Source organism: Dendropsophus ebraccatus, chromosome 7 (assembly GCF_027789765.1).
Source record: "Dendropsophus ebraccatus isolate aDenEbr1 chromosome 7, aDenEbr1.pat, whole genome shotgun sequence".
In the NCBI taxonomy this organism is placed as follows: domain Eukaryota; kingdom Metazoa; phylum Chordata; class Amphibia; order Anura; family Hylidae; genus Dendropsophus; species Dendropsophus ebraccatus.
In genome coordinates this window covers 62,323,037-62,467,215 of record NC_091460.1, presented here as the reverse complement: position 1 = coordinate 62,467,215, position 144,179 = coordinate 62,323,037, and the positions used below count along the sequence as shown (strand labels likewise).

The 144,179-nt window shown below is 43.6% G+C and overlaps 4 protein-coding genes across 5 annotated transcripts; 2 read left to right on the top strand and 2 right to left on the bottom strand.

The window, feature by feature from the left end:
- Positions 1-30,161: 30,161 nt before the first annotated feature.
- On the top strand, positions 30,162-99,728 carry CLOCK (clock circadian regulator). Of its 2 annotated transcripts, none has more exons than XM_069977635.1 (22): positions 30,162-30,316; positions 69,809-69,908; positions 77,136-77,226; positions 77,647-77,706; positions 79,478-79,626; positions 81,199-81,290; positions 82,353-82,442; positions 85,251-85,371; positions 85,955-86,068; positions 86,759-86,877; positions 87,625-87,707; positions 88,198-88,304; positions 88,749-88,896; positions 90,003-90,078; positions 90,583-90,727; positions 90,835-90,926; positions 91,015-91,107; positions 91,347-91,493; positions 94,158-94,361; positions 94,500-94,681; positions 94,857-95,115; positions 95,525-99,728. In XM_069977635.1, the coding sequence occupies exons 3-22, from the start codon at positions 77,207-77,209 to the stop codon at positions 95,675-95,677; spliced, it is 2,454 nt and encodes an 817-aa protein (XP_069833736.1). In that variant the 5' UTR covers positions 30,162-30,316; positions 69,809-69,908; positions 77,136-77,206; the 3' UTR covers positions 95,678-99,728. The 2 variants fall into 2 exon arrangements, with proteins under 2 accessions (XP_069833736.1, XP_069833735.1); XM_069977634.1 differs by having other exon boundaries at positions 91,335-91,493.
- On the top strand, positions 38,483-41,332 carry LOC138796830 (lamina-associated polypeptide 2, isoforms alpha/zeta-like). Its single transcript, XM_069976537.1, has 2 exons — positions 38,483-39,183; positions 39,289-41,332. The coding sequence occupies exons 1-2, from the start codon at positions 39,134-39,136 to the stop codon at positions 40,403-40,405; spliced, it is 1,167 nt and encodes a 388-aa protein (XP_069832638.1). The 5' UTR covers positions 38,483-39,133; the 3' UTR covers positions 40,406-41,332.
- Positions 99,729-107,287: 7,559 nt separating the features above from the next.
- Positions 107,288-120,276, bottom strand: TMEM165 (transmembrane protein 165). Its single transcript, XM_069977633.1, has 6 exons — positions 119,882-120,276; positions 115,236-115,461; positions 114,016-114,191; positions 113,703-113,885; positions 111,468-111,573; positions 107,288-109,840 (listed from the first exon to the last, which is right to left on the bottom strand). The coding sequence occupies exons 1-6, from the start codon at positions 120,044-120,046 to the stop codon at positions 109,764-109,766; spliced, it is 933 nt and encodes a 310-aa protein (XP_069833734.1). The 5' UTR covers positions 120,047-120,276; the 3' UTR covers positions 107,288-109,763.
- Positions 120,277-121,703: 1,427 nt separating this feature from the next.
- On the bottom strand, positions 121,704-135,490 carry SRD5A3 (steroid 5 alpha-reductase 3). Its single transcript, XM_069976535.1, has 5 exons — positions 135,136-135,490; positions 133,293-133,444; positions 128,218-128,409; positions 123,671-123,799; positions 121,704-122,882 (listed from the first exon to the last, which is right to left on the bottom strand). The coding sequence occupies exons 1-5, from the start codon at positions 135,348-135,350 to the stop codon at positions 122,623-122,625; spliced, it is 948 nt and encodes a 315-aa protein (XP_069832636.1). The 5' UTR covers positions 135,351-135,490; the 3' UTR covers positions 121,704-122,622.
- Positions 135,491-144,179: the final 8,689 nt, after the last annotated feature.

Here is a 144,179-nt window from a genome sequence, read left to right as displayed (position 1 = left end):
TAAAGTATCACTGTATAATTCTAGATATGGACGGGTATGTTATGACAGTAGCTTTAGAACCTTAGATCTGTCAAAACAGCAGTGGTAGAATCAAATTCTTAGAATAATTCTATTGTTATTAAAGTGGAAAGTATCCAGCATCTGATACAATGCTCTTACTTGCCGCATGAATAAATTAAAGCGACTCTGTACCTACAATCTGTGCCCCCAAACCACTTGTACCCTTGGATAGCTGCTTTTAATCCAAGATCTGTCCTGGGGTCCGTTCGGCAGGTGATGCAGTTATTGTCCTAAAAAACTTGTAAACAAAAGTTTTAAACTTGCAGCCCTGTGTGAAACGGCCATGGCCTAGAGTGTGTGTGCATTAGGCTGGCACAACCTCTCCGTCCCTCCTCCCCACCCTCCTCATCATTAGGAATTCTCCTATTCATCAGCTGTGAGAACACTGCACATGGGCTAGATCATTAAGGCACCTGTGCAGTGAGCAATAGGAGAATACCTGGCTAGAGCATTCCTAATGGTGAGGAGGGTGGGGAGGAGGGACGGAGAGGTGGTGCAAAGTTAGCGCACAGATACTCCAAGCCACAGCCATTGGGCACGGGGCTGTAGGTTTAAAAGTTGTTTTATAGGACAATAACTGCATCACCCGCCAAACGGACCCCAGGACAGATCTTGGATTAAAAGCAGCTATCTGAAGGTACAAGTGGTTTAGGGGGTCAGATTGTGGGTACAGAGTCGCTTTAATTTATTTATGACGAGACAACCTCTGCCCATATATGTCCATTTGGTTTAGGTGATTAGTGCCATAAAATAAATATGCTCAGTACATCAAGAACCTCACTCCAGACTAAGGCTATGTTAACACAACATATTCATTCAATTAATAACAACCGTTATAAATTAAATAAATACACTGCATTGACTTCTATGGAATCCCGGTCGGAGTGTATACACATAGGGGGAGATTTATGATAGGGTGTAAATATACACCTGGTGTAAACTGCCCACAGCAACCAATCACAGCTCAGCTGTTATTCTACCAGAGCTGAAAGCTGAGCTATAATTGGTTGCTGTGGGCAGTTTACACCAGGTGTATATTTACACCCTATCATAAATCTCCCCCATAGTATACACTCTGGCCGGGATTCCTTGGGGCCACACCGAAAACTGACATGTCACTGAAACCAGACATTCTGTGACACATCCGTGTCACAGAACGGCCAGTGTCATACATAGTGTGAACCCAGCCGAAGGATGTAAAAAAATTACCATCCTGCAATGGTATGTTTTCATTTCTGACAGCAGGCTGGGGTGTCTGTATGGTGACCAGGGGTTGCTAGGTTTTATTATATATAGCTGGGCAAGATGGTGGTGTACCCCTGAGGCACTTGTCACGGTGACCAGTATATGTGTACTGTGAAGAAATCAGAGTCTTTGTTGAACTTGAACAGGAACCAATTTACTGTAAATCCTTAAATGCAGTACAGGGTGAACAGTTCTCTCTTTCCAGTAGGGGTACAACAAAAGTAAAGGATACTCAATCCCTTGAGATGGAACTTGAATACAGCTTCTCGCTGAAGGAATACTACTTTAAATCATAGCTTCTAGCTGGAGGAATACTACTTTAACCTCTTAAGGACATAGGACGTACCGGTACGTCCTATGTCCTCACTTGCACTTCAAAGCGGGGCCGCGCGGCGGCCCCGCTTTGAAGTGCCGCAATCCCGGGTGCCGCGTGTAGCCCGGGACCGCCGCTATTAGCGGGCACGGTCTGATCGCCGTGCCCGCTAATTAGCTAATCGGAGGCAGCTGTCAAAGTTGACAGCTGCCTCCGATTACCGGAGGCAACGTTTCCCTGGTGTCTAGTGGGGGAGATCGCTCCTCCGGGACCTTGTCCCGGAGGAGCGATCTCCGTTACTGATGCCGGCCGGGGACGCGTCCAAGATGGCGCCGTCCTCGGCTCGGCACTCGTTTACTTCCGGCTGCAGCAGCCGAAAGCAAACGAGTGCCGATCTCATGGATCTCTGCAGCATATCTATGCTGCAGAGATCTCAATGAGAGATCACAGTGTATATACTAGAAGTCCCCCAGGGGGGCTTCTAGTATATGTGTAAAAAAAAAAAAAAAAAGTGTTGTTAATAGTAAAAAGCCCCCTCCCCTAATAAAAGTCTGAATCACCCCCCTTTTCCCAGGTTTTAAATAAAAGTAAACAAATAAATAAATAAATAAACATGTTTGCTATCGCCGCGTGCGTAATCGCCCGAACTATTAATTAATCACATTCCTGATCTCGTACGGTAAACGGCGTCAGCGCAAAAAAATCCCAAAGTGCAAAATTGCGCATTTTTGGTCGCATCAAATCCAGAAAAAATGTAATAAAAAGCGATCAAAAAGACGTATATGGGCAATCAAGGTACCGATAGAAAGATCACATCATGTCGCAAAAAATGACACCTCGCACAGCCCCATAGACCAAAGGATAAAAGCGCTATAAGCCTGGGAATGGAGCGATTTTAAGGAACGTATATTGGTTAACAATGGTTTGAATTTTTTACAGGCCATCAGATACAATATAAGTTATACATGTTATATATCGTTTTAATCGTAACGACTTGAGGAACATGCATAACAAGTCAGTTTTACCCCAGGGTGAATGGCGTAAAAACACATTTCCCCCAAATAAAAGAAATGCGTTTTTTTTTTCAATTTCACCACACTTCGAATTTTTTTCTGGTTTCGCAGTGTACTTTATGCAAAAATTCAGCCTGTAATTGCAAAGTACAATTAGTGACGCAAAAAATAAGGGGTCATGGGGGTTTCTAGGTGGAAAAATGCAAGTGCTATGACCTTTTAAACACAAGGAGGAAAAACCGAAAACGTAAAAACGAAAATGGGCCATGTCCTTAAAGGGTTAAATCACAGCTTCTAGCTGGAGGAATAATAATAAACTTAAAAAGTCTTTGGGTACTATAGCTTGACTTTGTTAGACTGGCTTTAAGAAGAGAGGAGTGGACTGAGGGCTACTTCAGGGATATTGGGGGCCCCAACCTACACCCTAAGTTACTCAGCTGTGGGCTTAGAAATGAGTACTTACGCCCATGGGTATGAACTTCCACCTTTTTGCTGTTTTTGGGCATGGAGGGCTAGAAACAGGAACATAGACCCCAACTTTGTGGGTGAAGCTAGCCTAGCCACCGACTTGAGATCCTGTCTTGGTTATCAGGATGAATAGAGATGGTGGGTAGAGTAGTTCCCTTTAGTCCCTGTTCACCTCAGCCTTTTATGTGCTTTTAGCCACACATAGCCAACATGGGGTTGCTTGAAAAGAAATAATGAAGAAATCATTGGTTTGAAGTCTTGCACAAGGGAGCCATAGCAGCAGCTTTCTCACAGAAAATCCTCACAGTAACTGAAGAGATCTCCCTCAAGGAAAAAACTACTCCCTGATTGGGCAGAAAACAACTGGAAGGCCGCTGCCAATGATTGTTGAGATAACATAAGGAACCCAGCTCATTGATTGGTTAGGGGAATTTCACCCCATAAAAACTGTGGCAGTTGGACTGTTAACCCTTTGTGAACAATCTCCTCCAGCTGTGCATACAATACATACAATACAGTGACATCTAGTGGTAAAAAAAAGAAGTGCAGACAGAAATAGGAAATATAGGAAGAGTGCAGATATCCTTCACCCAGAGGGTCCTATATGAAAGTGCCTTCCTACAGCTGGGCAAGAACATAGCATGGGCCACACATACTCTGGGACACTGCATCTGTCTGTCCTGGTCCATACCTCCCAAGTGTCCCTTTTGTCCCTATTTTTGACCCACGTCCCTCTGTCCCTCTTTGCCCTTTACATGTCCCTAGAAATGAGATTGGCATTAATAAACTTTTTACATTGTTCTAGAAAGTGTCTGGTTTCCTACTGTATAATAGACCCAAAGGGGCACATTATTCTATCATATGGTGCAAGTTGGGTTCTACAAATTGTTATATCCGATTGAATCATGTGACATTATGGCCCCTTTAACTTATGCAGACTGTCACCCCTGTCCACCCCTATTTGCATTTTGACTACTCTCCACAGGTGTAAAGGGTAAATGTTACAGTTTTCATTACTTATTTTATATCACACCTCATGGTGCTTGTTCTGGTAAAAAGTTGTTTTTATCGCACCTGTGGATTGGTATATGTGGGCGGGGCCTCGCGGCCTATGTGCCACATCGCTCCGCCCCTAGCGCCACTTAGCCCCGACCATCCGTGAAATCATCGCCACATAGGCCCCCTCAGCGGCCATTGGCGTGGGACAATCTAGGGGGGTGGGGCCTAGAGCTTTAGGCTGGTTCTTCCAATGGCTGCTGAGGGGGCGGGGCCTATGTGGCAATGACATCAATGATGGGGCGTGGTCAAGTGGTGTTAGGGGTGGAGCTATGTGAGGCCCCACCCACATATACCAGTCCACAGGTGATAAAAATGACTTTTTACCAGAACAAGCACCATGAGGTGTGATATAAAATAAGTAATGAAAGCTGTAACATTTACCCTTTACACCTGTGGAGAGTAGTCAAAATGCAAATAGGGGGTGACAGTGTCACTTTAAGTTCTATGGCCCCCTGCACACATCTGTAGGTGTAACGGATCTGTTTTGGGGATATGAAGAAAAAAGAAATGAAGACATTGTGTGTCCGTGTAGGTCCATGCAAACACAGACAGTTACTGAAACACAGATACTGAATGTGTGAACTCATCCTTCAATTGAAAAGTATAGAAATCTCTGAAGAATTTTCCCAGCGTGAACCACAAGTGTACCTCTTTGGCTGTCCAAAAAGTTGGGAGGTATGTGGTCTGTCCCTGTTATGTCTATTGCTCATATTCTCCCTGCAACAATCTCAACCATATTGACAGTTGAAGGAAACATCCAGTGTTGACACCCATCTTCTCCTGGTTTTACATTATTCCTCTAGCCCTCATTAAAGATACAAAGAGCTATGCCTCGGTACCTTGCTTAGTAGCTATTAGGTAGTTTTGCTCCAGAGGCCACAATGTTATCTAAAAATAGAGCTTAAATAACCCCCATTGAAGTAAGAGAAGTCCACATATATGGCAGTTTTGCTACTGCAAGCTGTCTACATGTCTCTTCCCCTGTAAAGGGGTGTCACAATGTTTAGCTCTAACGTTAGCCTTACTTACTTAAGATCTACCGTGCAAATCCTGTTGGCAGACATTTTTTCATGCTCTCGGTACTTCAATGTGAGCTTCCAATTGGATCCGCTCTGAAAAAGAAGCATATCACTGTTTTTTTTAATGCTGATTTTCATGCTGTTTTGAGGGTTCTCTGCTGAAGTCACTGAGAGCTAAACAAAAACAAACATGTAGTTTGGGAATTTTGTACGCTTGTTTGAGTTCATGTTAATGTACCCTTACCAGTATTTTTCTTGTGATTCCATCATGGGAGTGCCAGTGGATTTCCAGAGATAGACTATGTACAAGTTGATCAGCTCTTGTTAAAAGGGGCTTAAAATGGGGCAATAATTGGCTGTGGTTGGCAGCCTGAACTAATCCTTTCCATCATTGTTAGCTGCACATCCTGCGTTTACACTCATTTTTTGGCTGATCTCTATTAATAGTGTAATAATATGTCCATTTGGCCAATAATCTCCAAAGAAAAAGAAATCCTGGAAGCAAAGAAAACTGCAACCTCAGACTTACTCCTACCCTACAAATAAATCTACAGTCTGTCGATAAAGTAGGAGACACAGGATGTGGTAAATAAAACTATTCCTCCAGAAATCGCTGTGATTAATATCACAAACACATTACTTTTAGTTTTAAAAAAGGTGTAAAATTTAATCAAAAATATAATCAAGACAATGTCAAGGCTACAGGTAGTAATTTCTGCTTGAGACAAAGAAACAATTTAGTGCTTAGAACTTTTATTGAAGAATCTTATTACCGGCGTGCGTAGCTTTGTCATTCTACTTGTCAATTTGTTGCAGTAATTTACAGAAATTTCAATGAGGAGTCTTCTCAGACGAGACACACTGAATTGCTTACCTGCCTGCAAAGTCGTTTTTCAGGAATAAAGGTATTTTTTGTATACCATAATGAAATTCACAAAATAAAAGTCCATTAAAAAAAATATATATATATTAAAAAAATAGACATTTCTGGGCGTTCAGACCCCCACCATTAACTAGAATAAGCCAGGAGTAGCACTTGGCTGAATGATTCTCTACCCAGCTCACTGACGGAGATGGATTGCATGGTAAATCTATGGAGCCCATATCCTGTAGGGAGATCAGGGGAGCAGTAAACTGAAGAGGGAAGTGCTCACATGGATGCTTCAACTCACTTGTTCTAAGGATTTGTTGAGGTCCGAGCACTCACACCCTGACCGATCAAAACCTTTGACAATGATTTCCAGCTCTGCTAATGTAATTGTACAGGGTTTTCCCATAGAAGAATTAATATTTTCACGGCATTATCTGCCCACTCCCACATAAAAAATCAAAACATTTGTACACATTTACTGTACAACTAGTATTTTCTATTGCTTATCATAACTTGATGTAACCCCAGGCTGCTTATCAATGCCCAGTTGTTAAGTGTGACTCTTATTTTTAGTGGGAGCTGAAAAGCTACAAGTCCCAGTATTCTCTTTTTTTCTGCACTGCTCCCTTACTCTGCAAGCCACCATAAGCAGGTTGTCACTGATGACAATTCACTGATGGAATTTTTTTTCACTGTTTTATTCTTGAGTTCAGTGATTACTGTGTTTTGTTGGTTGATTTGTCATTGCCCCAACTAGCCAGAATCCTGCTCCACACTGACGAGGGGCAAATACCCCGAAACAGCTGTCTGTGGATGGAAGCCTGCCTTGGCAAGCCACTGTCATGATCGCAATACTCGCACCTTGAGTTAGACAAAAAGTGGCCACCCTGTTGTTTCCCTATTTATGTTCCAATACTCGCACCCAAGTGGGACTTAAGGGGCTGCCTATCAGGGTGGTGTGGTGCTCTCCCCATCATGGAGGCACCCCGTGGCAACAGGCTACAGATATCTGGCTATTCCTGTGTTTTGAGACCCTCAACCGAGGCTCCACGGACTCTTGTTTTACATATTTAAATTTTTGAGGGCATCAGTGGAGACTCTTGATTGAGGACTTCATTGGAATTTTTTTCACTGATCTCCTTGAGTTCAGTGATTACTGTGTTTTGTTGGTTGATTTGTCACTGATGACAACCCAGATCAGCCCAGCACAGTGCAGCCTCTTCAGTCCAGTGAACTTTAGCTATATGTCATGGTATAACGGAGAGAAGTATATTGTGCTATGCCAGTGATGGGCAACCTTTTGAGCTTGGTGTCAGCATTTGGCAAAAAAACAAGCATAAGTCAGATGGTGTGTCACTTAAAAAAAACAGCATAATTTTGCGATATTTATAGTTTAAATAACAAAAATGTGTAATTGTAATATATAGCTGTACTTAATAAACCAAAAAAATTATTGTGAGAAGTAAGCTACAAACCACACACACTAACCCACCTGACTCCCCTCCCTCCCCATACACTACCCTACCTGACCCTTCCACACACACTACCCACCTGACCCCCATCCCTCCCCATACACTAGCCTACCTTACCCCCATGCCTCCCTATACACTACCCTACCTGACCCTTCCACACACACACACTACCCACCTGACCCCCATGCCTCCCCATACACTACCCCACCTGACCCTTTCACACACACTTCCCTCACCTGACCCCCATCCCTCCCAATAGACTACCCTACCTAACCCTTCCACACACACTACCCCACCTGGGGCGGGGAATACGTGGTGGGGTCAGGCCACACTGTAAGGCCACGAGGCTGTTCTCGAGGCTTGCATGCAGCTGCATACTTTTCTTCAAGTGGCCGCGTATCAGCGACTATGGCTAAGCGTGTCAGTGCTGACATGCATGTCATAGGTTTGCCATCACGGTGCTATGCTATTCTGTGATGAGAGAAGAAAGCTTGGAAGTACCTGTGTGTGTACTGCTGGCAAACAGCTCAGCTCTTGTCCTGCCCCTGAAATAGTTAATTAGAAATAGCTGTGCACCATGCAGAGGACTTTGCGGGACTCAATAACAGCAGTGACAGCACTAAAACTAACAAAACCTTTACTTTTATTAGTTATTTTAAACAGTTAATAGAGCGTGTAATATGGAATCGCTGTTAATGCAGGTCAGTCTCCTCATTATCTGGATATGACTGAAGTTCTTACATACGGAAAGTCCCTTTAGACTATTTATTATGAGCATTGTGTACCATTATAAAATATTAATATACAACCGTTGCAGGAAAACATCTTGTCGCTCGATCAACATATCTAATACATTATTCACTGAATTCATCTAGTTACCAAAAAGATGAGTCAATACTTCTGTAACTTTTTAGTCAGGCTAAAAATGGGAAGGATGTTAGAATTTTTAGTAATCAACAATGTAAATAGTAATCATTAATGTTGTGTTGCATTAGTAATAGCAAACTTAAGTCAAGGTAGAGATGAAAAGCCACATGCAGACACCATCTCTTGCGTCTTGCCAATGTGTTTTCTTTATAAGAAAACTGGAGTGTAACGTAAACATGGAATTGCATAATTCAAAGCACAGACCGACTGGCTGAATGCTGTGAGATACGTTGTGAGTCTATGACTGACGTGATCTGTATCTATTATTATTTATGAAGGCAATCACTCTCACTATGCTGTCCCAATCATAGCAGCAGTTGTCATAGTACAAAGGCGTTCACTTTTTAATGCAGAACATGACTTTATGTTTAGAGGATACATGTGTCCCGAGCTACAGCTTGCCTTGAGGATAGATAGAGGCAAAATAACATCTTAGATGCTAAGACATCAGTAAATATCATGACACATCATATTCTAAACTATTCATCATTTCCATAGTCTCTGCTACCGTCAGAAGCTAAGTGAGTCCTAGAACCAGGTGTACTCATTCATAACCAACAAAACAAAGGCCGTAGAAAGGAGTTCAGCACAGGAAGAACAAAATATATCAGTGGGCAACATACTGTTACATAATGTTACAACTTGAGAAGCATGAAAATTCTCTACATAATAAGTGCCCCCCTTTGTGTCACCTCCTTACAGTTATCGCGCCTCCTTTTGTGTCCATGCACAATAAATGGGCTACGTCATAAAAAAACCCTTTTGATATGTCAAAAATTGATAAAGGGTAACGAACCAGGAGAAGTCTAAGCTCAGCACATTTACTCCTGAGTGACCTAGACAGAAGGTCCTATTAGACGGGATGATGGCGGCCCGATCAATAATGTAAACAAGCACCGATCTGCTAGATTGGCATGTGTTTACTGAGCATATTACATGATTTGATAATCAATTAGTGTTAGCAATGTCCATGCATCCCTTGCCCTAAACTGTTATACACTTCTAAAAAAAAGGGAACACTCAAATAACACATCCTTGATCTGAATGAATGAAATATTCTCATTGAATACTTTGTTCTGTACAAAGTTAAATGTGCTGACAACAAAATCACACAAAATTATCAATGGAAATCAAATTTATTAATCAATGGAGGCCTGGATTTGGAGTCACACACAAAATTAAAGTGGAAAATATACTACAGGCTAATCCAACTTTGATGTAATGTCTTTAACCCCTAGATGACCCTGGACGTAGGGTTACGTCATGGAAGTCTGTCCCCAGACGACCCATGATGTAACTGTACGTCCTGGGTGTTTCTCCCGCTATGAAGCGCGCTCCGGAGCAGAGCGCACTTCATAGGAGGTGGGGGCCGGCTGCAGTGAGCAGCCGGGACCTCACCGGTAATGACACGCTGCAGTGATCGCGCTGCCGTGTGTCATTAACCCCTTAAATGCCACGATCGTGGCGTTTAAGTGTAAGTGACAGGGGGAGTCCCCTGTCACTTACCGATCGGGACCCCCGCAGTGTGACTGCGGGGGTCCCAATCGGTAAAACGGACTGCCGGAGGTCTCTCACCTGCCTCCGTGCGGTCCGATCGGCGATCTGCTACACTGAGCCTGCACAGGCAGGCTCAATGAGCAGATTGCCGATAACAATGATCAATGCTATGCCTATGGCATAGCAATCATCAGTGTAGAAATCAAACTAGTGTATGTAAAAGTCCCCCAAAGGGACTTCAAATGTGTAAAAAAGTTCAAAACACTAACACACTACCCCAAAACCCCTCCCCCAATAAAAGTTTAAATCACCCCCCTTTCCCATTATATAAATAAAACATATAAAAATAAATAAATAGATAAACATATAATATACCGTAGCGTAGCGTGCGTAATTGTCCGATCTATTAAAATATAACAAGCGTCATTGTGATCAGTGAACGGCGTACACGAAAAGAGGGAAAAAAGTGCGTGGATTACCGATTTTATGTTACATTATATATTTAAAAAAATCTATAAAAAGTGATCAAAACATCCGATCTTCACAAATATGGTATTAATAAAAACTAGAGATCATGTCGGAAAAAATTACACCACATACAGCCCCGTAGGTGAAAAAATAAAACTGTTATAAGTGTCACAATAGTCCCATTTTATTAATATTTAATTGGCAAAAAAAAGGATTTCATAAAAAAAATACATATATAACATTAGAGAATCTGTGTAACCTGCATATGGTTGTGTTCGGACTGACCTATAGAATAATAGTATCATGTCGCTGTTACCATATAGTGCATTACGTAGACACAGGAACCCCCCAAACGTTACCATATTGCATTCTTTTTTACGATTTCACCTATTTATATCTTCATAAATAATATATTTGGGATTCCCTCATACATGTTATGGTAAAATGAAAGACGCCATTACACAGTACAACTATTCCTGTAAAAAACAAGCCATTACATGGCCTGTAGATAAAAAACTGAGAGTGCTAGAGCTCTTAGAAGGGGAGGAGGGAAAAACGAAAACACTAAGATCAAAATTTGTGCGGTCCACTGGGTCATTTTGGGCCTGGTCCTCAAAGGGTTAAAACAAGTCAAAATGAGGCTCAGTATTGTGTGCGGCGTCCATGTGCCTGTATGACCTCCCTGGACTAAAGCATCCGCCAACTCCTGGACAGTCTGTGGTGCAACGTGATATTGGAGGATGGAGCAAGACATGATGTCCCAGATGTGTTCAATCGGATTCGAGTCTGGGGAACGGGGGGGCAGCCCGTAGCTTCAATGCCTTCATCTTGGAGGAACTGTTGACAGACTTCAGCCACATGAGGTCTAGCACTGTCCTGCATTAGGAGGAACCCAGGGCCAACCGCACCAGCATATGGTCTCACAAGGGCTCTGAGGGTCTCATCTCGGTACCTAATGGCAGTCAGGCTACCTCTGGCGAGCACATGGGGGGCTGTGCTGCCCTCCAAAGAAATGCCACCCCACACCATTCCTGACTCACTGCCAAACTGGTCATGCTAATGGATGTTGCAGGCAGCGGATCAATGGCCATGGCGTCTCAAGACTCTGTCATGCCAATCCTGGTGTTCCCTGGCAAATGCCAAATGTTCTGCACGGTGTTGGGCTGTGAGCACAACCCCTATCTAAACCTTGGTCTCTCATACCATCCTCATGGAGTCTGTCTTTAACCATTTGTGCAGACACATGCACATTTGTGGCCTGCTGGAGGTAATTTTGCAGGCTCTGGCCGTGCTCCTCCTGTTTCTCCTTGAACAAAGGCGGATGTAGCGGTCCTGCTGCGGGGTGGTTGCCCTCCCATTGCCTTCTCCATGTCTCCTGGTGTACTGGCCTGTCTCATAGTAGTGCCTCCAGCCTCTGGACACTACGCTGACAGACACAGTTAACCTTCTTGCCACAGCTCACATTGATGTGCCACCCTAGATGAGCTGCACTACCTGAGCCACTTGTGGGTTGTAGAGTCCGTCTCATGCTACCACGAGTGTGTAAGCACCACCAACATTCAAAAGTGACCAAAACATCAGCCAGAAAGCATAGGTATTGAGAAGTGGTCTGTGGTCCTCACCTGCAGAACCACTACTTTATTGAATGTGTCTTGCTAATTGCCAACAATTTCCACCTGTCGTCTATTCCATTTGCTCAACAGCATGTGAAATTGATTGTCAATTAGTTTTGCTTCCTAATGGTGCGTTTACACAGACAGATTTATCTGACAGATCTTTGAAGCCAAAACCAGGAACAGACTATAAACAGGGATCAAGTCATAAAGGAAAGACTGGGATCTATGCTCTTTTCAAATCCATTCCTGGCTTTGGCTTTCAAAATCTGACAGATAAATCTTTCTGTGTAATCGCACCCTAATGCTGCATTTACACAAAACGATTATCATGCGAATTTGCACGATAAGGATCGTATTCGAACGATAATCGTACGTGTAAACGCAGCGAACGATCGAACGACGAGCGAGAAATCGTTCATTTTGATCTTTTAACTTGTTCTTAAATCGTCGTTCGCCAAAAATTCGCCGACCGTTCCGTGTAAACAGTCGTCGTGCTAAAGTCCGGCCGCCGCCGCTCCGATCGCCACCCCCGCCGCTCCGATCGCCACCCTCGCCGCCGCCGCTCCGGTCACCCCCACCGCCCCGGCCACGAGCATACCTTACCCAGCTCCCCTCTTCAGTGCATTGATTGGCTGAAGAGGGGAGCCGGGAATTTCAAACGGCTCCTCTTCAGCCAATCAGTGCTCCTTTTCAGCACTGATTGGCTGAAGAGGAGCCGTTTTATATTCCCGGCTCTCCTCTTCAGCCAATCAATGCACTGAAGAGAGGAGCCAGGGGTTTCGATCTGATCGGAGCGGCGGCGGCGGGGGTGGCAATCTGAGCGCCAGGGGTGGCGATCGAGCCGGCGCAGCGGGCTGCGGATGAGTGGGGGACCGGGCTGTGGGCAGGCTGGGCTGCGGGCGCGCGATCTTAAAACGGTCGCAAAGCGATTTTTCCGTACGATAGATCGTACCTTCTAAACGCTGATCGTTATGAAAAAAAAATCGTTACTCAGACATCGTTAATCGTACGATCGGGCCAATTATCGCTTAGTGTAAACGTAGCATAAGGGTCCATTTACACAGAGAGATTATCTGACAGATTATCTGGCAAAGATTTGAAGCCAAAGCCAGGAATGAATTTGAAAAGAAGAGAAATCTCAGGGTTTCTGGCTTTAGCTTCAAATCTTTGGCAGATAATCTGTCAGAAGTTATCCCTTTATTTTTTGAGCAGTGTACATTACCTCTTTCCTGCCCTCTGCTTGCTTCCCGGCACCACGGCTATACTCAATGGGAGCAGTAAAAAAGGGGAACAAGCCTCTTAAACTACCAAACATTAAAATACCAAACATTAAAATGTCATGTACATATGCTGCTTGCGTCCAAGCAAGGATTCCCAAAAAGATTTAACCCTAAACTACGCCACAATGATCATACATAGTCTCCAAAGGAAAAATACAGTACAAGGCCATGTTCACACACTCTATTTTTGCAATAAACAACGGCCTTTAAACAGATTCCAACACATATGCCTATAAATAAAATACTTTATCATTATGATGACAGGGGATCGTAAAGGAAACTATATTAAGAAACAACATCTTTAGCTCTATTGGTATACTTTCAGAAAGCCGCTTAAAGGGATTTAACATATGAGCTTTACATATAAATGTATACATTATTCATGGATTAGATAAGTGAAGGAACATGCAAGAATATGTGAGTTATTCAAATTGATTGGCACAGGATGCAAATGAAGACACAGACTGGAATGGCGTCATAAGTCTTGGCATCATTCCTCCTAAGAAAGAAGATAAAGATAATAGTGAAGATTTAGTTTTAAAGATGCAAAAGGAAGCAACAGGTGGATACCACACACTGTATACTTGTACAGTCAAAAAGATGAAAACATGTTCCACACAGGCTCAGCAGTGTCACTAAGGACATCCAGAATAAAACCATAGTTATCAAACATATCTACAAAATAAAGGGAGTACAATACCTCATAACATCATAAATCAAATAAGAAAATAGTAATTCCTTATTGGGACAAAAAAGGAAGAAGAAATGAATAAAGTAAAAAATTTGGGGAAAAAAAAGAAAAAAAAGAAAAAAGAAAATTAAATTGATTAAACAGAACATTTTACAAAACATACAACACAAAAAAAAATTACAATACCAAAACATAATGGGTTTCTGCATATTCAGCATAACCAGAAAATTAGGTAAAAACTGATTAAAAAAGGGTTTTCAGGCCTGGTCATAAAGTGGTTAAAAGTTCATAAACTCAGACAGCAATGACAAGATACAGTGTGGGAGAAAGGAAGACTTTGCTGATGCTTAATCCCTTAACGACCCATGATGTACGTTAGAGGGGGGTTCAGAGAGGGGCCGCACCGCAATTTTTTTTTTCTTGTGTGAATCTATTTTAAATCATGTCAGGAGAGCTGACAGATCTTCAATAAAAAAACATATGTACAGCAGAGCTGTATGAATACCGGACAATACACTGAACCTTTGCAGACCTGCAGGATTTCATTTAATGAATAATGGTGGATTTTCATGCAATGCCTTTGATGTAAAGGATATAGTATTTTAAATCTCATTATATCCAATAAAACGGCTGTAAACACACAATAATAGGTCTCAGGTTCTTAGTCTTATCAGAACAGCAACATTTCTCAGAACCCAAAGTAGAAAAGAATACACCTTTTTAATGTAGCACTGACTCATACAATTTTATATATACGTATATAGTTGTATTCAGTGAAACCCCATGAAAAATGACCTCTGCCATAAAGGAAACTGAGGACACATTCTAAGAAGAGGAAGAGCTACAAATGTACAGGTAGATCAGGGGTTTTGTTTTCTACGTATTATTTAATGAAATATAAAATAGAGGTTGAATGTTTTCCTTTTCACTGCACTCAAGTTATCAAGCAAATCCGCCAGCCTTTTTGTTATGTCCTTAACAGCACTTAAATGAAAGGCCTTCTTATTATCAGGCTGTTCTTTTGCTATTCCTATTCAGCTTATACTGTAATGCCACCTAGTGGTAAAATATTGTATTTCATATTTACCTGGAGTTGCAACAGTACAGCTGTCCAAACTCATATAGATCAAACTTGAACTAGGCACATATTATTCACATATTGTTCACACACATTAAGGCTATGTTCACACTACGTAAAAGTACGGCCGTTGTTGCCATCGGCAACAACGGCCGTACTTTGTGCGGGGTGGAACAATGCCTCTACTTCAATGGGATCCCGGCTGGAGCGTATACACATCGTATACGCTCTGGCCGGGATCCCGTGCGGTGCCACAAATAACTGATTCAATGAATTGCGGCCGTAGGAAACCCTGTCAGTTCACACAATGAAGCAAGCGGCTCTGGCCGCTTGCTTCATTGTGTGCTGTGGGAGGTTCTGATGCAGGCGGGTGCTAATGCGCCCGCATCAGAACCCTACGGCCGGAAAGATCATCCGGCCGGTACTTAAGGCACGGAACGGCCGGTTGTTCACAGCGTGTGAACATAGCCTTACACTGAATTTCTCATATATTAGAATTACCTGAATAGCACAAACAGATGCGGTCCCGGCCTGTGGTTGGCTGAGCGGCCTGTCAGCTGACAAGCCACTCTGAAGCTAGAGCACGTGGGACCTGTGGAGAAGCGGACCGCAGGAGCAGCCCTGGAGCGTGGACAGGTAATGTATGTAGTTTAAACAAGGGCTGCAAGGAGATCGGTAACAATGTCCATGCAGCCCTTGTTAAACGATTATCGGGCCGTGTAATAGGCCCAGTAAACGAGCGATGATCTAGCAGATCGCTGCTCGTTTACAGGTATTATTGGGCCCCCATCGGCCCGTGTAATACCACCCTTAGTCTCATTGCTCCAAATCACCCATTTGTAATCTTCTACTATTCGCTTTTCATCGTTTTTTTTGCAAACTCGAGCCAGCGCTTTTTATGACCTTATAAAGTGGAGGCTTCTTAACCTTTACACCAATCCAGACTTGTGTAATACGTGTCGTACAGTCCCCATTTGTGACCTCACTTTTATAAAGCATATGACCCAATTCCACCAGGAGCAAAACAGTAACAATTTAGTTACATGACAACAATCTGCATAACTAAGCATATACTAAATAGTTGCAAGTCAAACTTATGTATGAGATAGCCAAGGTGATTGTCTGTAAAATGATGGCAGTCTCAACATTGTTACCCTTTTGCGTCTCAGTGTATACATCAACAATAAATACCACAAACATGTATATACCAGCAGTGAATACACCACAAATTGTCTGTGCAAGCAGCACTCGGCTCCTGGGAGGGTTCTTTTGTGCCCTGGATGCTGGCTGGAATATCCTGTCTCTGCCTTGTGGATGAGAAGGGAGCAGAGCAGGGACGTTATCTGTTGGCTCTGCTACTCTGACTCTGCACACAAGCAGCAGCCCAGGAGTGAGAGCGTCTCCTCCCCCACCCAGCCATAGCATAAGAGCCCCTGTGTAAGGGTGGTATTATACAGGACGATTGTTCGGCGATTAACGATAAACAATCTCAAACGACCGCTATGACGAATAATATTAATAATAAATTTTATTTATATAGCGCCAACAGATTCCACAGCACTTTACAATTCTGGGGTACATACATAGACAAAAAATAGACATTACAGAGAGATACATATAATTATCCATACATGAGGAGTGAGGTCCCTGCTCACATGCATGAGCTTACATACTATAAGGAGGGGGTGCGAGACAAAATAGCAGAGGGGCAAAGTGCATCATTGTTCTTATGGTCCGGCCATCTTTATAAATAAGGCAGTGCAGGTAAGGGTGGATGAACCTGTCACCAGCCAATGCCTGCATGCACAGGTCTAAGTGCTTAAATGCTTGGTGTGTGTGTGCGCGTGTATGTATGTGTCTGTGTGTGTGTGCGTGGTGGAGGTGTCTGTGTGTGTGTGTGTGTGTGAGTGTCTGTGTGTGTGTGGTGGAGGTGTGTGTGTCTGTGTGTGTGTGTGTGTGTGTGTGTGTGGTGGAGGTGTGTCTGTGTGTGTGTGTGCGGGGGGGGGGGGGTTGAGGGTAGCAGTCAAAATTAGGGAACCTGGTAAGCCTGCTTGAACAGATGTGTTTTGAGGGCATGTTTGAAGCTTTGGGTATTGGAGGTGAGTCTGAAAGTCTTGGGTAATGTATTCCATAGAACTGGTGCAGCTCGGGAGAAGTCCTGGAGACGGGAGTGAGAGGTGCGGATCAAGGTGGATGTTAGTCGTAAGTCATTAGAGGAGTGTAAGGCACGGGTAGGACAGTAGACAGAGATGAGGGAGGAGATATAGGGAGGTGCAGCACTGTGGAGAGCTTTATGGGTGAGCAGGAGGAGTTTATATTGAATCCTGTGTTTAATAGGGAGCCAGTGTAGTGACTGGCACAGGGGGGAAGCATTGGTATAGCGGCTGGACATGGAGATGAGCCTGGCCGCTGCTTTGAGAATGGACTGGAGAGAGGAGAGTTTTGAGGAAGGAAGGCTGATTAGTAAGGAATTGCAGTAGTCTAGACGGGAATGAATCAAAGAGACAATGAGAGTTTTAGCAAATTCGACAGGAACGAAGAGACGGATTTTAGAGATGTTTCTTAGATGCAGATTACAGGAACGTGAAAAAGATTTATTATGAGGAGTGAAAGAGAGACAGGGGTGAATCTAGACTGCACAGGGCCCCTGTGCAAAAAATGTGCTTGGGCCCCCAATAACCTAATTGTACTGCTACCCATCTGCTTTAAGGCTATGTTCACACTGCGTATGAGACCGGCCGCTCATCAGAGCTTCCCATAGCTCACAGTGAAGCAAGCGGCCAGAGCTGCTTGCTTCACTGTGTGAACTGACAGGGCTTGTCAGTTGTTTGCCGCGGCGTATGGGATCCCGTCCGGAGCGCACATGATGTGTGTACGCTCCGGCCGGGATCCCATAGAACAACAGGTATTGTTCCACAGCGGTAAAAGTATTGCCGTTTGGGCAGGCAGGAAGCAGGTATATAGGTGAGGGAGATGTATTGGGCAGGCAGATAGCAGGTATATAGGTGAGGGAGATGTATTGGGCAGGCAGGGAGAAGGTATATAGGTGAGGGAGATGTATTGGGCAAGAAGGGAGCAGGTATATAGGTTAGGGGGAGGTATGTGGTAGGCAGGGAGCAGGTATATAGGTTAGGGGGAGGTATTGGGCAGGCAGGGAGTAGGTATATAGCTGAGGGAGATGTATTGGGCAGGCAGGGAGCAGGTATATAGGTTTGGGGGAGGTATATGGCAGGCAGGAAGCAGGTATATAGGTTAGGGGGAGGTATATGGCAGGAAGGGAGCAGGTATATAGGTTAGGGGGAGGTATATGGCAGGCAGGTATATAGGTTAGGGGGAGGTAAATGGCAGGCAGGGAGCTGCACTGTATCTGAATACATCCCTGTCCTCCCTTACCGTCCTGTCCCGACATCTGCTTGAAAACCTAGGAAGCAGGAGGTCTGTCAGAGCGGGAGGGGAGAGAACAGAGGGGGAGGAGGATTCTTAAGGAGGAACGTTATTTAAGGTGGACCAGGCACTGGGAACTATCGGCCCTGGTTCCATGGTGACCCCCCCCCCCCTTCCCCCTCTCCCCTTCAGCTCAGCCGTAAGGAGATAGCATAAAGCAGGACTTACACAGAGCTCTCTTCCATCCGGACAGGTCGGGGGAGGAGGCGCTGTGGCTCCGATCGGCATCGGCAACAACGGCCGTAGTTTTACGTAGTGTGAACATAGCCTTAGGGCCCTATTCCACCGGACGATTATCGTTCAGATTATCGTTAAATCGTTCGAATCTAAACGATAATCGTTCGGTTGAAATGCAGTTAACGATTAACGACCGAACGAGAAATCGTTGATTTCTCGTTCGGTCGTTAATCGTTAACTGCATTTCAACCGCTTTAATAAGACCTGGACCTATTTTTATCGTTGCTCGTTCGCAAAACGTTCGCAAATCGTTCGCATTGAATAAGACATCGTTCGGTCGTTCGCAATAGATACGAACGCAATAGCGAAGAAATACGGAAGAAGAAACGATCGCAATTACGATCATAAGTAACGATTATCGTTCCATGGAAATGAGTGAACGTTTTCAGGTCTTTCGCAATAGCGGTCGTTTGAGATCGTTAATCGTTAACGATTATGCTAACGATAATCGTCCGGTGGAATAGGGCCCTAACACCTGTCTGAAGGTAAAGCATCATAAATCAATGCACCCAGGACCCTCCAACTACAACAGCTGCAAAAACTCCCAGCCTTTACTGACAGTCCACAGCCCTTAGAATATGCTGGAAGTTAAAAGATCAAAATGAACGATTTATTGATCGATCGTCGCGTTTACACGTACGATTATTGTTCGAGTTCGATCGTTATCGCGAAAATTCGCCCGATAATCGTTCTGTGTAAACGTAGCATATGTTTATGTAGTAAAGCTGTGTGTTTGTCTCTGTATATAGCAGAGCTATTTGTGTATGGTGATGTAGCAGACGCATGCCTGTATATTGATGTAGTAGTACTGTATGTGTCTGTGGGTATGTTTATGTAGCAGGTATTTGTGTGTCTGTGTATCGATGTAGTAGCAGTAGTTTGTATGTTTATGTAGCAGAGCTGCGTGTTTTGAGTGAGTATCATGCATAGCTATGTGTGTGTATTCTGCATTCTGCAGAGCTGTGTATATTGACCCATTTACTGTCTTAGAAAACCTGGCAAGTTTAACATGAACATTTTTTCCCTGTTTTTAGTTGTCTAAACCAGGAGTCAGGTGCGTCTTATAAAGCAAAAAATATGGTACCAAAAGTAAATATACTGCACATACACATTTATTGAAGTTAAAGGAAACCTGTCACCCCCCCTCGCTCCCGACCCCTGTTAGATCCCCCTATACTTACCTCATCGCGCCAGATCCCGCTTCCTGAGCCGGTCGGGTGACTGAGATTTCAGCACCCGAAGCCCGACGCGCGCGCTCACAGGAGAGTCCGATGCCCATAGAGAATGACGGAGCATCGGACTCCCCATTCATTCTCTATGAGCATCTGACTCTCCGGTGAGCGCGCGCGCCGGGCTTCGGGCGCTGAAATCTCAGTTACCCGACCGGCTCAGGAAGCGGGACCCGGCGCGATGAGGTAAGTATAGGGGGATCTAACAGGGGGTCGGGAGCCTGTCACCCTGGCACGGGGGGGGGGGGGGGGGGGGGGGGGGGGGGGGGGGGGGGGGGGGGGGGGGGGTGACAGGTCCTCTTTAAGTGGAAACTGGCAGATGTCAGAGCTGTTAAATCTGACCTGGAAGAAGATAGTAGAAACATATTTAATGATTTGAGAATGTCTTCAGTGAAGTGCAATTCAATTCACTAGAAAGACGATGCTACTGATTGACCGGTTGATGCTACTGCTAATAAAGCTGAAGTACAATGAGTTTTAGAGTCACTTTGTCTGAAAAACCTATTTTAGCATCACTCGTCTGAGGGTGAAGGAGATGCTAACTGCACGTATTCTGCTGCATCTGCGTGGCCTGCGCCACTTTCTCACTGACACAACCAAACTTCCTGTAAGGGTACACACTATGCACTTTAACCCCTTAAGGTCAAAGCCAATTTTCGTTTTGCGCTTTTGCTTTTTCCACTTTATGTTTAAAAGGCCATAGCACTTGCATTTTTTCACCTAGAGACCCACATGAGCCTTTATTTTTTGCGACACCAACTGTACTTTGCAATGACAGACTTTATTTTCCCATAAAATATGCTGCGATACCGGGAAAAAAATCATTTGCGCTGTCAAATTGAAAAAAAAAAGGAATTTGTTTCCATTTCAGGGAGTTTCGTGTTTACGCCGTTCACCCTGAGGTAAAACTGACTTGTTATGTATGTTCCTCAAGTCGTTACGATTACAATGATATGTAACATGTGTAACTTTTATATTATGTGATGGCTTTTAAAAAATTCAAACCATTGTTAACAAATATGTGTTCCTTAAAATCGCTCTATTCCAAGGCTTATAGCACTTTTATCCTTGGGTCTATGGGGTTGTGTCAGGTGTCATTTTTTGCCCCATGACTAGAGATGAGCGAACCGGGTTCGGGTTCGAGTCCATCCGAACCCGAACGTTCGGTATTTGATTAGCTGGGGCTGCTGAACTTGGATAAAGCTCTAAGGTTGTCTGGAAAACATAGATACAGCCAATGACTATATCCATGTTTTCCACATAGCCTTAGAGCTTTATCCAAGTTCAGCAGCCACTGCTAATCAAATGCCGAAAGTTCGGGTTCGGATGGACTCGAGCATGCTCATCTCTACCCATGACACGTACTTTCTATCGGTACCTTGATTGCGCATATGTGACTTTTTGATCGCTTTTTATTACATTTTTTTCTGGATGTGATGTGATCAAAAATGCGCAATTTTGCACTTTGGAATTTTTTGGCGCTGACGCTGTTTACCCAGCGAGATCAGGAATGTGATAATTTAATAGTTCGGGCGATTATGCGTGCTGCGTTTATTTATTTGTTTATTTATATTTATAAAATGGGAAAAAGGGGGGTGATTTGGACTTTTATTATGGGAGGGGATTTTTTTTATTAATAAAAAAACATTTTTACGTTTTTTTTTAACATTAACTAGAAGTCCCCCTGGGGGACTTGTATATACACAGCAATGATCTCTCATAGACATCAGTGCTGTGTATATACACAGCAATGATCAGTGAGATCGGTGATACATTGCTTTGGCCTGCTGCAGGCCAGTGCAATGTATTGCCGAGCTGGGATCAGCGTCATTGCGACGCTGAGGCCCGCCACGGGCAGAAGCACGGATCTCCCCCCCTGCAATGCAATTGCTGGGGGGAGATCCGACCCACTAGACACCAGGGACGTGCGTCGCAAAGCCTCTAAATGCAGCTGTCAGGTTTGACAGCTGCATTTAGAGGCTTAATTAGCCGGCGCAACAACAGGACACGTGACGGCTAATAGAGGTGCTCCCAGGAAAGGACCCCTCTGAATTCCCCCCGAGGCACCATGACGTATCAGATATGTCATGGGTCGCTAAGGGGTTAAAGCGAACTCTGTACCCACAATCTGACCCCCCAAATCACTTGTACCTTCGGCTAGCTGCTTTTAATCCAAGATCTGTCCTGCGGTCCGTTCAGCAGGTGATGCAGTTTTTGTCCTAAAAAAATACTTTTAAACTTGAAGCCCTGTGCCAAACGGGAGTATCTGTGCCCTAACTTTGCACCACCCATTCGTCCCTCCTCCCCACCCTCTTCATCATTAGGAATGCCACTGAAACATTTTCTCCATGCCGAACATTGCACAGGTCCTTAACGATCCAGCCCATGTGCCGTGCTAAACAGGTGGGGAATAGGAGACAATCTGCCTGCAGCATTCCTAATAGGGTGGGGAGGAGGGACAGAGAGGTTGTGCAAAGTTAGGGCACAGATACTGTTTGCATCAAGTTAGGGCTTCAAGTTTAAAAGTATTTTTTTAGGACAATAACTGCATCACCTGCCGAACGGACCCCAGGACAGAGCTTGGATTAAAAGCAGCTATCCAAAGGTACAAGTGGTTTGTGCGGGGGGGGGTCAGATTGTGGGTACAGAGTCACTTTAAGGAATAGACTTGCAGGGGATGCATGGGCAGAAACTTTTTCTGCAGTTCTCTTAGTTATATTTGTTCACTTTATGTCCCATGTTATCTGTGATGATGTGACATACATATGTAACTGAAAAAGGGTGATGGAGAAACAAATATTATTGCAGCAGATGTATGTGTTGTTCTTTGATGTTTCTATCAGTTTCACAGGTGCTCACTGATGCTTAAAGGAAAAATTATCTGCAGGTTAGAAGCATCTAACAGCACCTGTTGATATGTCCCTATAGTGTACAAGGCACTGAGGATAAAGGTACGTTTCTTTTCAGGAGATTTGTAGGTCATCCTCAACGCACCATGCGCTTTAGGGATGTACCAGCGGGTTAGATACTTCTAACCTGCTAATAGTTTCACTTTGAGTGTCACTTCAATCAACGTCCCTCCACTAAATAGCCTATTTGATTCCTAACATATTTGTAAATAACTAAATTAACCAGAAAAGACTGCCAGAAAAAACTCTAAAATCTTAGCCACTAGGTGACTCCCTTCTCTGCAATATGTACTGTGTGTTGTCTCTAGTAACAACTAGGAGAGGGAACCTTAGAAACCTGGTCTATGTACCCATAAGCTGAGCCAGTCAGCTCTGTTCTGTAAAAGTAAATCAAGGTTTCCTTATCATCTCATAAAGCTCGGGGACACTGGGCAACTGTCTCTTGTGTAAATAGCAGTGTATATACTGTCATATACCCACAGGGCTGCAATGTAACCTCTCCCTCCCTTTAGCGCTTTATACAGCAGCAGCAACAATAGTGGCTCAGTGCTTACTGTAACCCTTTTCCTTGCAATTTTTCTGGATTTGATGTAAACAAAAATGCACAATTTTGAACTTTGGTGGGTTTGTGCGCTTACGCCGTTTACTGTGCATGATCAGGAATGTGATAATTTAATAGTTCTGGCGATTCTGCATGCGGTGATACCAAATATGTTTATTTTATTTATTTATAAAATGGGAAAAGGTGGGTAATTTAAACTCAGCACGGTTCCCGGAAGCACAGCAAATCAGCCGTGGCTGCAGCAGTAGCTTTACCCCACTCGCATAGCACAAGAAAACTACTTTTTCCCCTTTGTAAAGTTACTGCTGAAGCCACGACTGGTATGCTCCATAAGATTCATAGATCTCTGCTGTTTTGCTGGGAACCATATCAGCACAATCATACTGATTGGTTCACTTTAAGGCTATGTTCACACTACATATATTTTCGTAAAACTACGGCCATTGTTGCCGAGTGCAACAAAGGACGTGGTTATTACGAAAACATACGTAACATTGCTCTATATGGGATCCCGGACGGAGTGTCAAACGGACATGTTAGTTTTCTGCGGCTGCTATTCAATGAATAGTGGCTGCATAAAACCCTGACAGTACACATTATGGCTCCATAGTGTGCAGTGGGGAGTTCTGATGCAGGCGTGCACGGATGTGCCTGCACCAGAACTCTGCGGCTGCAAAGATCATCCAGCCTGTACTGCAGTACCGGCCGAGATGATCTTTTCAGAGACCGGCCGGTCTCATACGAAGTCTGAACATAGCCTAAGGGTGCGTTTACTCCTACAGGATCTGCAGCAGATTTGATGCTGTGATCAAATCTGCTGTGGATCCGTACCATCAAATCCGCTGCGATATGGTGTGTGTGAAGCTACCCTTAAGGGGTATTCTATTCAGGTAAAATACATGAATACCAAAACAGAACACTGAACCTCTGAGTAATTACAAAAATGAACATACTTTATTGTTAAAGGCATATAAATCCATAGAAATTCATAATAAATACAAGACAAAAAACAATGGACTACAGATGTAAAAATGTAAAAAAACTGCAGAAAAAGGGGGGCGGCTGCGGTGTAAAGCAGATTGCTGTCAGAAGGTTAGTAGAAACTAGGTGCTAAAGAGGACACATGTACAACCTAACTATATATAAAAGAAATCAAGAACAATATATATATGTATATATATAAATATATATATATATGTATATATATATATATATATATAAACCAACAAAACACAACAATCACTGAACTCAGGGAGAACAGTGAAAAATTCCAATGGAGTACTCATTTACGAGTCTCCATTGATTGTCCCATACAAAATTTGAATATGCAAAAAAAAAGGGGCCATGGAGCCTCAGTTACGAGTCTCAAAACACAGGAATAGCCAGATATCCCTCTCTCCAGAGAAGGAAGCCCATTGCCAAGGGGTGCCTCCTAGTGGGGAGAGCACCAAACCACCCTGATATGTAGTCCCTCAGGTCCTCACTCTGTTGCGAGCTTTGGGACCTAAATAGGGAAACACCAGGGTGGCCCCTGTAAGTCAAAGTCTAACTCTGTGGCGAGTATAACGACATAAGACAAGGGTTACCAAGGCTAGGCATCCATCCACAGACTGCAGTTTCAGGGTATTTGCCCCCTCATCAGTGTGGAGCCGAATTCTGGCTACTGGGGCAATGACAAATAGACCAACAAAACACAACAATCACTGAACTCAGGGAGAACAGTGAAAAATTCCAATGGAGTACTCATTTACGAGTCTCCATTGATTGTCCCATACAAAATTTGAATATGCAAAATAAGGGGCCGTGGAGCGTCAGTTGGGCTTCCTTCTCTGGAGAGAGGGATATCTGGCTATTCCCGTGTTTTGAGACTCGTAACTGAGGCTCCACGGACCCTTTTTTTTGCATATTCAAATTTTGTATGGGACAATCAATGGAGACTCGTAAATGAGTACTCCATTAGAATTTTTCACTGTTCTCCCTGAGTTCAGTGATTGTTGTGTTTTGTTGGTCTATTTGTCATTGCCCCAGTAGCCAGAATCATGCTCCACACTGATGAGGGGCAAATACCCGAAACTTCAGTCTGTGGATGGATGCCTAGCCTTGGTAACCCTTGTTTTCTGTCATTCGTAATAGAAGAAAAGTTTGAGAGTGCACTCACCATAAAAAACTTTCTTTATTTGTTTCTTTTAAAATCGCAGCTCATGGTGGTTCATAGCAGACGACGGCAAGACAAACCAGCACCTTCCACTGAAACGTTACAGCTGTTTCATGCTAATCACAGCACTTCCTCTGACGTCACTCCTTCAGCTGTGTCCGCGGCTTAAAGGGCCAAGTCGCCGACGTCAGCAGAAGGGGTGTTACATTAAAAAGAGTATATAGAAATAGATAAAAACATATATTATCATTATCCAGGGACAATTAAAGAAACATAGAAAGGTCAATTCTTTCATTTAGACCACAAAGTCCTTGTGCATTGGTGGAGAGAATCCATCGCGCTTCTTTCTGTAGCAATACCTTATTTTGGTCTCTACCTTTTTTCTTTAGAACCCGTTCAAGACCCATAAATTTTAAAGCTGCAATATCGTTATTATGTACTTCTCTCATATGCTGAATTAAGCGAGGTACCCCTTTTCCTGTGCGCAATGATCTTATATGCTCATAGAATCTCCTATTCAACTTCCTTACTGTTTTACCAATATAAAACAGCCCGCAATTACATTGCAGAGCATATACTACCCCACTCGTGCGACAACAGATCATATCCGACACATTTGCCGTAACACCTCCTATTGTAACGGACTTACCGGGGAGGAAACTATCGCACCATGAACAGGATCCGCACTTAAAGTTACCTGAAGGGGCCCTACCAGAGAGCCACTTGCTATCATTATTAGACGGTAATTTGCTATGCACTAAGGCATCTCTAATGTTTTTTGCTCTTTTAAACGTGATCAAAGGTACATCGGCAAAACATTTAGAAAGTATAGGATCCCTTTTTATTATGAACCAATTATCCTTTATTACCTGTTTAATTTTTTCCGCTAGTGGGGAAAATTTAAAAGAAAACGCAAATCGTGTCTTCACACTCTGCGTTTTTTCTGTTTGCAATTTCCGTGCGTTGATTTGCGTTTTCTTTTAAATTTTCCCCACTAGCGGAAAAAATTAAACAGGTAATAAAGGATAATTGGTTCATAATAAAAAGGGATCCTATACTTTCTAAATGTTTTGCCGATGTACCTTTGATCACGTTTAAAAGAGCAAAAAACATTAGAGATGCCTTAGTGCATAGCAAATTACCGTCTAATAATGATAGCAAGTGGCTCTCTGGTAGGGCCCCTTCAGGTAACTTTAAGTGCGGATCCTGTTCATGGTGCGATAGTTTCCTCCCCGGTAAGTCCGTTACAATAGGAGGTGTTACGGCAAATGTGTCGGATATGATCTGTTGTCGCACGAGTGGGGTAGTATATGCTCTGCAATGTAATTGCGGGCTGTTTTATATTGGTAAAACAGTAAGGAAGTTGAATAGGAGATTCTATGAGCATATAAGATCATTGCGCACAGGAAAAGGGGTACCTCGCTTAATTCAGCATATGAGAGAAGTACATAATAACGATAATGCAGCTTTAAAATTTATGGGTCTTGAACGGGTTCTAAAGAAAAAAGGTAGAGACCAAAATAAGGTATTGCTACAGAAAGAAGCGCGATGGATTCTCTCCACCAATGCACAAGGACTTTGTGGTCTAAATGAAAGAATTGACCTTTCTATGTTTCTTTAATTGTCCCTGGATAATGATAATATATGTTTTTATCTATTTCTATATACTCTTTTTAATGTAACACCCCTTCTGCTGACGTCGGCGACTTGGCCCTTTAAGCCGCGGACACAGCTGAAGGAGTGACGTCAGAGGAAGTGCTGTGATTAGCATGAAACAGCTGTAACGTTTCAGTGGAAGGTGCTGGTTTGTCTTGCCGTCGTCTGCTATGAACCACCATGAGCTGCGATTTTAAAAGAAACAAATAAAGAAAGTTTTTTATGGTGAGTGCACTCTCAAACTTTTCTTCTATTACGAATGTTGGATGAGCTGTGTCTATTCGAGTTGCTTGCACCACCGAAACTATATATATCACATACCGATTTTCCCAGAACCTGCACACATCTTGGTCAGTATCCCGTCCTAATACCTATGTAGTGCCGACTGCTTTTTCTACATTTCTCTCACCTTGTTTTCTGTCGTTATACTCGCCACAGAGTTAGACTTTGACTTACAGGGGCCACCCTGGTGTTTCCCTATTTAGGTCCCAAAGCTTGCAACAGAGTGAGGACCTAAGGGACTATGTATCAGGGTGGTTTGGTGCTCTCCCCACTAGGAGGCACCCCTTGGCAATGGGCTTCCTTCTCTGGAGAGAGGGATATCTGGCTATTCCTGTGTTTTGAGACTCGTAACTGAGGCTCCACGGCCCCTTTTTTGTATATATATATATCTATATATATATATATATATATATATATATATATATAATCATGTGGAAAAGGTACCATTACCTATATAGAGACCTCAGTGACGTCCACTGGCTGCCCCTGCCCCAACGCACGTTCCGGCGATGCTTTTATCGAGGGGTTTTGTTTTGGTATTCAGTTAAGCAACTAGAACCCGTTTTTCCACTATAATACCCATTCCCCATTACAGTATTAGTTACGTTTTCTTCTGTATGGTGGAGTTCTGCATACTGCATATTGGTGTGTGCAGGTAAAATACATGTTGAATCATAACCCCTACTGAAGATCAACAATTCATTCCATACATGTCTTTTCCTAATCCGTCTCCTTCCCACAGTTGTGTGCCTGCTGCTTTCTGCTGAAGACATAGAATACTGTGTGTGAGCTGTTTTCTCCATCTCCCCGAGAGTCTCATCTAAACACGGTCCCTGGTCAGCTAATTATGCAATCTGTAATGGAGAGTTAATCTAAGGTCAAGTTACTTGTGACCTTACTGTGATTAACCCTCCTGGTCTCAGAGTGCAGAAATAGCCGGGCCAGGGACACTGTTAATATGAGCTGTCTCGAAAGGAAGGGGGGAGATGGAGTGATCAGCTCTTATATAGTTTTCTGTGTCCTCAGCAGAAAGCAGCAGCTCATAACTGGGGGTGACGACAGAAAGGGTAATGAAATATATCAAAATTTTTTAATCTGTCTGTTTTGAGCATTCAACCAAAAATTCACATAATACAGGATTTGCGCCCAAATTATCAGTCGCAAAAGCTGGTGCACACTTACATCTGGTAAGTACCAGGTGAATTTGTTTGTGACTTTTTACTTAGATGTATTTACTATGACTTTTTTTTAAATTACACACAATATATTGGAACAAAATAAACACCAACCCGCATTAGAATAGTCACACACATTAGACTCCTTAGTAAATGTCCCTCTAAGTGTAGAAACACACACATCGAATCCACAGTGAATTTCATGCTGTGATTTCGCAGTGAAATACGCTGCGGATCCCTTGCCTGTAATTTTCAATGAGAATACATACTCGCAGCGGGACTGACACCCCGCTGTATGTGAGTGACAGCCCCCTTAACTCCCTGATGGCAGGCCGCTGTCTGGATGTCCCACTCTGCCAATAAGGGGCTGCGTACTGATTGGCTGAGCGGGATGTCCTGACGCTGGTTGCCCCAGAAGCAAGCTGGAACGTGGAGCAGGTACAGTATGCTCTGGCTGGCGGAGGGTCACTCACATACTAGCAGCGGGATGTCATTCACGCTGTGAGTATGCATTCTCATTGAAAAAGACAGGCAAGGGATCTGCAGCGGATGTCGCTGCAAATTTGCAGTGTGAAATCCTCTGTGGGTCCGATGTGTGCGTTTCTACACTAAAAGTTGTCCTGCAAAATAGACGCCATGGTCCAGCTCTGCAGATGGAAGAATAATAACACTTAGGGCCAGTTCACACTGAGGAATCAGCGAGGAAAGCGTTCTGACGGAATTCCGCACAAAATCCGCGAGGAAGGTGTTCTGCCCGGTATCACCTCTGGCTAAATTCCACATAAATTAATTTTTCATTTAATCAGATTAATTTATTTTTCCAATTCCACGCTGAATTTTTGCAAGCATTCCGCCCTGAAAATTTCAGAGCAGAAACTCACTTCTCAATTCATTTTAATGGGATTCCGCCAGAAGGAAGAATACTGCACGGAAATTGCACTGTGTGAACTGCAGAGGACAAATTCCATGAAATTTGGCTCTGCACTATATTTTTGGGCGGAATTTCCAGTGAGAAATCAGTGCTGATTCCTCAGTGTGAACAGGCCCTTAGGGTGTTAGAAATGACAAGGAAAGAAACATAAGTAAATAACCCATGTTCTTTAGGTTGATAAGGAACTTGTCCTAAAATAAAACTAGGACCTGACGTGACTATGACAACAGAAAATGTAAGATTTAGAATGCAGCCCTCGCAATGATGGGAGCTATAGTTATGTACCTGCAGGGGGCGCCACAGTTTGGTGATCACTGCTATAGACAGACAGACAGACAGACAAAAAGGCGCCAGAACCTGCAGTGACAGATCACAGAAAACTAGTTCGCCTTCGGATTTACTCAGCGCCGGGAGGAGACGTCACGTGGCCTTGGCTGCGCCTGCGCAGTAGGATGCATTCCCTGTTGTGTCCTAGGATCTCCCTGTAGCTGCATCATGAGCTGGGCTGCGCCTGCGCAGTGCTGTCGTATTAGTGATGGTGGTGGAGTGAAGAGCTCGTAGTGCGCAGACAGCCGGAGTCACCGTGCCGACATACGGGAGCGGGCAGGAGGCCTCGGGTGGTGAGCGGCGGAGACGGCTACGTGCTGGCGGCCAGTGTGGTGAGCCTGGGAGCCGGTGCTGGGGGCTGTAGTGCGGCTGTGAGCTGCATGGTGTGTGGGAGGTGTGTTATCCTTGTATAACACTTGTGCTGGGGATATAACACACCCCCTGACATAGCAGACAACTTTCCTGCTGCCTGACTGCAGCGCCCTCTGTGGCCAGGGTGGGCACAGCAGCTCTCTCAGCCCACACTGCTCTGCTGTGCTGACTTGTTGTCTGCCTGTAACATAGTGGAGCCGTGTGTGTACAACAACCCGGTGTGTCCAGCAGCTAGGCCCAGGGCTGGTGTGCTGTCACTTCTCCTGCCTCCTGTGCTGTCACTTCTCCTGTGCTGTCACTTCTCCTGTGCTGTCACTTCTCCTGTGCTGTCACTTCTCCTGTGCTGTCACTTCTCCTGTGCTGTCACTTCTCCTGTGCTGTCACTTCTCCTGTGCTGTCACTTCTCCTGTGCTGTCACTTCTCCTGTGCTGTCACTTCTCCTGCCTCCTGTGCTGTCACTTCTCCTGCCTCCTGTGCTGTCACTTCTCCTGCCTCCTGTGCTGTCACTTCTCCTGTGCTGTCACTTCTCCTGTGCTGTCACTTCTCCTGTGCTGTCACTTCTCCTGCCTCCTGTGCTGTCACTTCTCCTGCCTCCTGTGCTGTCACTTCTCCTGCCTCCTGTGCTGTTACTGTGATGGCCATTGGTGTGTAATAGTCTGTTATACATTGTCTATTCTATAGGATATCACATTCATTTCTTCTGCAGCAACAGATGGTTGGCAAAGTTTCCTGCTCAGGCCATAGTGTCTATGGATTAGGGATATGCAGTGTTATTCTCTATCTAGTATATTGGGAATGAGTTATATTCATTTCTGTGCTCTGACATCCTGGAATATTGTGTGCTGTCAGACTCTAGTCATGACCTGCAGGGGGCGCTCATGTGGACTTGTCTGCAATAATCAGTGTACATGCTGTAGATATGCCTGCAGCTATATAACATGGTCTCCATTCACTGAAGTAGAGCCAGGGCAGCGTTCCCTAACCTGTGGTACTTGCACAACTACAACTCCCAGCATGCCCTTCGACAGTACTCCTGAATTTGGCTGTCAGGATATAACTGGGAATTGTAGTTTTGCAACATCTGGTAACCCACACCAGAGGATTTGTAAAGAGTCTGGCTGCCACAGCATGCTGGGAGTTGTAGTTTTACTAGAGAACCATAACTCCCACTGCTGCAGACTCTTTTTAAGGGTGCGTTCACATGTACAGGATCTGCAGCAGATTTGATGGCGTAGATTAAAAGAAAATCAAATCTGCTGCAAATCCTGTACGTGTGAATGCCCTCTGAGGGTGCGTTCACACCTACAGGATCTGCAGCAGATTTGATGCTGTGTTCAGTTATTTAAATGAAATCTGCTGCAGAAAATCAGCTGCAGATCCTGTAGGTGTGAACTCCAGCATCTTTACACCAGTGTGCTTCCTGTGGCAAGCCAACTAATCTGCTGCAGCAACTAATCTGCAGCAACTAATCTGCTGCAGATCCTGTGTGTGTGACTGTACCTTTAGGGCCCATTCACTCTATAGAATCTGGGTCAAAATTCAGCACAGAACCCCCGTGTGCGGACTCTGCTCCGAATGCTGCCTGCTATCTATCTATTTGAATGGGAGGGCTTGTGCGCCTCCGCTTTTCGCACCTCTGCGCTCAAACAATTGACGTGTCAATTCTTAGAGCGGAGTCACGCAAGCCCTCCCATTCAAACAGATAGCAGGCAGGATTTGCACTCCTGGGTACCCATGGAATTTAATTGCCGATTTTGTGAGGTGAACAGCCCCTTAGGCCTCATTTACACATTCAACGTGTTTTGTTTTTTTTTTTTGCTCTAAAAACAGGGATCAGGAACCTTAGGTATCCAGCTGTTGCAAAACTATAACTCCCATCATGTTTGGACAGCAAAAGGTTTGGCTTTGGCTGTCCAGGGATGATAGGGGTTGTAGTTTTGCAACAGCTGGAGAGCTGAGGTTCCCCATCCCTGGTCTAGTGGGTATCTATCTATCATATTTACGCTGTATCTGTATACTACATTATACATACAGAAGCCAGACCATTGTTTTTAGAGCAGAGCAGTGGTCGGTAACCTAGGTTATTGTCAACAGTAGGAGGCAAAGAGCAGCATAACAGGAGAAGTAAGCAAGCTTGTAAAATTAATGTATTAGCAAAAATACTTGACGATTCTTACAAGTATAACTGTGTTAGTTGAGATGAGAATACCGCTTTAGGCCCCGTTCCCACTGAGCAAAGCTAGCGGAATTCCGCGACGGAATTGTCCGCCGCGGAATGCCGTTAGCCTCCCGCTCATAATGGGAGTCTATGGGAGGCGCACGCTGCTGCTCTGTACGCGCTGAAGAATGAACATGTTCATTCTTCAGCGTGGACAGGGCAGGAGCGCGCGCCTCCCATAGACTCCCATTATGAGCGGGAGGCTAATGGCATTCCGCGGCGGACAATTCCGTCGCGGAATTCCGCTAGCTTTGCTCAGTGGGAACGGGGCCTTAGGCTATGTTCCCTCAATATTAAAATAATGGTAAATAACAGCCGTTGTTGCAAAATAATGTCTGTTTATCATCTTGATTAATATCGGCAAATATTTACACAAATTTTTACATTGTGGTAACATAGCCTTAGTGTGCCTTCAAACGTACAGGATCCACAGCGCATTTCACACTGCGAGTTCTGCTGCAAAACCAGCTGCGATGCTGTGTCCTGTCATTTTCTATGGGTTTACATACTCGCATTACATACTCGATTTTTCATTCTATTGCGAGTATGTAAAGCCCCTTCCCACTAAACCAACCGCTTTCCCGGCTAATACGTTACCTTGCCGTGCTCCTGACTGATTCTTAGGTTTCCTGGTGTCCTGCTCAGCCAATCAGTGCACTGCCCCACCACAGCCACTGATTGGCTGAGAGCCTGAGAATCAGTCAGGAGCACGACAAGGTAACGTATTAGCCGGGAAAGCGGTTGGTTTAGTAGGAGGGACCTTTACAAACTCGCAATTGAATAAAAAATCAGCTGGGAGTATGTAAACCCATAGAAAATGACAGGACATAGCATTGGCGCAGGTTTCACCGTGTGAAATCCACTGCAATCTGGTATGTGTGAGGGCATCCCAAGATCAGACGACGAGCGAGCAAAACGAACACTAGTTGGCTGATTTGATTTTTGTGTAACCAGGAGATGTGCATCCAATACCAGTATACTTAAATGGCTGCACCAATGATACAGCAATTGTAAGGCTCTGTATGCAGGAGCTGATCTTGCTGATTGGTGCTTGTTTGCGGCCATAGACAACCACATATCGGTCTGTGTAAATGTGCATTTACACAGAAAGATTCATCTGACAGATTTTTGCCAGTAATGGATTTGAAAAGAGGAGAAATCTCAGTGTTTGCTTTATGACAGGTAGGAGAGAATGGAGCAGAAGGGGCAGTGACCTAATCCTGTGAGCCGCAGATAACGCAATAACTTGCGTCTTTTTAAGTTCCTAGACTGAGCAGGACCGTCGCATGAACCCCCTCTCCTTTTTAAATTTGTCCTGTTTATAGACATGTCAAAGTGTTCAGACTCGCACCGATCGGGAGACAGAGCAGGGATAAGACCGTGCTAAGTGTGGTCCTCTCCCGGCTCTGTCACATGATCAGTCAGACTTATAATGGAGCTTGTGACACAGAGGTGGGAGAGGATTGCTCTTAGCGCTGCATTCTCCCTGCTCTTGATCAGTACGGGTCTGAACACTCAGACCCGCACCGATCAAAAGTTTGCTGAAACAACAGTGACACTTAAAGTTACATTTATACCTGCAGCAGATCCTGTATATGTAAATTGACCCCTAAAGGGGTTGTTCAGCAAAACTTATTGGCCCACAGCTGTGATACTATGTTCCAGATGAGAAGCTGTGATGCTGCTGTATCTAACTTGGCTCAGCTACCTTTTGAAAATGTTTGAGCTTGTAACATTGTCAGTGGGATGTTACTTTGTGAGTAGATATGGGCCAACTTGCTGTAAGTTTGGTTTTGCTTAAACCTGAACTATCGGCATCTGACTCCTGGTGGCTGGAGAAGATGAATGTAGCCTGAGGACTACCTGGGAAACATAGAAACAGCCTGTATCCATGTTGTCCAGTCAGTTCTTGTGCTGCATTCATCTTTTTCATTCATCTTCTTGGAAGTCAGATGCTGATAGTTCAGGTTTGAGCAAACCCGATCTTACTGTAAGTTCGCACATCTGTTCCTCAGCTTTGCTAAATATCCTGTAATGTGTCCATGTACTGTAGCCTCATAATACATGTCCTTTTGGTTATTCCGCCTTTAGAAATTGATGAACAGGTCAGTGCTGCACCACTGCAAGTAATAGGGCACTTGCAAGTACACACAAGCATTCAGCCGTCGTAAACACTGACGAGGCCTTAGGGCATGTTCACACAAAAACCAGGGGGAATTTATCACTGCTTTTGCACATATGTTTTTTTTCCCTGTATTTGCACGTTTTTCCTGTTCCACAGGAAAGTAGCGTGCATGCAGTCTTTCTAGTTATGCGCTTAACTAGAGCAGTTTTTTAGCCAGTGTAACGCTATTGGACCAATTAATTTTTGTGCAAAACCTCATGACCAGGTATAAACCTTACTGTTTTAAATTTTTGTGCAAGTAAGAAAGTACACAACGATCTCTGTGCATAATAGGTATGTGTTACCATACCTGCAAAAATAACAACAAAAGTTAGGAATGTTGCAAAAAGTGTTAATACCATATAGTGGGGGGACTTCATAGTACAGGGAAAGATGGGTTGTTTCAATAAGAGTTCCACATTGAGAAATAGCTATCAACACCACCTAGACCTAAAACCTATTTTAGGTTATTCTGCTGAAAACACAAAAATCTGTTTGTGTGTGTGTGAAACTTTCTCTCCATCCCCCCTCCCTTCTGAGACGGCTGATCTAAACAAGTCCCTGACTGGCTTTATCTGCAACATTGTGACTTCTTTGTAATACTAGGAGGGTTAATCACAGTGAGTTCACTAGCAACTTAAGCTCAGAATAACCAGCAGCCGTCAGTGTTATTTTTGGTTGGTCTCCCTGAGATCGGTGATCTGTTTCCTATATGGCTCTATGGATACCTGGCTTTGGTTCTTCCCTTGTCATAACATTTACTTTTAGGGCCACTTAATATGGTGGTTTCCCTACAGGAGCCACCCCTTGCTGTGTCCTTCGCAGAGGGATATCTGGCTAGTCCTGTGTTTCGAGACTGGAGAAAGGCCTGTGGTATATGTGTCTGGCCGAAATCCGTTGCTAATAAAAAGAACAATCCCATTTTCTACTATTGATGATCCTCGGCTATTAATATATCCTGTTACCACTGTACATCTGCGCTGATCCATTTTCTTGGGGCTCCTCTCGGTCCAGTGATCTTGTTGGATCTCACTACATTATCTTCTCCCACCTCCTGTGGTGCAACCCCAAGGAACAGCTGCGACTTACACCTCTACATGTCTGCTATAAAGTTGTGCCTTTTATTTGCACAACTTGTCCAGTTGAGTGCTTTCTATTAGCACCCCGATAAGACATCCTCTGAAATCCTACTATATTTCACTAGGAAGCGCCCCGCCGTTGTGTTTTCTCTTACCATGGTCATACCATATCAAGTTATGTTTCAGTGGAATAACTCTTTAAAGGGGTGCTCCGGTGGGGGGGCACTTTTTTTTGGGGACCGGGGAGGAGGTGGCTGAAATAAAAGACGTCCACTTACCTCCCCGGTTCCTGTGGCGGGTCCCGCATCACGGCGCTCCGGTGCCCGGCCGCTTCCGGGTGGCTGAGCGGCCCTGAGACGTAGCGTCTCGGCCGGCGTCAGACACCCGGAAGCGGCCGGGAACCAGGGACCGGAGCACCGTGATGCGGGACCCGCCGCTGGAACCGGGGAGGTAAGTGGACGTCTTTTATTTCAACCACCTCCTCCCCGGTCCCCCCAAAAAAGTGCCCCCACGCTGGAGCACCCCTTTAAGGGTGCCTTCACACCTACCGGATCCGTAGCGGATCTCACTTCTGCGGATTCGCAGCGAGATCAGCTGCGGATCCAGTACCATTGATGCCTATGTTAGCACATACGCGGCTTCAGTAAGGCTCCCGGCAACACTGATCGGCTGAGCGGACCGGGAGCCTCACTGCAGCCGCGCCGAGGCGCAGGTAATGTATGCTCTTGGCGATGGGCTGCAGGATGCGGGCAGCGGTGCTGATAGGAGGCGGGGATGGAGGATGCGGGTGGCGGGGATGATGGAGGGCCGTGATGGAGGATGCGGGCGGCGGTGCTAATGGGTGTCCGGGATGGAGGATGCCGGCGGCCGGGCTGTTGCGAGCAGCGGGGCTGTGGGTGCCAGGGGGTTAAAGCACATAGTCACAGTGGGATGTCAATCCCGCTGCGAGTATGTGCTAACAGGCATCAATGGTGCAGGGACCCAGAGAAGCATCCAGGAGCGCGCTGGTCGAATGCAAGCAGGTAAGCATTGTGTCAGGAGTAGACTTTTACAAGTCTATAGCACTATACTCTCCCAGCGGAATTTGAATCTGCTGTGGGAATGGAGTGCCATAGACTTTTGTAGAAATTCAGTTGCAGCAGATTTCACCGTATGAAACATGCTGCAAGAAATTTGCGGCATGAAATCTGCGGCACGTATGAAGGCACCTGAAAGGTTACTACTTTCTGTTAAAATTTTTACTTTATTTCATAGCTGTGTGTGGCTTTCAAGATCAAGTATGCAAACCAGTACAGTGGTACCTTGGTTTAAGAGTAACTTGGCTTAAGAGTGTTTTGGTTTAAGAGCTCATAGTTTTTCAAAATTGTGACTTGCTTTAAGAGCATTGCTTTGGTTTAAGAGCCCCCTTTACTGGCTGGGAACACGAGTTGGGGAAGGGCATGGTCTGCATAGCGGGGTCTACAGCACTGTACACTGACCCAGGAAGTCTCCCTCACCTTCCAAATCATAGCAGATCCAATTCAGGCTGGGGCTTACATCAGGGGACAGGACTGTGAAGGTAATCTCTCCATAGCTGTGACCTCTGCACAGGGGCGCATTAACTTTACTATGGGCCCTGGGCTGTTCACCAAGCTTGGGCCCCCCTAACCCACTGTAACTTTGGCAGCACTAGCTTTAGTCTTTTTCCTCCATAATACAGCCTGTAAAGGACCTGTGGTGACATCATTGTCACATGATAAGGTCCTTCAGTATGTTCTCAAATGCTACTGTCTCCTGGCTGCAGTTTTGCCCTGATTTGTGCAAAATTGCGGTAAAAAGCAGCAATCTTTATGCAAATCATGGCAAAACTATAGTTTGGAGATAATACACCACTTAAAGTGTGTATCTGTTTGGGGGGCCCCGGGCTGCTGCCCCAAATGGATCTATTGTAAACTACTACTGGCGCTGCATGTATGTGCCCACATATGTCCTGATTGGACCATGCTGAACACACACCCTTTCATCCATTGCTGTCATGTGACCACACAGACCTCTGACAGCATTTTTTTCTATTCTAGCCTGTTGTACTATGCTCCTGCATTATGGGGATCTGCAGTTCTATCTACAAACTGCTGCTGTGTTATCAGGTTTATGCACTTTCTATACATTATACTCCTCATGCTTATACTATGCGGTACAGTAACTTATAAGATGACATATTCAGCTGTTTATAAATGTTTGTTTTGTTTTACATGTTATTCAGAATAAAAAATCATTATTTTTGGGGCGTGGAACCAATTGTTTGCATTTTAATGATTTCTCATGGGAAAATTTGCTTTGGTTAAAGAGTGGATTTGGATTACAAGCACGGTCCCGGAACCAATTATGCTTGTAATCCAAGGCACCACTTGTATGTATAAAATAACATCAGTGCTGAGATTCAGCTTTGTCATGGCATACCTTAACCCCTTAGGGACCAAGCCTATTTGAGCCTTAATGACCAGGCTCGTTTTTCAAAATCTGACCTGTCTTACTTTATGCGCTTATAGCTCAATGATGTTTTAACGTATGCTAGCGATTCTGAGATTTTGTCATAACATATGGTACGTTATGTTAGTGGCAAAATTTGGTCACTGTCTTGTGTGTTTCCCCATCGACATGACAGCACCACCAGAGAGAGGGACTCCGCCCCCCAGGGACAGGAAACCTAGAGAATAAAAGGAAAGGCCCTCCTCTCCACCCTCAGTGGTTTCCTGTCCCTGCAGGGAGCCTGGAGATGTAGCATGCTGGAGCTCCCTCTAATCCCTGGTGGCTCGGTGCGGCCGAGGGGGAGTCTCAAACGGGCCCTAGTTGGGTTCATAAGCCCACACTCACAGTCCTGGAGGCCGGCCGGACGCTCGTGCGCCTCATCGCAGGGCTGTGGAGCTTGATCCGGCCGGCGGGAGAATACCCGGAAGTGACGCGCGGTGACGCGTCACGGGATTCTCGGAGCGCGCGGCGGATGTGACGTCAGACGCCGGGCACCAGGAAGCGAGGCGGGGAATTCAAAAGCTGCACATCGTGCCGGAGTGAGTGGTGGCCAGCATCTCACAGTGTTTGTTGTGTGCCAGCCAGCATGAGCGAGAGGAAGAAGGATGCTGCTGGGCCAGCAGAGAAATCCAGGGTAACAGACGGAGGCACAGAGTGGTGAGCAGTATCTGTCTGTATTTTTTGTTACATTACTGAATGAAATGTGTTTTGATAGGAGTCTAGGCCTGCAAAGAAGGAGTGTAGAATTTGCAAGGGGAGACTGCCTACAGATTATGACAGACCAACATGCGAATCCTGCATTGATAAGATGGTGGCTGCAGAAACACCTAATATATCCTCTATTCTATCATCCATGAAGTGAGACGGTTTCTTTTTTCCTGGTTTTCTCCTCTCTGTTTCTCTATTATGTTAAATAATATAATAAGGGCAGCTCTCTCAGGAATTATTTTTTTCTATTTTTAGGGATTTAATTAAAGAGGAAATCCAAAAATCCCTTGTGCAGGTATCTCCTGCGGTTGCACCTGTTTCTGCTCCTAACCCCGCTACTCCAAGTACCTCTCAGGAAGCAGTAGCCCTTGCAGACAATGAGTTTGAAGAGGGGGTTATTGATGAGATAGAGGCGGAGTATTCAGATGATGAACTTTCCGGGAAGCCTTTATTCTCAGTGGAAGATGTGGATACTCTAGTTAAGGAGGTACGCTCCACTATGGAGATTGAGGAGCAGAAGGAACAGAGATCCGTGCAGGATATCATGTTCAGTGGCTTAGAATCCAAGAAAAGAAGGGTGTTCCCGGTGCACAGAACCATATCAGCACTGATTAATAGAGAATGGGCAAAACCTGACCGTAAAGGCTTTATTCCTCGTGCCGTAAAACGGAAGTATCCGTTTGACGAAAAGGAGGTCCCATCTTGGGAAGGGCCCCCCAAGATAGACGCAGCTATTGCAAAGGTTTCAAAAAGGTCTCAGCTGCCTTTTGAAGACCTAGGCACGTTAAAAGACCCCATGGACAAAAAAGCGGATGGTTACCTTAAAAAAGCCTGGGAGTCTTCTACGGCTACGTTTAAACCTAATGTAGCTGGTACCTGTGTTGCCCGGTCAATGTTAGTCTGGTTAACACAACTGGAGGATGCAATTAAGGCCAAGGAGTCAGAAGAGACTATTCTATCCTCCTTGGCTCAACTTAAGAAGTCTACCTCTTTTTTGGCAGATGCCTCAGCCGATGCGCTCAGATTCTCAGCCAGGTCAGCAGCATCATCAAACTCAGCCAGAAGAGCTATTTGGCTTAAGAACTGGTCTGGCGATGCAGTTGCAAAAGCAAAAATTTGCAGTTTTCCGTGTGAAGGAGAATTTTTGTTTGGGTCAGAACTGGACAAATTATTGGAGAAGGCAGGAGATAAAAAGAAGGGGTTTCCCTCCTCCTTTCAACCAAACGCCTATAGATTTTTTCGTCCCCAAAGTAGGGGTGGATTCAGTAGAAGAGGATCGGACAGAGGAGGAAGAGGTAGAGGATACGGTAAATCTAGGGGCTACCTCTTCAACCAAAAATCCGATACCTATAAGAAGCCATCTACCCAGTAATACTGGGATCAGGGTGGGGGGTAGATTAAAATTTTTTGCCCAGGAGTGGAAGAAGATCTGTGGCAGCTCCTGGGTCCTGAGATACATTCAGGAAGGTGTGGACTTTGACTTTATCTCCCGACCCCCCACACGATTCGTAATAACGAAGAGCCAAATGGGAGAAGTAGGGGCTAAGACTCTAGAGAAAGAAGTTATTTCTCTTATTGATAAGGACGTGCTTGTCCCGGTGCCACACGGTGAAATAGAACAGGGGTTTTACTCTACACTCTTTTTAGTTCAAAAACCCGATTTATCCTTTAGGGTCATTATTAATTTAAAACCCCTTAACAGATTCCTAAAATATCAGAGATTTAAAATGGAATCCATTAAGTCCACAATAAATTTATTACAGAAAAATTGCTTTATGGCCTCCATTGATTTAAAAGATGCCTACCTGCATGTACCCATACACAAACAATATCAAAAATACTTGAGGATTGCTATACGGATTAATAATAACCTGTGTCACCTTCAATTCCAGGCCCTTCCCTTTGGAATTGCAATAGCCCCGAGAGTTTTCACCAAAATAATCGCAGAGATGGCAGCGCACATTCGGGAAGGTCCAGGTTTGTTCATTCCATACCTGGATGATTTTTTGCTGGTAGCTGAGTCAGAGCAGAAACTAAATACTCAAATAGTGAGAACCCTAGATATTCTAGATAAGCTAGGATGGATTGTAAATAATGAAAAATCCTTTCTATCCCCAGCCCAGCAGAAAAGATTCCTAGGAATAGACTTAGACTCATCTTCTCAAAAATCCTACCTACCAGAAGACAAAATTCGCAAACTAAGGGATACAGTAACCGCAGTACTACAAAACCCCAGAATAACCATAAGGAAGGGTATGTCTCTATTAGGTCTATTCACTGCAGCCATCCCAGCAGTACCTTGGGCCCTAATCCACAGTAGACCCTTACAAAGGCGCCTCTTGGAGGTGTGGGATGGGTCTCCCAAAGGGTTAGACAAAAAGACAGTCATTCCCCATGAAGTCACGGATAGTCTTTCCTGGTGGTTAGTAGAGAAAAATCTCACAATAGGTTTAGGTTGGAATATGTATTCTCCAATTTTGGTCACAACTGATGCTAGCCCTAGGGGGTGGGGAGCACACTTAGGGGAGTTGGACTTCCAGGGTAGTTGGGATGGATCTTTCAGGGATAGATCCTCAAACTATCGTGAGTTGGCAGCAATATTAGAAGCCCTAAAATCGGCAAAACATTATGTTAAAAACTCTAACGTGAAAATATTATCAGACAATTCCACCTCAGTGGCACTTGTAAACAAGCAAGGAACCACAAAAAGTACGGCTTTGCTGGACCTCTGTTACAAAATATTCTCCTTTGCAGAAAAAAATCTACTATCCTTATCAGCGGTTCACCTAAAAGGAACACAAAACATCAGGGCAGATTACCTCAGCCGGAATTCACTGCACCAGGGAGAATGGCAACTAAACCCGGAAGTTTTTCACATGATCACGGACTTATGGGGAATACCGGAGGTGGATCTATTCGCCACAAGAGCCAACCGGCAGGTGACAAAGTTCTGTTCGCTGTCTCCCCGGGACCAGCCTCTAGCAATAGACGCATTGTCACAGACTTGGAGGTGGAGGCTAATGTATGCTTTTCCGCCGTTACCTCTTCTTCCAAGGGTACTGAGGAAGATAAGGCAGGACAGGGCCAGGGTGATTCTAGTGGCTCCCTTTTGGCCCAGAAGAGCGTGGTTTTCCTGCCTAACTCAGATGTCCATATCAGACCCATGGGTTCTCCCGGACCGTCCGGATCTTCTTCTTCAGGGGCCAGTGCAGCATCCACAAGTGGACAAGCTCCACTTGACGGCCTGGCTCTTGAAAGGTTAATCCTGAAAGGTAAAGGGTTGTCGGATGCAGTCATCACGACATTGCAAAAAAGTAGAAAGCCTATAACATGTAAAATTTATTTTAGGATTTGGCAGGCATATTTTACTTTTATAGGCACCACGACAATAGACCTTGACAAACCGAACCTGGCTGCGATTCTGGACTTCCTGCAAAAAGGACTTGAGAAAGGACTAAAAGCAGCTACTCTTAAGGTACAGGTCTCGGCTCTAGGAGCATTATACAATCACCCGTTAGCAAAACACCCTTGGATTGTTAGATTCTTTAGGGCCTTAACTAGACTCTGTCCTAAGATTACTAATAGAGTGGCCCCTTGGGATCTTAATATAGTTCTCTCAGCCCTAATAAAAGCCCCTTTTGAGCCGCTAGCAGAGACGTCTCTAAAATTGCTAACTCTAAAAACTGTCCTGTTGGTAGCAATTACGTCGGCCAGGAGGGTAAGTGAGATGATTCACTTCTCGGCCTCGGAACCCTATACAAAGGTTCTAGAGGATAGAATTATACTTACCCCAGATCCAGCTTTCCTGCCGAAGGTTGCTTCAAGTTTTCACAGGTCCCAAGTAGTGGTTTTGCCTTCCTTTTTTGATAAGCCCACAAATGAGGAAGAGAGAGAGTATCATTGTCTAGATGTTAGGAGGGCAGTCCTTGCCTATTTAGACATCACTAGACCATTTAGGAAGTCAAAAAATTTATTTGTACAATTTTCTGGTCCCAATAAAGGGAACAAGGTGGCTAGAGGTACGCTAGCAAACTGGATCAGACAGGCCATAAGTTTATGTTATGTTTCCACTGGTCTTTCGCCTCCTCTCTCTCTTAAGGCTCACTCCACGCGTGCAGTGTCAACATCTTGGGCAGAGAAGGGAGATGTCTCTCTAGAGCAGATCTGTAAGGCTGCCACTTGGTCTTCTCCTCACACTTTTTTTCGTCACTACCGTTTGGATCTGTCTTCTACTTCTGATATTTCCTTTGGTAGAAGGGTCTTGCAAGCTGTAGTCCCACCCTGAATTCCTCTCTGGTATTCTCTCTGGTGGTGCTGTCATGTCGATGGGGAAAGCCGGAGTTACTCACCGGTAATGTAGTTTCCCCGAGTACATGACAGCACCATTACATTCCCACCCCTTAATACTCTATTTCTCACTGGGTGAACACCTAGGGGGTTCTGTTGACAGTTCATAGGTAAGGAGGTGTTTCCTATTCTAAAAGCAAGATGGATAAATTTATGTTATGATTATATGTTTGTACACCGTGTATATGCATGATTAAAAATTATAAGGCTCTCTTCAGTCTCGGATATTCACTGAGGGTGGAGAGGAGGGCCTTTCCTTTTATTCTCTAGGTTTCCTGTCCCTGGGGGGCGGAGTCCCTCTCTCTGGTGGTGCTGTCATGTACTCGGGGAAACTACATTACCGGTGAGTAACTCCGGCTTTTTGGTGAAAAACATCAAAATACCATAAAAAATTTGAAAAATTTGCACTTTACGGACTTTGAAATTCTTTGCTTCTAAAAAAAGAAAGTCACATGACAAAAATTAGTTAGTAAGTTACATTATCAATATGTCCTCTTTATTCTGATTTAATTTCGTAAACCTATTTCACTTTTTTAGGGTGTTATGGGGCTTAGAAATGTATCAGCAAATTATAAAACTTTCATGAAATTTCCAAAACTGTTTTTTTTTTTTTAGGGACCAGTTCTTTTTTTTTTTAAGTTGATTTAGGAGGCTTGTATAGTGAAAACCCCCATAAGTGACCCCATTTTGGAAACCAGACACCTTAAAGAATTAAGCTAGGGGTATAATGAGCATTTTAACCCTACAGGGGCTGGAAGAAAGTATTCACAATTAGGCCGGAAATGGAAAATAGAAATTTTCCAATAATACATTTGTTAAGATAAAAGTATCTCATTTTATAATAAATATGAGAGAAAGTGCACCCGAAATTTTGTACTGCAGGTTTTCCTGAGTAGAAAGGTACCCCATATGTGGGCGTAAACCACTGTATGGGCACACAGCAGGCCTCAGAAGGGAAGGAGCGCCAATTAGCATTTCCAGTTCAGATTTTGCTGAAGAAGTTTCTGAGCGCCAGGTGCGTTTGTAGTGCCCCTGTAGTGTCAGCAGAATAGAAAAAGTCACCCCATTTTGCAAAGTACACCCCTCAAAGAATACATCTTGGGGTGTGCTGACCATTTTGACCCCACAGGTATTAGAGGAAAATATTCAAAAGAAGACAGTAAAAATGAAAAAAATAGAATTTTTCCAATAATATGTTTGTTTAGTTTGAAATTTCTCAATTTCACTAGGAACAGGGGAGAAAAAGGACCCCAACATTTGTAGCGGAGCTTCTCCTAAGTACAATGGTACCCCATATGGGGGCATAAACCACTGTATGGGCACACAGCAGGACTCATTGTGTCATTTTAGTAACAGGCAATATGTCAGTGTTTACTGGCTATCTCGGGTGGTAATGGCTATTTACTGTTACTGGCTATTTACTGGCTATTTGAGGTTGCGACAGGCAATCTGGTGTGGTTATGGGCAATCTGGGGTGGTTACGAGCAGTCTGTGTCAATTTGTGGGGGGTTACGGGCAATCTAGGGTGGTTACGGGCAATCTGGGGGGTTTACTGGCTATATGGGGTGGTTACGGGCAATCTGGCGGTGTTTACTGGCTATATGGGGTGGTTATGGGTAATCTGGGGGTGTTTACTGGCTATCTTGGGTGGCGACGGGCAATCTGGGGAGGTTGCGAGCAATCTGGGGTGGTTACAGGCAATTTGGGGTAGCTACGAGCAGTCTGTGGCAATCTGTGGTGGTTACGGGCTGTCTGGGATGGTTACGGGCAATCTGGGGTGGTTACAGGTAATCTGGGGTGGTTACAAGTAATCCAGGACACTTGACTTTGGTGACAGGGGTAAAAAAGTGCCGGCACCATTTGGAACTCGCGATCAGCGGTATATAGTATATACCGCTAATCGCTTGTACTGGGACCACACCGGGTGGTCCCGATCATCACCCCATGCTCTCCGCCACCTCCGGTCGTGGAGAGAATGGAGTTTTGATCATTTTTAGGAATCCATCACTGTGAACAGTGTCGGCGGCGGCCATCTTGGATCAGATGGCCGCCCAGGGAGGGGAGGGTCAGTGACCAGGTCACTAGGGTTAATTCTGGGGACGGGGGGGGGACATGTTTTCATCTCCTCTCACTGTGGATTCGCGGTGAGAAGAGATGACCGCATTCAGCAGCGCTGGCAATGTCCTTTACCGGTGGCCGCTGTTATACTGGTAATAACGGCGATCGCCGGTGAGGGGACTGTCCGGGACTGAGCCCACACTCTGCCCCAACTTCTCAGCGACCTCCGGTAGCTGAGAGGAGGGGGCTGCGGGCCTTACCGGCGCCATAAAGACCTGATGGCAGCAGAATAGAGCCCATTAGTGATCGCCGTAAAAATCCGTATCGGCGGTCACTAATAACATAATACATGTATTCTCTGGGTCACTACGGTTACAGCGATACCACGTTTGTATAGGTTTTTTTTAACTATTACCACTTTGGCGCAATAGAAACTATCTTCCTAGCAAAAACCCACAAAAACTGTCGCCACATTGCAAGATCCATAGCGTTCTTTTCTTTTGTGCGACAGAGCTGGTTTTGGGCTTATTTTTTGCGGGAAGATCTGTAGTTTCTATTGATACCAAGTTTTATATGTATATGACTTTTTGATCTCTTTTAAGATGTATTTTTTTAAGTGGGTTGATAAAATACACCTATTCTGGTACTGTTTTTTTATTTATTTTTTTTACAGTGTGTGTTGTGCAGTATAATTATTGATATAGTTTTATAGATCGAGTCGTTACGGACGTAACGATACCAAATATGTATAGGATTTGTGTTGTTTGGTGCACATTTTTCTCACTTTTTTTTTACTTTTACACTAGTGTACATTACTGTACACTAGTGTAAAATACTTTGATCACTGATACAATACATTGCAGTACCTGATGTACTGCAATGTATTGTATCATGCCTCGTGCTGACAGGCAATAGCCACGGCCACCCCTGTCAGCATGAGGCATCTCCATGGTGACCCCGTAGGCCTTCATTAGGACCCCGGAATCACTGTGGAGACATCGGAGGACCGGACAGCGCGATCACGTAAGTGATCCACGGCACCGACCGGGACCCGTTAGATGCCGCTGTCATGGTTTGACAGCAGCATTTAACGGGTTAAACTGCTCGGAGCGGAGAATCCTCCGCTCCGGGCAGTTACAGGGGGGGGGGGGGGGGTCAGCTGTCACACTGACTGCTGATCCCCCACTCTGCCGCCGGGCAGTTACTTATTCCAATGTGTATGCCGTTAAAAGGCGTACGCATCGGAATAAAGCCCATTAGTGACCGCCATTAAAATACGTGCGGCGGTCACTAAGGGGTTAAAAAATTAGGTGCTGTGATTAGCCAGAGAAGCAAGGGAAATGTTTGTGCTACTGGCAGAGAGCCCAGCCCTGGTCATTCCCTGAAATGTATTTGTGAGAAACAGATGGGCACCATGTAGGGGCTCTCAGTACCTGAATAACAGCAGATGGAGCACTATGATCACCTTGTCACTCTGGTGCGTTAATATAACAGAAAACCGACAGTACAGCAGGTATGTTTTATAGACCAAAGCTATGCCGAAATAGTGTGCCATACAGGGGTGTTCCAGTCAGCTGAGGTCATGAATATAATGTTGGCAGATACTAAATTCAGTATTTTACTATCAGCTATGGAAGGAGAAAAACCTGTTATGGCCAAGGCGTGGGCCGAGTGTCTGCGGAGAGGAAGGAACAGTCTTGCTTATCTTCAAGCAACCCCAGCATCTAGTTGTGGAGGAGCAAGGCAGGGTGGCACAGCAGATATAACACCATCAGGGGGCTGGGGATCTTAACTGCTTTTTATACACAAGATTGGATGGAGAGACGCTGTGATTTTAGTTATAAGAATGTTTTTTGTTTTTTTTTTGCTTTTCGTAAATGCAGCCAATAAATGAAGTATTAAAAAGGAAAGAAATGATGCATTCTCCTTATGTGAAGAGATAAGCAGCCTCCAACCATCCAGACACTCCTGTAATGATTGGGTTTACCGTATATGGTCCAGGCTTATTTATATTGGTAGCAGACCCATAACCCATAATGTCGTCTTCATAATTTGCAGTGTGAAATCCTCTGCAGATCCGTTACGTGTGAAACTGGCCTTAAAGGGGTTATCCAGCCCTACAAAAACATGGCCACTTTCTTCCAGAGACAGCCCCACTTCTGTCTCCAGCTTGGGCGGGATTTTGCTGCTCAGTTCCATTGAAGTGAATGGAGCTTAATTGCGAACTGCACCTGAACTGGAGACAAGAGTCGTGTTGTCTCTGAAAGAAAGTGGCCATGTTTTTGTAGCACTGGATAACCTCTTTAAAAACAGACTATATACACTCACCGGCCACTTTTATTAGGTACACCTGTCCAACTGAACGTTACCACTTAATTTCTAATCAGCCAATCACATGGCGGCAACTCAGTGCATTTAGGCATGTAGACATGGTCAAGACAATCTCCTGCAGTTCAAACCGAGCATCAGTATGGGAAAGAAAGGTGATTTGAGGGCCTTTGAACGTGGCATGGTTGTTGGTGCCAGAAGGGCTGGTCTGAGTATTTCAGAAACTGCTGATCTACTGGGATTTTCACGCACAACCATCTCTAGGGTTTACAGAGAATGGTCCGAAAAAGAAAAAACATCCAGTGGGCGGCAGTTCTGTGGGCGGAAATGCCTTGTTGATGCCAGAGGTCAGAGGAGAATGGGCAGACTGGTTCGAGCTGATAGAAAGGCAACAGTGACTCAAATAGCCAACCGTTACAACCAAAGTAGGCAGAAGAGCATCTCTGAACGCACATTACGTCGAACTTTGAGGCAGATGGGCTACAGCAGCAGAAGACCACACCGGGTCAGCTAAGAGCAGGAAACTGAGGCTACAATTTGCACAAGCTCATCGAAATTGGACAGTAGAAGATTGGAAAAACGTTGCCTGGTCTGATGAGTCTCGATTTCTGCTGCGACATTCGGATGGTAGGGTCAGAATTTGGCGTCAAAAACATGAAAGCATGGATCCATCCTGCCTTGTATCAACGGTTCAGGCTGGTGGTGGTGTGTCATGGTGTGGGGAATATTTTCTTGGCACTCTTTGGGCCCCTTGGTACCAATTGAGCATCGTTGCAACCCCACAGCCTACCTGAGTATTGTTGCTGACCATGTCCATCCCTTTATGACCACAATGTACCCAACATCTGATGACTACTTTCAGCAGGATAATGCGCCATGTCATAAAGCTAGAATCATCTCAGACTGGTTTCTTGAACATGACAATGAGTTCACTGTACTCCAATGGCCTCCACAGTCACCAGATCTCAATCCAATAGAGCATCTTTGGGATGTGGTGGAACGGGAGATTCGCATCATGGATGTGCAGCCGACAAATCTGCGGCAACTGTGTGATGCCATCATGTCAATATGGACCAAAATCTCTGAGGAATGCTTCCAGCACCTTGTTGAATCTATGCCACGAAGAATTGAGGCAGTTCTGAAGGCAAAAGGGGGTCCAACCCGTTACTAGCATGGTGTACCTAATAGTGGCCAGTGAGTGTAGATGCAGGACCCACCTACTTTTGTGGATTTGTGGTCAAAAACAGATCCATTGTTAAATTGGATGTGTGGAAGACCCCATTGAAATCTGTGGGTCCTTTTTCAGGATCCTGATTCACAGACTGAAAAAAACTGATGTGTGGGTGAGGTGTTTGGAACTGCATCCATTTGCATAACTGTGTCAGTATGTCTGTTTTACAACTTTATTTGCTAGCACTGAATCATTATGGGCACATGTGCATTATCCTATTGTAAGTTCAGGTGGAAGAAGAATGGCAGCCAGATTATAGAGGGGAAGTGCACACACAGCAGAGGCGGCTATCAGTTACTTTTTATTACCTCTGAATATACCAGAGAACTATCCAGAGAACCCTCCTTTGCCTCGGGGAACGGAAAGGCCTGCTGAAAAGCTATAGAAGATTATGGTTAAAATAAGAAGGTATTCTGAAGAAAATGGGGGCTCACCTCGCAGAAACTCCTATTTTAGGATTATTCCCACCATAGGTTGCAGAAGTAATTCCGTAATAAGGAAAGCTATATAGTTTTCTTTATCAGCAGTAACAGGGATTAATTATTAGGGGTTTTCTTCTGCTTCTTCATTTTTTTTTTTTTAATTCCTCAATATATTACTGCATTTTATGTACCATAGTGACACTAGATGATACTAATGGTACATTACAAAAGAAGTTATCCCCCTTTTACAGGATAGGGGGTCCAGTAAGGGTCTGATTCCCACAGTTCCTGAAAATGGGACAAAACTTTTTCTTTTTGGGTGTAGCTTTGCAGTTCAGTTCCATTGAAGTGATTGCAGCTGAATTGTAATACCACACACAACCTGAGGACTGGGGTGGTGCTGTTTCTACAAGAAAGTAGCTGTGCTTTTCCTAAACCCTGGATACCCTCTTTAATGGAGCACTGGTTGTGCCATACGCATTGCGTACTATTCAATCAGTAATGTTGCTCTGTCCCCCATGGATTTCTCATTGTTGCCCAGAATACAGAATACCTTTAGGGTGCATTCACACGTACAAGATCCACAGCAGATATGATGGCGCAGATTTAAAGTGACTGTACCACCAGGCCCAGGCTGAAGCACTGGAGGCGGGCCGACCCACCCTTAGTGGGAAGAAACTCCAGCCCCTCCATGATGTGACTCCATTAGAATCAATTTTCATGTGAAAATGAAAAATTGCATGTAAAAATTGCATTAAAAACGCAGCGATACTGTACGTGTGAAGCTACCCTAATCAGCCTTCCTTCCTCTAAACTCTGCTCTCTCCAGTCCATTCTTAATACAGCAGACAGGCTCATCTCCATGTCCAGCCGCTATACCGATGCCTCCCCCCTGTGCCAGTCACTACACTGGCTCCCTATTAAACACAGGATACAATACAAAGTCCTCCTGCTCACCCACAAGGCTCTCCACAGTGCTGCACCTCCATACATCTCCTCCCTCATCTCTGTCTACCGCCCTACCCGTGCCTTATGCTCCTCTAATGACTTACAACTAACATCCACCTTGATCCGCACCTCTCACTTCCGTCTCCAGGACATCACCCGAGCTGCACCAGTTCTATGGAATGCATTACCAAAGACTGTCAGACTCACCTCCAATACACAAAGCTTCAAACATTCCCTCAAAACACATCTGTTCAAGCAGGCTTACCAGGTTCCCTAATTTTGACTGCTACCCTCAAACCCCCCCCCCCACACACACACCTCCACCACGCACACACACACTCTCTCACACACACACACACACACTCTCTCTCACACACACACACACACACACACCAAGCATTTAAAGGACAACTCCCACGAAAAAATTTTTTAGCTTATTTAACACACATTACAAAGTTATATAACTTTGTAATGTGGTTAAATATCCGGTCTGGCCCCCTTCCCCCCCCCCCGCCCGGAAGTTAAAGAATATATACATTACCTATTACAATCGTCACGGTCCTCTTCTCCCGGTGAGGCGGACGGCGGGCGAATGGAGTGGCGATCGTCACCGGAGGGATGGTGAGTATGGTGTCTGTGGTTTTTTTTTGGGGGGGGGGATCCCGCGGGAGTTGTCCTTTAAGCACTTAGACCCACCCTTACCTGCACTGCCTTATTTATAAAGATGGCCGGACCATAAGAACAATGATGCACTTTGCCCCTCTGCTATTTTGTCTCACACCCCCTCCTTATAGTCTGTAAGCTCATGCATGTGAGCAGGGACCTCACTCCTCATCTATGGATAATTATATGTGTATCTCTGTAATGTCTATTTTTTTTGGCTATGTACAGTATGTACCCCCAGAATTGTAAAGTGCTGCGGAATTTGTTGGCGCTATATAAAGTACAGTAACGCATGTATTTAAACAGTTTCGGAGCTCCCAGCATCAGAAGTTCAGAATTCCGGTTGGTAGCACATCAGAACGGAACGTGTGAATGTCCCCTTACTGTTAGTGATCCTACTCTGATCCGTGGTTCATCCTCTAAAGGCTGTGCTGGTTGCTCTTCTTTGTATAGAAGCTTAAGGGATTATTTACCAAAATGTGTTTCTTTCAAATCAACTGGTGACAGAAATTTGTCATTTACTTCTATTAAAAATTCTTCAAGTACTTATCAGCTGCTGTATGTCCTGCAGGAAGTGGTATTTCTATGACTTTCTATGGGGATTTGCTACTGCTCTGGAAAGTTCCTAACGTGGACAGAGTTAGCAGCAGAGAGCACTATGTCAGACTGGAGAGAATACACCACTTCCTGTGGGACATGCAGCAGCTGATAAGTACTGGAAGGCTTGAGATTTTTTTTATTAAAGTAAATTACAAATCTCTGGCACTTTCTGGCTCCAGTTGTCAAGATTAGATATAACAATTTTTGACCCCTCCATGTTTTTTGTTTTTTTTTGTCTTTCTTAGTATATTCACCTAAGTAAAGGGATGGGGGAGCCTTTTACAATTCCCATCATGCGTGGACCGCCAAAGCTTTAGCTTTGATGTTGGGCAATCCTCATATTGATCCCTGTGGTCTTATGTACAACCTTTTCTGCTGCTAATATGTGGTTATACAGGTTTCATGTTGAGTATTAGGCACCTGCCTGCAATTAACAAGCCTTTTCTCCATGCTGGAGTTTAGCTTTTTTTGTGTCTTTATAATGTGAATAACAGCCTAATTACTTATGTACCAAACTTCCAAGCAAGAAACTTACACTTGCATGACGTTTTATGAGACTTGTTACACCCCACCCCCCCCCCAAAAAAAAAAAAAAAAACATCACATAAAGCTATATAAACCTTTGTGCTTTGCTAATACCATGTATTATATGCTCCCCCTTTATGTGACTGAGAGTGTAAGCAATGTTGTTCTATGCTGGGAGCTTGGGCAGTTGTATAGTATGGCACATGCTTCACGTACTACTTTTAGATAGGCAGCAGGCAGGGGTTTAGTTGTAATGCTGCACAGGCTGGGAAACACGGATGTAATTTTAGAAGGTACATCTACTTCATCCTAGATATTTATGAATGCTGTTTGCATAGGTCATAAATCTTCACTGAGCCGGTCACACCTAGTAGCATACAGAGGGTGGTGGGAAGGCACCAAGTCTTCTTGACACATAAATGAACCAAGTGCCCATCTCCTCTGTATCAGGCGTTCAGACATTTTCTGTACTCTCAGCTTGCAGCGGATAAATGACTGATTTAGCTGACACTACGCAGTAAGCTTTGTGAAGTGATAAATGACTGTATTTCTTTGGCTTAGAACACTTTTATTTGTGGTCCTATGCTGTCTCCCTTTATTAACCTATACCTTTTTTTTGTTCCTATCGGATGATGATGTAACCCACTACAGCAGTTTTTGTTACCCCTTTTAGAAGATGTCATGGTACAGCCATGGGGGTGAAATGTTAAAAAGAGATTATGCAAACAAAACAAAATTTTTAACCTTTAAAACGACTCTCGAAAGCTGCAGTAAATGGCAGAAAAAAACTGTACTTGCCTAAAGACAATTCTCCACTATGGTTGTCCTTCCTGACAGAGGAAGTGTCCCCTCAGTCAGTCACCCTCTTTAGCCATTGACTGATTAAAATCTGTGGAAGCGGTGGAATCACAGGATCGGCACCATCGGAGTGGAACTGGTGGCAGATGAGTTCAATTTTTTATTTTTATTCACTACTTCAACTTTTTTTTGACAACCCATTTAAAGGGGTTCTATAATATAAAGAAATGGAGTTTAGGGGGTTAGTTACAAGTAGTAAGGCTATGCTGTCCATAAGAGAGCCTTTTCTCTGATGTCAGTCCCTATCCTCAGTGTTGGCGGCCCATAGTTCATGAATTTGCTCATCGTGAGCTGATTTTGGTGGGTATATCGGGCGTGCGATAGGCTGTGCACACACATGCTTCTTTGCTGTTGGGGGGTGTAGGAGGCAATTTATACAGCAAAATTGGAGGATTATTGGCTTTTGGGCCAAGCATGTCATTTTTTTCTGAAACTGCCCAGTTTGTGAACTGTTCTTGTGCTGCGGTGGTGAAAGTCTCATGAGAAAATGGCATCACTGCAAATAAGTGACTGTGTTATGAAGGTGCGCAATGATCAAAATCATCCTGGGTGCTATGAGCTGTGCGTCTAACACCAATTTGGGCTCTGAGGCAGAAGAATGCTCACTCACCTCTGATGAATCGGCTGAAAAGGCTTCACCTATCATATCAGTGTGGGAAATGGGCCTCTGCTGGTTTGCAAAGGGTTGCCATCTCTGATGAGGTGTCTGCTTCTTCATCAGATTGATGGATGTTGGCAATCGCCCTGCAACCATTGCTGGAAGAACTCTGGTGGTGGCAGGGTTATGCTCTGGGGAAGGTTTGCGTGGTATTCTCTGGGCCACTCATCCATGTGTATGGTACTCAGCTAATTTGAGTATGACTCCATTCATGCAGATCACATATAACCATACTGTACATGCTGATTTTCTTCCCTGGGGAAAATGGTGTCCTCCAGCAAGACAAGGTGACATTTCACATGGCTAGAAATGTCTGACATTGGTTGGAAGAGCAAGACCAAGACTTCAAGTCTAAGGGTATATTCACACTGAGTAAATTAGGCGAAATTCCACGGCGGAACCCCGCCTGTCTATGGGAGAGCGTGCTCCTTCCGCCTTGGAATTTACTTAGTGTGAAGATAGCCTATGGGTGCCTTTACACAGAGAGATGTATCTCATGGATTTTTTTAAAGCCAAAGCCAGGAATGTATTTAAGGGTGCCTTCACACCTACCGGATCCACAGCGGATCTCACTTCTGCGGATTCGAAGCGAGAACCGCTGCGGATCCGGTACCATCCACCCCTATGATAGCACATATTCGCAGCGGGATTAACATCCCTGGTGCCCGCAGCCCCGCCATCGCATCCCCCCATCCCCGGCGGCGGCACATCCCCCCCCCATCCCGGCCACATCCCCCCATCAGCCCATCTCCGGCCCGCCGCCGCGAGCATACATTACCTGCTCGGCGGCACGGCTGCAGTAAGGCTCCCGGCTCCGGTCCCGCTCAGCTGATCAGCGGGCTGGGGGTGGGCTTATGGGGTGGATGTGGCCGGGATGGGGAGATGCGCCGGGGATGCGATGGCGGGGCTGCGGGCACCAGGGAGTTAAAGCACATATTCACAGAGGGATGTTAATCCCGCTGCGAATATGTGCTATCATAGGGGTGAATTGATACCGGATCCGCAGCGGTTCTCGCTTCGAATCCGCAGAAGTGAGATCCGCTGTGGATCCGGTAGGTGTGAAGGCACCCTAAAAGGGGGAACAATCTCAGTCTTGTCTTTATGACCTGTCTGTTTATAGACTGTTCCTGGCTTTGGCTTCAAAATCTGTCAGATAAATCTCTCCAGATTGAACCCAGGTAAGCATCTATGGGACCACCTTGATCCCCACAATTGCTCTATGCATCCTCTTTAGTGCACCCTTTAGCAGCTGTGGGATGGCTTCAGATACCTGTGATATCTGGTCCCTCCCAGGCCCATCCAGCCGCTGTCCATGCTGTACACAGCCAGTACTCTGCATATTAGCTGCTGGTCATGGTAATGTCACTCCCTTTGTGCCTGTTATCAGAGAGGCTGGGTACTATTGTAAACATTTCTGGTTAGAACCATAAAGGGTTAAGTGCAGTGAACATTTTTGGCAGTATTTCTGACCCAGATTCAGAGGAAAATCTGCACCAAATGGTGCATATTGTGGTGTGGATTCGAGGCAGCTTCTAGCACCTGGTGAGGTGTAAGAAAACAATGTTGTTCCTTACAGATCCCCTGGCACCTCTCTGGCAGCACGCCCTAGTCTCAGTTTAGAATCTCGCTACACTGTTATCCACTGAGGATATTCTGTGCTTACATCCATATGGAAAGGTGTGAGCGGAAGCTAATAATCAGAAAGTAACATCAAATAACAAAACAGTGGCCCAACGTAGTCTATGAAACTTCCCCCACACAATTGAGATCACACCAATCTCACTAAATTTATGCCCCTAATACATATTTTTTTCACGTCCTTTTGACTTGTCACGATAGTCGCTCTGTCGGATCCAAATATATCCATAAAATAGTGGCGGTCTAGCCCTTAGTTACTGTTTATACCAGTCTGCGTGTGTTTCCTCAAACTGGAATTCACGCTGAACTAGAAAGCAGTGTTGGATCGCTGTTATCCAGTGTGTGAAGGTCAGATGTAACCATGTTTAGAAGTAAATAGTTCTCTTCTGTCTGGTATTTGTGACTTACAAGAGTGAAAAAACTTTGAAGGAAAAAGACGCTTCCCTCTACAGTGGTTTTATTGACTTTGTGTGGTAAACTATGGAGCCTATACATCTGTGCATGATGCAGGAAGTGCACAGTGCAAACTATGTGCATGATGAAAAGTTGTCGTCATATGACCTCAAGGACATGATGTCACACAGCCAGCTGCTTGTTTACTTGGAGGGAGGTCTTGTACAATAAGGACATGCAACAGAGTCCATAAACTCTATTTTTTTTTTTTCATCAATTCAGTATGGTAAAATACTTAAAGTGATTGTCTGAGTAGAAGACAACTAAAGCTTTCTGTTCCTGGCACTGTCACAACCAAACTCTCACCACCCCTCTGCCCCCCCTTTTAAAACCTGGAGGAGGAATTCTTAGGCCGCACGGAACACGGACGTGGATTTCCTGTAACAGAGTTACAGGCGGTTGTGTCCCATGAATATAAATAAGTCTAAACTGATGCACTGCTAAGGCTGGGTTTTTTTCATCCGTTTTTTTTTTGCAAAAAACTGATGCAAGTGTGTGCATCCGTTTTTCCCATTGACTTCCATTATATAAAAAAAATGATCAAAACGGATTCGTTTTTTTTTTTTACGGACAAATAACGTGGTTGACGATGTTTTTGTGTCTGTCAAAAAAACACTGATGCGTTTTGATCCATTATAAAAAAAAAACAAAAAAAAACGGAAGTCAATGGAAAAAAACGGATGCAAACACTTGCATCTGGCTTTTCTATCCGTTTTTCCATCCGTTTTTTGCGGGAAAAAAATGGATTGCAAAAATGTAATGTACTGCATAAGAGATGTAATAGGTTATCCAAAATATTTCCTTATCCCAGAAAAACAACTGTCTAGTCTTGGGCACTAGGTGGCTCCCTTTGCTGCAATCTGCTGTCCGCTGCCTGTACTCGGAGACCCCCCTGATGGTGCGTTTACACAGACAGATTTATCTGACAGATCTTTGAAGCCAAAACCAGGAACAGACTATAAACAGGGATCAGGTCATAAAGGAAAGACTGGGATCTATCCTCTTTTCAAATCCATTCCTGGCTTTGGCTTCCAAAATCTGTCAGATAAATCTTTCTGTGCAAACGCACCATTAGCCTCCCAGCGGCAGCAACTAGCAGTTCAGTGCTGAGTGTAACCCCTTCCTTGCTTTGATGCTACTGCTGTTTTTCTCTTTGCTGCTCTTGTTGGACTTTTCAAACCCAGCGTACTAATAATCAGGCAGGTTTTACTGTATAGGTTTTTTGAAGTGACAGGTACCAATTTAACAAGGAGATGGCCATGTGCTTGAGTCTGTTTTAGTGAATAGTATAGCATTGTAGAGCGTAGAGGTTACGGCCAGTTGCCAGTACCTTGTGTAGTATAGGTCTTGTATTCTAGAGCCTATGAGTCTACAGTGGGTGTTTGTTTCTATCATGCATCTGTACAAATGGTTCTCTAGTGATGCCTGACCTGTCCTAGCTGTGAGTGATGGGCAATGTTATAGCCTGGCTGAACAATTGTCTTTATTGATATATTGTGTGAGGAATCTGTGAAGATCAGGACTTTACTAACATGTGATAGTGTCATAAGATGCCTTCTGTAAGGCTGGGTTTACACGCTATATCCAAATTGCTTATCGGGAGACTTACAGCTGATTGAACACAGTGGTTTTACATGCAGCATTATTTTCTTATAGGATTTCATAGGCTACCTGTGTAACAATGGTTGCAAGTATAACATTGGGAGGCCAGTTCTTCCTTTGCTGATAAAAATAATATTTATTTGTGTAGTGCCAACAGATTCTGCATCGCTTTTTTCACAATACAATTTTACAACAATACAAGGGTTAGGGTGCGTTCACACTATGGTATGCAGACAGATTCCACCAATCACGCCCGCGTGCATCTCCGCCTGTGCCATAGACTCCATTCTATGGTCGGGAGGATTTCAGGATGGGTGAAGAGTCAAGCGGGGGCAAGCGGCAGAATTTGCAGGAAGTTACTTGCGAGGATTCCATAGTGTGCACATACACATAGGGTTCTATTAAACAAAGCGATTAACTGTAAACAATCGCAAAGGGAGCTACCAGAAATCGTTCACCATATTACACAAAACGATCTGTCAGATAATCTGTGTGTGTAAACGGACCCTTAAACTGAATGATTAGTGAACAATTTGACAACGAATGTGGAATTACCGCAAGTGATTAACGATTATTTTAGGTTCAGCTCAAAAGATGCAATCATTGACACATGAACGATTTTTTGTTTGTTTCCTGCATTCACACGAAACTATTACCGTTTAAATTCCAACTTTATAACTATTTTCTGCACAATGATTGTCCCGTGTAATAGGGGCCTTTCACACAGTCAGAGATTTTTTACATCTGTCTGAGATTTATTTGACAGATTATTGAAGCCAAAGCCAGTAAAAGACTATATACAGAGAACAAGTCATAAAGAAAAGACTGAGATTTCTCCTCTTTTTAAATCCCTTTCTGGCTTTAATAATCTGTCTGTGTAAAAGGATCCTTGGTTTTAGAAAACAGAAAGATAATTCCTTCTCCTTATAGTCATTACAAATAAGCAGCTATTGTTGTGGGATTGCCAGGATGAGTCACTAGTAAAGTGTTCCTCTGACACTACAGCGGCCCAGGCTTCATGCTGCTGCATGCCTACATGGACACTTTCTCACCAGAACATTTCTCATCACAAATGAGGCTTTATATTACATTTTTCTATATGTTGAGTTTCAAGTTTTAAAATTGGTGTGTAAAACTGTGTATAAAAAAAATAAATAAATAAATAAATATATTTTTTATATGACATTTTTAAATAGACTTCATACCTTTTGTGTGATAACTTGTTCAGTGACCTACATATTTATAGGAAAAATGTAGAGCCAAAGTGCTTCAAAGAGAAACTATCAGAAGGTTAGACTATAGCGCATGGGATGCTGAGGATGAATGTAAGTTTCTTCATCCTTGGTGCAGTTTCAGTGATATTAGCCGTTTAATCCCTGTGCTAATAAGTCGTTTTGGAACTACCACCAGTGCACCGAGGGGGGCAGTAGTCTGAGGATGAAGGTAAATCTTACCTTCATCTAGGGCTCGCCAATAAACCGTTACCAACAATTGGCAATCAGACCTGATCTTTGAAAGTTTTTTTTCATTTTTTTTTCTCCTCCTGTTCCATGTCAGAGCCGCTGTCAGTTTAATTCCTCCTGTTCCATGCTGCCCAGTTTTATCCTCTTTCCGCTGTGTTGTCACTCCCAGACCCGCGCACACATTGCCGCCGCCGACTCCTTAACTGTCACTGTTGACCCACCGGACCCCACACACAGGCTGCAGCCTTTTTACTATACCGCACATAGGCCACAACCTCCTAACTATGTGCCAAATGGTGTGGAGGCTGCAGTGGCACTCTGTGTGGGGGTCCAGGGGGCAGGGAATGACAGCACAGCAGTAGACTAAATACAGCCTCTGGTTGCTACTAGATGAGGTTTTTTTTTTTTTTTTTTCTTGAAACAAAATATTGTCAGTTAGGGTGGGTGTGGTGTGCAAAAAGGGGCACATATTGTGTGGATGTATGTGGCTCCTGACTGAATACATGATATAACAGAATAGTGATTGCAGCTCTGGAGGTTCTGTGGTGTCTACAAGCAGAGCTGGCTCAAGGTTTTTGTGGGCCCTTATGCGTCAGAGGCTCAGCGGGCCCCTTTGTGGAGCAAATCATGTGGCGACCATAAAACAGCATGTATAATGGTTAAGCCCCCTTAGTGCCCCTAATAGTAAATAGGCCCCCTTTGGTATGCTTAAAAAAGGCTATAAGTAATAGTTGAAACGTTGCGCTTTTGGACTTATATTCAGTGACTTACAGGTGACGTCTTCTCTAATCGGAGTTGCTCAATTTTCTTTTTCTTTCCATCTGGCTCAAGCCACAACTCTTCTCTCCAGAATCTGCCAGAGAAAGATTTTAGGTTCTTTGGTCCAGCACACCTGTGCCCCCATATAGTAATAAAGCCCCACTGTGCCTCCATATGATATAGGTTCCCCTCTGCAGTATCTCCTATATAGTATAGCCTTCTACAGCCTGCTTCACACAGTATACAGCCCCTGCAACAGCCCTCCCATATATTATAGCTTGCCTCTACAGCATCCCCCATATAGTATAACCCTCCTCCATTGCATCCCCATACAGTATAGCCCCCCCCCCCCCCCCCCCCCCCTCTACAGCATCCCCCATATAATATAGCCATAGTATATGCCCCCACTGTGTAATGGAAAAAAAACAAAAAGGTTAACTCTCCTCTCCCCAGCAGATATTCCAAACATCTGGTGCAGCCAGCACAACACAAAGCTGACTGAACCGGAAGTTCTCTCCAGTGCAGCGGTGTCAGAGGCCTGAGCCTTCTCCTCTGCTCTGCTCCGCTCTCCACAACAGTCGGGAACGTTTTAAAAATCCCGCTATTGGTAGCCGTGCAGAGGCCATTAGCGGGACTTTTAAAGTGACAGCAGCTTGGTGGGGAACGGGCTGCTGCTGTCGCCATCACTGCCTTCCCCAATGCTGTATTATCCTACTGTGAGTGCCAGGGCTGTGGAGTCGGAGTCGGAGCTAGTTTTGGCTGGAGTCAGAAAAAAATGTTCCGACTCCAGCTTTTAAAAATTTTTTAGAAAATGTAGAATTGAATTTTGATATGAATTTTACAAGTTTTGCACATGAATATATATTATGAGTAACATTTTAATAGGACTCTGGCCCTATTACATTAGGGTGGTCAGGGAGATATATCAGTAATAGGACACTGGCCCTATTAGATAAGGGTGGTCGGGGAATATACCAGTAATAGGACACTGGCCCTATTACATAAGGGTGGTCATGAAAAAGTTGTCGGTCACTATTTGACATTTGTTTCTGAGCTGGAAGAGCCCATTGTGTGGGGGGAGATCTGTGCTGTTCTCTTCCTGGATGCTGGATGACTGTATATGAGCAGCAGTGTAATATAAAGATATCCTGTGTAATATAGAGGAGGAGGAGGAGAAAACATAAGTAGTGTAGCTGTAACCTCTGTCCTCAGTGTGGTGTTTTCTCTCTGGGAGAAAATTGTGTGTTTTTACCCAGTGTTCTATGGTTGTGTGTGTGTGTGTGTGTGTTCATGTGCGTGTGCTATGGCTGCAGCAGGCTGTGTGTGTGTGTGTGTGTGTGTGTGTGTGCGCGCGCTATGACTGCAGCAGGCTGTGTATGTATATGTGCTATGGCCGCAGCAAGCCGTGTGTGTGGTGTGTGCTACGGGTGCATCAAGCTGTGTGTGTGCTATAGCTGCAGCAGGCTGTGTAGGTGCGTGTGTGTGTATGCTATGGCTGCAGCAGGCTGTGTGTGTGTGTGTATGTGCGTGCTATTGCGTGCCCCCACAGTGACCTACTAGATCACTGTGTGACCCCTCTCTATATCACTATGTGTTAGGAGTCTGTCCTGATAAAATTCAGGAGTTTGAGTCGGAGCTGCTGCTTACCGACTCCACAGCCCTGGTGAGTGCTCCTTATGAGGGCTCACAGTTAGAAAACCAGGCGTAGCACCCGGTGGCTGGGTGGGCCCTGGCACTTGCCCCAGTAAGCCGGGTGCTGATGCTGTCCCTCTCTACAGGGATGTATGGGTATTGGCATAACACACGCAAATGTATATCACTTATATCACTACAGCTACTACTGCTGCTACTACTTCCACTACTACTAGTCCCCCTCATCTACTTTACCTCAACTATTACTACACCCCTCATCCACTATGCCTCTACTACTACACCCATTATCATTAGCAAAAAAAAATAAAAAAAAATTAAGATTTAAATTGAAAATATATATATTTTTTTTAATTCGAGAATTTAATTTTTTTTTGCCACATCGCTCCGCCCTAGTTGGATGTGATGGGAAATTACTGCCTGACCGCTTTGTTCTAGAGACAATAAGCCACAGCCAGAGTGCTCTGGGTGCAGCTTAACCCTCTGCTCGCCAGAGAAAACACTGGAATGTTCAGTTCTGACAAATCTTCTTGTTGTGGAAGGCAGGCGTTGGACTGGAGAGAACTGATTTGGTGTTAGAACCCTTTTCTAGTGATTGTGAAGGTCCCAGCATTTGTCACCTATCCTGTAGATAGTTAATAAATATCCATTTTGGAAAAATAGTTTTAAAGGATTGAGCAAATACTCCATTTGCCAAGAGGCTGCAGGTCCTCATATTCCCTAATCTCTGTGTAAAACGACGTAAGGTTTTCTTGCTTAATGGAAGCACGTTTAACAATTATTACAGTGAAACTCCATTAATGTGGATGTCTAATCTTGATAATCCATTTTTGGAGTCAGCCGGGCTGTTTTTCTGAAACCTTCAGTTGTCACCATTTGTTAGTCATCCCCTGCAGTGTCTGCCGTTCACATAGCAGCATCTATATGGGACATCTCTTCCACGTCCACCACTGGTATTAGAGGGCCATCATCCCTGTGTGATATTTAGCTGTTTTTCCCAGTTAGTACCACCAGCCATAATACTTGCATTTCCTGGAAAAGGTAACAAATCCATACATGGAAGAATCCAGCGGCACTTGGCGCATCCTAAAGAAGCCAGTTTACTGTAGAATACTCATGGTACAGGTGCAGAAGACAACAGGGCGAGAGCTGCAGTTTGTGCTTCAGCAAGGCCTTTTTGTCTTCTGTACCATGTGTTTTGTACACAGTGTTAGGCCTTGTAGAACATGGCTGCACAGTTCTTCTATGGATATTTTCACATAGACTGAGTTTCTTACAAGCAAAGCCCCATTTTACGTCCTGGAGGAGCTTGCTTGGAGTGTCGTCCTCTGATGCATTTAGGATCAGGAGATGTGAATAGTTTGTTATGGGGATGTGCTTATGAGATCCCCATTATCCTCCTCTTTGCACCAGAGCTTTTCAGGTTATTCTTACCAGTAGTTGCTAGGCAAGTGTTTGTTTTATCCACCTGCTTTGCGGGATGGCACACTCCTGAAATGTTGTTGTGTTATTTCACAGAGAATATTGCCTAAAGGCAAACCTACTGCTTAATGCACCTGATCAATACATAGCCAGTTTCTCGAGTGCTTTTATAGGGCTACAGAGTGGTTTGCATTTGTGTGTTTGTTCTGACTTTTTCCCCTTCAATAGGAATAAACACAATTGTATTTTATTAAAACCTTTCTCTGTTTCTAAAATGGATTTGTACTGAACTGAAGTGCTCTCTGATCTCAATAAATTGCTCCACAAAGTCACCATCCTATGTTTTTGGAGTCACACAGGTAACATTTACTGTAACTGAGTAAGGAGACAGGCTAATCCAGGGGTAAGGAACCTTGGCTCTCCAGCTGTGACAAGACTACTACTCCCACCATGCCTGGAGAGCCAAATTACCCAAAAGTGCCATGCTGACAAGGGGACTGCCAGCTACAGCACACTGTCAGCACCTCAGGTATGGCCCAGGTGCTAACAGATTCCCTTTAAATCAGCAAGCACAATGCCAGGCATCAGAGCGTTGTAAAGCACCTCACCACCGGACTTTGGAGCAAGGGCAATGTGTTCTGTGGAGTGATGAATCACGTGTGGCCGCCTCACATTATTAAAGCCACGTCTAAGCGCAGCCATTGGCTTGTAAGTTGTGAGCTGTGTCTTCCGTACATCAGACCTTTTCTCCCCACCATATACCACAAATGAGATGGAGATCTGGGGAGTTTAGGTCTCATTTACCATCGTGTTAATGGTTCCTGAAGAATGTTTGCAATGTGTATGCAAGGTATTTTATGCTACTTCAAACATGGCACAACTGCTAGGGAAACCTATTACTGTGAACTTCATCTGCTATATTCCACATGTGAATGCAAGGATCCAGGACATTAACCAATGTATGCCATTGCCACTGCTGCATGGCCCCATCAGAGTCCCTCAGATCCTTACACTTGCACACATGAACTTCAGGAACTGACTTTTCACTTGCTGCATAATACACCCACCCCTACTGACAGCTGCCATTGTCACCAGATAAGAAATATTCTACTACTGGCAGTGGTTTTATTGTTATGGCTGATCATATACTATCAGGCAGTGTGTCAGCTAGATATTATATAGCTGAGATATATATATATATATATATATATATATATATATATATATATATATATATATATGGATATTCACTTGCATAATGAGACAGGTTTCCTGAAGATAGTGCTAGGTTAGCGGAGAGCATGCAGCAGTGGGAGTGCTGAGCCTGCCCACACTTGTATCACACATACCAGGTGCTTAGCAGGTTACTTTCTCTTTAATGTTGAACATGACCTTCGTCCTTGGGCAGACTACATGAACTTACTGACCTGCGTTGTCAACGAATCGGGAATGTTTTCTATTACTGTTGCTACTGACCACGTGATGTTTGACATAAATAGCACAGGTGAACTTGCACATCTCTGCCAGATAACCACTATCTTAGCTCACCTTTAGAAGGAAAAAATTTCATGTCACTTTTTCTCAGAAAAAGCCACATCAGGCGGATCAGTTTCAGGGTTTCCCGGGTCCTGGGCTCCAACCCAAGCAAGGGCATCACCTGCACAGTCTGTATGTTTCCGCATGTTTGTGTAGGTAGGTAACATGAAGCCACATGAAAAAGGTTTCTAGACATATTACCTATACAGTGTCTTCAGATTGCTTTTAGTGAGACACTACTTTGCTGCCATTGACCTCAATTTCAAATCGCATGCAGCGGCAACCTGCTTGCAACGTCTCTGTGATTTGGCTATTTTCTTAAGAAATAATAATAATAATATGGGACTTTGTCACGAAACACATGTTGCTGTGCTGCTCTACCCCTAAAGCGTACCTGTCACAACAGATAACTTTTGACATATTGTCAGACATGTGGAAAGTTATTGATCACAGCGGGACTACTCCCTGTCTGACTGCACATTTTGCTAATATTTTTTTATGTAAGTAGATCTTGATGGAATGAGCGGCGGGCCGGGGAGTGGGATCGCACTGCCACCATCTCTCCCTGGCTATATCTCCTGATCAGAGCGGGGGTCAGCAGTGATCAATAACTTTTCACATGTCTTATTAAATGTTAGATTATTTGTAGTGACAGTGCCCATTTAAGGTGAGCTACATGGTGTATTTAGATTGCACAGCAAAAAATCACTATGTAACTCTGCTGTTATTGCGCAGCATCACAACTCATGCAAGTGAATGAGGATTCATTGCAACCCACAAGTGGCCAGATCTTGGATGGATTTCTTAGAACTGCTGGGTTGTAGTTGTTACCACACTGTACTGTATAGAGGAGATACTAGTCACACATAGCAGTACAGGACATGAAGTATCACACTGTACTGTAGACCGGAGATACTAGACTCACACAGCAGTACAGGACATGTAGTATCACACTGTACTGTAGACCGGAGATACTAGACTCACACAGCAGTACAGGACATATAGGATCACACTATACTGTAGAGAGGAGATACCAGGCACACACAGCAGTACAGGACATGTAGTATCACACTGTACTGTAGAGAGGAGATACCAGACACACACAGCAGTACAGGACATGTAGTATCACACTGTACTGTAGAGAGGAGATACTAGTCACACATAGCAGTACGGGACATGTAGTATCACACTGTACTGTAGACCGGAGATACTAGACACACAGCAGTACAGGACATGTAGTATCACACAGTACTGTAGAAAGGAGATACTAGACACACACACAGCAGTACAGGACATGTATCATCACACAGTACTGTAGAGAGGAGATACCAGACACACACAGCAGTACAGGACATGTAGTATCCCACTGTACTGTAGAGAAGAAATACTATACGCACAGAGCAGTACAGGACATGTAGTATCACACTATACTGTAGAGAGGAAATACTAGACACACACAGCAGTACAGGACATGTAGTATCACACTGTACTGTAGAGAGGAGATACGAGACAGCCAACCAGTGCATGCACTTCACTAATACAGGATTTTACCAGCAAAATGGCTACTTTCATTGGTCGATCAGCTAATTTTTTTAAATGTTCTCCAGATCCTGACTGTCTGTAACATTGTATGTTGAGCCTGGTCTCAATTTACGATGGTCCGGAGAGGAACGTTGTATGTTGAAAATATTGTATCTTGAGGCCATTGTAAGTTAGGGGTCACTGTATATCTTTTGGGGTTAATGTCCCTTAAGCTGGAGCAGATCCTCACTTGATGTGTGCCATGCTTTAGTGTAATTCCTTGCCATGGTAAAAGCTGAGCTGTGCAGCAGGAAGAGTATGCTGGTTATAATACCTTTTACATTCTAAAAAAGATGGTGAATACAGAGGTCTATCACCTATGTCTTCTTTGTTTCTGTGCATAATTACAGAGCTGAAGCTGAGTGAAGTGAGTGCGTGTAGGGGAAAGTAGGTAACTGGGCCAGCAGGTTACTAGGACAATAGTGAATAAGTTGAGTTCATTGACTTGCTCCGACGCCTTTTACAGCGTGTGCCAGATAAATCCCTCCAGGCCTGTTTACACAGTGCAGCGTTATTCCCACAGTATCTATGAGAGGAGGCTTTCTTCACATGTGGTCAGATATACACGCCTGGATCTGTGAGATCAGCACTTCTAATAGGATCGGTGTAGCTTCCTCCTTAGTTTCCATTACACTGTAGTTATACGCTTAGATTACAGCCATTTATTATAGCAGATTGGTACTGAAGTCGTGTTAGGTTGGGATATAACAGTGTGAAAGTACATATGCCCCTGCCTATAAATGTGGGGATTTCATTACTCTCCGATTTGGTGGCAGTAGCCCTGGCTACTAAACGTTTCATGGGTAAATTAGCAGCCGTACTACTTTTTCCTTTATCTCTTCATGCACATAGCAGAAGTCACTAAAAATAACCGGGGAATAGCACTAATGTCATCCGTGGCCATCTTCTAGAAATAAAGTATGTAAATCATCTCCTGATGGCAGAAATATGTATGAATATATTTTTTCCACAAAGGTTTTGGGCATTTTTGACAGCAGAGATGGCAAAATCTTTGTCATCCTGTCCTGTAGCAGAAAAACTTGATGGCTCCTATGTAAGTAAATATGATCAGTTAAGAGTACTTGGGATATGTTTGAAAAAGTCTACATTCTGATTGGTAGCCATGGTGCTGGTGTGAATAGAGCCAAAAGTGCTCATATGTCTCAAAAACATCTCTAGAATCCGTCCATTTCTCACCACTGACACCGCTCAGACTCTGACTGTCGCCCTGATCCACTCCCGTCTTGACTACTGTAACTCCCTACTAATCGGTCTTCCTTTCTCTAAGCTCTCCCCTCTCCAGTCTATCCTGAACGCAGCAGCCAGGCTCATCTTCCTCTCCAGCCGCTATACTGACGTCTCCTTTCTGTGCCAGTCACTGCACTGGTTACCCATTAAATATAGAACACAGTTCAAACTCCTCACCCTCACACATAAAGCTCTCCACAACTCTGCCCCTCCATACATCTCCTCCCTCATCTCCACCTACCATCCTTCCCGTGCTCTGCGCTCTGCAAATGACCTCACACTAACCTCTTCTTTAATCCGAACTTCTCATTCCCACCTCCAAGATTTCTCTCGTGCTGCACCAGTTCTCTGGAACTCTTTACCCAAAGACCTCAGACTTATTTCCAACATCCCCAGTTTTAAGCGTGCCCTAAAGACCCATCTCTTCAGGCGTGCTTATAACATTTCGTAATCTCGTCTCCCTTTGCTATCCCTTCTCCATCTTCTCTATAACTTCTTCGGTGCTAGGTACACTGTCCTTGTCATCTGAGCTTAGAAAATGGCTTGTGACTGGCTTGCCCAGCCGCCTATAGGCACTTAGAGAATCCATGTACAATGACTGGAACATTGACAAATAAAGCACTTGTTGCCTCTCGTGTTACTCCCAGTCATCCTAGCCTGTAAGCTCTTGAGAGCAGGTCTCTAATTTGTTGTTGTTATTTATTCATTGTATAATTTAATATATAACCTGTAATGTATTTATATATATTTAAATAAGCGCTGCGGAATCTGTTGGCGCTATACAAATAAATATTATTATTATTATTATTATTATTATTATTATTATTATTTATTTATTAAGTCTTTTGGGAAAGAATATTCTTAGAACATTTTTTATTATTAGAAAGCTCTTTCTTCTTTGCCCGGTTGTTATTGATCACGGTTATGGCCAATATGGGCTACAATGTGTATGACTGCAAAATAATTGTTCACCAGCGATCACTTGTTCATCTGTTAACTTACAGTATGAATATAAAAGGTCAGTCTGACGTGGTGAGCTGACATTTGTTTACAATTAAATGGGAAGTGACTACACCTTTATGTACCACAGAACGGAGGCTGACCTCCCCTTTTGGCCCCTAGAGTTTACTGGGAAACCTATTTATGCAGTGACTTAAATAGTTCATACTCAACAATCATCTCTAGCCGTACAGATTTGTGAACTTTTTTTTTATACTTTTTTTCCCTGGTATTTAAAGATACTTTGTCAATAGGTTTCTGCTGTCTATCTAAGGGTAGCTTAAATTAGTGGCAGAAGCTGAACAGTGATATATCACTTACATTGTTCTGCGCAGCTGATTCAGAGATATCCTTTTGAATAACAAGGACAATAACTGGTCCTCTTCATTATGTGTGTGTGTGCTCAGTAGTCCTGGATATTCATGAGCACCTCTACACTCTGCCTATCAGCCACTTATTAGCAGTAGTTTTATCTATACAGTATATGGGCAATCAGCAGCTGGAGGGAGGTGTTTGGCCCACTCTCCTGTATTATGGAAGTAATACATTCTTCTGTCCAGCATTTCTGTCTCTAGTTTATGCTGCCAACATTTAAGGCAGTATAAACCTAGTGACAGATTCCCTTTAAGCCGCCTGCTATTCACAGGTTATTAGTGGTGTTAGTTTCCCTGCCAGACTGTCAACTGAATGGTGACCACTGATTAACTCTAACTAGGAGGAGCACTCAGGTTCACACCTCCATGGACTATGGCTGTAATAGCTTTTGAACTTGATTGTGTGTGTGTGTGTGCAGGGGGGTCTTCTCTACATGTGAAATTCTGCATTGAAATGTTGTAAATGTATCTATCATATTCTGTGACACTGTACATGGCGGAAGTATTTACATCCAGAGAATAGAGGATAACTAGCTGGTTGATGGCCAAATATACTGTTATAACCCCTACTGATCATGAAAACAGTGTTGAGCTGTAACAGTCATTGCATGCATTTTTTTGATCGGTGAGCTTTTTGTTCTTTATGATGCAAGAGCAGTGTCCTGCAGTGTTGGGAAGGACCATAGAGAATGAATGGATTCTAGGTAGTGCATGCTGCTGCTTCATTCATTCACTCAGGGAACTATTGACCTCTTCTTCTCACGATGAACCGGGGTCCTACCACCGATCAGCTAGTTATCCCTGTATCCTCTGTTTCATTTTTTAAAATCTTTTTATCCAGCCCTTAATCACGGTAAATGTGGTGCAGCAGAGCTCTTTGAGTCATTGCTGCTCGTGACAAGCTTGTATGCTGTGGCTGGCTGTGTGTCCCTGGAGATATTGTAATGTTGGCAAGGATGCCTATGTAATGCTTACCATCCATGGCATGACTCATCTGTCAGTGTCAGCTTACACGTTTTCTGTAGGTGCTGCATGTTGACTTTAGTAACATATATAAGGTCATTGGATTTCTGTACATTTTAAGGGGGGTAATACCAATTCTAGAGGTGCGTGAGGAAGTTGATGTCTCTATTATGTATACATATATCCTAAGCTTCAGCCTTCCAAAGATCTACATATATTGTAGATCATAGGTGTCAAACTCAGGCCCTTTAGCTGTTACAAGACTACAATTCCCATCATGCCTGGACAGCCAAAGCTTTAGCTTTGGCTGTCCAGGCATGATGGGAATTGTAGTCTTGCAACGGCTGGAGGGCCTAGCCTGAGTTTGACATGCCTGTTGTGGATGTAGCTGTGGCCATAAGACTGTAGTAGCATGTCCTTGTATTCACACCTTTTTCTCTTTCTTACAGATTTAAGATGCTGAAAATTGAAGTGTTTTTGAAGATTTAACGCTCCTGTTACCCACCCACACCGCAGAGGAGATCATTCACTCTGACAGCACATAACCAGGTAACCACAGATGCTTAGAATAGGCGAACATTAAGAAGTCACATTTTATTAGTTGTGAAAATGCCAAAAATTGTCCCCTCATGTTTTTGAAGGCAATGAATGCATCAGAAAATTACCTACTGTTCAAACAATGTTTTTACGTTAAAGAGGATGTACCACCCGGTACATCCTCTTTAACCTGAACCCACGGATCGATCGGCGCCGGCACGGGGAAGCCGGTGCTGCGGTCCGTTTTTTGGACCGCCGCCCGGTTCCCGTGCACGGCGCTGTTCGATCCAACGGTACCGGACGGTGCTGAAGCACTGGAGGTCAACTGGGCCGCCCCCCAGTGGGAGGGAATTCCCTCCCCTGTATGACGCGGCTCGCTTAGAATGAATGGAGCCGCGTCATACAGGGGAAGGAATTCCCTCCCACTGGGGGCGGCCCGGCCAACCTCCAGTGCTTCCCCATGCCGGCGCCGATCGATCTGTGGGTTCAGGTTAAAGAGGATGTACCAGGTGGTACATCCTCTTTAAGCATATTTTAAGATGTTTTGGTGACTTTTTTTTTTTTTTCTCCAAATCTTCCATTTTTCTATCTATAATATAAATTGATCCTAAAATCTTAGGGCCCTATTCCACCAAACGATTATCGTTTGCATATCATTAACGATTAACGATCTCAAACGACCACTATTGCGAAAGACCTGAAAACGTTCACTCATTTCCATTGAACGATAATCGTTACTTATGATCGTAATTGCGATCGTTTTTTCTTCGCTATTTATTCGCTATTGCATTCGTATCTATTGCGAACGACCGAACGATGTCTTATTCAACGCGAACGATTTGCGAACGAGCAACGATAAAAATAGGTCCAGGTCTTTTAAAGCGATCAACGATTTCTCGTTCGGTCGTTAATCGTTAACTGCATTTCAACCGAACGATTATCGTTTAGATTCGAACGATTTAACGATAATCTGAACGATAATCGTCCAGTGGAATAGGGCCCTTAGTTTTCTTTGTTCTCATTGGGGCTAAAACTTAACTGAGACTTCCTGTTGTACCTGTAGTGTTAAGAGGAGGCTGCTATAAAGCTGCTTCCCGGAGCGACAACCAGCAGACAGTCGCTAGCGGCATTGTTCTTTTTACTATATGCTGATCATCGCCTTTTAACATGAACTATTAGACCAAGCGATTATCGGACTAATATGGCCGATAATCGCTTGGTGTAATAGGGCCTTAATGTTTCAAATTTATCTCAAAGGGACAACTAGACCCAAGGGGATGGCAGTTTTGACGGTGGCATTTAATTGGTTAATTAGAACAGGGATCAGGCCACGCTGGCTAATAGCAATGGTCAGCGGCTGCTAACACTTCGTGAGCCCTCTCTATACATCCCTTAACCCATCATAACTTACCTGGACCTCAAAATGGGTTAAGGGGTTAAGTCAGAAGAAAGAAAAATATTAGAATTAAAGAACAACTTTTAGCATCTGACTCTATTGAGTTGAAGAAAATCTAGTCGACACATGCCCTTTAAATGGGTGCTATGGTTGTAGTAATAATGTGGCACACATAGATCTTAGTGGACATAGATAAAAGATGCATCATTTTTTTTGTAGTGTAACACTTGAATATACTCAAAATTATTAATTGGCTTCCTTCTGGTACTGGGGATCTATTTGTAGTTTAACTTTAAGGGGATCTGTCAGGTCCGTACCAGGTACACAGTTGCAGACACAAGTAGATAGGTGATGGGGAGATAAAACAAATGGTTCCTTTGTCTTTGCTGATGGCCATTTGCAGAGTTATAAATTAGCATTTTCCTTGGAACCAGAAGTGACACAGGAGTAATGCTGAGTCGCAGTATGCGTGCCTTTTCCCTCTCTGTCTTGACTGCTTGACGTGCAGGGCTTATAGTGCGTTTACACAGAGAGATTTATCTGACAGATCTTGAAGCCAAAGCCAGGAACAGACTATAAACAGGGAACAGGTCATAAAGAGAGACTGAGATTTCTCCCCTTTTCAAATCCATTCTTGGCTTTGGCTTTAAAAATCTTTCAGATAAATCTCTCTGTGTAAACGTACCCTTAGGGTGGTATTACACGGAACGATTATCTTTCGAAAAATCGTTAAATCGTGCGGATTTGAACGATAATCATTTCGTGTAATAGCAGGCAACGATTAAACGACCAACGAGAAATCGTTGATCGTTTAATAGGATCCGGACCTATTTTTATCATTTGATCGTTCGCTCGTTGTTCGCACATCGGTGCAATAAGAATCCACAGCTGAAACGTACGCAATAGCGACGACTAAACGACCGCAAGAACGATCATAAATAACGATCATCGTTTCGTGTACTTGGGTGAACGATTTCGGGTCGTTTGCCTTAGCAGTCGTTTAAGATCGTTTATCGTTTAAACGTTAGTCGTCGGAAAATTGCTTGGTGTAATAGTACCCTTAGACTCCACCCCTGTACATCAGTTGATCGAGTTGGGGGAAGAGGTGTGCATTCTATGGCTCAGCATTACTCCTGTGACACTTCAGCTTCCAAGGAAAAATGCAAATTTATAACTCTGCAAATGGCCATCAGAAAAGACAAAGGAATAATTTGTCTTATCTCTCTATCACCTATCCACCTGTCTGGCTGCCTGTGTCCGCTGTGCTGGACCTGCACCTGCAGACATAATTAGCTTATAATGGACTCAATCAGGTTCCACAGTGGTGACCATTGTTAGGATAGGTGATTGTAATCTTGGAATAGCCCCCTTTAATGGTACTTTTACACGGAGCGATAATTCGCTCGATCGCTCAATTAACGATTTTGAGTGAACAATGTTTTTTTTATAATGATCAGCGTTTAGAAGGAGCGATATATCGTACGGAAAAATCGTTATGCGATCGTTTTGCGATCGCTTAAGCCTATCTCACACATAGGTGAAATCGTTGAAAGAATGTTCACGTGGAACGATCAACAACGATTTAAGAACATGTTGAAAAATCAAAATGAACGATTTCTCGCTCATCGTTTGATCGATCGCTATGTTTACACGGAACGATTATCGCTCAAATGCGATCGTTATCCAAAAAATTTGAACGATAATTGTTCTGTGTAAAACCACCATAAGAGTCATTACCTGGTCTAGTAATTTGGGTGTAATCCAAGTCATTAAAAAGAAAAACAAAGCAAGTAATAAAATATATCATGTCATTGTGCTGGTTTGTGGATGTTGCAAAAAAAAGTTCAGTTTGTAGATAAGTCAGACTTAGGGAGAGCAGAGTTCTTACGTGCCACATATGCTCAAATCATCATCGTAACAAATTCTTCTGAAGAGATCAAAAATCTCTGTGATCCACATGCCAGTAAATATTTGAGTCACGTAGTCAACTCATAGGGTGCAGGGGGTGGTGGTGGAGGAGATACAGCTTGTCTGTGACAATTCAAGGGCAGATATCTTCTCTAATTGTGAGGTTTGTGCGTGTGTGTTGGGGGGGGGGGGGGGATATCATGCAGAAAAGTTCATATATGACATTCACGGTTGAGAATGGTGTGAGAAATCTATACAGATTTGTAAATGACTCCTAATTAAATCTCAAGTCTTCCAGTACTTATCAGCTGCTGTATGTCCTGCAGGAAGTGGTGTATTCTTTCCAGTCTGATACATTGCTCTGCAGTCACCTCTGTTTGTGTCGGGAAATGTCCAGAACAGTAGGAAATCACTATATAAAACCCCTCCTGGTCTAGACAGTTCCTAACACGGACTAAGGTGGCAGCAGGGAGCGCCTTGTGAGACAAGAAAGAGTACAGCAGCTGATAAGTACTGGAAGGGATGAGATTTTTTTTTTAATTAGAAGTTAGTTGCAAATATGAATAACTTTCTTGCACCAGTTGATTTGTAAACACCCCCTTTGGAGTACCTCTTTAACCCATTACAGACCAAGCCCAAAATGACCCAGTGGACCGCACAAATTTTCATTTTTGCATTTTCGTTTTTTCCTCCTCCCCTTCTAAGAGCTCTAGCAAAAATGCAATATGGTAACACTTGGGGGGTTTCTGTGTCTACGTAATGCACTATACGGTGAAAGCGACATGATACCATTATTCTATAGGTCAGTCCGGACACAACCATCTGTAGGTTTGCACAGATTCTATGTTATATATATATATATATATATATATATATATAATTTTTATTTTTTTTTGCAATTATTAATAAAATGGGCCTATTGTGACGCTTATAACTGTTTTATTTTTTTCACCTATGGAGCTGTATGGGGTGTCATATTTTGCGCCATGATCTCTAGTTTTTAATAATACCATATTTGTGTAGATCAGACATTTTGATCACTTTTTATTAATATTATTTTTTATATATATATAATGTCACAAAAAATCTGCAATCCTGGCACTTTTTTTCCTCTTTTCGTTTATGCCGTTCGCAATGACGATTGTAATATTTTAATCGGACAATTACGCATGCTACTGTATATAATATGTCTATTTATTTTTTATATGTTTTATTTATATAATGTGAAAGGGGGGTGATTTTAACTTTTATTGGGGGAGGGGCTTTAGGGTATTTTTTTAAATCATTTTTACTTTTTTTTTTTTTAACATACTTTAAGTCCCCCTGGGGAACTTTTACCTGCAATCATTAGATTGCATACACTGTACAATGCTATGCCATAGCATTGCCATAGGCATAGCATTGATCAGTGTAATAGGCGCTCTGCTCATTGAGCCTGCCTGTAGCAGACTGGGGCTGCATGGAGGAAAGTAAGAGACCTCAGGCGGTCCGTTAAAACGATCAAGACCCCCGCAGTCACGCTGCAGGGGTCCCGATCAGTAGGTGACAGGGGCTGCTCCTGTCACTTACACTTAAACGCAGCGTGATCGTTGCAGCCTGTCATTAACGGTGAGGGCCCAGCTGCTCACTGCAGCCTGCATCCACCTGCTATGAAGCGTGCTCCGCTCCGGAGCGTGCTTTATATCGGGATAAACACCCAGGACATACAGTTACGCCCAGGGTCGTCTGGTGACAGGCGGCCAAGGTGTAACTGTACGTCCAAAGTCGTCTAAGGGTTACTTGTGCTCCAGTGGTCTGTGTCGTGGATCCACGTACTAGTAGCAGTGGTGCCGGAGAAGGGTCAAGCCCAGACAAGCATGGAAATAGGTACACAGCACCGAGTTGCAATTCAAGTAGTTTTTATTTGCATAGGTGGTAAAGCAGATATAAAATAACGTTTCGGTCTATACAACCTTCATCAGACTCTGTTGTTTCCCTATTAATGTTCCAATACTAGCAACCGAGTGGGACTTAAGGGGCTACCTATCAGGATGGTGTGGTGCTCTCCCCATCATGGAGGCACCCCGTGGCAACAGGCTAGAGATATCTGGCTATTCTCGTGTTTGTGGAGCCTGGGTTGCAAGTCTCAAGACTCTTGTTTTGCATATTAAAATTTTTGGGGGCATCAGTGGAGACTCTTAAAGGCAACATGTCACCCCCCATGCCGCGGTGACAGGCTCCCGACCCCCCGCTAGAGCCCCCTATACTTACCTGATCGCGTCTGGTCCCGCTTCTTAATCCGGTCCGGTGACGGAGATTTTAGCGCCAGAAGCCCGGCACACGCGCTCCTGAGATGAGTCCAACGCTCATAGAGAATGAATGGAGCGTGTCAGGAGTGTGTGCGCCAGGCTTCTGGTAAGTATAAGGAGCTCTAGCGGGGGGTCAGGAGCCTGTTACCCCGGCACGGGGGGTGACAGGCCCTCTTTAAGTACTTCATTGGAATTTTTAACTGAACTCCTTGAGTTCAGTGATTACTGTGTTTTATTGTCTGCAAAAGATAGCATATAAAAAGCGAAATCGTCAGCATAGTGTTGGCAGGCACTAGCATAGTATACAGAGACATCATATAAAATTTCAAAAGACAAGGCAAAATAACACAGAGCTATGTACACATATCTGAATGCATAAATATCTATGACAAAAGAATTTTCATGTATGAAATATTACAAGTACCATCATGAACTTGATAAAAACGGTAGAACAGCTTGTGGAACAGCTTCAGTGCTGGGTGTAGAAGTCTTGCTATAGGCACAGACTGATAGATCCTGTGGAGTTCAGGAAGAACAGGTTAAAACAGCTGTATATACCTGAGGGGAGGGGGTAGGGAACTAGCTGGAGAAAGCTATCACATAGACTCTGGGCTGGAGGGCTTATACATGGGGGTAGTAGTATTGTAGAGGAGATGCTTCCCAGTGCTCCAGTGGTCCCCACTTGTTTTGTTTTATTTCCATGCAGTGATGAAACCATATGACCAGTGCAGCCAATCATTGGCCTTGGTGGTCTTGTGCTTTGTGTGCCAGCATTACTGTGCATCAGCTGTAAAGGTCACATGGATGTAAGGCATGTCATTGTGCAGGTAAATAAAGACCTGCAGGGACCATCAGCAGATTATTTTGGTAATTTTTTATTTTATTTTATCTTGTGTTAGGTCTCCTTTAAAGGAGAAGTTTGGCCTTAACAAAAAAAGCCAGTGTAGGCAGGGGGTGCAGAAACATAATAAAGAATGCTATACTTATGCTGATCTTACCCTCCAATCTCCAGCTTTTCCTGGGTTCCGATGTCGTCACCCCCCCAGCGGGATGGACCCGCTTAGCCAGTCAGTGATTTGCAGTAGTGTCCCTCCCCAGTCTGACTGCCTGAGCGGCCATTCCCGAGCCGGGTTGTGACATTGCAGGAACGGGAGCTTCAGGAGGTCAGCGGGGGTCTGTGATAGTTGTAAAGGATGAGTAATTATAGATTCTTTATTATGTTTCTGCACCCCCTGCCTGCACCAGACTCTTTCAGACTTCTCATTAAAGTGTCACTCTTCATCTATAGTGAACAAAGCTGTGAAGTAAATTGTGCTTTTCCATGACTCCTTGTTATGAGACATCTCAGGTCTTGTTTTTCTCTTTGCGGCTCTCCTGAACTTTGTTTGCTCTTGACTGTTTGCTTAAATTGGCACACTGGCAGCTGCCCGGTCACGATTACACCAGCGTAGAGCAAACACAGGGAGAACCGTATGGTGTAGAGGAGTCTGGGAGCACAACACCAAGGAGCGCTTGTTTGTGTTACTCCTAAATATCATGTTAATCATTAGAACAACTATTGTCATCTCTTCTGAAGTAACAGGTTAGCATTTAGAAACAGTGAATCTTCTGCACTGCCTTGTTATAACTTGTTTTTTCTTTTCGCAGACCAGCTTACAAATGTCTCCTACGAGGTTAAAGTGTGGGGTTTTGTGTTCTCTTCCATAAGCAGCCATAAGATGAGCTCCATTGCAGACAGGTACATTTGTCTTATGTATTCTTATCATTACTGTTTGTCTCCTTTTGTTGTTTTGTGATGTATGGAGTGTATTTTGTTTTTAGATATGCATGCATGATGCTATAGCCAAACTGTAATGTCTCTAAGAGGGCATTTACATGTTCCGTACTAACGGCCTATGCACAGACTATGTGCCAGAATCTGGTTCAGTAGACACATTATGAAATGCCATAAATCTAAGGAGATAAGAGTGGAGACAGGAACAGTGTACAACAATAGTGGTGTACTATACCAGTCACTATAACATCATCACTGGTAGTGTTCCCTGTCGATTAAAAGGAAAGCGATAACTGGTACAAGCTTATGTATATCCCCGCACATTCAGGAGTGGACACATCCCTAGCACATCCCTAGTCTCTAAATATATTTGTGTGTTAACAGGGATGACGGAAGTAATTTTGATGGACTGGTGGAAGAAGATGACAGAGATAAAGCAAAACGGTATTTCATATATATATATATCTTTTTCTCTGTGTGAATCTTTGAAAAGTGCTATAAAATGCCTTTTTTGTGCATGAAAGATATGGGAAAATAGATTTTGCAGTGAAATATCAAGAATTAAAAAGATTATGTATTATCTGAAACACCTACTTCTGCTATCTGGATTCCTATTTCCCCTCTAATATGGCGTTCTAATGCCTAGCCTATTTATTTATTTATTTATTTATTTATTTTTTTACTTTACAAAGATAGAAGAGGTGGAGTCTTATTAGTGCACTTGCTCTGAGTACTATTTGAGTGCAGCATTAATAGGTCACATAGTACTTTTGTCACCCAACACAATAGAGTATCATATGTGATACCGCCTTTACGCTTCAGCTGTTTTGTATATACTGATGAACACATGGCTGAAAACACACAGTGTTGTAGTCTTGTGGTTCCCAGAAAATTTAACACAGAGACTTGACCTCCTGTCTGCACATTAGAACATGCAATTTTCTGGCTTTTTAAACAGGTGTCATATCACCCACTTGCAATAATGAAATGTTAGATGTAGCTGAGCTGAGATGAATCTGATAGCACTGCAGGAATACTTTCCTTCTAATTAAATACACTACATATAGAAGACGGTCAGAGGTACAGTCTCTGAATACCACAGTGTGGCATGGGGACACAGCGATCAGCCAGCGTAAGTGTGCCACCTAACTCATGGGCAGCGAAGTGTGTGTGTAACCATTTTTGTCTGATATGATATGTTACAAAGTTTCTTATATTGCCTGTTCTACATTGTTACGGGTGTCCTTGAAGCCTTGCTTAAACTATATACTTTACCTGTCCACGTTCTAGAGCTGCTCCTGTGATCCGGTTCTCCCCGAGTCCCGCGCGCTCTAGCTTCAGAGCGACCTGTCACCTGACAGGCCGCTCAGCTAATCAAAGGCCGTGGCGGTCCCGGCCTGTAAGCGGACAGGCCGCTCTGAAGCTAGAGCGTGCGGGACCCGGGAGAAGCGGACCGCAGGAGCAGCCCTGGAGCGTAGATAGGTAATTTATATTGTCAGCTGCCGCCCGCGCACCGCTATCACACGTAGCGGTGCGCGGTCAGCGCCCGACAATTATAGGTTCTAACCTATATCAATGTATTTATTACACAGAGCGATAATTGGCCGAATCAGGCCGATTGAGCCGATTATCGTTCCGTGTAATAGTACTCTAGAAAGATAGGCCATGCACAGCTCTAAATATATAAATATGGGTGCTCTATGCCAGCACATAAGAAGCTATATGTAAGAGAAAAGAAAAGGTACGTGCTATAATGGCAAAATTGGCACACCAAAATAATGAAAATATAAATGTACTTTATTAGTGAAGTACAAAATACAGAAAGAACAAGGTCCCAATTAAAAGGAGAGCATTTGGTCTAATGCAGTCCAAGACAAACAACCCCATAAATAATATATCATATCCCTATCACATAGAACAATAAATACATGTAACTATATGTAAATAAGGATCACAAAAACAGATAACCAAATCCAAACAATACTAAGGGTGCTCATGTGCAAACAGCGTAAAAAGTAATAAGGTGACTATGACAGAAAATGACCAAGGGTGTTTATCACCAAATCATGATGTTAGGGATAGATAGGGGTGTCGTCTGAAGAGCCCCTCGCGTTCCGTCCGTACACTCGGACTTCCTCAGGGGTCCAATAGTACCCTAAGATAAATTCTGCCACTTCTTAGTAGTACAGACAGTACTGACTGACTTTTCTTCCAGGGTGTCTCGGAACAAGTCTGAGAAGAAGCGTAGAGACCAGTTTAATGTTCTTATTAAGGAGCTTGGTTCTATGCTGCCAGGAAATGCCCGAAAGATGGATAAATCCACAGTGTTGCAAAAGAGTATTGATTTTCTGCGGAAACACAAAGGTGAGTAAATAGACATTGTCAAGTTCAAGTGGGGTTAATTCTAGCCTTATGTCACATTATGAAACCTTAGTTGTGGAAGTCAGGAGGTGTGTTTACTAGAGTTGCAGAATATTACCTCTGGCCTCAGGTGCTTTCCTTTTCTTCCAACCCTTAATATGCTAATATTTCTTTCTCCTGAAGAAAGCAAAAGCAAGCTAGGAACATCAGCCAAACCAGACACCCAACTGGATGTGTTTGTTTTCCTAGAGAAGAGCTAATTTGCATACTTTTCCCAAAACTGTGGAAGCTAAAGGCCCTATTCCACGGAACGATTATCGTTCGTATTCGGGCGATATCGGCCGCTACGGACGATAATCGTCCCGTGGAATAGAGTGCAACGATCAGCCGACATCGTTCATGTCGGCTGATCGTTGCAGTCGCTTGTTTTTCAACATGTTGAAAAACAAGCGACTAATATAGCAGCGATCTGCTGCCGTCGCTCCGTTGAATAGGAGCGTCGGCAGCAGACGCTGCTATATCCCATGGGCTGCCGGGATGATCAGCGATCCCCCGGGCAGCCCCCCCGCGGCGGCAGCGAGCGGGGAACGAGGAGCAAACAAGCGCTGAGAGCGTTCGTTTGCTCCTCTAAACGACCGGTGTAATAGGGGCATTAGAAACAAATGCTACAATGTTTACTAAGGGATTTTGACGGCCATAGACCTTCTGAAACCATATGTCAGTATAGCTATGTATGTGCAGAGGAGAAAGTTTTGTGACATTAGTAGAGTTGTGAAAGAACTCTGTGAGATGTTCTCTGCAGGCCAGTCAGCATTAGTAGTGATAGATTAAACTTCTTACCAGCAGTGCAGCATTAAGTGATTGCAAACTGTCATGTGAACCCAAAGCTCTCTGCTGAGACGTTTTTCTGTAGTTTGTGAGTATAGCAAAGACCACTAACCCTCAGGCCACAGTAGGGCTGGGCTATATGGCCAAAAAGTTTTTTAAAACATTTGGGGCAAATCTCGATTTGAATTTATTTATTTATTTTTTTCCCTCTAAAATCTATTTGTACCTATCTCCATTCTTTCCTGCAGTAACGCCTCCCCATGCCTTACAGGCAAAGAGAGAAGAGCTGTCAGTGTCTGTATACTGTGTCGGTTCAATGTCTGTATACACAACACCAGGGCTGTCAGAGTACATGGAGAAGACTGACACAGTATACAGAATCAGTATATACTGTGGCAGTGCATCAGGGCTATACACTGCACCAGGTTCAGCACAGTGTACATGAATGAGACTGTATATACTGTGGCAGTGCAGCAGGGCTGGCACAGTGTATACAGACACTGCACTACTACAGTATATACAGAGTCTGTATATTCTAGGGCAGACTTTCATGTACACGGTGCCAGACCTGGTGCTGTATATAGATCGGCTCATTCTTGAATGGGAAACCCTGTTCATAGCAGCCACTTTATTGTAATTGCCACCTGATGAGAAGTCTCGACACAGCCTCCTTATCCTGCTTCCAGCAGTTTGTTGTTCTCGGTGTATGAGAAATTCTATAGTGTTTTTTGAATGTGTTGTCTACAGAAATTAGCGCACAGTCAGACGCCAGTGAAATTCGACAAGACTGGAAACCTGCGTTCCTTAGCAACGAGGAGTTTACACAGCTCATGTTGGAAGTGAGTGTCATCCTCTTACTGTTTCTACAAGATACTATGAGTGTAAACCCATATAGGATCAATGGAATAGTGTGCTTATGATCCAGACCTGTTTTTTGCATTTAGCACCTGGTAAAATCTTAATGTCTGCAAGCGAACGTGCTGTAAGGTACTATCTTACTATTAGGTATATCTTCTGAGTAGTCATGCTTGGTCTTCTATAAATAAAGATGATTCATGTGTTGCCATAGAGGGGACATGTGTATAGTTTTCAATAAAGACTAGCGACTTGAAGTAAATATTTGTAATATTCAACCTCTTAATGCCCCATGACGTTCTGGCTTGCTTGCAGTCACACTGCTGCTTGTCCTGGGAAATACTATGGCCCTATTTGTAGGGGGTAAGTCTTACAGACTTACTAGACATACATTGGTGGAAAAAGTATATCTCTTAAAAAATAAAAGGAGTTAAAATGAGTGATGGCCTATCCACCGGATAGTCCACCAATCATTTTAAGGGTAGCTTCACACGTATCGGATCCGCAGCGGATTTCACGCTGTGAGCTGAATGGGTCCCATACACGCAGTGGATCCGCTGCCTGTTTGGGACCCGGCCCCGACTCCGAGCATACATTACCTGCTCGGTGCCCCGGCTGTGTGTGAAGCTCCCGGCTCCCCTTGCTCCCCATCAGCCAATCAGCGCAGTGGGGAGCAAGGGAAGCCGGGAGCGTCACACACAGCCGCAGCGCCGAGCAGGTGATGTATGCTTGGGGCAGCGGCAGGGGGTTTAAAGGGGCCGGGTCCCATCCTGTAGTGTGAAGCTGAATGGGTCCCATACATGCAGCGGATCGGCGTGTATGGGACCCATTCAGCTTCACACTACAGGATCCGCAGTGGATTTCACTACAAACTCGCAGCGTGAAATCCGCTGCGGATCCGGTATGTGTAAAGCTACCCTAACCAAGAAAACCCATTAAGGTATTTTTTTTTTTTTGTCTGCAATAATTGTGAATATAGTTGAACAAGCTACATGAAAGTAATGAAAATACATTATATGTTCAGCATGTCTGCTTTCTGGTTCTAGGCCCTGGATGGATTTTTCCTGGCGGTTATGACTGATGGAAATATCATCTACGTATCAGAGAGTGTTACACCTTTACTTGAACACTTACCTGTAAGTATTGGCTGCTGAGTAATATTTGGGTACAGACTTGTACAGGAATGGAAACAAAAGTGGAGCATTTCGGTGCATAGTCTGGTGTGGGATTTTCTTTTTATTCCTCCTGAAAATGTATGAACTGACAACGTGAGCCTACCATTCTCCTTTTATCACGCTACACACCTTAGTGTTGATAGTGTTACGGCTGGACACATTATGGAAAGGTGGCTTACTGTCTAATGTGCATTTTGGCCTCTCAGTTCTTCACCGACTGATGTTAGGGCAGAGGATAGAGAGATAAACCAGAGCTGTCCTCATTCAGAAAACACAAACACCCGACTGACAAGAGTTTAGTCAGCAGTTATTGAAGGTGTATGCGTAGCTGTAGACATACTGTAGTCACACATACTATTAATAAGAGAAATTGAAATAGCTAGCTGTCAGTTTATTTATAATTTATGGAAAAAATAAGTACAGTGGTGCCTTGGATTATGAGCATAATTTGTTTCGGGACCGTGCTTGTAATCTGAATCCACTCTTAAACCAAAGCAAATTTTCCCATAAGAAATCATAGAAATGCAGACAATTGGTTCCACACCCCAAAAATAATGATTTATTATTCTGAATAACATGTAAAACAAATGAAACAAACATTCAGAAACAGCAGAATATGTGATATTATAAGTTACTGTAGAGTAATGGAGAGGATGGGAAACACAAGGACGGACAGAGACTGCAGGGAGTATGAAGGAATGAGCAGGGCAGATGTGAGCACATACATGCAGTACTCTCTGTCCGGGGAGAGAGGTGTTACAGCTATGGAGAGATTACCTCCACAGTCCTGTCCCCTGATGCAAGCCCCAGCCTAAAGTGGATCTGCTATGATTTGCAAGGTTAGGGAGACTTCCTGGGTCAGAGTACAGTGCTGTAGACCACACAATGCAGACCATGCCCCTCCCCCACTCATGCTCCCACCCAGTACAGGGAGCTCTTAAACCAAAGCAATGCTCTTAAACTAAGTCACAATTTTGATAAACTGTGAGCTCTTAAACCAAGTTACTCTTAAACCAAGGTATCACTGTATTTGAATGAACTTTAAATACTTAAAGTGTACTTGTCAAGAAATTTTACTTTTGGCATGTCAAAAGTTATTGATCCCACCAGGTCTCCCATCAGGAGATAAAGCCAAAGAGAGGACACGGCAGCAGTGCGATCCATTCCCCAGCTGTATCTTCATTTCGGCTAAGTCCACGACTACCTAGACAGACAGAGCAGACGGCTGGGGAGTAGATCGTGCTGTTCTCTCCCCGGCTATATCACCTGATTTCTGCAGGTCTCATCAGTGAGACCTGGTGGGATCAAAAACGTTTGACATGTCTAAATGTCAAAAGTTGTTTTTTCTTTTTCATGACCAGCACTCTAACTATTTAATAGTCTTTATACTTCATTAGTTAGATTTGTCACTAGTGTTTTTTTTTTTTTTTTTTTTTTTAATAACCTTAGGTGAACTGTGTCTACGATTGCTGTCTCCAGTCACCTCTTTCCTTTAGGCATTTGCTCAAATAAACATGATAACAGGAACTAATAACTGAGCTGTGAGACATTTGGCTTGCCATTGCCACCTGGTGTTCATACTGGATACTGCAGCTTAAGCAACTTTTTGCAAAGACTATATTAGAGTGCATTCACACTACAGTGAAAGCTCCCAGTTTATTTATCAGACATATTTCCACTTACACAACAAAGACCAAATAAGTGTCCTTTTGGCCTCATTGGGGCTGATCATTAAAATAGCTTTTTTTTTTCCTGTATAGGTCCATTAAGGATTGTATAATTTGTTCTTAGAGTATACATCAGGAAGTCCTACCAGCATATACCTTGGATGTATGCTGCAGGCGATGATTAACAGCAGGAAATAGTTACAGCTGTACAATCCTGTAAAAAATTAGCATGATTTCTTACTTGCCCAGGTGTTGAAGCTTGCCCAGGCCGGCTGGCAGCACATCCTGAATTCCGGACAGTTTGTACATTGTAGCTGACAGATGTGCATCTGGAGTTGTTCAGAATTCCGGATGCTCCCATATAGTTGTATGGGGCATCCGAGCCAGAATTCCAGACAATTATAGGATGTGTTCTGTAATTTCTAGACCTATTTTCTTTCAGACACCCATGCCTAGTGCTAATACAACTCTATAGGTCAGGAAAGCTATCCGAATTTCCTGATGACAAATTTGGATAGATTTTCTTGACGTGGGGGGGCCTTACAATGTACTTGACAGCTACAAGGTACTGAGCAGGGTTCATATATCTTAAGGAGCTGACAGATTTCCTTTTAAACCTCCAAGTAATCAAGGACAACAATTTTATGCAACTGCTGGGTGCTCACCGGGGATGCGGGCACAGAGCCCGCCTGACCCCCCGGTGCAGTCCCCCAGATACTTACCCTTTCGAGCAGAGCCAAAGCCGAGCGCACGCGCTGCAGAGATGAGTCTGATGCCCATAGAGAATAAAGGCTACATTCATTCTCTATGGTCATCGGACTCATCTCAGCAGCGTGCGTGCACGACTTCGGGCACTGATATCTTCGTCCCGTGACCGGCTCCAGGAGCGGGACTCGCCGGAAAGGGTAAGAATCCGGGGGCTGCACCGGCGGGGGTTCGGGCGGGCTCTGTGCTCGTGTCCCCGGTGACAGGTTCCCTTTAAGTTGAAAGTATTCTCTTTATTAAATGAACACAAAGAAAGCAATGTATATGGGATATATGTGTTGTGGCTTCTTAGACTGCATATTGTATCTTAACCATTTTTTTAAATCTTCTCTTTTAGTCTGATCTTGTTGATCAGAGTATATTTAACTTTATCCCCGAAGGGGAACATTCAGAGATCTATAAAATCCTGTCCACGCGGATGGTGGAAAATTCTTCTTTGGGTTCAGATTTTCTGAAAAGTAAGTCTCATAATGTTAATAGGTCCTTTTAGATAGGAAGGGTGTTAGTATATTCTTGTATGAGTAGAATACAGCTATACTCACTTATGCTGTATATATTTCTGTATAGACCAATAGGTGGTCAGAATGCGATTTTTTTCATTTGATTAGTCATCTGTTTGCCACAGACAAATTGTATTCATTCTTGTTTGTACTAGTTATACATATGATCACAATATCCACCCTTAGTACTCCAACTGTGCACTTCAGAATACCATCTTCCTAGATTTCTTAAATTTGAATAGCTACATTTTTATTTTTTGGTACCCGACATAGACTTACTATACTATATTCTCCCAATATACATATTATGTCTTTGCATTTCTTTCTGAGTGAGATGCTTTACAGTATCTGCTTTGGTATATGGCAGAAGGGCTGTAAGTTGCCTGTTACATAGCAGGAATCACTAAGGTCCTTTTCACATATCCATTTATTCTGTCTGCATTTGTACAGTACAATTTAGGTTTAGATGCAAACAACCCTTCGAGTAAGTGTGTGTGTATAGATATATATTGATATACATGTTGTTGTTTTTTTTCTGCAGCAAAAAATGAACTTGAATTCTGTTGCCACATGTTGCGGGGAACAGTAGATCCAAAAGAACCAGCCACATATGAATTTGTAAAATGCATTGGAAACTTCAAGTCCTTAAACAATGGTAAGTTACTGTATGTATATTGAATAATTACAATGGTTAGCTCCGGTCTCTGTACAGTCAGCAGTTATCACATTGATACAACTACCTGCTTCTCCTGCAGTGTTACCTAGTATAAAATGAAAATGCTACTCACTTAGCAGTCAACACTCGTGTGCAAAACCTTTACAAGGCTAAATCTAGAGGCAGGCCCATTCACGTGGGAAAACATGCAGCCATCTAGCGATAATGTAAATGCTCTCATAAAAGATCGGGGAGTGAGCGTTCCTGCCTGACGATAATCAGTCTGTGTAAAAGGTCCCCAAGTCTCTCAGTGTAAATTAGTCTGGCCAAGATAATGAGAAGGTCTTGAGCAAAGCACCAACTCTTTAAAGGGGTGCTCCGTGCCTTCATTTTTAAAATATATTGCTGGAGTTGGTGAGAAAATAATAAACAACCCATACCCTCCATCTGGTGATGATTTCTGCTCAGCGATGTAATTGTTACCTGCAAGAGATGTGAGTCCTCCGAAAAAGTAAATGTCCTGAGTACTCCTTTCATTGTTCATGTGCTCTTAATAGGCAACTTTTTTTTATTTTTTATTTTTTATTTTAAAGGCTGGAAAGGGCACATTTAATCCTTGACAATACTATGTGTAAATTATGGGATGTTATACTGGGGTCTTTTAACAATTCCTATCCCTTTTTATTTAAGTGCCGAACTCAACACACAATGGTTTTGACGGGGCATTACAGAGGTCTCTGAGGCCCTCCTATGAAGAGAGGGTGTGCTTTGTAGCTACTGTACGGCTGGCTACTCCTCAGTTCATTAAGGTATGTCTTGTTTAATGCTAACAATTGTTTCAAACGGTTATTTGAAGTCTCATGGCAACAATACAGATGACAACGAGGAAGTCTGTAAATAAGCAGATTTTCAGATAGGCCTTTGATGGATCAGTGAGGGCCCAACTCCTGTTCCAAGAAACTGTTTAAAGGAGCTGCATTGCTTGTGTGAGCGCCACTGCCCTCCTTGTGTTGCCGTACTGTATGTAGCGGCTCTGCAAGGACCTGTAGTGTTGTCCCATTCACGTGAGTAGGATATTGCTGCAGTTCTATGCACAGATGTTCCAGAAAGTATGGCGATGCAAGGATAAGGCTAGGTAAATGTTAAAGAAGAATAGCACTCACATAAACTCTAATATTAACCTCTTTAAAATATGTTATTTGTGTTTGTCTCCACGTATCAGACTACAGACAAACCTGGTCCTGCAGTGCTCTTGCCATCTGTCTGTGACCTATTTGTAACCTCCTGAATGCATGTAGGGGGCAGATGGAAGTTGGGTATAACTGTAGGAGCAGACTACACAGTCCTTTTTGCAGTCTTTGGGGCCGTAGCTCTTCATATGAGAAGTAGAGTAGAATTGTAATTTAGATGGTTTGTGAAGTTGTTTTTATTTAAGATGCATTGAGAAGATTTCTGGGAAGGTGGCTTTACATAAAGCTATAACCATATAGTATGTCCTCCATTAGTTTATAGATGCAGATTGTTATATTTATGTTTTTTATGTCCCCCATCATCAGGAAATGTGTACTGTGGAGGAACCTAATGAGGAGTTCACATCAAGGCACAGTTTGGAATGGAAGTTCCTCTTCCTGGACCACAGGTGAGTTAAAAAAAATGCTGGATGAGTAAAACCTCCTCTTAGTAAGGCACTTGCTAGCTCTACTTAGAGGGAACCTGTCATCAATTTCATGCTGCCGGAACCACAAGCAAAGTCGAACTAATCACAGCACTCAGAAAACCATACAGGTGTAAATAAAGTGATATTTATTCCAAACGGTAATTAGACATACTCTAACAAGACATAGTAGGTAATATCAGAAGATCATTGAGCATACATGCAAGGTCTATGAATGGAGACATTTCGGTTGAACCTCGACCTTTTATCAAGCCTGTGTAGCTCTGATAGCTGAGTAGAGGTAAGGGAACGTCTGGTGGCAGGAGTCTGAACCAGGAGCAGCATGAAAAAGGCCGATTCTCTAGTTACAATTTTCTATGACTATCTGCCGCGGAAGCTTAATGATGTATGAATATGTATGATGTCTTTTCAGTACACAGTGCTAATGTTTGCTTTATCTGTAATCTTTTCTTAGGGCACCACCAATAATCGGATATTTGCCATTTGAGGTGCTAGGCACTTCAGGCTATGATTACTACCACGTAGATGACTTGGAGAATCTTGCTAAATGCCATGAACATTGTAGGTGGTTTGTAAATGTGCATAGATCTTGTTCTAATTGTCTAAATTATCTTTGTCCGTGTTTAAAGAAGTTGCCCCATCAATACAAAATTAACAATCTTTACTATTTACATGCTGCTCTAGTGAACAGTTCTGAAATTTGCTTACATAGTATGGTGCCACTTGGTGTTCATATTGTATACTAGTGTATATGTCCAACTACTGCTCTAAGTGCTGGGTGATGCACATGCCCAGTCATTGTCACTTCAGACTGCAGTAACATGTCAGTATAGGTGTCCTTTAATAAGTCTACACATATGCACAGCAAGACAAAGTTTGTCTGACAGGATTGGATATATCTGGATATGTCTTTCTATTAATGTTATGATATTGTTTGCTCGGATAGGGGCAGGCTAGTGATGATTGCTTTACACTTTTTTTTTTTTTTTTTTTTTTTTTTTGTAGTAATGCAGTATGGAAAAGGCAAGTCATGTTACTATAGATTTCTGACCAAAGGACAGCAGTGGATATGGTTGCAGACTCGATACTATATCACCTACCATCAATGGAACTCCAGACCGGAGTTCATTGTGTGCACACACACTGTTGTAAGGTAAGATCCCTAGATTTACATCTATACATGGTCTGCCTACAGTTACTTGTGCCAGTGCATGTTTTAATTTTCTATTATTCAACCAGTTAACCTGAATGTAAAGTATAACGTTGGTCATAGAATACCACTCGAGATTCAAAAATTAAGATTTGTATTAGTCCTCTACACACAATCTGGATTTCTGTAGACATTGAAGGTTTTAGGTGGAGGATGTGGGATGACTCACTTTGCAGATTGTACATTTTCTCAGGCTATAAGACTTTTTTTATAATAAAGAATTAATAGCAATCTGCTGTTGTGCTTAGTAGTCAGCATGCAGGCAGTGGGAGAATCGGATCTCTGTGTGTATCTATGGCTCTAGTGTTGCCCCATTCAAACTATGGAACTGATGGAGATAGCCAAGCCCTGTACTCATTGACCTTGAATGGAGCAGCAGCATGCATACTTATGGTTGAACAAGGAGATGGGACCCTTCTAACCAGACACTTATCTCCCCTTTAGATAAATAATAAGGGGGAAAGCCCTCTAATGAGTCATAGCAGCTGATTCATAGCAGTGCAGTTTAGATTTCAAACTCTTTCCCCAATCCTGGAATCATATTAGTACATGATGCTGGGCGGGGAAGTCCTTAGAGATGAACAAACTTACTGTAAGTATGGCCTAGGAGACCTATGGCTGTGTCCATGTTTTCCATGACTCCCTAGTGTTACATCCAACTTCAGCCACCATGAATAAAAGGCTGAAGGATCTGGCTTGAGCATGCTCGAGTTGCACTTAGATTTTAAGGAAGCTATACCAGTAAAGTTAAGTTGCTGAGCTGTATTCCTCTGTCATCATTGACTTGTGAAATACAGGATAAGCGGCAATGTGCCACTATGTTCCACTATGGATGTAGCCTCCATGGTGTGCTGACATGTCATCCATATGCAGAAAGCTTTCCACAGCCTGAAATAGTCTACAGGAGTGTTCTTTTATGTAACAATATATAGTTACGAATTCTCTTCGTGTGTGTGTGTGTGTGTGTGTGTGTAAAAAACAGGATGTTTCCAATTGGTTTGCTCGCTTGAAGAAATTGTGTTTGTAAAATAAATAATTTCATATTGCAGCTATGCTGAGGTTGGCTCAGAAAGGAGGCGTGAGCTTGGTATTGAAGATTCCCCACCAGCGATCATCTCAGATAAAGTGAGTGTCTTGACTTCTTATTTTCTTATGACTGTATAATTTGTGAACCATGGTGTGGTAGAAGTATCTCCGTTCACCAGAGAAGGGTTGTCATGTTCCTTCTACATGAAAATTAAAGGGGTTTAGGTTGGATGTTGTGTCTGGCATTTTGTAGAAATGAATGGTCTTGGAATGGGAGTGTATCTCTTGATTTCGGGATACCGGTCCTTTGACCTCTCATAACATGTAGGAAATTATCAGTTTTTTACAAAGTGAGAGTCATTACAGTTTTGTTTTATGATTGAAATGGATAACTATTCAACAGGCCTTATATCCATGGTAAACATTATATTTGTTCTATAAGGCTTTCTATGATAGCATAGGTTATATCATTTGTGTTACCTCCTAAGGTATATGTATGTGTTGCAATTTACCTGTTGGATCTGCATTGTTGTTTTTGTTTGGATGCTATACAGTACTGTTTGTGAGACGAATGCGTCACTTATTTCCGGTCTCTCTTTTTAGAATCAGGACAATGTGTCAGACAATCATATAAGTAAGGACAGCCTGAAGGATGCCTTAGAGAGGTTTGATGACAGTAGGACGCCATCTCCCTCATCCAAGAGCTCCATCAAGTCCTCTTCTCACACAGCGGTGTCTGATCCATCATGTGAGTAGGAGATGTTGTAGACGCAAAAGTACATCCATATTAGTCATATTCACACTGTGCACTGTGTAAACATTGTTTTATTGCTTCCTATTTTCTGACTTGTTTAGCTACACCTACCAAGATTCCTACAGATACCAGTACACCTCCACGACAAACTTTGTCAGGCTTGGATAAGAGGCGCTCCTCAATTAGCAGCCAGGTGAGACTGTATCACTTGTTGTAGTGATACAATAACCCAACATAATGTCATATATATGTTAATAACATTTTTGATTTTTTTCTTCTAGTCAATAAGCTCCCAGTCTCTTAACCAATCACTATCTCAGCCAGTACAGAAGCAACAAGCTCCTGCCATTCACCTACAGACTGGGATAAGTCAGGTAAGCAAGGATGTTACTGGATCTTACTACAATCTTTCTCTAGAAAAAGGCAGGCCTCACTAAATGTTGCTAGATTCTGCATTTCTGTAATGAAACATTTGTTGTATTTTATTTGTGCCTTTTACAATCAGCTGTTATCTTCTCAGTTTCTAATTTGTACAACCCTGTTAATTTCTAGTCTGTATTGGAAAGTTTTGAGCCGTTGCCATTTACTTAATGATTTTCAGCCCATATTTCAGTTTACGGCACAGTTTGGAGCCATGAAGCACCTGAAGGATCAGCTGGAGCAAAGAACGCGCATCATAGAGGAAAACATTCACCGACAGCAGGAGGAATTAAGGAAGATTCAGGAGCAGCTGCAGATGGTCCATGGTCAGGGTTTCCAGGTATTGGCCTGTGTCCTGCTACACTTTTTATTGCATTAAGTTGTGCTCAGTAACTGCCCCCTCCCTCAAATCTTCTCCGGTATGAGAGAAACATGGCTGGTTTCTTATTTTAAGTGTAAACACTTATTTTAACCGATTGGGAGCAGGGCTGTGGCGTCAGTTAGCCGCAGCTCCGACTCCTGAATTTTATCAGGACCGACTCTGACTCCTGCTCCTTCATAAATGGCCAGTCATATACCAGGGGAGTTATTTATCACCCTGGCTCAGCAGCTTCTCCCTAATGTCCTACATGATCCTGGGGCGACTTCTGAGGGAATGAGGAAAGATATAAAGCAGCTTCTCCTGTGTTTGCAGTGGATGCAGCCAGTCTCCAGCCTTCATGTTCTGAACTACTCACAACTAGACTAGATGGAGCAGGTGATCTTTTCCTGCTGACAGTCTTCTGTGTTTCTAACTAAATATTCACCATACTTAAAGAAACACTGCTAACAATGCCAGATCCCTGTGATATAGAGGTCAGCCATAGTGATATACAGGGGGTCACACACAGTGATATAGAGGTCACACAGTGATATAGAAGGTCACTGTTGGGGCACGCAATAGCACACGCACACACAGCCTGCTGCAGCCATAGCACACACACAGCCTGCTGCAACTAAAGCGCACACACACACACACACACACAGCCTGCTGCAGCCATAGCGCACGCACACACACAGCCTGCTGCAGCCATAGCGCACGCACACACACAGCCTGCTGCAGCCATAGCGCACGCACACACACAGCCTGCTGCAGCCATAGCGCACGCATACACACAGCCTGCTGCAGCCATAGCGCACGCACACACACAGCCTGCTGCAGCCATAGCGCACGCACACACACAGCCTGCTGCAGCCATAGCGCGCACCACACACACACAGCCTGCTGCGGCCATAGCACACACACACACAGCCTGCTGCAGCCATAGTGCGCACACACACACACACAGCCTGCTGCAGCCATAGCGCACGCACACACACAGCCTGCTGCAGCCATAGCGCACGCACACACACAGCCTGCTGCAGCCATAGCGCACGCACACACACAGCCTGCTGCAGCCATAGCGCGCACACTCACAGCCTGCTGCAGCCATAGCGCACGCACACACACAGCCTGCTGCAGCCATAGTGCGCGCACACACACAGCCTGCTGCAGCCATAGCGCGCACCACACACACACACAGCCTGCTGCGGCCATAGCACACATACACACAGCCTGCTGCAGCCATAGTGCGCGCACACACACACACAGCTTGCTGCAGCCATAGCGCACACACACACACACACACAGCCTGCTGCAGCCATAGCACACACACTGCCTACCGCAGCCATAGCACGCACGTACACACACACACACACACACACACACACAGCTGCAGCCATTAAACACTGAAGAAAAACACACAATCTTCTCCCAGAGAGAAAACACCACACTGAGGACAGAGGTTACAGCTACACTGCTTATGTCTTCTCCTCCTCCTGTATATTACACAGGATATCCCCATATTACACTGCTGCTCATATACAGTCATCCAGCATCCAGGAAGAGAACAGCACAGATCTCCCCCCACACAATGGACTCTTGCAGCTCAGAAACAAACTGCCAAATAGTGACCGACAACTTTTCCCTCACCACCCTTACGTAATAGGGCCAGCGTGCTATTACTAATATATATTCATGAGCTAAACTTGTAAAATTCATATCAAAATTCTATTCTACATTTTTTAAAGATTTTTTTTAAAGCTGTAGTCTGAGTCGGTATGTTTTTTTCTAACTCCGACTCCAGCCTAAGCTAGCTCCGACTCCACAACTCCGACTCCACAGCCCTGATTAGGAGAACAAGCTGGTAGAGAGGACCTCGTTCTTTGTGAGAAAAGAAAGAGTCTGGCTCCATAGACTTACATTATGAGCCCAACTCTTTTTTTTTTTTTTTTCTAACATTAAGCAGACACTACCCATTGTGTGCTCTCCCGCTCGTTCTTCCAGTTGGTACGGGTCTGAACACTTGGACCTGGACCAATCAAAACTTTTGACGTGCCTGACATGTCCAGGGTTTTTACAAATGACAGGTACACTTTTAAGTGCCGCACCTGCCCATTGGTTATGCTTGGTATTGCAGCCCAGCTGCACTGCATTACATTGAGTAGTGCTGCAGTATATTACACAACCTGTAGACAGGTGTAGTGCTGTCTTACCAGGTTTTTCGGATTGTAGACAACCCCTTTATCTATAGAATTTTATACTGTTTATCCCATTAAGACAACATCTTTGCCATAGACAAAGTGTTATTATTTGGGAGGAGGAGTCTTAAATGCTACGAGAGTCCCTCTTCTGAAGTTGCCCAAATCCATCCATTTGAATTTGAATGGAAAAGATGCTTTTGTTTAAGGAAAACTAGAGAATGTTTTTAGAAAATTAGCAATATATGTGTATATAGCAAAGGAGTAACATAGCGAGAAGCAAAGCAATACCTTCCCATATATATATAAAAAAAAAAATTCTTATACTTACGCATGTCCCTGCTTTTTTTTTTTTTTAAATGAAGGCTTTATATATTCTGATAGGTCTTGGTTGTTTTACATTTTGTATACTGTTTCCTATATGCCTTTTATATTTGTTTTGTAGATGTTTCTGCAGCAGCCTACCCCTGGCTTAAACTTTGGACCAGTGCAGGTTTCATCAGGAAACAGCTCAAACATGCAGCAACTCCCCCAGCTGACCATGCAGGGCCAAGTGGTACAGACTAACCAGCTGCAGGGGGGTATGAACCCCAACCACATGGGAGCTCCACACATGCTCCAGCAGCAGCCTTTACAAAACACTAGCCAGGTACAATGTGTAGTCACTGAAGATACTTGATAAATGCTTTTTACTCCTTTTGACTTTGCTTACTCCTAGGTGTTGCATACTTTTAAAAGCCCAAAGTCTGTCTAACTTCTCCTCCTAACAAACTCTTCTCTACCATAGGGCCAGCAAAACCTACACGGAGGACATTCTCAGCAGACATCCATGGCCAGCCAGGCACCATTGTACAACACTATGGTTATCTCTCAGCCATCCTCCGCTAATATGGTGCAAATGCCATCCAACATACAGCAGAATAACCAAGGAGCTGCTGTTACCACATTTCCCCAAGACAGACAAATCAGGTAAGTAATAAAAAAAAAAGAATGGTAGTAAAAATGTTATATTATGTCCAGAAAGAGTGGAGCATTTGAAGTAGTTTTGCTGTTTTCATGGATTAGAATGGAAATAGTGTATTGTATAGGGATGGACTGTAGACCTTCACTTACTGCAAGTATATAATTAATATGTATATTACAGGTTTTCACAAGCGCAACAGATAGTAACCAAACTTGTGACCACACCAGTGGCTTGTGGAGCAGTTATGGTTCCAAGCACAATGTTTATGGGGCCGGTAGTAACTGCATACCCAACCTTCGCCACACAGCAGCAACAACCACAGACCATTTCCATTACCCAGCAACAGCAGAGCCAGCAAGAGCAATCGCAGCAGCTACCTTCTGTACAACAGCAGCAAGCTCAAGCGCAGCTAGGCCAGCAGCCGCAACAGTTCTTACAGGTAATGTCATCTTTCAGATGATGAAAGTTTAAAGCTCTATTCACATCTGTGTTGGAAGCTCAGTTTGGAAACTTTGTGCAGAATACATAACAGTTTACAGATGAAAGTAATGCAGCATGCAGCGCTATTAAGATGACATACATCTTGATGGAATCCAGCAGACTCCATTATAAGTCAGCGGGGCCTGTCAGGAGTCTCCGGTGACCATCATGGAGGATCCATCACAGCTTTAATTCAATTCTTCTGTTTCATTGTAGGAGCAGGGAAAGGATATAAACAGAGCCTTTGGGTGTCTGTGATAATAGACAAGGTTATATTTGGAGGGTGGAGCTTTAGGAACTTTAACCTAGAATTGAGCCTTTCAGTGCATTGATTTTCCTGTAACAATATGTTGTCTGCTGTTTCTCAGGCCTCCAGGCTAGTTCATGGGAACCAGTCTGCTCAGCTCATCCTCTCCTCTTTTCCTGTGCAACAAGGCACCTTTGCTCCATCCCACCAGCAGCAGTTAACACGGCATAGGACTGACAGCATGAGCGATTCTTCTAAAGTTCAGCAATTGTAGAAATGACTTATGGTGGACATTATCCAGAGGACGTGATTGGAAGGATGAAGGGACAGTATTGAGATGATCACTACTAAAGTAACACGATGAATGTTGGTACGATTTGGAGTTCATTCACTGGGAGCTGACACCTACCTGGAATGTTGTGCAGCTCTGCTGTAATACAGACACAACATATGGTCAGCGTCGGGGTGAATTAATGTTTTTCCATGTATCCTTTGGTCCTAGAGATACTTGCTGTAGTAACACACCAGTGTGTGGTGTTTGACTGTCTAGTCTTTCCTTAAACTTTTATGAACGATTTTAGATTTTTATATGTGATATGTTTTTAGTTTCTTTTTACCAAATGCTACTTGCATACACACTTGTAGAATCCTTACATGTCTTACTTTGGGCTTTGATACCAGTACCTGCAAAGATGGGCACATTTTATTTAAACAAAAAAAAAAAAAAAAAAAAAAGCAGCAATATAGGTACATCCCATTGCCTGGTGTCACATTTAGTGTAAATTCACATATATGTGAAAATGTTGCAAGTATTTTATGCAGATTTTCTAGGTAAGTTGATAAGCAGATAGTAGGTAAGTTGCCTGTGGAACAGTGGTGCTGTCCCTTTGTAGACATTTATAGCATATTTACCTCTGGGACTCTGCCTAATTCCTAGGAAGAACTATGTAGCCACTCTGCAGAGTAGAAAATATCCCATTTCACAAAATATGCTTGAAAACGCTTATGTGAAAGACAAATTTAGGCTGGATTCACACTAGCATAATATAGCCACGTTTTTGTGACTGTTAAATGGACACAAGTCCTTGCCCAACGACAGGTCTGATGAGCCGATCCGATGGTATCCTAAGACCTGTGGTCGGGCTAGATCTTGAGGCTTTAATACAAGAATAAAAATGCACCTGTATAGTGTGAATTTGGCCTTAATGGAGAAGTCTGGCAGGGGGTGTGAGGGAAATAATAAGAAATAAAGAACCTGGTGCATGCGCATCGCCGCATCCCGCTCCCGGACCCTCACTGACACTCTTCGCCGACAATCTCCCCTCATGCTACATTACGACTGGGCTGACGTGCACACAAAGTATTTTTTTTTGGCTTATCTTTGGCTCTATTACACGCAGTGATATTTGCTTTATTGGGCAGGTAATTGGCCTGTGTAATAGGGCATTTAATTCTTTGAAAACTAAGATGTCCCCAAGTGTTTACAACCAGTGGAATACATGGGAATTTAGATGTCAGCAGCGTGGTAGGTAAATCTACAATAACATAATGTAAACCTGCCTGAGATAAACATATATCTGTCCTAAGATAATAAGAAAGGAAATATTAAAAGGGCAGACTAGATGGACCAAGTGATCTTTTTCTGCTGACAATCTTCTATGTTTCATATTTATACTTTGTACTTTGTGTAATGTAGCCTTTCTAACATTACACATTTAAGTTGCGCTCTGTAACCACATGCGGTAAGAGTCAGTGTATGTGGTCAGATTAGGTTTGTGCTTACTTAGAAGATTTTCGGGCTCCATTATTTTTACAACCACATCAGTGCAGGAAGTGGATTAGAGCATTGAGGGAAGGGAGCGGGAAGGCTAGCTTTATGGGGAACATCTACCGAGCTCCGAACTTGCAGCTGCACAAACAGGGAGGCCTAAGACCTCATGCCCAATCAGTTTTTTTTTTTTTCTGTCTATGAATCAGGATCCGATTTAGGGTATGTGCACACTGAGAAATTCTCGAGGAATTGTAAAGGAAAGTTTTCTGCTTGAATTTCCTCTCCTATTCAGTTCAGGCGGAATTAAAGCAGAATTTAAGCCCCATTGACTTCTATAGGATTCCTCTAGCAGAATCCGCCCAATTTTCCGGACGGAAATTTTCACTGTGTGCACAGACGGGATTCCCATTTTGCTTTATAGAAGGGAGCAATGTTGCATTTAAATAAGCGGAATTCAGTGAGAATTCCTCAGTGTGCACATACCCTTACAGACAGAAAAGGGACTCATTGATTTCAATGTGGTCATGCACACATCCATTTTGAAAAGGAGAACAGGAGCCCAGAGACTGCTCGTATATGGAGTGTTTTGTGGTGTGGCATCCATATACTTTAATCCCTCTCAGAGGTACACGGTCCATGATTGTGATCGGCTCATCTGTGGGCTGTGTGGATGAGGCATTACATGTGATTAAAGACAACAACATGCTGTAACTAAAACAACATTTCTAGGGACATCTAAATGTATTCTATTACGGTTCTACATAATTTGTGAAAGCATTTGTGTAAATACAATTTATGCTGCATCTTGTACTATAGTCCTACATTGTACATTGTATCTATTTGCTAGATTGTGTTAAGGTTTTATAAGTCCCCCCCCCCATTCCTGACCTGCTTCTTGCAAGAATCTCTAGAACCAAAGATCAGATGTGTGGCGGGGATGACAGATCAGTCGGCATGTTGCACAGTTCATGCTGTATTTCATATTAGAAGAAAGTGTAATCATTGCTATTTTTTGTAAACCACATAACACTATTTTGAGGATGTTTTGAAGATTCATGGTTGTATAGATGGTGTAAAATATTCTGTAAATAACTACATATATATATGGATAATATAAAAAAAAAATAACCGAATTTTATATGCTGCATGGCCGTAGGTTTTATGTCTTTCTGATCCTGAGTTTTGACATACCACCCATTGTCTTTTTTTTTGTATACTTTTGGTTATGAGTTCATGTATTATGATTTTGCCCTGTGTGGTACTGTCATCATTTGATGCAGTGTTGTTGGTTTAGTATGCTTGTGCATTGTATTTGTTTTTCTTTTCTTTTAAGGATAATTTATGAAAATATCAAAATTACAGAAATGACATCCATCCCCGTTTCTACAATTGCTCATACTACTATCCCTAAACCTTGTAGGGTTTATCTGTTAATATGTTGAAATTTGCACTTTTTTTTCCTGATGGTGTGAAATGTTACCTCTCTCAGAAGCTATTTTTATGTATTGGAAGAGATATTATTTTAATCAGAGAATTTTAAGAAACTACATATTGAAAGTTCCGTTCTAGGAGTGATTTGCACAAAAAAATCTATACATGTACAATCTATTTTTGCCAGCCCTGTACTATTACTGTTTCTTGAGGGCTATAATCCAAACTATCAGCTGAGATTCTTCTATACAGTGCCTTGTTGTACTTCTATTCAGGGTATAGCACAGAAGAGGAAGGAGCACTTTCTGCATCTACCTTCAATTCCGTTCTACGCTGAAGCACGTATGTCATGTAATCCAACCACATCAGTATATACAGAGACTTTCGTCTGGGACTATGACACAAGACCAGTGAAGTTGTGTTTAGAAGTGGCCTTTGTGGAAATTACAGTATCATATTGCCTGCTTATGATCCCATTATGCGTTAGTTTCATAGGAATGCATTGTTTTATGAAGATAATTGAACCTCGCTTATAATCTGTTCCTGGCTTTGGCTTCAAAAACCTCATATAAGTCTCTCTGTTAACGAACCCTTAGGCTGCTTGGAAAACATTGATAAAGCCATAGGCTGTATCTATGTTTTCTTCAGCCAACTTTTTTTCAGCCACTGGTAATCAAGTGTAGAGAGTTTGGGTTTGGACGAACCAAAGTGTGTTTGAGGTTCAATCATCTCTACTGATTTTGTGATTCAGTAAAAAAAAAAAAATTGGAAATACGCGGCAATATGATAGGAAATTTGCTTGTCATGGACACACATTTTTACTGGTTAGCTCACAATGAAGTCATGCAAGCCCATGTACAATCACAAGACTGTGACCTCAGTCCAAAAGGGATTTGGTACTACCCTTGAATCCTATTGGTCATTTAACATTTATGTCATGCAGATAGCTGATAAAGTTGCCCCATATATGCTACTTGTATATAGTGATTGATTGTATGTATGTATGCTGCTTGTATATAGCGATCAGATTACAGCTCGACCTAAAAGTAAATATTGCATTGGTTGCAACAGTGACAAGAGCCCCTGTACCTATTTTTATTGAATAAATCTGTTTTTTTTATAAGTCTTAGCTCATTACAGAACTCAAAGCCTGGCCGCAAAGTACATATATGAAAGTTGTTCTATGAGATTAGAAAGAATAGTCTACTTTTATTTTCCCTTGGCAAGGAACAAGGAGTTAGGAAGCTGTGTGCATGCGTTCTCATTTCTCCACCGTTCCCTGCCCTGACTGATTGACATATAGGGCTCAGTGCTGGAGCAGTAACCCTGTACATCAGTCAGTCAAAGCTGGGAGCAGGTGAGTATGCTGCACCTTTGCACCACTTTCTTGATGCAAACTCTGAGCATGATATAGAGCTGACAGATTCCCTTAAATGCTATGTTAGGATATGTTCACCCTACGGAACACACACAGAAATTTCCGTGCGGTGGACTCAGTTTGAAGTTCCATCTGTCCCTTTGTCATGTCAATTCTTTGGGCGAACGGAAGATTGAGTCTGAGTCAATGGGGCAGGTGGAACTTCAAGCTGAGTCTGTCGACTGAAATTTCTGCACGTTTCCTAGTGTGAACATACCCTTAGGAAATAATAAAACCCAATAGTGTAGATGAAACATGGCCATGTGCAGCTTACACGGATAACTGATAGGGCAACGTAATGTAGTTTTTTGTTATATTTTGTGTCTTTCTAGTGTTGCCGAATGCATATCATCAGTTCTTTGGAGGAAGACGGTGGCCAGACTTTGTGCAGCCACACCCATTACACCTTCTCCCCCCCACACTGACACAAAGGGTGCCGAAGGCCTGATGCCCATCTGGCCCACAATATGGCATCTCTGGCAGATGACAAATGTCTCCCAATGACTTTAGTTGTGTTTATGCCAGTTGAATTCAGGTAGAGGCACCAAAACTATGTAATGTAACTAATATACAAAACTATACTTGCCTAGCCCTGGTGTCCAGTCTCACTGCAGCTCCCATTTCCTCTGCTGCTTCTGTCTTCTGCCTGCTTCCTAGACCCTAGTTGGGATGAGAACCTGCCTGCTCAGTCAGTCACAGGCCAAGAAGGGATACCACTGCTGCTCTGAGCTCCCATCCTGGAAGCAGACAGAAGACAGGAGTTGTAGAGGTAAAGGGACTGCAGTAGCACCTGCTGGGGACTGGGGGTGCCGCTGTCCAGATGCATCTTGGTCCCCGCTTTTCTGTGACATCTTAATCCCACAAAACTGCCTGCTTAGCAAATTCCTGGCCACAAGAACAAGGAATGGGTGGGGACCAGAAGATGTCTGCAGCTGCACTAGTGTAAGTGAACATGACATATGCATTCAGTCATGTGTAAAAAAAAAATATATATAATAGTAATAATAATCACTAAACACCAAACCTTTTTAAGGCTTTACAAGCCCAAGCTGTATAGACATAGAATCAAACTGTAAATTACTGTAAAAAAAATTACAGCACGCTTTATCCTGCACGCTTAGAAAAGCTGAATTCTGTGCTTCTAGAGAAAAACTCTATCCACATTAAGTATATGCATTCAGGACAACTAAGTGGTCCAAACAATATTTTTCTAACTGCTGAGCTACATCCCAAAGGATATGTATTTGTATATTCTATAAATCATTCTTTATTCCTCTGGGATGTAGCTCAGTAGTTAGAAAACCATTGTTTGGACCACTTAATTGTCCTGAATGCATATACATATTGTGGATTGAGTTTTCCTCTAGAAGCACTGAATTTAGCTTTTCTAAGAGTGCAGGATAAAGCATGCTGTAATTTAGAGCTTACTTTGACAGTGCCTCTGATAAGTACTGTGATAGTATGCATTTCAGCTACATGATTTAGATCCCAGATTGTGCATGAGGCCTTAATCTGGCCAAGTATATTACAGATGTCATCACTACTTTGCTATGGATACTTCTGCAGCAGATCCACCTGTGTCAGAACATTCTCATGTATCTGTATACACTATAGTTAGTAGTACATTGGTGGTGTCATCTTCGAATATAGAAACATTGCTGTTATTTCCATCCTCAGTATCAATAATAAAAATGTTAACAGAAGTGGGCCCAGTACTGAATCTTGAGGTACAACTAGGGACCATTTAGAGTAGGAATCATTGACCACCACTCTCTGGGTACGATTAATACGCCATTTTTCCATTCAGTTACACATTAAATTTTGTAAACCCATAGACCTTAATTTACCCAACAGACACCCATGAGAGATAGTAACAAACGCTTTTGCAAAATCCAGGTACACTAAATCCACAGCGACCTCTTTATCCAGGCTTCTACTCACCTCTTCATAACCGTCCTTAGTATTATACCTAATAACCAGCATGGTTTTACTATTATCTCCTACATATTCCTGGACTTGACCAATAAATCTGCCTTTGGTTTCCTTTCAACACAGAAAGGGGCCCTTATTCTCTTCAATTTTCCATCTAACTGCATAGGTGTAAGTTCTACCCATGGAATCCCCACCTATTGTCATATATTTCTGAGATAGGAATACCACTTTAGGTAACATTGATGATAATAAAGAATAGTCTAAATTTGAAAACTTGCCTCTGAATCTACCCCCTAAGGAAACAAGAAGTCCTGATTCTGCACTTAGTATTGGCCTAAACTGTTCTCTTCTTTTGGAGATGGGATAAAACAAGTATGCCTATTGTTTTTATTCTTTTGTAGTATGGGGGATAAGCACAGAATGGTTATACTACATTGCTAGGTTACCCCATGACAGTAACACAATATTTTTTTCTTTGGCTTTCTATCAAGATGCAATGGTCCCTTCCCCTATCTTTCTATGTTACCTTTTTGTATATGTTTGCTTTTGGTTTGGTTAATTTTGGTATTTCCCAAAATTATGCCATTTTATATTATGCACATGTGCTATTGTTTCACTTGTGGTTTAGCAGTTCACACAAGTTATTGTTTGCTGCTTGACCAGTTCACACATTGAAAAATTGCATTTAAATTTCAGAACTGACAACCGTGCGCACAAAAAAAAAAGTTGCAATTTTGTCTTTTATATAACGGTGTTTCTATTTTCTAAGCTTTCTGGTTATTAGATGATTATTGACATTTACGGACCATGTGGTAATATAACATTCATAGGCAGTCTGCGCCATGTTGTTCGGTGGGTTACAGTGGCCGCATCAGGCTGTTTTTCTGTAGTTTATTTATGAAGGAATTGTGAAGAGCAAATATCCAGAACTGGTGGTCCTGGGCCTCCCAGTTATTTGTAGTTTTTTTTTTCCATTTTGTGAAGGTTAAAATAAAGAAATAATAAAACTAAACTTAAGGGAAAAAAGCCACCCAAATACCACAAGAGCATGTTCTGCTGCTTGAGTAGATTTTGGGATGTAATAATGTGTGGTAAAAGCTTCATCTATAGCGCTTTTTAACCGGATTGGATTTGGTTATTTCCAGTTCTATCCCACTTGTATCCTAAGATATAAGGCCTTGGAGGTGGGGAGGGGGTAACTTATCATTGTTTCTGTATTTTGAAGTGGTTGTTTTGTTGGTCCTACATTGTGTACATCAAATTTATCAAAATATGCCCCTTCCTAAATAGCTTAGCTGCAAGTTTGAAAGTGTGGTCCACCAAAAGTGCACAAAAATTTGTGCAAATTTTAAATTGTTGCATTTGACTTTATCATAAGTTTTGATAAAAAAAGAAAAGAAAAAAGCTATGTAATTTCAATTATTAATTCCCACTTGGTGCCTTTATGGCCCATTTCAAAACCTTGTAAGAGGACAAAGTGACCATTCCTGAGCTTCACTCCCCTCCTAGTAGTGCATGTTTTCATACCCCCCCCCCCTCCTTGTCTGTCGTCTTTCTGCTCTAAAATCACTTCATTTCATCAGTGAACAGTGGCACCTAGGTGGGGCTTAATAGACGTTGGGTACACTCTTTCCAGCGGCCATGAAGTCCACCTAGTTGACACTGTCCAGCGATGAAATTGAGCAAGAGTAAAGGGGTGTGTGTGACAAGTATCACTTTAATGCTATATAATATAGAAATCCTCTGTTTACCCTGACTTTTCTTTCAGAATGAAATCAGGATGCAGAACCAAAGTTGTGTTCTGGGAACTTACAAAGTTTACATGAAATAAAACTATAGTACAGCACTAGTTTTTCTAAAATGACTTCTATGTTTAAATCAGCCCACACATACCTGAACAGACAGAGTGCCAGTTTCCTAGCTAACCGCAGCTCTTGCAAGAAACTGTAGCACTACAGAATGGCAGTACTCTGGGTCTTATGTTATCTATAACCTAGGAGACCGAGCCCAGTGATGAGTGGCAGGAAGCTCTGATCAGTATGTGTGCCGATCTGAACATAAATGCGGTTTAGTGCTACAGTGCAGTCTCTTACATGTGAGCTTTGGAGGTACACTAAACAAATGCGTCCAAACTGTTCAATTCATGGTGGCTGTCTTGAGATACCATGTATGTTATATTGTTTTTCCTAGGACATTAAATGTTTTAATTTTATACAAAAAAAAGTGTTCCTTTTTTGTCCTTATCATCCCTATGAAGGCACAAGCCAAATATTTTTTTTTTTTTATTTGGGTCCAAAGAGGTTAAAAACCTGATGACTTAAAGAAGCAGTTCAAGTTTGTTTGTTTTTCGGCCCCCCGGGTTGCTGCTGTCATGTATGCTTACAGAAGATGATCGGTGTCCCGTTCCCGTCCCGCAGTGCCATTCAAATCGGGTGTGCTCACTTCCGCCGGCGCTGTGACTCCTCTTCTCGGCCTTGTAATTTGAACGCCGGAAGTCACGCGCTTCCATAGCGAATGAATGGAAGCGAGTGACTTCCGGCGTATAATCACTGGTCAGAGAAGAGGACTCGCAGCAGCCGGCGGAAGTGAGCGCGCCTGATTTGAATGGCACCGCGGGACGGGAAACGACCTACGGGAACGGGACACCACCGGTCATCTTCTGTAAGTATACATGACAGCGGCTACGCGGGGGGCTGGAAAAAAAAAAAAACTGAACTGCTTCTTTAAAGCATTACTATCTTGTCATAGGTTACTGATCGCATCCGGTTTCATTGCTGAGACTTGCTGTCATCCTGAAAACACTTGGGGAGGACTGCACAGTCCTCCACTGTCTATAGTGGTAAAACCTCTTTAAAGACACTGTCATCAACAAAACTAAAATTATGTTAATTTGTTATCCTTGAGACCCATTGGCATTACAACATATGGGGCATAATCGCCTTCGACGAAGGAATAATTTAATGAACACAATTAGTAAGCTTTTAATCCCCTCCTACGGAAGTATAAATAGGCCCTGCCTCCCAACATCCTCAGTCAAATAACAAGAATACATAACAAGGGAGGGAGTTTTGTGATGCCAATGGGTCTCAGGGGAAAACAAACTAACATAATTTTAGCTTTCCTATCGTCCCATTGGCATCACAACATATGGGGAACTAGCAAAAATTATCCCCTTAGGGTGGGTAATCCAGAGCAGCAGCATTGAGAACAGACCTGGAAAAGGCGGTTCTGGCTAAAAAGTTAGTATTCAGCCTATAATGTTTCACAAATGTGGATAATGATGAGCAGGGACAGCTTGACATATTCTCCACAGGCACAGACGATCTTTCGGCTTAGCTAGAAGCAACTGCTCTTGTAGAGTGCGCCTTAGTGAATTCTGGTTGAGATCTATGTGCAGAAGGATAGCATAATCCAATAGCATTACAAATCCATCTAGAAATGGATGGTTTGGAAGCCTTCCCCCAGAGAAAAGGATTAACAGATTTTCTTCCTTTCTTAATGGAACTACTCTAAACAAGTAGATCCTGATGGTCCTAGAAATGTCCAGAAGAGAGAGATCGATCTGTTCTTGGGACTGGTCTGTTGGAGAAAAAAACTGGAAGAACTATAGCTTCATTGATGTTTACAAATGAAGGCACCTTAGGCAGGAACCCTGGCAAGAATCTGAGGGTCACCTTATCTTCTTCAATGGGTGGAGCAGAACCAAGTACTTGAAGCTCCCACACACGTTTAGCAGATTTAACAGCCAACAGCAGAGCACACTTAATGTGAGGAGCTTTAAGTTGACCTCTTGTTGGGAGGCGGGGCCTATTTATACTTCTGTAGGAGGAGATTAAAAGCTTACTAATTGTGTTTATTAAATTATTCCTTCGTCACATGGGCGATTATACCCAATATGTTGTGATGCCAATGGGACGCAAGGGAAACTACAGTGCAATAGGTGGATGCTTTGCCAATGGCTGATTAAAGCAGAGGGGTGTGCAATCATCAAGCTGCGCAGTAGGCACTGTAGGTTCACAAAATTGCTCAGAGATAGAAGTAAACAGATAGGAATTAAGGCTCTGTTCACACAGAGTAAAACTGCCGGAATTCTCAGCCACCATGTCATACTGGCTGTCTATGAGAGGTGCATGCCTCCTCTCTCTGCCTGAAAGAATTGACATGTTCATTCTTCCGCGCGGAAAAAGGAGGCACGCAAGCCTCCGATAGACTGCCGGTATGACACGGAGGCTGGCAGAATTCTGCCAGTTTTACTCCTTGTGAACAGAGCCTTAAAGGGGTAGTGCAGCGCTAAGAAATTATTCACAAAATAACACACATTACAAAGTTATGTAATGTATGTGAATGGCCCCCTTCCCAGTGTTCCCCAACCCCTGCCCGTGGACCCGGAAGTGTAGTGCATTATACATAAACCGATTCGTGTCGACCTCTGTCTTCTGACTGATGTAATCTTCGGGAGGCCGGCCAACCCGCTCCTGCCGTCCCCCCTCTGCCGCATCATAACTGTGCTCAGCCAATCTCGGCTGAACAGCTGATGACGTGTGCCGCGGCAGAGGGGTGGCGGCAAGAGTGGGTCGTCCGGCCTCCCAAAGATTACATCACTGTCAGAAGAAATGCAGACGGGGGTCGACCCGAATCAGGTATGTATAATGCACTACACTTCTGGGTCCACGGGCGGGGGTTGGGGAAGGGGGCCATTCACATACATATCATACATTACAAAGTTGTATAACTTTGTAATGTGTGTTATTTTGTGAATAATTTCTTAGCGCCACACTACCCCTTTAAAGCAGGGATGGGGAAGCTTTGGCCCTCCAGCTGTTGCAAAACTACAATTCCCATCAAAGCTTCGGCTGTCCAGGCATGATAGAAATTGTAGTTTTGCAACAGCTGGAGGGCCAAAGCTTTCCCATCCCTGCCTTAAAGAGAAGTCCAGACATTTAAAGTTTATTAGTGCACTGGGGCTCCATTAAACATAACATCCTTCCCTCACATTCCCTTGGGGTCTTTTGCTAAACGCTCTTACTGCCACTCCCAAGACAGACCTGGCACTGACCCGCTTCACTCATTGATTGGTTGAGTGGGCTGTCAGTGCAGAAACTGGTCTCTCTCTGAACAGGTGGCGGGAGGATTCAGCTGCAGGATGATGCATGGTTGGGTAAGAATACGATGTTCTATGCAACTGCAGCACTAATTACCGAACAAACTATTCCTTCAAAGTTTGTGTCTCTTAACCTATTTAATGGTTACTGTAGTTTTAGGTTGTTGATGGTGAAAGTCTAACACCAATACACATTCTGCCAGGCCCACTCTATACAAGTGACAGACAAAGGTATCACAAAATACTTTAATAATTTACAGCACTTAAACATTATTTTTCATCAATCCCCATTTCATTTGCACCACATATTGGTGGTCCGCTGCTTCCAGCTTCAGTTGCCGTAACATTCTTCCTGTGTTTATTTCACCGACCACTTAATTGATCAAAGTAAAATGAAAATTATGGCTGAACACGTTGCATCCGCTGTAAGTTAAACTAAACAATTCTGACTGCATTATACAGTTTCTTAAAAAAAAAAAAATTCATACATGCATGGAGTGCTGCGCATACAGAAATGCCAATGACAAATATACCGGAGCTGTAAGCAACAATCAGGAGTTCTCAGACCATGTTAATTTTGTGGTCTTACAGCAGAATAATAAAACAGGAATTTAACAGTATATATTGGTTCTCTAACCTGTAGCCTGAAACAATAAATCTGGTCACAGCAAAGGTTTCTAATACAGACATGGAAAGCCACAATCTGGAGTCTAGGGGCTATGTTTCTGATATTTCTCTGCATTGTAGTCAGAAGCAAGAGCCATTATTTCAATGTAATTACAATATGAAAGCTGTTATTACTGCCTCATGTCACTATCTACCAGTTTCAATCACAAATTATTAGGCTCCATTCACACATGGCATTTTGGTCAGATGGAAAGAGACTCTGTTCCATTCATTCCATGTGACATCAGTTGATCTGTCTCATAAGTGAAAACATCCCATCCCTGATTTCATGCAGCTACAAGAAATCCAGGCATCTTCACAATGCTGTTTTAGGAGTTAGGGGTTAAAAAACGGTGGTTTTGGCTCTGTCACAGCTCAATAGGGGTACAGCAAATGCTTAATACTGAAACAAGAAAAGAAAGATGCAGCTGCATACAATACACTGGCCCGGGGGGGGGGGGGGGGGGGTTAAAGGGAACTGGCAGCATTATATCATGCTCAGAGCTGTAGCCGGGGATATTGCTGATAAAACACATACTTAGCTCTTCCCATCTACACCTATTTCTGCAGGGTAAATTCAGACTGAAATTATAGGAGTCACAGTAAAAGTCCTGCTCTCCCTACCCACACAGGCAATATCTGTGTACACAGTGATACAGGTAAAGCTGTCAGTCATTTCATGTCCATTCAGTTTGGACAGCTTCTAACATAAACCGTGTAAAATATGAGGGGTTTGTGAGGCCATGCTCCCTCTAGGTATGCCCCAACCCCCCAAAAAAAGGCTAGAGTTGGTACTTTTTGCGCAAAACAATTAAAAAGTTTTACACACCAGAAAACCTACATAAAAATGTATAAATCCAACTATAATTTCAGCATGAAAGGCAAAACGGGTTTTTAAAGACAATATAATATTTAAAGTATGTAGTTAGTATTACATTTTATGCACAGTAAACAATGATGATACTAGGGAGGCCTCACTTGACATTCCATTTAAATTTAGAGTAAAACTGTCATCTGCAATTCAAGTTCCAAACAGTTGACACTTTTAGGGTAAGGAAATTCATGCTTTCTCCTTTCATATAGTCATTTGTGCTTCCATAAGTTAAAAAAAGGTATTTTATTCTTTAGTACCAAGTGTCAAAGAGGCTTTCCCAAGCCCCTGTAACACCTGGGAGATTTAGAAGCAGGGTTCTGCTTATCGTCAATCAAGCATGGCTAGGGATGTGAGGAAAAGCAAGGAGGCGTTACAGCCCTCAGCAATTCAGGGGGCATTAGACTGCAACAGAGAGTAAAAATTATTTTTTACTTTATGGGAGCACAGACAGACATATAAAAGGTACCATGTGTCTTCTTGACCTAGCATCATCAGCAGATAACAGATTCACCATAAAACTCTTCGATGTGTTGACATTACAGCTATAGAGTAACAAAATATTGCTATTTTCTTTAAACCAGCTTAAGAAAAAAAAAAAAAAAGTAAAAACATTTTTATACATTTTTTTAAACATTTCACATGCAGAAACCAGAGCTTCCTGTTAGGTCTGAACAGACTTTATGTCAAATATTGACAACTTTTATTTGCTGGGTACTGTGCCCACCCATGGCACAATAGTGGTGGAGAGATACTTGAGGATAGAGGAGAACTAATGTTTACAAGGAAAACTGCCCCTTTAAATATTTCAACTCTTTTTTTTTTTTTTTTTTTTAAGTCACAGGTACCTCAAGATCTAAACCGCAGGAGCTAGAGAAGACCTGCTCTTCCTGCTTTCAAGTGTGTAGACCTTTAACCCGTATCATAATACAAGTGAAAAGATGTTAAAATATTGTGGGTAGAGCTGACCTCATATCTGTAAATATGGCTGAATTTAAAGTAAGAATATGAGTCACAATTCAGTCAATACTTTAGAGAAAATAGTCACCAGTGTGGTGTGATTTTGTACAGTGGACATCTCCTCATCGCTACCTTTGTACATTATATACAGAACTACAGTACAAAAAAGGAGTCTCTTGCCACAATCTGAATTCTTCTGGGAAAAAAAAGGCTAAAAACCAGAATCCGGACTTATAAATAAAGCGGAGAACGCAAAAGCAAGGAAAACTATTCCACCGATGATGGTCACTGGAAAAGAAGAAAACGCAAGTTAGAAAACCAGAATAAACCTGTTCATTTCATTTACAGTGAGACAGTAAATGGTCACACTGGCTATCGGTGAACTGGATTTTCTGACACGCAGATACAAGAGTGAAGGTGATCAAACTGATAAAAGGGAAACTAGCATCAGGTTAGGTGGTTAACCTGCTGTTATGTGTCCATAGGGCTAGGAATGCTGAGGATGACGGTAGTTTTCTTACCTTCATCCTCAGAGCCATTTTCAGTAAATCTTCACTTTATTTAATTGAGGCAGTTTGGCGTACTGAAGATGAGACCACTGCCCTAAATGCAGCAAACGTCGCCTTTAGCCAGCCTGCCCCTCCTCAAATATAGAGAAAGCACTCTGCAAAGAGGAGCGCCAGAGTGATGGCACAGCACAGCACTGGATGAATATTCATAAGGAGGGATAGAGCATGAAAATTACCTTCAACCTCAGCCTTGCATGTGCTATGGAAACCTAACAGCAGTTTAGTCTTTTAGTCTGCTATTAGTTTCCCTTAAAAATGTTCACCAGAAAAAAGTTTTTATTGGTCAGGGTTTGTGTCACTGAAGAGACGTGCCTCATAGACTTGCATTATGCAGCTGTCTCATCACTTGACCAAGAGTCAGGGAAGGAATGTGCTGAGCACAACTTCTCCCCGCTCTATTTTTTTTTCTGTGAATGCCTCAATGCATTGGGGCAAGGAAAAATAATATGCAAATCAAGACGTTTCCTACACCAAAACAGAAGGGATTTTACTTGACTTTAAGAACAATGAAACTATGGGACTGCAGGAGGTTGTCATGGTAAACTCAATAAAGAAGCTCAAAGGGGGCCTGGATACATTTCTGGAATGTACTAAGAGTAAATTGGCTTCTACCTCATAGGGTTCTGCCTTTCTCTGGATTAACACTGCAGATTAACAGGCAGAACTGGATGGACACATCTATTTTCAGCCTAACATACTAAGTTATTACATAAGTGACATTTGCATATTCTATGCAAAGACTATTTTGTCTTACAAGCCCTTTTTTTTTTATCTCAGGACATCTACCCGAGTTCTCTACCTCGTGTCTAGTACACATTATTCATGTTACTGTCACTATGTTAAAAATAATGGATCCCAGCAGTATCAAGAAGAGAAATCCAAATCCTTCATAGCCACTGCTGATAGCTTTGGTGTGGACACATCCCATGTGAGTCAAGTTCCGTGCACAAGCCCTGTTCTAATTAACAGAACAGTGTTAAGACAGATCCACAGCACTGCAATCTTCCAGTGGCAGCAGTGACTGCACACCAATTGGCACAAGAAATCTTCATGACAGGTAACCCTTGAAGAGGAATGGAACATCTGAATGTGGCCATGTCTGATCCTTTCTTACTGCAGGTAAGTGTCAGATGGAAAACTCATAGGCTGAGCTTTTGCTGACGAGAATCTTGTGCAGTCAAGAGTTAAGCCCCGTTTTGTGTTACCGTATTAAAATGGAATTTGTAGGATAGTTTAGAGAGGTGAATTTAACCCCAACCTGGCACTGTGATTATTTACACTATGCAAAACCATCTGACACACTTTTAAATTAGCTGTCAAAGCAATAAAAATAAATAATTACTTACCGGTTCGGACTGATATCTTCTGTGCTATCATCCTTCCTCCAATGACTGCTAACCCAGTGCATAGACAGTGTCCTATAGTACCACCAACAGCAACGCCAAAAGGGTCCTGCAGGAGAAAAAGAACTATACTTTCAGATTAATACAAAATAACTGAAAACTCCTTAAAGATCACAACTGCAAAAAATTAAACAATCAAACAGAGCAACCTTCTCAAAGAGCTGTCCCTGTACTTCACTCACACAAACTAAACGGCTTATAACTTATTGATGGCTTTGTTTCACAAATGATAAAAACTGCCATTGTCCAAATACTTCTGGATGCACACGTGTATATTAACCCTTTAAGGACATGGCCCATTTTCGTTTTTACGTTTTCGGTTTTTCCTCCTTGTGTTTAAAAGGTCATAGCACTTGCATTTTTCCACCTAGAAACCCACATGACCCCTTATTTTTTGCGTCACTAATTGTACTTTGCAATGACAGGCTGAATTTTTGCATAAAGTACACTGCGAAACCAGAAAAAAATTCAAAGTGTGGTGAAATTGAAAAAAAAAACGCATTTCTTTTATTTGGGGGAAATGTGTTTTTACGCCATTCGCCCTGGGGTAAAACTGACTTGTTATGCATGTTCCTCAAGTTGTTACGATTAAAACGATATATAACATGTATAACTTATATTGTATCTGATGGCCTGTAAAAAATTCAAACCGTTGTTAACCAATATACGTTCCTTAAAATCGCTCCATTCCCAGGCTTATAGCGCTTTTATCCTTTGGTCTATGGGGCTGTGCGAGGTGTAATTTTTTGCGCCATGATGTGATCTTTCTATCGGTACCTTGATTGCCCATATACGTCTTTTTGATCGCTTTGTATTACATTTTTTCTGGATTTGATGCGACCAAAAATGCGCAATTTTGCACTTTGGGATTTTTTTGCGCTGACGCCGTTTACCGTACGAGATCAGGAATGTGATTAATTAATAGTTCGGGCGATTACGCACGCGTCGATACCAAACATGTTTATTTATTTATTTATTTGTTTACTTTTATTTAAAACCTGGGAAAAGGGGGGTGATTCAGACTTTTATTAGGGGAGGGGATTTTTACTATTAACAACACTTTATTTATTTTTTTTACACATATACTAGAAGCCCCCCTGGGGGACTTCTAGTATATACACTTGGATCTCTCATTGAGATCTCTGCAGCATAGATATGCTGCAGAGATCCATGAGATCGGCACTCGTTTGCTTTCGGCTGCTGCAGCCGAAAACGAACGAGTGCCGAGCCGAGGACGGCGCCATCTTGGACGCGTCCCCGGCCGGCATCAGTAACGGAGATCGCTCCTCCGGGACCTTGTCCCGGAGGAGCGATCTCCCCCACTAGACACCAGGGAAACGTTGCCTCCGGTAATCGGAGGCAGCTGTCAACTTTGACAGCTGCCTCCGATTAGCTAATTAGCGGGCACGGCGATCAGACCGTGCCCGCTAATAGCAGCGGTCCCGGGCTACTCGCGGCACCCGGGATCGCGGCACTTCAAAGCGGGGCCGCCGCGCGGCCCCGCTTTGAAGTGCAAGTGCGGACATATGACGTACCGGTACGTCATATGTCCTTAAGAGGTTAAAAGGATTTCCCTGATAAGCAAATTTAATCACCTAATTAGCAGAATGGTATGATCATTGGGGGTCCAATCGCCAGGACCCCTAATGATCTCAAGGTCAAGTGCTCTGTAAGAATGGAACGCAGTGTTTGGTTATGTCCACACTACGCAAAATTGGCAGAGAACTTCAAACGGGGCCGCGTGGTAGAATCCACTTGAAGTTCTCCGACGATTTTCCATCTGTCCAATAGGCTCCATTCTATTCAAAGGACGCCCAAATAATTGACATATCTGCTTTCTTCCAGAAACCGTGCCATACTCATCCTTAAGTTGTGTGTGATATTACAACTAGGTTCCAAATAATTCAATTTTTGTTTGTAGAATAAGGAGGACATGTTTTTCTAAACCCATTTAACATTTTATTTTCCATACAATATTTGAGCTGCAACAGTGTGTGGTGAATTATTAATTACTGATAAGTAACGTGACTGCTAGGAACTCAGATCCCCTATAACTGCACTCCAGTGTGTACAGGCTACATTCTGCAACTGAATGTGACTACAACTGGAAGACATGTTCAGACTCTACTCATGTCAAGTTTAAAAATTGCTATAGGAAATCCAATGAAAAATGTTAACCTCTCTAGCTGCCAAGACAATAGTAGTGAGCTGTGAGCGATCCCCCCATTCTGCCAGGAACGTCAAGGTGAATGCTTGGACAAAAATTGGGGAAATGAACTGCATCCATCTCTTCTTGGGAACAGCTGGTCCAACTCCACTTTCCACATCACCAGGGCCATTTAGGAGCTTTGTCCTCTGAAGCTTGAAAAGTAATGAGAAAGCAAACATTAGTGAGATACAAGACAGGTAAGGATTTCTAAGACTAATTCACCCAGCAAGGTCCTTTCAAAGCACTTTTACAAATACTTTGACTGTGCCATATAAAAAGTACCTCTTCATCTTTTCGTTTGATCTCTGCTTGAACTTCCTCCAACTCCTCCTGACCTTCATCTGGACTCATCTTTAACCCTTCCCGTAACATGCGAATGCCAAATATTGCAAAAAGAGCAGTTGATACATAATAGGTGTACACTCTGGGGATAACTGTGGTGGCGTATCCGAACAATACTGAGGAAGGGAACAAGGAGACAGCATCAAGTACCTGCAGTAATGTCATTTACACAAACGTGTCATATAAGCTGAGCATGACATCTGAGCTATGATGAAGTGGGTAGGGTTTAGGATCACTAGACTCCCTGTAGTCAGGTCTCAAGGTCATCACACACAAGCCCTATGCAACTAAATCCAGGGAAATGGAAAGGTTTATTATAACATGTTTTGGTCCTTTTCAGATATGATTACAATTTGCATGTGTTACACTTATATTATGCAGCTTTCACTGCAGCAAACCAGTATGTAGGAATAGGTCAGGCAGAGGGTAAATTACATTATTTAATATAGATGGTTCTCTCATTTCCTCTTCAAATGGAGGGTCTTCAACCACTCCCCTCAAGCCACTAAAACTGCTCTGACCCAGTGAAGTATGTGATCCACAAGATCTCTGAAGGTTCCTGTGGTACCTGGCCTAAAGATATTGGCTACAGATCCTTCAAGTCCTGCAAATTGTGAAGTGGGTCATCCATGGATTAGACATGCATTTTATGACATCTCACAAGTTACCACCCTGAACAGTGTTTGCAGTATGGCAGAGGACATTACGTCACTGGCCCATGTCCTTGCATCACCCCATGGCCCAGCAACTTAGTTGAGAACTAGTTTGCAGAGATTGCGCTAAAATATGTTTGGTCTTTATATCCTGAGGAGGTATGGGGATAAATGGAAGTAACCATACAGCTTGTCCCTTTTGGGTGCACCGTGTATGTTTTCTAGTAGATGAGCTGGATGCATTTCACTGCCAATGTTTTTTGATTTTATTTTTATTTGTTTGGCTAGGCCAAGCATGCATGTGTATGGGGAGATTGACAGGAATAGTTGTCAGCTGATCAGACACTTTAGTTTACAGCTTCCTATGTCCAGTCATGGAAAGGCTGCTTTTTAACTTGCCTCTTACTAGTAGCTTTAGAGGTAGGTGTCCAATGTAAATGATAAGAAAGGAAAACAAATCTCTACATAGACATAAAATGCTGAAAGAAAAGAAGAATCTAAAATCACCTGATAAACACGTCATCAGTCCTAAGGCAAGCATTGCGCCAGCGAGGACAGTCAGACGGTTATAGCGCATCGCCATTATTGCAGCTATAAAGAAGGTCTTATCTCCCAGCTCTGACACAATGATCACAGATATGGCCGCTACGAAGGCATGGATGAACCCCAGGTTACCAGTAGCGCTGAATTCTACATTCCCAGTATGGACAGCAGGTGGCTGACTGGGTATTTTCTGTGGGAAAGAAAAATGTAAGATCATATTTATGATACCCAAACCTGGAATAGATATATCTCTGCCATTAATTTTACAAAGCAGGGAAAGCTGCATTGTCACTACCAGAAACCATAAGCATCAGCTAAGCTGGAAAACATTACTGCTCCAAAGCCATATTAAGGCCAGATGTTGGCTATATTTGACAGGTGGGCATCTCAATACTCTTTGCCGACATACTGTCATATAGAAGTATACATATTTTTCTATTTTAACTTCATAAAATTATACCTCAACACATATTGGAAGTCTTACCATTATGGGGAAGAAATGTAGAAGGAAAGTGGAGCAGCCCAAACCAATCAAACCACAGATGTCATTACAAAGTGACAGCTGGGATGTGGTGGCTGCGGGCTATAGCCCCACTATTCTTTTGCACCAGTTTGCTCGAGTTCTGATAAATGGTCCCATTACACATCTCCTCTTCAGAGCGGCTCCTATATTTGTGACAGACTGTGTCCCTATAATACTTTGCTTACAGCCAGGCAAAGAGGATCTAACATACAAACAACAAAGCTTTAGACTTGTGGACAGCCCATGAGATTAGCTACTGCCACACTACACCACTCACTCATCCAAGCATCTCTAAATGAAGCGTTCAGCCTCACATTGCTCCAACCATACTCTCAGCCTCCACAATGCAGCCCTGAAGCTGATCACTTAACATTGCAAACATAGGGGACAAAAGGAAAACCTCCTAGAGTAAGAAGCAAAACGTATAGCAGGAGCCATGGCCAAGAAGCCTCCACCTCGTCCATCAGTCACATATTAATGCTAAAGCCACTAAAAAAACACACAGACACAAAGTAAACACTGGAATTCTATCTGGCACCATGTAGTGATGAAGAAATGTCTATCGCTCCAATGACTGCTATGACCAGGGACAATCAGGGGGAGGTCATGACACATACTAGCAGTTCTTAAAGAGCAACAGGCTTTTCTGCATAACCTAAATCCATTAGTCCAGCAATCAGTATATGTCAATTGCATTAGCGCCTCCAGCAGGTAAGAACACAGTGGTGCAGCCTCCATGACACTGCAGTATGTGCTCCAGGCAAGCAGCATATTCAGCATCACTGCCGCTGCATATGGATAGAACACAGATGACATATAGGACACATGTAGATTACACAGACAGCAGAAGTAACAAGGAAACGTCCCTGTTGAGTTAGAAGTCTGGAGAAGTGGTGTAATGCTGACATCGTGGCTGTCACTGAAGACTGAAGGGCAGTAGTGTCAGACCTGCAGCTGCTGCAAAGCTACAACTTCCATCATCTCTGGACAGCTAGGCATGATGAGAATTGTAGCTTTGCAACATCTGGAGGGCGGCGGCTTTGACACCTGTATCCTAGGGAGACATTGTAACACATAAGCACTGTGAATTCTGGAAGATCTAAAGATATCCAGATGCTGTGTACTTTGGCCGAGTAATACACGCTCTTCTCTTATCAGCTTCTCTTCCAAGTATTACCAAACCTGTGGCCCTCCACCTTCTGCCAATGACAAATTCCTGTCATGATAGGAGTTGTAGTTATGCAACAAAAGGAGAGCCCTGTAGTAAAGTAACAAAAATACCATCTACCTAAATATATAACATTTTTCTTTCAAATCAACTGGTGTCAGAAAGTTATATAGAGTTATATTTCACTTATATTTAAAAATCTTCGGTCTTCCAGTTTCTATCAGCTGCTGTATGCCCTGCAGGAAGTGGTGTATTCTTTCTTGCTCTCTGCTGTCACCTCTATCTGTGACAAGTACTGTTCAGAGCAGGAAAGATTTTCTACAGAAATTTTCTACTGCTCTGGACAGTTCCTATCACCGACAGAGGTGGCAACAGAGAGCACTGTGTCAGACTGCAAAGAAAACAGCCCTTCCTGCAGGACATACAGCAGCTGATAAGTATGTCCTGCAGGAAGGGCTGTTTTCTTTGCAGTCTGACACAGTGCTCAGTGCTGCCAATACGTACTTGAGTTTTATAAATAGAAGTAAATGACAAATCTTTATAACTTTCTGACATAAGTTGAGTTGAAGGAAACCAACTCCTTTAACACATACTCCCATTCCCAATAGAATATTCTTATACCTACACATGTATATCCCAGTGTCTTGTTATAACCAGGACATTATAATAACTGGCATCCAGTGATGCATGTGATGCAAGCCTAGAGCATTAAGAGCACACAGCTGGGTGCCAGTGTTAGCGGAGGCTGTATATTAATGCTGATGGCATGTCATGGTGCACAGTGTTATACAAACTAATCATCAGGGTATTAGAGTCCCTGGAATGAGGAAGCTGTGCCGCCCCAGACTGTATTTCACAACGCTTTGTAGGTAACAAACCCCAATAGAAGTATTTGTACAGGGAGCCTAAGGCAGCGGACAGATGTAGTGGAAAAACTGCTGGTAGCAGGGTGGGTTCTCACATTCACTGATCCAGGTTCTGTAGCTGAGCAAATTCTTAACTTAGGGTCGGGGTAAAATCTGCTACAGTTCACATTCTGCATCAAGGACCTCAAGATGGGGGAGCCATGATACTGTACAGCAAGGCAAGGGATTAAAGATTTACCATGGTTTAGAAGGGAGCACTGTGCCTTACAGAGAGGATAACCACGGTAGGCAATGGACTTTACTAGACACCTACACTAATCACTACGTTCACATGTATAAAGTGACTGTACCATCAGGCCCGGGCTGAGGCACTGGAGGCAGGCCGACCCACCCCCAGTGAGAGGTAACCCTCGCCCCTCTATGATACGACTCCATTGCTTCTAATGGAGCCGCATCATAGAGGGGCGGAGGGTTCCTCCCACTGTGGGTGGGTCGGCCTGCCTCCAGTGTGTCAGCCCGGGCCTGATGGTACAGTCACTTTATAGAAGGCTTTTTTAATATCTGCTTCAGAACCCCCCCCCCCACCACCACTTCTTACAGCCAGCTTTTCAGGCACGGATTTCAGAGCGAGCATCCAATGCGGTGCCACTCTATAAAATGACGTCACTGTCTCTCATCACTGCTTTTGAAAACCACTTTTACATCATATCAATGAGAAAATCCAAAGGTTCCCCAATACTTTAGGAGCAAGTTAACAGAACCCCTCAATTCTGCAGAAAGCAGGTAAATACCCCATGTGTATGTCCTGGGGGAAGATGCTAGGGAACAGACCTGCTGGGCTTTAACAGGCACAATGTCCCCATAAGAGAAAAACCGCTGCCTACACCTGGACTATATGGGGACTATACACAGACCACAGTCCTGAGTATACACCTAGGTTACACATACGGATGATACACGCACACCTGGATTGTACATGGACTATTCACCAAGATCATATGGGGACGGTACACCTGAACTGTACTGCCATGCTGAGTCTGTCTACCCCATACCCCTAGTATACCACCATGTTGGCCTGTCTCCCCCATACCCCTCTGGTATACTGCCATGCTATGTCTGTCACATCCATTATACCATCATGTTCTCCTGTCTCCCCAATAACCCCCATTATACCACCATGCTAGCCTCTCTCCCCCATAACCCCCAGTATACCACCATTTTGATCTGTAACCCCCAGTTTACCATCATGTTGTCCTGTCTCCCCCATACCCACCAGTAAACCGCCATGCTAGGTGTGTCACCCCTATACCCCCCAGTATATCGCCATGCTAGGTCTGTCACCCCTATACCCCCATGCTAGGTCTGTCACCCCTATACCCCCCAGTATACCGCCATGCTAGGTCTGTCACCCCTATACCCCCCAGTATACCGCCATGCTAGGTCTGTCACCCCTATACCCCCCAGTATACCGCCATGCTAGGTCTGTCACCCCTATACCCCCCAGTATACCGCCATGCCAGGTCCGTCACCCCTATATCCCCCAGTATACCGCCATGCCAGGTCCGTCACCCCTATACCCCCCAGTATACCGCCATGCTAGGTCTGTCACCCCTATACCCCCCAGTATACCGCCATGCTAGGTCTGTCACCCCTATAACGCCATGCTAGGTCCGTCACCCCTATACCCCCCAGTATAACGCCATGCTAGGTCCGTCACCCCTATACCCCCCAGTATAACGCCATGCTAGGTCTGTCACCCCTATAACGCCATGCTAGGTCCGTCACCCCTATACCCCCCCTGTATAACGCCATGCTAGGTCTGTCACCCCTATAACGCCATGCTAGGTCCGTCACCCCTATACCCCCCAGTATACGGCCATGCTAGGTCTGTCACCCCTATACCCCCCCCTGTATAACGCCATGCTAGGTCTGTGACCCCTGTACCCCCCAGTATACCGCCATGCCAGGTCCGTCACCCCTATACCCCCCAGTATACCGCCATGCTAGGTCTGTCACCCCTATACCCCCCAGTATACGGCCATGTTGTCCTCACCTCGGGCCGGGCCACCACCTCGGGTCTCTGGGGCAGGGGCGGCTCTCGGTTGCGGTGGGTCCCGTCATCTTCCTGGATGGCCAGGGCCAGGCCGGGTAGCCGCAGGGCACACAGGCCGAGGAGCAGCAGTGCCAGCTTCCAGCATCCCCGCTGTGCAGCCGCCATGGAGCCGGTCGGTGTGGAGCAGGCGGGGAGGAAGCTAGCTATTACAGCTGGAGTTATGTCCCCGTCCAACCGGTTCTCCCCGTCTCCACAGCGAGCTTACACGGCCCGCCCCTCTGCCATCGTCAGCCGCCGGAGAGCTAAAGACCAGATCTGCCTAGTCGCTGACGATTGGTCACAAGCTGTGACAGATGGAGGAAGTGCGTCACGGATCTCGCCTTACAGATTGCGCTGAGCTAAAACGCGCCATTTTGTTGAGGAATATTGACGATTGGGTATGTAAACTACTACAACAAAATGGCTGCTGAGAAGCAGACAATAGAAGCAGGCAGTGTATTCACCTAGTGCACGAGACACGTGACCGAGCTACGGGGGCCGGGAAAGATCAAAAGTCCTAAATAAGTTTCATAAATATGCTGTCATACAACTCTCCTCTGCTTTAGGTTATATTAGGAGTTGTAATATGTCAGATACTGAAGAGGCACAGGCTGGGGTACACTATGGTAAACTATCCTCAGTTCTGTATGGATTAGCCTAGTATAACAAGTTCACCCCTATACACAGGCTTCCACCCCAGACACCCCACAGGTCCCTAGAATGGAGGTCTATCGTCCCAAAGAGTGACTGGCTCGGCAGTGCGCATACTAGGCCTCCATTTTCTAAGGCTTCTGAAAAAAAGAGGGGCTACTGCCCCCTAGTGGCCAGATCTGGTAATGGCCAGAAAACAGGTCAATGTAACCCGAAACCACTCTGCCAGTGGCCACTATAAATCCCCTCCTTATGGACCAGACTAATTAGGATTTTAGAGTTTTTCTTTTAGCTTTGTTACTTTTGAGGCTCATAAAGGTGTGGTGGTTAGAGAGGTTCTTAATTCCAGATTACATTAGCCAATGTGCACATTTCCTCTCAGGATATAGCGGCCATGTGATGCAGGATACTTGGACCAATATGGCCATAGACTTTATAGGGAAGTTCCAGCCAAGGCGCGACAACCCTGAGCCCTCTCATTGCAGCAATATTTGGTCCACCATAATGGATAAGTGATGACACCTCCTGGCAATATCAGTACTTGCTGTGGCCAGAATGCCATTTCAGTAGCCTAAATATTACACTATTGCCAGAAGACCAGCCAGTAACAAGATGCAGAAGCTTCAACAGGATAGATAAGTGCAGTCAACGCCACTTTACCAAAAATATTACATCACACAGTATAGGTTGACACTGGGAGTCATAGGAACGTATGAAACTTTATAGGGGTACACAGGCATCCAACCACCCAGAGTCAAATGGCGAGATTTAGGCATGTCCGCTCATCACTACCAGCAACACAAATGTACCACAGTCAGAGAAGAGACAACATGTGAAGTGTGGCACACTATGATCTACCATATGAGTTCAGGGAAAGCTTTCCTGCAGCCAATGTTATACTGTAAATGGCAAACAATGACTCTCCTATGCCTGAGCAACGCAGCCAAGCAAATAGTTCCAGAGGCACAGTCTAAAATCATGCAACACTAACATTAATACACTGTAAGTGATTAACCAATTGAAGGAAAATAAATGAAAGAACACACAAAACAATTTTCACATATTTGATATTTAATGCCACCTCCATAACCACATGGTAGACAGTGTTAAAAAAAAAAAAAAAAAAAGCTCCAATTGCTCTACTTTTCATTCCCTTCAAAAACACCATTGTGCCACATAGTGGGGGGAGGGGGGGGGGGTTGTCATGACTCTTGGAAAAGAAGAAAACTAAACAAAATGCTATGGTGTGAAGGCCAAAATAGTCACATCCATACTGGTCATAAAAAATATTTTTTGATAGGTCATCAGGCGCATTAAACGTTATTAATTAGGAGAAAATAGCTGAGGAGAGAGGGCAGCGGCAATGTTGAAGTTAGTGACAATACTTTCCCTGGCTATATTTCCTGATCTCAGCAGTGAAACCCGCTGTGATTAATAACACTTGATATGCCTGATGACATATCAAAAGGGTTTCCTGATGACTTGTATTCTTAAGGGTACAAACACACACACACACCGTATACGCAGCAGATTTGATGGTGAAGACTTGATGCTGTGTTCAGTTATTTAGATCTAATCTGCTGCGTATTGCAGCAGTAAATACGCTGCGTATACGGTGTGTGTGTTTATACCCTAAATGTTTTTTCACAAAAACACAACCAAAGAAGTATTCCGATAGCATTTAGTAGTGAAAATCTACAATAAATTTTATTCATATGCACAAACGCAATGTTTCAAATCTGCTGCATTTGTGCGTTTGGCTTCATGACAGGCCTGGAATTTTGGTGCTGCTGGACGTTCTAGTTGTAGTTGTGTCACAGGGACAAGTGGAAAAAAAAGTTTATTGGACAGGATCTCATAGCAGAAACCCCCACCAATCAGGAGAAGAAGCACCTGGCAGCACATTTTACTCCTCCACTTTCATTGATCTCCATTAGAACCACTGGGGCCAAAGGGCGGAGAGGATTGTGACAGCAGAGAAGTTAAGTGCTCTACCACATACTTACCTGTTCTCCTGATCAGTGTGTAAATGACATACCATCTGGTAAACCTTAAAACAGGTATGGTATAAATGCTTTTCTGTGAGCAGGGTATGGATCAAATTTCTGATGATAAAACTCGTGGCATAAAATAGCAGCCGAAGATTGGTTAAGAAAGACAAATAAAACCAATAGCCACCAAGTTAAATGGTCTAGTCCAAATAAGAATCCGATAGAAGTGTAAATACACAGCTCAGCAAAATAGTGTGGGCAGGATATTGTCTCAAACCAGTCTCCAGAAGGAATCACATGGTTCATGGTTACAATTTTACCTGCAACAGAAAAAAAATATAGATATGTAATGTAATAGTGCATGAGTATGACATCTTCCACATGTTTCATACCATCAATAAGTACATCCCCTCCTGGTTTTCACACTGCAAGATTCTCTGTATGACATGCTGCACACTGCAGGTCCCTGGTTCTCACACTAGAAAACGACTGTGTTGGGTCCCTGACCATTTAGCAGATATGGTGGCCGCATATGCCTGCAGCTCTCCCCATTCTAATTTATAGGCGTTTTGGAACTTCACAGGGACATGTCAAATGTTCTCTCATGCACAGCCTAGGATTTAGTCTTGAGAAAGGCTACTTGCCAAAACACGTTCTGATGATGTAAAGTTCAATCACCCATTATTGGTAAGTGTCAGGGTAAACTTATTGAATGCAGTGATTGCTGCTGATAGGTTAATAAATGGGGGATCAATAAATGGGGGATCAGAGGTTTCTCAGATCCCAGCCAGTATAGCAGGAGGATGATTAGGTTACACTGGACTCCTGTGCGATCACCATGATGAGCACTAACATTTTCCACCAAGGGGTTATAGCCTTGGATTAGTAACTACTAAAAATGATTTGCTGTGAGTATTGTGGAATTACCGCAGGATCTCTATTAGTGGGCAAAAAATCCTCTAGTCAGGACCACTTGTACTACCAGCATACTATGAAGCATGGGTAACCACTAAAGCTGAGCTTGAGAACAGGGATGCACCATCTAAAGCCAAAAATAAGTGAATACCAAGACCAGACATGCTATAACTATTACTAATAATTTACTGACCCGATTTATCCTTCCTGAGATTAGCAAGAATCACATGAGATCTGTACTGCAGCAATGATGCCCAAATATAAAACAGACATCCAGCTAGGTGGCACCAGTCAAGTTGTTGTAGGATTTCTGTGACTGTGACTGAAAAAGACAAGTAGGAGCATTAAAGGAGTATCCAACATGTACACACACACACCAACTGTAAAAGTTATGAGGATTCTAGAAAATCATATGTTAATCAACTAAAACACACCCCAACTTTACTCAGAGGTTAGGCAACATAAATGTTGGTTACAGGGGTACTCCGGCCAAATGTAAAAATGCAGGGTAGGCAAGGGATGGTGGGGACATAAATAAAAATAAATAAGTTGTACTTACCCCCATCTCCGTCCCCTGCAGCACAGTGCCACCAGCTCTCTGTCAGCCCTATGGCCTCCTGTATCTCCCAGCTTCCCATTTCATCACGACCCAGCAGGAACTACTCAGTTAGACATTCAGTGAGTGACTGTCAGTGACCTCACTCACTCACTATCTGAACAGGCATTTCTGAGCGAGACGTGACGCCACAGGACAATGAGATACAGGAGACTGGCGAATGACCATGAGCAGTGGCGCTGTGCTGCAGGGGAATGGGGATCGGTACGTACTAATTATGTTCCCACCCCACTTGCCTACCCCTTTAAAGAAAAAATTTTAACACGTTGCAACACACGATTGTTCGGAATCCCACCAATTATTAGAACAACTAGGGGGAAGCAGAGATTTATTATACAGTATGTGTATGGAGACTGCCAAGTGCAGCAAGCCAGATATCACACAGAGCTGGTGAGTGAAGCATGTAACTGAGCGCTTCTTTAATGATGGAGATCTGAGCGCTTAGGGCCCTGAATATTTAAAACATTTGACATCTCTGCAAAATGTCAAATTTTCTTCTAATGACAGACACTTTAAACATTTATGTCAGAGCAAATCATCCAATCCGAAGAGGATCCAAGCACACTAGCCAGCAGCTGCATCACTTCTGTACATGCAGAACAGCTGAGCAGAAGACATACACAATATAACAGTAAATACATAAATAATTATAATTTTACAGGTTTTGTTTCTCCACAGACTTTCATAATCTGCAACATGAGCCATGCTATTAGCCTAATAATTGATGTAGGGCAGAGGGGGAGAGGTCAAAGGGATCCTGCCATCATGTTCATGCTGCCCGAATGACACTCCAAGCTGTGGTAAAAACATTGACCAAAAAAGAACACAATATAAGGCTATTTTCACACACAGTATTTTTGCTCAGTATTTTGCAACCAAAACCAGAAGTGGATTGAAAACACAGAAAGGCTACATTCACACACTGTTGAAATTTAGTGGATGGCTGCCATTTAATGGCCATTATTTCCTAACAACGGCAATTATTTGCCATTAATGGCAATAATGGCGGCCATCCACTAAATTTCAACAGTGTGTGAACATAGCCTTTCTGTGTTTTCAATCCACTCCTGGCTTTGGTTGCAAAATACTGACCAGAATACTAAGCAAAAATACTGTGTGGGAACATAGCCTAATACTGAATGTGCACACAGCCTAAATAAACCTAAATTTGTGCAGGTTGATGATATTTCTTTTTTTTTTTTAGGCCCACAGCTTTAAAAGTTTAGAACAGAAAATGCATAAATCCAGCCCTGTATGCATGTTAAAGGGAATCTGTCAGCACCTGGGCCCTCCCCGAGGTGCTGACAGTGTGCTGTAGCTGGCAGTCCCCTAGTGAGCATGGTGCCTTTTGGTAATTTGTCCAAACATTGGATTATGCAATATCTTGCGTATCCTACTGTAATTGAGTCAGAGTTGTGGCTCAGCGTCTGTGCCGCACTCTAGCACGCCTCACTGTTGCTTCCTCCTCCCTCTTCATGAATAAGCAATGCTGCCCAGCCTCCTGCTCACTTATCTGTCAGTCAAGATCTGCTAACAAAGGACCGATTCTGCATTAGATATAGTTGAACCCCCTAGAACAGGGGTGTCAAACTCAAATAAACAGGGGCCAAAATTTAAAAATTAGACAAAGTCACGGGCTAATCTTTATATTTATTAAGGAGTGCATGCAGCGCTCCTGGCACTGTCAGATTAGCGTGCGGCATTCCTGGCCCTGTCAAAGGTGTGCGTCTCCCAGCACTGTGCACTATGATAAATTGCTATGACATGGTTAAACCAACCCCAATGGTAGTTACCCATTTTTTTCCCCCAAGCAGTAGGTAATCCCATAATTATGTCCACTGCAGTAGCCAACCCCTTCAATAGTGTCCCACATAGTAACCAGCCCTCCCAATATTGCCCCACATAGTAGCTAGCCCTACTATTGGTGCCCCACATAGTAGTCATATAGTAGCCATCCCTCCCACTGGTGACCCATATAATAGTCAGGCCCAAAATGTCCCATATAGTAGCCAGCCCTCCAATATATATATTTTGTAGCCAGCCCTCCCAAATAGTCTCTTATATAGAAGCCAGCACCTCCCCCATAGTATGTTATATAGAATTCAGCCCTCACCAAGAGTCTCATATGTAGTAGCCATCCTTTCTCCATAGTCTCTTATATAGTAGTCAGTCTTCCCACATAGTCCCTTATATAGGAGACAGCCCTCCCCATAGTCTCTTATGTAGTTGCCAGCCCTCCCCCAGACTCACCCAATGCTGGACGTGCGCAATGACATCACCAAGTTGCTGGCGTCTGGACGCTGCTCACATACTTCTAGGCCACAGGCTAAAAACTGCCTGTGGCCTACAAGATTATAATACCATCTAGGAGAAAAAAAAAAAGTGTTTCAGGGTGCCTTCACACCTACCGTATCGCAGCAGATTTAATTAAATGAACAGAACACAGCATCAAATACACACTGTCAAATTTGACAGTGCGTATTTGATGCAGTGTTCATTCATTTAGTTAAATCTGCTGCAGATCCGCAGCGGATTTTCTGCTGCGATACGGTAGGTGTGGAGGCACCCTCAGGGGGTGCCTTCACACCTATCGGATCCACAGCGGATCTCACTGCAGCCGTGCCGCCGAGCAGGTACTTTATGCTCTCGGCGGCGGGCTGCAGGATGCGGCCGGGGATAGGGGATGCGGCCGAGGATGGGCTAATGCGGCGGCGGGGCAGCGGACAGCGGGGGATTAAAGCACATATTCACAGTGGGATGTTAATCCCGCTGCGAACATGTGCTATCATAGGGGTGAATGGTACCGGATCCGCAGCGGTTCTCGCTTCGAATCCGCAGAAGTGAGATCCGCTGTGGATCCGGTAGGTGTGAAGACACCCTCAAAGTGTTTTTGCACTGCTCCTGGTAAGACCCACATGACCGAAATCAGCAGGAGACAAATGAGTGCACATGTTTAAATCCCTCCTGTCTTTCCCATTCTGTCTGCAGCAGCTATGGTGAGTGTAATACCTTATCCAGATCCGTGCTGTTTGGGGGCAACCTCCTCCGCCGATTGTGTCGGCTGGGTGTTTTTGGGGCGATTTTGGGTCTGGTCCTGTGACATGGGGGTTGCAGGGCCGTTCCATGGCCTCCCTTCCCTGCCTGTGCACGCCTGGCGGGGGTGGTGGTCACTGACCGACACAGTGTGGACTTGTGTAGGGACCCATGTGTATCAGAGACCTGCATGTTGGTACATGGGGCAGTGTGGCTTGATCAATTCACACACAAACTTCTGATGTTTTTTTATATGCAGCCGAGAGGCATTAGTGTCAGCTATAGGTGTGAGGTGCAGCGCTTCTTTTTCTCCTGGATCCTACAAGATTATAATATGGGAGGTCTGAGCAGCAGTTTGGACCTCCCATTTATAATCTGCAATGTCGCCGGCCAGATTTAAAACAGGAGAATAGCGTGGCGGGCCAGATTTGGCCCATGGGCCAGGGTTTGACATGTCTGCCCTAGAAGGTGTAGGAGCTGTGGTCTAGGGTAAATCACCTGTCTAGGGACCAGCAACAGTTTGTTTTCTTTGATTCGATTCCCCTGATGGAAATCAAATAGTAATTAACTTTCTCCCAATCAGATCCAAATTATTATTTTTTTTTTTTATAAAACGAAAAAAAAAAAAGCTTTTTTTACATTATCTTAAAAAAAAAAAAAAAAAAAAAAAAATATATAAATAAATATATATATATATATATATATATATATATATATATATATATATATATATATATATATATATATATATATATATATATATATATATATATATATATATATATATATATACACACACATGCATGCGATTGGGAATACTTTACACTTTTAAAAAGGATATGAAAAGAGAATTTCATTCAGGGATTTCGAACCAAAGAAAATATACTGCTGCAGGTCTCTAGACAGGTGACTTACCCGTAGACCACAGCTCAAAGACAGCCGGTATTCAAGTATATCGGATTGCAGATCAGTCCTCTGTTTGGCAGATGCTCACTGACAGCATGACTGAGCAGGAGGCCGGGCAACATTGATTATTCACGAAGATGTAGAAAATCGCACACACAAAAAAATTATATAGTTCTCACACTTACCCTTATTGTAATCCAGCTCTGCATGATCGAGTACAGTTATCCCAAGGAGAAAGTAGTAAAAGACTCCAAGACAATAATGAGCAAGATTAATGACTCCACCGGAGTATACACTCACATAGAAACACTCAAACAGCCGCCGGAGACTGTGTATCCACAAAAGGGAAAGAGCCAGAAGAGTAGATAGTTCTTCATCTATAACAGAAAATGAAGCATAAACATACTGCAAGATACTGTAGGGTATTCCTATAACTATGAATACTATATAATCAGACTACAAGGAGAGTGTTGGAGAAAAAAGGCAGAGCGGCAAGAGTGCTTTATTGTTACTATGGTCCCGTGATCTTTATAAATGGGACAGTCCAGGTAAAGGTGGGTGAACCAATGCCTGTATGTACAGGCCTAAGTGCTTGAAGTGTATGTGTTTGGTAGGGGGGCTGCGTTGAAATTAGGTAACCTGATAAGGCATGTCTCAAGCTTTGTGTATTGGAGGAGAGTCTAACATTCTTAGGTAATGCATTTCATAGAACTGGTGCAGCTTGGGTGAAGTCCTGAAGACTGGAGTGAGAGTTGTGGATTATGCAGCATGTTAAGTGCAAGTCACTGGTGTTCTGTAGGAGTGCAGGAGTGATATTATGGCAGGAGGTATATAGCTGGGTATCAGCAGCATACAGATAATACTGAAAACCAAACTTGCTTATGATTTGTCCAATGTGGAAAGTGGAAAGTCAGAAAAGAAGAGAGAGACTTAAGGAACCCCAACAGTAAGGTGAAGAGAAGATGAGGTGGAGGCAGCAAATTAAAAGCAAAGGCTATGTTCACACATAGTATTTCCATCAGTCCTTTGTCTTTTTAATTCACTCCTGGTTTTGGTTAAAAAAAAAAAAAAAAAAAAAAAAAAAAAAAAAAGACTGATGGAAATACTATGTGTGAACATACAAAAATATATGAAAGAGGGGGGGATTAAGCTCACCTAGGCGTTTTCCTACTGCATTTCCCTACTGCAGCAGCTCAAAAGGTGGAGGGTGCACGGGAATCCGGTGCTGGCCAGGCACTGACAACATAGGAGTTCAACAGAAGTAAGGTGAGGATCCCTGCACTCCAAACGTGGTGATTAAAACATAACTTAATGAAAATAGATTAAAACATGGTACGCACAGAATGACCATGGTTATGTTTAGAGATGAGCGAACCTAGAGTCCAATCGAACCTGAGCGTTCGGCATTTGATTAGCGGTGGCTGCTTAACTTGGATAAAGCCCTAAGGCTATGTGGAAAACATGGATATAGTCATTGGCTGTATCCATGTTTTCCAGACAACCTTAGAGCTTTATCCAACTTCAGCAGCCGCCACTAATCAAATGCCGAACGTTCGGGTTCGGATGGACTCAAGCATGCTCGAGTTTCGCTCATCTCTAGTTATGTTTTAATCACCATGTCTGGAGTGTATGGATCCTCACCTTACTTCCGTTGAACTCTATGTGTGAACATAGCCTAAAGGAGCAGTTAGAGAGGTAGGAGGAAAACCAGGAAATAGGTTCTCTTTAAGGACTATCACCTAAAACTCACTGTCCCTATTATCAAAGGTCATGTCTTCCTAAGTGCATCTTTATAGAGACTGCCTTTGCCCAATCCTGTGTTTCAGTGCAGCAAGGCAGGGCGCCGCCATCTTGATGATGTCACTTGCGTTCCACAGCTGGAATGCAAGCGATGTAACCAAGATGGCGGCGCCAGCCTTGCTACACCGCAAAAGAGGATTGGGTAAAGTATAAGATACAGACTGCAAAGGCAGTCTGTATCTTCATTTTGTCTATTTATGAAGATACTGCCTTTATGAAGTTACTGCCTTTGCAGTCTGTATCTTAAACTTTACCCAATCCTCTTGTTCACTGCAGCAAAGCCCGCGCCGCCATCTTGATTACATTCCTTTCGTTCTACCGCTGGAACGCAAGTGACGTAATCAAGATGACAGTGCCGGCCTTGCTGCAGCGAACAAGAAGATCAGGTAAAGTAGAAGAAACAGACTGCAACGGCAGTCTGTATCTTCATAAATAGACAAAATGAAGATACAGACTGCCTTTATATCTTATACTTTACCCAATCCTCTTGTTCAGGCTGGGCGCCGCCATGTTGATTACGTTAATTGCGTTCCACCGCTGGAACACAAATGACGTAGTCAAGATGGCGGCGCTTGACTATGCTGTCGCTGTGCATGACAGGAGCTTCCTGTCTCCCGCCCCAAACTAAAGGGGGTCAAGAAGGGAGTATTCAGAGACAAGGCCAGACTTTCTAAGAGTTTAGAGATTGAGGGGAGATTAGAGACAGGTCGATAGTTAGCTGTACATGATGGGTCCAGAGTTTGTTTGTTTTTTACAGTAATGGGGTGATGACAGTTGATGAGTGTTTGAAAGTGGAGGGAAAGATGCTAAAAAAATAAAACAAAAAAGGTATAGGTTGAAGATTTTAATTAGGTAGTGAGATCAGGAGAAAGACTGGACAAGGTGTGATGGAATGGGGTCACTACAGCAGCTGGTGGGGTGAGAAGAGTCTGGAGACTTCTTTCTTTGTCGCTGGTTGGAAGTCTGAGAAGGAGATCTCTATATGGGTGTTGTCTATTTTATCCATGAAGTAGGATGCTAGGTCTTCAGCATAGTGGTCAGTGATGGGAGTCTGTACTTTGGGTTTGAGAATACAGTTGAGGGTATGAAACCTCTTTTGTTTTGGGTTATGGGATAGAGAATAGAGAAGTGTGGTACAGTAGGATTGCTTAGCAGAGTGAAGAGCAGTGTAGTAGCTTCTGAGCACAAACTTATAATGAAGAAAGTCTACTGTTGTCTTGGTTTTCCTCCAGGCAACACATCTAGAGCAAATAAGTTCTAGATGTGTGCTAGTTTTGTGGCCATCGGTGTGCAAATTTGTCCAGGATAATAATAATGATGCTTTTATTTGTATAGCGCACACAGATTCCGCAGCACTTTACATAGTTTTTGCCAATTATTGCTCCCTGTCCCCATTAGGGCTCAATCTAAATTAACCTATCTGTATGTTTTGGGTGTGGGGGGAAACCAGAGTATCCGGAGGAAACCCACGCAAACATGGAGAGAGCATACAAACTCTTTGCAGGATGCTTTTGTGTTTTACAGCCAGATTAGAACAGGAGAGGGAAGATATTGGGGCAGTGATTACTGTACAACGTCTAAGAGTTGTTGGGTATTGAATGCTCATAGGTTTCTGTATGTGGGTGAGGTCAGGGTGTCAGGAGGAGAATGAGAATTTGTGACAAGAAGGTTTTGGTGTGAGAACGCTGTAGTAACTCTACAGTAATGTGGGAAACTGGGCAAAGTCAGGAAAAAAACCAAGTCCAGGGTATTCCCACCCTTGTGAGTCAGAAAGCTGAGAGAGGCCAAGGGAGCAGGTTAGAGAAAGAAATTGAGAGGCAAATGGGGAGACTAGGTTGTCAATGGGGATGTTAAAAAGCACCCATGATGGCAAGATTATCAAAAGACAAGTAGTAAGGAAGCCAGGTGAGCCTAGAGAATAAGAGATGACTGCGACTCTCAGGGAAAATGGCTGGAAGAGTCTTATGGTGTGAACCTTAAACTAGGAGAATGATGAGAGGGTACAGGGGAATGACCCTGAAAGTGCAGTCTGGGGAGAGAAGTACACCCGCTCCTCCATCTTGCCTGTTCTCTGGTCTAGGAGTATGGGAAAATTGTAAGCCACCATAGGTCAGAGAGGAAGGAGTACAACTCTTGTAGCCATGTTTCTGTGAAAGCCAGTAGGCGACAATCTGCTTCAGAAGAACTACAGTAGCAGGTGTATTACATAGCATAATTTCCCAGGGGAAACAAGCCCTGACCTGTTAGCTCATTGCAGACAGCAAGCGGGGAGCGGCCAGAGAGGATGGCCAACCAACCATTAGATCATTCGAGCGGCCCATTGTAGTGGCTTTTACAAACTGAACTATTACTAGGGTATTTCCTTTTAAAAAGTTTATGTTTATATGGATACTCATTTGTACTGTATAGTAGACTTAGATTTAGGGTACAAACACACACACCGTATACACAGCAGATTTGGTGGTGCAGATTTGATGCGGTGTTAAGTTGTTTAGATATAATCTGCTGCGTATCGCAGCAGAAAATACGCTGCATATAAGGTGTGTGTGTTTGTACCCTTAGTGCACATTTTGGGTTAAGGTGTACAGCCTTGTTGTTGGCCATACTGGGACCCGTTTACACTAGTTAAAAAATTTGTCTGACTCTGGTGGTATATGTATTGTGGCGTTTTTAACTGTATGCAATAAAAGTTACTTTGTAGAGTGGTACGCCTCTGTGATAGGTGTAATAGTAAAGGTGCCTTTATATTTGGCGTTTTATCCTCTGTGGATTTTTATTATAAGTCATAAGTAATATGTGATTCCTTCATCATTCCAAGATTTCTATTAAAGTAAAAGAAAAATGCAAAAAAACAAACAAAAAAAACATGTATATGCAAAGAGACATGGTGGGGTTTTTTTTACCTTTTTTGAAAAAAAAAAAAAATACTGTGATCGCCTACTAAGGAGAATATCTGGCAACAGCATTTTTTAGCCAAAAAACACCAAGCACCTATTATGCTGTTTTATTGGTGTGTTTTTTTGTTGTTTTTTTTTGTAAAAAAAGCCAAGTGCGATTCCACCCTAAGGGTAGTTTCACACATACTGTATCAGCAGCGGATTTCACGCTGCGAGTTTGCAGCCAAATCCGCTGCGGGTCCGCTGTACTGTGAAGCTGAATAGGTCCCATACACGCAGCGGATCCGCTACGTATATAGGACCCGTCCCCTTTAACCCTCCCTGCCGCCGGCCGCCCACATTACCTGCTCGGCGCCGTGGCTGCAATGAAGCTCCCGACTCCTCTCGCTCCTCATCAGCCAATCAGTGCTGCCCTGCACGGATTGGCTGATGAGGAGCCGGGAGCTTCACACAGCCACTGCACCGAGCAGGTAATGTATGCTCGGGGCCGGGGCTGCGGGCTGCCGGCGGGACGGATCCGGTACGTGTAAAGCTACCCTAAAGGGAACATTCAGTGCACCTACCATATATCTTCTGCTCAGAGTCCTTGTGAAAAAAGTTAAATAACAGTTGAATCCATTGTGGTAACTGAACACCAAGCAGCAATGAGCGCACTATAAATCCCAGCAATGCTCCATTCCAGATTACAGACAATAAATAGAAATGCCAAAACCACCTGTAAGGAGAAAAAAAAAAGAATAAATATTTGTAATGGTGCGTTTACACGTAACGATTATCGTGCGAATTTGCGCGATAACGATCGAATTCAAACGATAACCGTACGTGTAAACGCAGCGAACGATCAAAAGAACGAACGAGAAATTGTTCATTTTGATCTTACAACATGTTCTCAAATCGTCGTTCATAAAAAATTTGCAGATCGTTCTGTGTAAACAGTCGTTCGCCGATTTAACCAACGTGTGAGATAGGCTTAAGTGATCGCAAAACGATTTTCCATACGATGTATCGTGCCGTCTAAACGCTGATCAGTATGAAAAAAAAAATGGTTACTCCGACATCGTCAATAGTACGATCGGGCCAATTATCGTTTCGTGTAAATGTAGCATCAGTGTCTCTTTATAATCTCCAAAAGGGATGGATGCATTTTTGTGTCCATGTTACTGGTGCAAGTCCCAGCCCATCTGCAAGTCTGATGACTTGAAGTGACAGCTTTCAGTTTGGTTTATTTGACCTTCTGTTGGCTATGGGACCTGTGCCAGTAAAATGGTAAAAAAAAAATGCATCCCATATAATGCTACCCTTAAAGGAGGAGTCCCACAATTTTAAAAATGTAATAATAAATAATCATTACCTACCTATCCCCGTGTCTTTGAAGCACAGTGTCACAGGCTGTGGATCCCTCCCAGAGTTCCAATGCAGGGGGAAAATGCCTGACCTGGCTGATTGATCAGCCATTCAGTGACTGCAGCTGTGTCTCGCCCCAGTCATTGACTGTGTGAGCAGGCAGTCCATCAGTGTGCCATAGCCCGTCTATGAGAGAGCTTGCACGCCTCCACTGTCATTCCCTTCAGCGGAGAACGGTGGCAGCGGGGGTGCACAGGCTCTCCTATAGATGGGCTATGGCACACAGGAGGCAGGTGGGATTCTGCAGAGGAGAGTTCTGCCGTGGAATTCCACCTGATTTACTCAGTGTGAACATACCCTTAGGAGATCCCAGAGTGGCAAGCCAGCACTGTGAAGGTGCAGGAGAGGTAAGTATTGATTATTACACAGCTGAGTAATTTTATTATAATTGCCGGACTCTCCTGTAAAGGGTACCTGTCACTGGGGTTCTCTCCCCTGATCAGTATTCAGTGGCAGCCAAGACCACTATATCCGGTTGCCTTGGATACATCCTACACCTGGAGAGCTCCATGCACAAGCCCCACTGTGACAGGTAAGTGGTAGGTTTGTTACACTACAGAGCCTTGCATTGGGAAGCACTGCTTTACTATACAACTGCTAGATCACTGCTTCAGCTACAATACTATAGAGCAGGGAACCTTCAGCCCTCCAGCTGTTGCAAAACTATCATGCTTGTATAAGTATTGGCTGTCCAGGCATGATGGGAATTGTAGTTTTGCAGCAGCTGGAGGGCGGGAGGCTCCCCATCCCTGCTATAGACTACATGTTGAACAGGACTGTAGCACTATATAGACAGACGGGTACCGCTGATATCTATATGTCTTCACATACACTATACAGACTGGGCTACAAAGGCAGCCTCCTCAGGCTGCACATGAACTACAAACACCAGCAAGCCCTGTTACTACACTTCCGCAACCAATTACGTCACTGATCAAAGCCGCAACCTGATTGGCTGCCTCGGTCCCCGCACATAACACGTGCTCCACAGCGCTCTGTTACCTCTTCGGGAGGTCGAACCAGTGCAGCCAGGCGGGACGTCTGCCCAGCTTGGTCTTCCCATAGCGGATGATATCCTCGAACACGGCGTACAGGGTGGAGTACCGGCGGCCACAGTCCCCGAGCAGATGAATGATCAGCGCCAGCAGGAAGGCCACGTCTAGGAGCAGCCAGCATCCGGCCGCCAGGCTGAGCCCAGTGTCCGGGAGCAGTAACATGGCCGCCCTGCCCAGTGATCTCCAGCACCGCCGGGACTTCTACATTGGGGATATAGCTCCCAGCATGCCTTGCTTAAAGGCACCCCGCAAGGAGCAATGCTCGCCTACAACGACCAATCACATTCCAGTTTCATTTTGCAACTACCCTTAGCTGTAATCTGATTGGTTGCATTTGCACCTGCCTACACCTCCTCCAATGTCACGTGGTCACCGGCTTGTGGGATTGGCTGATGTGATAAGTTATCTATTAGCTGCTTGGATGGAAGGGACTGTGTGAAGTGGTCCTCACTTTAAGGGCATGTTCATGAGGGCGTTCACCACACCAATCTCCATATAATAAACCATGCTGTTTCACTTGGTAAAAAAAAATCAACTAAATATACATTTTTTTTCACCAACAGGAAACTTTAAACTTAACAAAAGAGAACTAAGCATGTTGATAGGTTGCTGTGTGATTTCTGACACATACTACAAAAAAAAGACCACATGATGTCCCTGTCAGACCCCTCTCCCATTGACTTAAACAGTACCAGTCATAAAAAAATAAGACTTTTGATATGTGAGAGAGATATCAAACGTTTTTATCAGAGTGTTCAGCACAACAAGCTGGGAGAAGACTGCATTGCCATGTGCTCCTCTCCCTGCTTGGTGTCTGAGCCCTAGACAGCCCCATAGACTGACAGATTCAGGAGTGAATGCCCTGTGCAGACTTCTCCTGTCTTGGGAATTGTGCACACTACGGGATTCCGATGGAACACCCATTGCGGATTCCGCAGCTCATGGACCCTGGCGGCCGTGCACATCTATGCGTCTCCCATAGGCTTCATTCTATGGTTTGCCAGATTCCGCCATCCGCCCGAAGAATGAGCGGGTATATTCTTTGGGTGGACGGTGGAATCTGGCAAACCATAGAATGAAGTCTGTGGGAGCTGCAGAGTCCACAACAAGTGTTTTGTAGGGATTCCGCAGTGTGCACATACCCTAGTTCTCCCAATTGATTGTGTTCTGAACACTCAGACCCAGTCCAATCAAAACTTATAAATGTCTCTGACTTATCAAAAGTTTTTTTTTATGACAGTGTCCATTTCGGTCAAGTGGGACCTCAACTATTGACAGGTCATAGAGAGATGTCAAAAGTTTTGATCGCTTTGGGTCTGAGTGCTCACACCTGTACCGATCATTAGGGCCCATTCACACTACAGACATGTCAATTCTTTGAGCGGAGGCGCGCGAGCCCTCCCATTCAAACGGATAGCAGGCAGCATTTGGCGCGGGGGTTCCACACAGGATTTTGGGGGCAATTCTGTCGTGTAAACGGGCCCTAAGAACAAGCTGGAGGAGAACCGCGCTGCAGCATGTCATCTCCCCGCTCTGTGTGAGTGAAAGAGTCGGCTCCAAACACTTATATTAGGAGCCCAACTCGTCACACAGAGCGGTGTGGAGAGGACCTTGTCAGTATGGTCTTCTGGCTCGTTCTCACAATCATTATGAGTCTGAACACTAAGACCTGGACTGATGAAAACTTTTGACATGTCCCTATGACATCAATAGCAGAGAATCCGGGAGGTGCTTAGTTGTATGGTCGGCTCTCCTGTCACAGTACCAAAAACAACACAGTGACATTATAATGACCAAATTGTAGCATAGCAAACAGCATTGTCTCCTGGTGAGCATGTAGCTCTAGTTTGCCTCCAGCTGTCTCTTCCTATGGCCGGGGAGACTGCAGGTTGCCTGCCCAGCCTTGCCTCTCTTCCCCCGGACCTCCATCACCACCGCTAACCGCCCCGCATTTCCCTCCTCCACTGTTGCCTCTTGATTTGGCTGGGCAGACTGCAAGCAGCCTGAGTGGCCTTGTATCTCCAACCCTGGACTGCCATCACGCCACTGCCCCCCCTACAACCCCCTCCTCCTGCTGGTCCGGTGGTACCTGACCTCTGACTGCCATGGTGTCCTCCAGTACTTCTTGCTGGGGACACTGCAGACAGCCTCCAGGGACTTGGCTTTCTTCTCCGGGATCTTCAGCACTGCTGCCTCTCACTTGTCCAATGGAATCTGACGTATCTGTCCAACGCTCTATTCTATGTATTTTTGTTGTGCTCCGTTTGTCATAGTTGTGTTCAGTTTTTTTGAACGGAAAAAAAAAATCCTTCATGCGCCTTTTTTACTCTGTTCAAAAAAATGGAACACAAACTGAAAGTGCACTTCCGTTTTTTTTTTTTTACATTATAGTCAATGTGGACGGATCTAAACAGAAGATATTTCCGTTCTGTTTGCAAGTTAACAGTTTTTTTACTGAGCATGTGCAGAAGAAGTGAGAAACCAAAGAAAAATAAAAGATATGCAAATACATGCTGACTGATGCAAACTCATGTATAAAAATCTGTTTTTTTAATAGCCAAACCAGTTTATGTTTATCTGTTCAATTAATATAGAAGGATCGGTTAGCAAATAGGAAAATGCTAGTGTGAACCCGGCCTTTACAGTGTGAGTATGAGGTAGACCTGTTTCACACTAACAAAATATGGAAACATTTTTGCTTCTGTGTTGTGACCAGAAGTCCTGGTCTGACTACAGATCTCATGAACTGACAACTGTGCAAGTCATTAGAAGTTTGCTCAAAGCTACAGTTGGGGCCATGTCTGATGTTAGGTTAGTAATAGGAAATAGCTGAGTGATATGAGCAGGGCTGTGAAGTCGGTAAGGCTAGGTTCACACTGCGTTTTTGCAATCCGTTTTTTTTTTTCATCCGTTTTTTGCAAAAAAATGGATGCATTTGTGTGCATACGTTTTGATCCGGTTTTTCATTGACTTCCATTGTAAAAAAACGGATCAAAACAGATCCGTTTTTTTTTTTAACCGACACAAATAGTGTCAGCTACGTTTTTGTGTCCGTCAAAAAAAACTGAACTGTCTTTTTTTACAATGGAAGTCAATGGAAAAACGGATGCACACAAATGCATCCGTTTTTTGCAAAAAACGGATTGCAAAAACGCAGTGTGAACCCAGCCTAAGCCGCAGCTCCGACTCCTGAATTTTATCAGGATCGACTCCGACTCCTGCTCCTTCATAAATGGCAGGTCATATACCAGGGGAGTTATTTATTACACTGGCTCAGCAGCTTCTCCCTAATGTCCTACATGATCCTGGGGCGACTTCTGAGGGAATGAGGAAAGATATAAAGCAGCTTCTCCTGTGTGTGCAGTGGATGCAGCCAGTCTCCAGCCTCCATGTCCTGAACTACTCACAACTAGACTAGATGGAGCAGGTGGTCTTTTCCTGCTGACAATCTTCTATGTTTCTAACTAACTATTCACCATACACACAGAAACACTGCTAACAGATACCTGTAATATAGAGGTCTGCCATAGTGATATAGAGGGGTCACTGTAGGTGTGGGGGCACGCCATAGTATACACACACAGCCTGCTGCAGCCATAGCACACACAAACAGCCTGCTGCAGCCATAGCATACACACACACAGCCTGCTGCAGCCATAGCACGCACACAGCCTGCTGCAGCCATAGCATACACACACACAGCCTGCTGCAGCCATAGCACACACACTCACAGCCTGCTGCAGCCATAGTACACACTCACAGCCTGCTGCAGCCATAGAGTGGGTTCAGACTGAAGAATTCTCTCGGAAAATGTCAGCGAAATTCCGTCAGCTGTCCGCCCGCACATCTGGGCGCCTTTCCTCCGGCCCCATAGACACCATTCTATGGGCCAGCGTATTCCGCTATACGCTGAAAAAAGTGTCATGTCACTTCTTTCAGCGGATCGCGGAATACGCCGGCCCATAGAATGGTGTCTATGGAGTCGGCGGAAAAGCGCGTGCCCGTGCGGACGGACAGCTGACGGAATTCCGCGGACATTTTCCGCGAGAATTCCTCAGTCTAAACCCACCCATAAGCAGGAGCAGAGAAATCAGCTCACCCTTCGCACAGTATGCGTGCTGCCAGATATCCCCAGGATAGGAGCACGTGGAGTAATATCACAGGCCGTCACCCGAACTGGATTCCAAGTAAAGTAGTAGCTCACAGCTCCATAAAATTTTGTTCTTTATTAGGGATGCATCTTAAAACAATAAACAAATAAAAACACAGCTGCGCCGACGCGTTGCGAGGTACAACCTCTTGGCCACGATTAAGAGGTTGTACCTCACAGCGCTTTGGCGCAGCTGTGTTTTTATTTGTTTATTGTTTTAAGATGCATCTCTAATAAAGAACAAAAGTTTTATGGAGCTGTGAGCTACTACTTTTCTTGCTGCAGCCATAGCATACATACACAACTGCAGCCATAGGACACACACACAGCTGCAGCCATAGGACACACACACAGCTGCAGCCATAGGACACACACACAGCTGCAGCCATAGAACACTGAAGAAAAACACCACACTGAGGACAGAGGTTACTGCTACACTACTTGTGTCTTCTCCTCCTTTATATTACACAGGATATCTTCATATTACGCTGCTGCTCATATACAGTCATCCAGCATCCAGGAAGAGAACAGCACAGATCTCCCCCCACACAATGGACTCTTCCAGCTCAGAAACAAACTGCCAAATAGTGACCGACAACTTTTCTCCGACCAGGGCCAGTGTCATACAAGACTAGGTTCACAGTGCGTTTTTGTAATCATGCATTTGTGTGCATTAGTTTTGATCCGTTTTTCCATTGACTTGCATTGTAAAAAACGTATCTGTTTTTTTTGACGGACACAAAAACGTAGCTGACACTACTTTTGTGTCCGTTAAAAAAACGGATACGTTTTGATCTGTTTTTTTTACAATGGAAGTCAATGGAAAAACGGATCAAAACGGATGCACACAAATGCATCCTTTTTTTCATCCGTTTTTTTGCTAAAAACGGATGAAAAAAACTGAGTGCAAATACGCAGTGTGAACCTAGCCTAACTGATATATTCTTAGACCCCCCTTATGTAATAGGGCCATTGTCCTATTAGAATGTTGCTCATAATATATATTGATGAACAAAACTTTTAAAATTCATATCAAACATTTTTTCCAACTCCAACTCCAGCCAAAACTAGCTCTGACTCCACAGCCCTGGATATGAGCCACAATGAAACAGTTGCTAAAACATTATTACAATCAGGGCCGGCCTTTGGGGTGTGTGACCTGTGCAATAGCGCGCCTCATTGCCGGCCAGCTGGGGGGGGGGGGGAGGGGGGCGCTTCACCAGACAGATGCACACCTAACTTAGAAATAGAAGTTAGATGTGCTGTCTGTCTGTCTGCTGGAGCGCCTGGCCTCCTCCTCACATAGTAGTTCATTTGGGGCGCTTCGGCAGACAAACAGCACATCTAACTTCTATTTCTAAGTTAGATCTGCAGCTGTCTGCTGAAGCGTCCCTGGCCGCCCTCCTCCCACCACCCGCAGTGGTTTGTTCCTCTTCTCCAATCCCCCGTACACTGTAAGGGTAAATTCACACGGGCGGATCCACAGCGGATTTAACGCTGCGAATTTGCAGTGAAATCCGCTGCGGATCCTATGCCAGTGCCAGTGAGGATACATACTCGCAGCAGGATTTACATCTCACTGCTTGTATGTATGTGACAGCGCCATTAACCCCGCCTGCCGGAGCATACTTTACCTCTTCCCCGCTCCGGCTTGCTTCGATAGCTCCCGAAATCTTCACTTCCCGTTCAGCCAATCAGTGCACTGCCCCACCGCAGCCACTGATTGGCTGAACGGTAAGTGAAGACGCCGGGAGCCTCCGAAGCAAATCCTGCAACTGCACAGCTGGTAAGTATACCTTTTTTCCCTTACTTTTAGAGGAGGAGACCTATGTGGGTGGGTGGAGTTAACTCCTGGGAAGGATGCCATCTATGGGGGTTGGGGTATGGGATGTGCTGGCTAACTGAAAATGGGGTACCTAATTTGGAGGCACAGTCTACTCACAGTGGTGGTGGTGGGGGTGTCTAACCACCAGGAAGATTACCAGGGTGATTACTGCTGGGGACGGGGGTGGCTGCATGCGGAATTCATACCAGGTCGATCACCTACATGAGATGGTGCTGGAGGGGATGCCTACATGGAGGATACTACCTTTTTTTTTTTTTTTTTTTTTGGGGGGGGGGGAGATTGCCTGCACAGGGAGGTCTAAATACTAGATAGAAGCACAGAGGGGAGTCTATCTTTTATATGAGGGCACAGAGGGCCCTAACTACTACTACATGAAAACAGAGGGAAATAATTACTATATTGGTGCACAGAAGGCCTAACTTCAGTATGAATGCACAGAGGAGCTGAATTTCAATATGAAGGTACAGATGGGCCTGACTACTATATGGGGGGAGCACAGGGAGGGTCTATCTTCTATATGGAGGAACAGGGGGGATAATCTACTATGTTAGGGTATAGATGGTGGCCTTTTTACTATATGAGAGCACAGAGGGACCCTGCAAACTATATGAGGGCTAAATTTGGGTCTAAATACTACATGGAGGCATAAATTGGCTGCTCTCATATACCCTGTACACCAGGATTATTGGGGCTGATTTTCCTACATTTTTAATGTATTGTCATGTATTGTTTCTATAAATTAGTAAAGTAATTATTCCATTTAGTTATGTCGCAGTAGTCTGGCTTTTTGTATATAGGTTATTTAGTATAGTTGCCTTGAACTGCATGGGACTATTTATTGCTATTACCCAGCATTTGTACTATACATTTACTCTATTAGTATTGCCGATATCCCTTTGGATGTTGCTAATTTGGTCATTGACCATCAGCTATGGTGTAGTCCTCATGCTGCCCAATAGATATTAGACAGATAGATATGAGATAAAGAGATAGAAGAATGGATGGATGGCTAATTAGAAAACAAAATCAGCGCCATAGCTTCCTCTATGTTGTTTCTGGTATTACAACTACAACTTGTTTCCATTCTCTTTTAGTGGAACTGAGCTGCACTACCACATCCAAGCTTTGGAGGAGAGTGGCGCTGTATCTGGAAAAAGGCAGCTAAGTTTTTGCAATGCTGGATAACCCCTTTAATTGCTACATGGTTATTTATGTGAACTGTAGAAAGTCTTTTCCACTGTTCTCAGTCCCTGTTCACTATGAATAATGTAGGAGAAAATACTCTTTTATTATTCAAAAAGCCTTGTCATCTACTGAGGTTACACTGCAGCTAATGAAACAAATGTATTGAGAAAAGCAGTGACAGAGTTAAACCTGACTTGCTGTAATAAAAGTCACAGCTAAGGAGGCAGGAGAGGAGAGGTGTGTATACTATGGGGGCTCTTTAATACACAGGACATGTGTGTGTGCAGCCAGTGCCGTACATCATCGCCATCATCAGCAGCCCACCCCAAAAGACATATCCCATTCACTTTAATAGCCAGAATGTAGTCAACCAGTGACTGTTCAGGCCACTTCCCATTGATATGCAAAAATGTTACTGGACTTAATAGTGGGCTATGCTGCGCTATTGTGGGCTGTTACATGTGCCTATACCAGCAGGAAGCGGTCTCACCGTAGTCACCAGCTGAAGTGACCTGAATGCGGCCCAATTATTATGGGATGCTTATAGATAGCTATGATGCACTGCATACATGCAGCATTAATCTAATTTTATATATATATATATATATATATATATATAGTTTTATTTATTTGTTTCCCGGTTACATAACCCCCAAATAGAATCACAAACTTTTCAATAAAGTATTATAAATGTATATGTTACATACCATTTTTCAGGAAAACTACACATTTGTTTTCAGTGTTAGGCAGGTGGTGTTAGGCTGTGTTTCCACATTTGTGTCCAAACACGCTGCAATTTCCTCTACAATATCTGTGCAATGTTGTGGGAATTATTGGCAATATGGCATGGCTCTTGCAATAGGGACGTTGTTTTCCATGTGTTTAAAAACGCTTTCTGAATGCAAATATGAAAACACAGCACTAGATGTACATTTTACTTGCTCAGGAGGATATCTGTAAAGGTGCATTTACACAGACAGATTTATATGACAGATTATTGAAGCCAAAGTCAGAAACAGACTATAAACAGAGAACAAGTCATGAAGGGAAGACTGAGATTCCTCCTCATCTCAAATCCATTCCTGGCTTTTGAGTTGTGTGGGGGGCTGGGTAGTTGTTTGTATGGCGGGGTAGGGGGTCAGGTGATGGGTGTTGGATGTCGTCTGCAGGGGTGGGAGGCTGAAAAAAGGTTTGGCACAGGGCGCCATTTACCCTTAAGGCCCTATTCCACCAACAGATCTGACGACAGATTATCTGCCAAAGCTTTGAAGCCAAACCCAGGAACAGACTATAATTAGAGAACAGGTCATAAAGGAAAGACTGGATTTCTCCTCTTTTCAAATCCATTCCTGGGTTTGGCTTCAAATCTTTGGCAGATAATCTGTAGTCAGATCTGTTGGTGGAATAGGGCCTTGGCCGGCCCTGATAACAATCTTCATTTGTTATTGCCGAGACATTTCTAAACCATATAAAAGAGGTAATAAAAAAGATTTAGCTATACAGCGATAAAATAAAGTTATTCTTCACCAGAAACTATATAGTCTACCTGATGAGCCTGTGCATAGACTCTACTGACATACACCTAATTCTGAAGCATCTTTTCTATAAACTCTGCTGTGCTCTGTGTGCTTTAGTTATGCCTCCTGGAAACGTATTAAAAAAACAACAACCAGACAACCAGGATTTAACATTTCCTGTTTGCACAGTGTCAGTATGGGAATTAGTGGAATTGTAAGACTTAGTCATCAATGTTGACTCCCCTCAATATTGAATAAAGAGACATGTCATTGGGATAGATGGGAGATTCTGG

Bases quoted from the DNA above. Each gene is read 5' to 3' on its own strand.
- CLOCK (XM_069977634.1), top strand. From the start codon at position 77,207: ATGAGCTCCATTGCAGACAG. The intron at 86,878-87,624 runs GTATGTCTTGTT...CCCCATCATCAG, and splicing joins CTACTCCTCAGTTCATTAAG to GAAATGTGTACTGTGGAGGA. The intron at 94,362-94,499 runs GTACAATGTGTA...TCTCTACCATAG, and splicing joins CTTTACAAAACACTAGCCAG to GGCCAGCAAAACCTACACGG.
- TMEM165 (XM_069977633.1), bottom strand. From the start codon at position 120,046: ATGGCGGCTGCACAGCGGGGATGCTGGAAGCTGGCACTGCTGCTCCTC. The intron at 115,462-119,881 runs GTGAGGACAACA...TCTTTCCCACAG, and splicing joins AGGTGGTGGCCCGGCCCGAG to AAAATACCCAGTCAGCCACC. The intron at 113,886-114,015 runs GTACTTTTTATA...TTACTTTTCAAG, and splicing joins TCAAACGAAAAGATGAAGAG to CTTCAGAGGACAAAGCTCCT.
- LOC138796830 (XM_069976537.1), top strand. From the start codon at position 39,134: ATGGTGGCTGCAGAAACACCTAATATATCCTCTATTCTATCATCCATG. The intron at 39,184-39,288 runs GTGAGACGGTTT...TTCTATTTTTAG, and splicing joins TCTATTCTATCATCCATGAA to GGATTTAATTAAAGAGGAAA.
- SRD5A3 (XM_069976535.1), bottom strand. From the start codon at position 135,350: ATGTTACTGCTCCCGGACACTGGGCTCAGCCTGGCGGCCGGATGCTGG. The intron at 133,445-135,135 runs GTAACAGAGCGC...TTCTCCTTACAG, and splicing joins TGGTTCGACCTCCCGAAGAG to GTGGTTTTGGCATTTCTATT. The intron at 123,800-128,217 runs GTAAGTGTGAGA...TGTCTTTTTCAG, and splicing joins AGAGCTGGATTACAATAAGG to TCACAGTCACAGAAATCCTA.